This window comes from Semicossyphus pulcher, unplaced genomic scaffold (genome assembly GCF_022749685.1).
Source record: "Semicossyphus pulcher isolate SPU_LCO1_2020_fin unplaced genomic scaffold, fSemPul1.0.p SCAF_5, whole genome shotgun sequence".
Lineage (NCBI taxonomy): Eukaryota > Metazoa > Chordata > Actinopteri > Labriformes > Labridae > Semicossyphus > Semicossyphus pulcher.
In genome coordinates this window covers 16,813,297-16,953,917 of record NW_027211726.1, presented here as the reverse complement: position 1 = coordinate 16,953,917, position 140,621 = coordinate 16,813,297, and the positions used below count along the sequence as shown (strand labels likewise).

The window sequence follows — 140,621 nt, the reverse complement described above, 5'->3', positions numbered from 1 at the left end:
AGTGATTGTTCTGGTGGTTTTGTTCGTGTGCATGTGAAACATTTCTCTAAGCCTTCAGTCTAACCACCGTCTCACTAACTTAGAGCAACACCAGCACATACCTGAGGCCCCCCAGGCACTGTCCCTCCACTGGTCCAGAAAGATCCCTTTTGGTCCGTCCTTCCCAGAGTCATCCGTCTCCCAGAACTTCTTACCAGTTAGCAGCTGCTGTAAAGACACAGACAGAGAAGTGTTAACATTTATATTGTAAGCACATTGAAAACTGGGGAACAAAAAAGGAAATAGAAGTTTGAATGAGTGTATTCAAATCTGAGCTGAACAAATCTTTTATAACCTTCAAAATATCTTTTGCATTGGCTTTTGTGTCTTCAGTGCCAAGCTGTCAGTGCTGCATTGCAGTTTCCAGTAACACACAGACATCAGCTGGTGCACTTTGACCCCTGACTGCATCCCAAAAAAACAAGCAGAGGCCATTCGAACTGGATGACTGACTCAAAATCTAAATACACAACCACACTTGAAGCCAGTGTCTCAGAGGAACCCAACAGCAATAAAAAGGCACAATATTTCTACACTGAAATGTCAACCATTATCAATAGTTTTAAATAGTTATGCGTGTTGGACTAACTCAGAAGTACAAATGAGCCTGTGACATGAAGCTAGTTACTCTCTCCACATCTCTTTTTAATGGGCGAGTTGTTCTAGAGCAAAATGTTGCCAAATTGCTGACAATTTGCGAGCTCTTACTGGGGTAACATTCTCTGCTACCACTGCTCTGTTGTCATTATGTGCTAAAAAAACAAACAAACCTGAAATCTGCTGTTCTGATATATTAGTTGTGATTGGCAGCCATAATAAAGCCACGGTGCAGCATAGAACAACAGCACGTGTCCTGTTTTGTAGCGACAAAGAAGAATTGATTCCTGGTGCATCAACTGGAGCGAATGCATTTACCCAAATCCATGTTTAGGCTGTATCAGAGATATTTAATGTTCCTGATGTCTGCATCAGAACATCCCGAATAAAACAAGAGCTTGTTTCTGATCAACTGCGATGTCAGGATCAAAAACTTTTTGTTCTGCGATATTTATTGTTTTATTGATTTATTTATTTATGGACAAAATTCAGGAAATCATATGGGCATGAAAACACTGTGTTTATCTGATATAAGCAATTAACAATCACTCTATTTTCTTTAAACAAAACCAACCCCCCCTTCTTCTTTTAAAACACTTCAGCGACTCTGACACCTGCATTAAAAAGTAGAGAGAGTTCAGGTGGTGTGACGCGTTCCTTAAAATAAATAAACAGACTTGTGGGCTACAGTTATGCTACTTTTACGGTATACCATCAACCATTTCTTACGGTGTTTACAAGTAAGTTTAATCAGAGTAACCAGCCTGTGAAGGTATCCTTTGGAAACTGTCAGCACACACACAAACTCACACCGCGTGTGTGCTGCAGGGGAAGCTGCTAAAAGTAAACACTCCACTGCAACTGTCCGTTTATGTAGCCACAGCATTAACCAGCACCGGGAGGAGGTGCCGCTGATAGCCCAACTACACGCATTCAAAAGCTACCTCACGTAACGGGGCGTCTGCCTCGATCATCCCGCCAACATGTCCTGTGACTGCAGCAGCGTCGCGTGCTTGTTTACAGTTTACAGGCAGGTGAAACAGAGTCTGCAGCACAGCGGTCGGCACATGCGCACACGGCTGTTGTTAAATGGTTTATCTTTCAGCCCGACCTGATCAGTGAGTTTTGATTGCAACTCTTGGTTGCATGGGGACTTGAAGTTTACCTTGATGTGCAATTTTTAGGTGAAAAACATGTTATCATCTCTTTATGGATGTGTCACAGCAAACAGCACCATAATAGTCAACCAATATGACACACAACTGCACGTACATGTTCAACGAGCTAAAACTAACAGCAGGCACTGGTCCAATATCAACAGCATGGCTAGACTGCGTTTAACAAATGCCAACAGTCGGTCCAAAACATCTCCGCTCGGTCTCTCCTCGTCTTTCAGAGCTTTTCATTCAGGAAAGACAAAGCCAACACAAGCCCACAATACTTCTGGCTCAAAGCTCTGCCACCGAGCAACTGATCCATCTCTTTTCCAGGGATTTCCTGTTATTCGAGTTTGTGAACAATCCATCATGTGTTTGTTCAGCCAGGTGCCCGAGTCACAAATACAGGGCAGCCGTTTTCATATCAAGATGCGACAGGTAGCATCTGACCTCGTTTCTTTCAATGAGCTGAATCCAAAGTTTAAATAGCAACACTGTATCAAACAGCACAGTCTAAATGCTCCATTATCAGCTGAGGGAGCTAAGCTACACGGTCACTTTCTTCAGACAACGTGTGACCCCGACCATCAGCCACCATGTCTCACCTCTCCCATGGCGCGTCCCTCCAGAGCCAGAGCCTGAAAGTCATGGTTCAGCTCGTCCATGGAGCGCACCTGCAGACAGACAGAGACCAGTCAGACATGAAAATAATGACAAGTTATGTGACTCATGCTCAACCAACGTATAAACATAAACTCAGCTCTAATGACCTGATGTTAATTAGTAATTCCATCATAAATGATTCCCCTCGAGCGTTACAGCAGACGACGCTGAAATAACATTTATGACTAAAAAGTTCAAACTGGCTTCAATAAAAAGTCACATTTTCAGTTTTCTGTGTAGAAATGCTCCGGTGAACTTTGCACCAGCACACAATAGTACGTGACATAATACAATAACTGCACCAGTGCTGCCATGGTATGTGACCACTTGTGCAACACACACACACACACAGAGAGAACAAACACACACACACACCTGGCTGTCGTGGATGTTGTCTCCGGTGGGCCAGCGATGTTTGCCGGGTTGCTCTCCATGCTGCCGCTGGAAGAAATAGTCTACCATGGCATCGTCCTGGGAACGTCCAGCACCCGCCACACCCTGAGTGACACACACACACGCAGACGTGCATATTAACTTTAAATTACTGGCAACAGCAACAAGCAGAGTGTCTGAGCAACAACTTAAAACATGCAGGTATAGCATGTATATAGTGTTATAAACACTATACATGCATTAAAGTGTTTTCTAATTAAATAATGTTTCAGAACACACAAACTTGGGCATTCACATATTGAAATACTCATGAAACATACAAATCAATAAACTGTACTCAGCCAATTAACATGAAGAGTGACAAATGCAGCTCAACTATATTCAAATACCAACAAACTCTTCAGTCTGTGAGCAGCTATGAAAAAACTACTATTTTTTAGCCTCTTATTAGAGATGGTGAGTTAAGCACTATTTCTTCCACACCTTTTTTACCTTTAATATTTTAAAGAAATAAATCTGCTGGATATAATTAAAATAAGACAAAAAAAATGACCTTGTTGTCTGCCAAATCATTGAAAAATATTCAGCAATGCATCTTTTTACACATCATACATTTATCTTCTGCATTTTCAAAGTCATCATTTAAAGTAGGGATGGGGGACGAACACTCTTGTTGACGTCTTTATTCGACTAAAGCATAAGGAGAATCCAGCAGAGACAGACATACAGGCAGTCTCGCATCACATCGTTCGCTAGCCCTATTAGCGCACGTTGTGATGATGATACCAGAGCGGAGAAGATTAGCCTGCTAATAACGAAAATGGTGACCGGAGATATGAAGTACATGAAGTGTTGTGGAAGGAGAAGGCTTCCGTGAGCTGATGGCGTTTGTTGAGTACGAGCCACCATCACGCCGGACAACAGCTACGGGAGTGGGAAAATGTGGGTTACGTGTTAAGCAGCACAGAACAGAAGTCCATACTGTGCCAAACTGTGTCAATACTACTAATTACTACATTTCAAGCTAGTTAAGTTTCAACAAGTTGCCACTAAATGATGGCAGAGACGTGTTTTGTTTTCACAGCAGAGTGGGCGGTTGGAAATTTGCATAGTGGGCGGGACTATGCAGATTCAGGAATTTTTAATGAGGGAGAAGGAGGAGATACCTTGGGAGATTTTTACAAGGTAATTAAACATATTTTGCAGAAAGAACATATCAAACAAAATGTGTTGTTTCAAGCAAAAATAATAATAATAATAATAATAATAATAATAATAATAATAAAAAAATCAATGCAAGTAGGAGGCATCATTTCTTTTAGCAGAGGCAAAGCCAATGACGGCTTCCTGCCTCACTCAGTCTGAGGGTAAAAACTAAATTCCCCACGAGACGCTGTCATCAAAGGGTCAGTCGATATGTACTGGAAACAGCTGGTTTCTTTCATCTGATGCACACGTAGAGCGAGGAGCACAGAGTTACCAAGATGACCAATCAGATTAAACTACATGGCTACTTATTCCTTTGTTCCTTACACACACCCCCCCACCCAAGATTAGTCATGAGAAATGCTAACCATGTTATCACGAAACACTTCAGAGAGGAGCACGTCTTTGGACAGGGCCTTCCAGTAAACTGAAGCAGAGACGTGACATTCTTCACTCATTACTGTTATCAAAAGCTGTGGACTGCATTTAAGACAAAAAAAAACTACTAACTTGCAGATGAAACTACAAATTATTTTTAATACAAACTACAATAGCATCAACCACAAAAGGCTCACAGCTGTGCTCCACAGAATGACCATCACATTTGGCTAGGAGAATAAAGAAAGCCATGACTGATTAGGTGTTGCTCTAACATAAGAGCTGCAAGTAACATTTCTTTCATTTATCATTTTATCCTCATCTTTTTAAATTTATCTTTAGCCCTTTCTTTGATTCCACCACAGCGCCGTAACAAAGCTCTGCCTTTATGTAACCTGTGCCATTTTACATAGAACCAAGCAACCAAAGCCGCCCCAGTGTGTGTTTCTACAAAGTGTTCTGATGTTACAGAAGCAAAACGCAGGCGACGCATAAACAAACAGCCAAGCTTCACACACGCCGCTTTTCTGCCCTGCCGGCTCTGCCATGACACTCGCCTCTGTTACTACCTCCAATGCCGGCTCAGAGGCCCAACAACTTAACCCCACCTTTCCATCTTCAAGCGTTTTACATAGAAGACGACGCGTAGCAGGCGTAACAATCCGGTCTTGAAATGGCAGTGTAAAAGGGGCTAATGCCTAATGAACATAAGTGACCAGACACCAATTGGGATTACTTCAAAAAGCTTGTTTGACCCACTTATTCTGATATAACGCTGTACAGTAGCTGTACGCCGGCTCCAAAGTTACGCCTGCTTTGTTTTTCATACGGACCAAACAAGGTCGTCATATTGCAGCCATAGTGTGATTTTACACGGCGTTACAGCACCAAAACAGGCGTGAGTTTTAAACAAGAGTTTCACACACAGCGCTGCCCTGTCCTGCTGGATCCCCCATTTACACTACCTCCACTGCTGACATCCACCCCCTATTCCATCTTCTTACTTTTTACACAGAACGAGGAGTAACAGCGTAACAGTCCCGCCTTGATCAGGCTGCGTAAAAGGGGCTGCAGATTTCCACTATTCGCGCCTGTTTGTGGAGTGTGGTTGTAGTTTACTTGTAACACTAATGTTGTCGAGCAGAGCAGAGAGATAAAATTGGCATTGTGATTGACATTTGTAAATACAGATAGATGCATGAGCTGTAATAACCTGATGAGCAAGATTCAGCTAACCAACAACAACAAACACCCTGTCGGAGTGGATCGCAGTCTTTTTATTCTGCTTCAGTGAGCAAAGAAGAACTAATGTAGTCGCCAGTAGTTAGCAATTAAATGGTACATGTCCATAAGTTGTTTTGCATATTTCTGATATAAATTGTCCCTGGAGGAAATGATAAGCAGTTTGGTCCGAGCATGCTGAGACATGAGATACTGTGGTTTAACAATTTGTGATGCAAACTAATAAACGTCGGGTTTATCAGATGGATGCTCGTGAAGGAAAGCACAAATATCCATCAGTATGAACGCTGCTTAACTGGCTGCAGCAATAAAGCACCATTAGCACAGACCAGACAGACATAAAAGCAGTGAGACGTTTAAAAACAGTTGTTTGTTCATGACGTATATAAAGGTGTTAAGGTTTTACCTGCTGGCTGGGGGGTGTGGCCTGAGGGGTTTGCCCAGTTGGAGGGGCATGTCCTCCGCTGCTCAGCACCACGGGCATGCTGGGAGATGTAGTTCTATGGTGGGGGCTGAATGAATCCTGCCAGAGCACTGCTTTCCTCTTCAACACACACACACTGCTCATTCCACCACAGCCTGTAATACAGAAATACAACAGCCACATATAAAACAATAACATACTGGATCAGTACATTGAATGAACAAAGTGTGAGACAAATGCTGATCAATTTAACCTGTTATGCATAAAAGTAATGCAGTCTACTACAAATCCACTGCAATTAAACCATGACAAAGATTTTAATAATCGTACTTTACTGCTTGAATAGTCACACAACATAGTAAAAGTGCAAATGCTGCATGGACGCAAGTATGAAATGACAAATACTGGAAACACAATGCACAAAGTATAGCCAACAAAAAGACCATGAAGCTACATAAACACCTCTCTGTGATGTTTCAAACAACAAAACATCACTGTAACCTTTGCATGATTTATTGCATGGCATTTGTGGTAACTGCATGAGTTAAGGTGCACCTATTAAACTGGTAACCGAGTGTAGACTTTAGCATCCAAACCTCTGTTGTAACAATGTAAATCCAGTCAGAGTGTTGCAGCAGGTCAGACTAACAAAGCCTTTGTAACCATGTTCTGAAATATCACATGCACCGACAACTTTTAAATCTTTGTGTCAATGTGCGCTAATGTTTACAGCAATTACATTATGACAAACTATGATTCATGTTCTACGGCACAACATGGAAGAAGAGCAAATTCAAACACATTGGTCCTCAACACATTTCTCTTTCTCAGAGTTTTAATGCTCAAAGTTAAGAGCAAGGGCTGCTCAATACATTAGATCACCATGACAGTAATCTCTTTGTAAAATCATGTAAATGAAGCCATAACTGTCAGCTTAAAGCAGAAATACATCACACTGAAAACCCAGCCCACCCTAAGGGGGAAAAAACTGGGCTGAATCGCTAACATCATGCCTGCAGATAGCTAAAAACGTTAGGTTTCAGCCTCCAACCCTCTACTCTAATGGTCGTGCAAAAGTGACGATAAGGCACCTTCTGTAACACAAAGTGAATGGAGAGCCTCGATGTGTTTTCCCCTCCGGTGTGGGCGGGACTTAATTGCGCTCCGTCTCTATGGGCCGCCCACATTCGACAACTTCAGGCCCCAGTCAGACATGCAAAAAAAATAGCTGGACAAATATTGTAACTTGAACTGGTTTCATGTCATACTGAACTGCAGCACTAATTCAGTCTATATAATATATTTACCTTAGGAATTGAGCTTCAAAGACTAAAGGCAGGGTTTGTTGCAGTGATGTTGATTTAGATTGTATTAGTTTTAAGTGCCGAAACACTATGTTGCATTTCCTCCATGTGTATTCAAAACTGCCATTGAAAAGTACAGATATATTCACCGCAGCAAAACAAATATGGTGGTTAACTGTACTAACAGCCACTCTTTGACAAAAATGGTCCACTTAGTAAAATAAACTGATGCAACATCGAGGCCAATTTTGAATGTTTAAACCTAATTAGTTTAATCCTCCTAAAGTGCCCAAAGTTCATTATAAAGATTGTAGGTTGCAGCCACATAAGGGACAGCATGAATATGACTCATACAATAGGTCCAACATTTTTGAGGATAATAACCTGCATTTAAAGCTACCTGTTGGCTAACGTCAGAACAAGAGAGGTGAGATCAACAGTAACAGAGATAAACCACAGAAATTGATTTGTGGGAGATTTAACTGTCGACCAACCTGACTGCAGTTAGCATGACATATAGGAAACTTTGCTGCTGTGTGTGGCCAGTTCGCCGATTTTCAACCTCAGTCCTCTCATGCCATTATGGGGAGCTAATCCCATTATGATAGGGAAAAAAATGCAATTTTGCTCTGTGCCTTTGGAGGATGCTACCCGCTTCTCCAATGGGCCCTGGAAAACCTCCACCAGACTACGTAAAACGCATCATCTGGCAGAGGCCAGGGGGCTCGCTAAACTACACCTCCTCAATCTAGGATGCCCGCCTCTGATGTCAAAGTCTCGTTCAAAATAATCAGGTTTGAAATGCAGACCCGAAGTTTTTTAAGACGATCCAACCGGTGTATTCTCATCGTATTTCGGATTCTGTACTGCTCTGAGCCTGCAGCGAAAACGGTAGTATTTTACTTCAGCGACTCTCGCTGGGCCGTTCCTTTCAGAGGTAGGGGCCCAATGCACGCTGGGTGTTGTAGGAATGTAGAATGGGCAAAATCACAAGCTGTTTATATAACTTTCTCCACAGCTATGGCGCCAATTTTAAGTATTATTGCTTCTATCGATTACAGAGAGCAGCAACTTTGACTGACAGTGGCTTTTTACAGGGGCCAATTGCTCCTTTAAGTACACTGGAGTGGGCCTTACAGATTTAAGTTTCTCATACTGGGTTGATGTTGTATTGAGACACTTGCCCCACTGGTCTGCATATCAGTCACAGCTTTGCTGCCCTTCTCTGGTTCAAGGTTCTCTATGCATATAAATATGTTGTTATAAAACCTGGGCATGCATGGCTTTAGGTGCGACATGGCTACATATCACTGCTACCGGTCATAGTAGAAGTTGACACTGTCTCAGCTGATATGTCACCGCCACAGGAGTACACACCCAGTCAGCTGCATGTTTATCAAGTACACCTAGCAAAAACAAATGCAGTCCAATACAACAGTCCTGTAATGCAAAGTTTTGTTGAAACAGTCTTAAACAATTTTACTTTGTAGTCTTTTTGGAGGCTAAAACCAGTGCCATTGAAGTGTATTGCATCATACCTAGACATTCTACATTTTAATATTCTGCCAAACCTATTGATATCAATGAGTCTAAACTTATTAGTTTTACACAATGCAGGTGAACTACAACTCAAACTTCATCCTCCAAGATGACAAATTTGGATGGCAAACCTTTTAAAACAACCTGATAATATATTTTATAAACTTGCGACTAAGTATTGTCTAATTTGGAGCAATTCAAATTATATTAGCTGGTTAGGACAAGGGAGGTGACTGACACTGTTTGACAGAGGAATGGAGACAAATTGACAGGGTTCAAAAGGCCCTGTCATTACACCCTTGATTAAGGCTGGTGTGCAGATAGTTGTTTTGCATGTGATGATACATCTAAGAAATACATACAATGGTCCATGGACAATTTGTTTGGTGGTCGTGATCATTGTTGGGCACAACACCCTCAGTGGTTTCCAGCATTCACAAGGATATAATTTCTGTTTTATAACCTCTATTTATCCAACAAACTCTAATCTCTGTTAAAATTACCAGTTTCACATTAGTGTCCCTACAGGCCACGAGAAAATTACAAGCAATCCATTTTACACTGAGCCATATACAGTAATTAACTTTGCCAGAGTTTGTCTGCATTTCAACAGCATCAAACGCATGCAGCTTTCCTTCAAGTCTGCTGAAACCCCTGTGCAACACACCACCTCCACACAGACAGATAACCACGAGCTGACCGGCTGTACAGTCCCAAAAGATAAAAACAAACCAGCCTGCCAAGAGGACATTCACATATGTGCTCATGTGTTTGTTTCCCTGCTCCACTCTTCATTCAGCTACAAGCAAATGTTAGCTCTCCATTCCTGTGCTACAGCTACATATCAGGTAGAGAAACACCCGGAAATCCACAACACTATGGCCGATCCCAAAAGCGAGCTGCACACGACCTGTTATGCTACAAGTTTAACTTAGCACACGGAAACAGGCAGTGTTTCCTAATCTATCTGGGTTAATCATTATTCAATACTGGGGATCAATCCACCGCATACCGGGCACAGACAGGGGTGTGACAATACGAGCAGGCAACCTGCAGCTAGCACGAGATAACGTGAGGTGTCTCAACACAGACTAAACATCTCCCTCCTAACAGACATGACACATCAAAACTACACCGAATATGTAGAAGGTCCGTGAAAAGTGGTCGTCATAGTTACCAGGGGTTTCATTAAAATGCATCCGTGTCCACTCACGCCAGTCTCGGATCTGTTATGGAGGGTTCACTGCCCATGTCTACCAACAATAACACGGCCTCCCGACACAAGCTCAGCCCGGGCAAACCGGTGGCCAAACACGGGCTCCACACAATATTTTAAACAACGGCAGCGTTCCCCCAACATCATATGCTTGTTATTAATTAACACCTGGGGGGTCTCTACCTGTCTGCCGACCTTGCAGCCCCACAGGTCCCCGTGACGCGGATGCTAACAAAGGCCCGAGAGCTGTCTGGAGCGGAAGACCGACACAACGAGAGGAAGGAGGCAAGCAGCAGAAAGGGAGGGAGCCACTACAGCCTCACGAAATACACCTCTTTATCCTCTCTCAAAGACGCCATTGCGACAATACCCGCGCCGGTGCATGAATTTACAGTGTCCCGTTGTATCGCGACCGGGTAGGAGGTAATACTTACCGGCGGAGAGGGTGGATGGTCGCGGATTTCGGCCCCAGTTTCTCTCTGACACCCCAGGCTTTCACTCCGACAACATGGCGGCTCGACGGAGGAGCAGGCAAGAGCGCTGCATGACGGGAAGGGATGAGAGAGAGCGTGCGGTTCATTGCGCCAACCGGGAGGGGAGGGAGGGTCATACCGGACGGGTCCCTTTGTTATGTGTCTAGTCTACTTGTATTTAGAGGTGTATTTATAATGCATTTTGTTTTGAATTAATATATATATACATATTATTTTTAAATGGTGTAAAAAAAAAAAAAAAAAGGTTTATAATACCTGCAGCCCTTTGTGAGGACGTCGCAAAAAAACGACAAAAAATAAGATTTATTTAACTGTAATACTATTATTTTAATATCTCTATTATCTCTAACCATGGGACAAACATGGAGTTCACAGTTAACAAAACCTTACTAACAATGTAAATATTTGATATTTTATGGGGATATTACATGGTAAAGTCTTGGGTAACTGTACACAATGTACCGGGGTCTCCTCGGTAACGGGGTGCTTGGCAGCCATGGCAACGTGCTGCGCCACACGGTCAGTGAGTGTGTGGCTGCGCATCGCTCCGTTACACCTCCGGTATGTTCGTGGTCGATGTGAAAAGGGGAGCGTGTGGACCAAATAACAAAAATACCCCCTTGGCTTTTTGGAAACATACCAGAGGCGACCCCGGAGACAGCAGACAGGAGAGAAAACGGTCCCCAACTGGTGTGCGATGACGTAATGCTAAGATCATAGCAGCCCTTTAAGACAATCTATGGTGATCATATGGATTTTTTTTAGGACAGGCTGTTAAACATACTTGTGTGATCTAGTCATACTTGGTTATACAGCCTTAAGTGCATATAGATGTATTTGTACCCTTCCAATTGTATTTGTATAAAAGTTGAGTCTCTCTTTGCACGCCTTTCTACAAAATGATCATATTATTTTGACAAACCAAATCCCCTCTGCACAATATCAGCTCACCAGGCATTATTATTTGTATAATCTTCTAAACTAATCTGGCAAAAATGTATTTCTGTGCCCCATAATCCCGATATTAATATAATGTAATCAAAGATATGAATGAAAACACTAATTTTATTAAACCTCAGTCATGCTTAGTTAGACGTGTGTCTGCAGACGACGACAGAAGTCATGTTTACTGTAGAAAGTGTATTTTTATTATTTCAAACTTCAACTTACACCCGATAAGGTCTTCACCTCATACCCGTCTCCCTTCTTCCCTCTTCCTCCCTTCAAGGAAATCCATAAAGAGGAAACAAGAAAAAAAGGTATGAAGAAAAACTTTGATGTGTACCTTTCTTCCTCCTGCCCTACCCCACCCCCTAATGCAACCCTCTTTTTCTAAATGTAACCAACAAAACAATCATTGGCTGGTTATTTACATGCACAGTATCCCCACTGCTCCCCCCACCCACCAAAAGACACACTAATGCCTGATCCCAAAGCCATCTGCATCCCTAATCAACAGCATCACATGTACTGAATTTATTTTCCTGAAACCAAAACATCCTGGAAAGGGACTTGATTTTTGTAGTCGGCCTGAACTTTAAAGGATACATCTGGGAATATTTTATACTTTCCTTTTTGTTAACAAATCTTATGAAAACACAAAACCAATGATGTATAAGTCCCACTAACAATGCAAATGTATATATATTCCCTTCCAAAACTGCAATCTGTGAGATGTTTCTCCATTATGATGTATTTTATTCTGAAGGTAACACATACACCATCCTGCTGCTGTATACTCACTTGCGCAGTACCTGCACAGCTATAAATAGTCCCCAATGAAAGCCCTTTATACAGCTCTTTGAGTGACATTTGTTAAAATCTACAGTGCTCAACTCTTCTGGAATATTATTTAACCTATTTTTAGAAATTAAAGTATATTCCACTTTTTATTAAGATTTACCACTCCAGGAATGAACAGACTTTGGGCTCAGAGACATAAAGAAGCGGAGAAAGTATTAAAGCCTGACGAACACATTGTTGGTTTTGCTTAATTATCAAATGTATGAAATATGGCCAGACTTATCCTTTAAACAGTTCATCCTTTTCAGCTCCACCAGCTCTGTTTTGCTACCTCGGAGACCAGGGCTGTAATTTGAAAAGCTTTATTGAAGTTGTGGTGTTTAACGGCATGTGAGGAGGGAGAGATGGCTTTGGGAATGGGAATCGTAAGACTGCTCTAGTTTGACATCACCACACTCTAAAACGACAACAGGTACGAGCCGTGCCTCTTTTTATTATGTGACCCCCGCCCACATCCCCTGCCTCCCCCCCCCACGCACACATGAGCACCAAAAAAAAAACAGGGACGTTGAGTGGTTAAAGTCCAGAGTGCTACCACAAAGCACCAGCTAAGTCCTGTGGAGTTACACACACATACATCACACACACACACAGTTGTGGGAGTGTTGAGAGCTGGCAGTTTAGTGAAGTGTGTCTTCGGTGATTTGACAGAGGTGTCCCCAGCTCCTCCCCCTTCCTCCTCCTTCTCCTCCTCCTTCATCTCCTCACACCACCTGGCATGCTGGTTCTTCCCTGAGCTCCATACATTCTGATCAGGGCTGGATTTTTCTTTCTCAGACACAAGCACACATGCACACACACACACGCACACACACACACACACACACACACACACACACTCAGACGTCGCTCCCTCTGGGTGGGGTTAAGTCCATTCCTCGGGTAAACTGTGACACACAGAGTGAGTGTAACCAAGGCAACCGCTGCTGCCGCTCTCCATCCACAGTGACACCGTCAGGGTTTGGCCTGAAGGGGGCGCTACCAGCAGTTATCCAGCCCTGGGGTGAAGAAGGGAAGCGATCAAGGGTTAGATATCAATGTTACAGTGAACTGCACTTTGATATAGCTGCATGAAAAGGGCCTGCCACTAAATTTACACATGAAATTACAATTACAACTGTATAATGAGCTCTGAGGGAACTTTCCAAAGTTTGACACAAACAAAACCCTGATGATGTCATTAGGGTTATTATCTCAGCTTGGGCTTCAGTTTTAAAATGTTTAAGAAGAATCTTATATCATAAAACCGAGGTGTGGGGTTTTATAGGAGTGGGCATTTAAGAGTCAGGAAAGGTCTAATGCTCCATTTTCCAACAAAGTCAGAGTGCCTGGAAAGTTTCACGCCTCACAATAAGTCAGAAAACAATCATTTAGCTGTGGGGGAAGTAAAGATGCCAGAGCCAGGTAAGCCACTGTGAGCACTTCCAGCTAAAAAAACAAGGCATTTTTTGGTACTTAGTACACAAACAATACAGTAATAATGCCCTACTAATGCACAATATGAAAAAATCTCTTATGTGCTTTAACACTGTCCAATAATGCACTGATTTGTGATAAATAATCATATATTTTGAAGCTTGCATATTAGCTATAACTTTCAGCTGTCCTGAATACTTTACACAGTACCTCTTCTGAATCCAAAATAATTCAACATAGCAGAGTTGTTGCTTTTTATTTACCACGTAGTCTTCATCAATCACATGCTAGCTCACCTCCCGGTTGCTGCCAAACAGGCGTCATCTGATTTGCCAAATGTTCGCATGCTGAGTGTGAATGAATGGCACAAGAACATAAAAAGGTTTGTTCCTTCATTTTTCCTTTTCAGGCAGGTTAGTTGTTGTGTTAGTTAAGCATGTTTATATTTCGATGATGGTAAAATATATGACTTTATTTAACTACATATTTCACTACTGTTGAAGCAAAAAGACACTATCTTGGATATTGAGGTCGGGGTTGATGAGTTTGAGGCAGAAAACCAACTTCAAGTGCAAAAAAGCGTTACTAAAAATATAGTTGAGTTGCATACTGGGAAATGTAGGATCTTAACCCACACGAGGGACTTAAAGTCAGGAAAACTGAGCGTCTGCTGCTTTGAATTCTTTATCTGAGAGATCAAAAGCTTTTTATATTGCTTAAGTACCACTCAAGTTTTCAACATGAGATCAAAAAGAAGGAGAACAAAGTAAAGAATGTAATGTTGGAAACTCACGTGTAAAGAGGCTGCAGTTGCAGATGGGAGGACTTCTGAGGAGGCTGGTAGCCGTACGAGTCAAAGCCACCGATGAAATCAACTTCAGAGGAGAGAAAGAGAAGAGCTTACATCATTTCACTTTCCCTTAAACGTGTAACTTTTTTAGCAAGTGTGATATTTCAAGATCAGATTCTGTTTTGACAAAAAATCTATCACGGCATCAGATACGGCTCTCACTGTAAACTCTGCAGAATCTGCCCAGGTGCAGGTGATACATCATCTTTCTTACCGCCTCTATGTATCTGATACCTTGTTCTTATCTTTCTCAATCGATGCAGAGGAGCCAGCTGATAGAGGAAAGTGTCTACATCACTGTCTATAATAATGCATATTGCATGTCTTTGTTATCTGATCATCACTACGATCTTATAACATGCATATAAGTATAAAAAAGGCTGGCTGTTAAGGCATCACAAGCACAGCTTGACGCCTTCCTTTTATAGGAATCAGGCTTATGATGTCACATTCTCACTACAGTTTAATTCCTTCATTCTGTGAGAGTAAAACACACGAGGAGACGGACCATTCACACACACAGATGGTACACCCGAGCCAGCAGACTGACGGACACTCGGAGGGAATATTCCTGTAGACGTCTCTAATGCTTCCCACAGATGGAGCACTCAGATCAGCCACAGGGAATCCTCTGCGGTGACAGAGCTAAGCGTAACTCAGGGCGGGAGAAAGCAATGAGCCCTAGCAGCCGGAGCCGCGGATCGCTAACACTAAAGCCCCCTCGACAGTGTGACATAAGTAAACCTGATCGGCTGAACGAGGCACTGGAGGAGGATCAACAAGCTTTAAGGAGAAGACAAAAGCACTCACAGCTGTCCTCGTCATCCTGGAAGACTTTGCTGACATAGCAGGCGTACACGAAGCCAAAGAGCTGAAGAGAAGAGACGGTCAGGAGTTACATTTAATCTATATCTAAAAAAAACTCTCTATAATTATTTCTATGAGTGTGTGTGTTCAGATACGTACAGCCAGGAGGACCTGGATGGCTGAACTCAACACCTCTATGTACTGGTAGTCAAGGAGACACCCGGAGACAGTGATGACGTGGTGGTCGTCAGGGGCCATGTGAGAGTCTAGCACCGGCGTCACCAGGCAGCCAGGACCGTGCTCCATCCACCACGAGCGATGGAGGGACGTGTTGAACGTCATGAGAAAGTCCCTGTCCTGAACACACACACACACATACATACACACACGTCAATAAAATGGTGACAACAACTATTATTCATGCTCTTGATTCCTCAGTCCATGCTGTATTTGATTCATTATTTGTCCTCAAAATGTCAGATAATAGAGAAAAATGTCCCTCACAGTTTCCCATAGCCCAGGATTCAATAAAATAACTCAATAAAGTATATAAAATAAAGAATCAAAAATAAACAACATAAAAAACAGACAATGCTCATATATAACGAGCCAAAACAAGAGAATATTAAGTTAAAACATACTCTATATCAAGTAAAATATTGTAACCTTTGTAAATCATACATGGGTTTTCTAAGCTGGGGGTCATGACCCCAACAAGGTGTCACTAGGTGAATCTCAGGGGTCACAATGCAAGATGGTTAAATGGATAAAAGAAAGTCTTAATCAAAATCTTCGCCAGATTTTGTCGAATATTTGTCTTTTCTCGTGAACTACTAAATATTTTTTTATATGTTATATTATATATATTTATATATTTAGGCCTCAAATTATTTTACTCCAACAAAACACTTTCAGAAGGAATAATCGGCCGGGTTAAACTTGTAAAATCATGTTAAGTGTTAGCAGGAAATGCAAAACGAAAGAAGTAAGGGAACAGGTGATTTAAACAATAATAAAGATAATAAACAAGATGTAACTAATCTCAGCAATTAATCTGATATAAGACACAAAATGAGAGTGTTTCTAATTAATTTGCAAATAATCTATCACATATAAACACACAGAACTTACCTGAGACAGGTTTCCAACCTCCAGGTAGAAGCAGATAATGAAAGAGTTCCAGCCCACCCAAAGGACCAGCCATACTGCATACTGTGAGACAGACGGAGATCAGTTTATGTATGAAAGAAACTGTGCACACGCGCACACACACACACACACATCTTTTCTGTTTAAAGTAAACAGGAGCTGGTGAGGGATTTACTCACAAAGATGAGGTATCTGAAGCGAAATTGCACTGTGCCAAACATGCCCAGGATGACGGCCATGATGTGCAGGAAGTTGGCCAGGATGGGGGCCCATTGGTAGCCCAGAAAATCAAACACCTGCCTTTGTAGGGCTGCCACCTAGGGGACAGGGGGAGGGTGTGTCATAATAATAAACGCATACAAACACATGGGGAAAAGATTAAACACACATACATACAAACACACACAACTGAGGACATATGCAAATACAACACACACAAGTAATTAAGGTTTCACACACACACACACACACACACACACACACTTTGACAGGGATACACATACACAGGTCTGCCGCAGTTGTTTCCATGGTAACTGCCTGGAGCACCAGCCAGTCCAGTGACGGTAAAAAGAGGAGCATCCCCCCCAAAAGCTCCCCCAAACTAATGAGGATCTATGGGCCGAATCCCCCTGCCCCTAAACAACAGTCATCATCCCTGCAAACAATAACCTGAACAACTAGCCCCTCACTCTGCTGTCCATGTCTGCATCGTCCCACTACAGGCTCATATTACACACTTATTACATTTTAGAGGCTCAAGCTATTTGTAGGAACAGCTAACTTTAAATCCAGAATGGAGACCAGATGGTGGACAGGGCCTCTGTGTCCCCCCTGTGCTTTACATTCACATGGTTCTGCCAGAATGGGACTCTCACCTCTCTCTCTACAGACCACCCTGACACCAAGGCACCCCCTGCCCTGCTCCCTCTTCTTCAAAGGCACACACACACACACACCCTTGCCTGAAATGTGGCATGGCACCCCAGCAGCTGCAGCTCAAAGCTTTTTCAGCGTGACTGCTCAGAGAGGCTGGACAAAAATGTCTGATTACAATGTGCGTGTCTGAAGCACGCTGCTCTAATTATATCTTTGTGTTGAGAGAGGCAGCTTCAGCCGTGTGCACACACACACACACACACACACACACACACACACACACACACACACACACACACACATACATACTCACCAACTGCAGTGAGCATATCACCAGCAGCGTGCATCTTCCGTCGCACTTCCCCATCTTGGAGGGCTCAGGACGCGGCTTGGGGCCGCGGAGGCTCCGGGGGAATGACGGGTCCCCGGTCAGATCCAGACTGCCTGGCCGTCTCAGCTCACACCATTCCCGGCTGAATAGACCTGCTTAGGCCGCCGCCTCCTCCTCCTTTAACGCTGGTCTGGCGCTTTTACTCACAGTGGGTGACCCATCTTGGCCGCTGGTTTTGTCGGTAAATACCAATCACGGGTGGTTTTCAGGATAGAGAGAGGAGAGGGGGAAGAGGAGGAGGAGGGGTCCAGTTCACGCCGGCCTGCTGCGGTCCGACCACCACCGACAACAGAATCACCTCGGCCACACCTTCCGGAGAGGGGACACACAAAGGCACAAAGAGAGACAGAAAGCTGTCATAATCGACCCCGGGCTGCAGACAGAAATGAGCGTCATATGATACTGAATCACACGGGGGCGGCGGGGAGGAGGGGACCGACCCCGCAGCGTTACTACGGCTAACGTTTTGCTACATGCACTACGCTACGGACACAAAGCAGCCCGCTGTGACTCAAGGTTTTCTAGGAACGGTTGAGTCTTCGTCCCCCCTAAAACCCCCCTTCATCCCGGTCCTCTTATCCGCGCACTGTGGGGGGAAAGAAGTCAAGTTAACGGGCGTATCTGCTCACCAGCACCGGTCTCCTTCGCTCCGTCTCGCAGCGTCTTTTGTCAACAATCAGAGCCGGGGCGGGCGCAGGAGGAGCCGGGGGGGAGAGAGAGAGACGAGGGGGTGGGGGCTCTCTCAGTCACCGCGACCCCCTCGAGGAGGAGCTGCATGGAATCTGCAGACCGCGTGCGTGCGTGCGCGCGGCCGAACAGCAGCCCCGCGAGGCGTTCGAAAGGAGCACAAAAGAAACGGGGCTCGCGGTGGTGGAGGAGGTTCAGACAGCCGAGAATAATAAAGTCTGTAAACGCCTCCCACCGCTCTGTGAGTCCGGGGAGAGAGTGCTGACCCGCCGCCCCGCTGCTGCTGCTCGTCTCCTCAGCCTGCGGTTATTCAGAGCGGAAAAAATACAATGATGAGCCTTGTTTAATCTCAGCTACTTATCATGACTCGTGCGACACAGTAACACAGTGAGCTCCACATAAGTCAGGTCAGCTATCACTTATGAAGAGGCAGATAACGACCGCGTAGGCTGTTATCTCGAGGCCGTATGACAATCAACGGGAAACTAAACTGTTATATCTTTAAAACAACAAATCATACATTGACCAAGGAACAGTTAAATCAGTAATATATTGTCAGTAAAGCTGACACCCCACATCCCCTGACCTACAAACTTATAAACGATAAATTACTTTAAATAGTTCTACCCCGTCATCCCAGAAAAAGTGTCTACTGTAAAAAACAAGTGCCTACTGATTCTTCACTGGACTTTGACTTATTATCTTTTGTGTCCTCTTATTATAATTAAAACATGTTGCTCTAATACACCTCTACACTTGCTCTGTTTTAAAGATGCTTTATAAACTTGCCTTCTCTAACGACACATCAAAACTCCAAATCATGGAATTGTGATAGATGAAGTGACCCATAATCAAAGCCCTACTTAGCTAAGTAAACCCACGATTGTACAACTAGACTGGAAAAATAGCTTCAGTCACATGCCAGTGACTCCATATAGTCCTAATTAAACTGACCTGATTAATTTATCGCCATGGATACAGACTAATCCAGAGGCTGAAAAAAGCTCAACTCCTCCAAGGAGATGCCAAGAAGGAGAAAAAAGACACACCAACAAGACTCCTTTGTTATTTTGTAACTAAATAAATGTATATAAGTACTTCTCGTAATATGCAGTAGTTTAATTATTACTCATTTGTAACAATGGTCCCACCCCTTTAGGTGCTTAATGATCGGTTATGTTCATCTTTTCACAGGTTATGTTGCATGCATAATGTTGGTTATTAACGTATGTAAGCTCTACTCCTTTGAGTTTTTCTCATTTAAACAGTTTATCAAAAAGATGCACAGAATAAGAATAGGGACAAAATAAAATGCAGGATAACATGGAGGGGAGGTTGTGTTGGGGGAATTAGAATAAATAATATATAGAGATTTTTTCCTACTATATCCCCTCAGCACAGAAACCCTCCCAGAGAAGTTTTTCTTATGATTTGTTGTCTTCTAAATGTTTGAATGGAAGGCTGTGGCTTACCAGGGATATTACTGCCCACCATGACAGGTTAGCTCAACTGATTCCTCACATTTGTACTATACTAACAGCTGAGAGGTTCTGGACAGAACTAGACATCCTGTCTACAATCATAGTGTTTAACTTCCATAGAAATATAAGTCAAATATTACGTAAGTGTTCATATCAAAGCTCTTTTTCTTCTCTATATTTAAGTGTTAACTTGGCAAGAACTCCACACACTGCAGCAAAGTTTGAACCTTAATTAGATTTTCAAATCTCTGTGTAAATCTTGTTAATAATCTCTCACTCTCAAAGTAAGTACTTAAAAAGATTCATGATCACAAGACACTTTTTTTTTTACAGAACATTGAAGTTTATTAAAAAGAAACAAATCGGAATAAAAAACAAGTCATAGTGGCGGTTGTTGTGACCGAGCAAAATAAACTTCAAACAGAAGTCCTGAGGTTGTTCTGTGATGAAACACGGGAAATTACAGAGAACGCTATCCCTGTGTCAAACACCACCCATCCGCTTCTAAAGCAGGACCCTTGCTTGCAGCACACACACAAACACACACGCACTCATCCAAGTTTACACACATACATACTACTGGATTTCTCCCATGTAGAGGCGTTTATCGCTGGAGCCAGACAGCACTGTGGAGAGACACAGAGGGAAAAAGATTACGCTTATATTAGTCATGCGCCTGAGGTGAACTAACCAGAAGTGTTTGATGACAACATTCTGACAGACCTAAATATATTATTCTGTCTAACATGTATTACAGTGTGTACTCAGACTATACTAGTGTCTGACTCACCGATGGGCTCCTCTGGGTGAAAGGCCACTTCGTTGACAGAGCCAGCGTGACCCGGCAGCTTGTACAGGATCCTACGTGATGTGGTGTCCCAGATGTACACAAACCTAAAAACACACAAAGACTTGTTATCAGCTACACTGACTCCTTTATTTAAATACATTTTGAGAGGTTCATTCACTGTCTAAATGTAATCACACACTCTGACTCAAATAGATATTGTGGGCCTCATTCAAAATCTCTTAAATGTATAGTACACGTTTCTGAAGGGTCTGTCCAACTCAGCTTTTACTTGTTAAATGTTGCATAATCTGGGAACAAAATAAGTAATAAGCATGCAGCAAAGGGTACTACGAATCATCTCCCATTACCTTTAAAAGCCAGATGTGCCTACACAAGATGTCACATCATCATAATTTCAATAGCTTTTTTCTGTAGAAATTAAATTGCATTCAAAACTAAACATTTGCCCTAATTATGAATCATGTGGTGATTATAATATCTATGAAAATAATTGTGGTCGCGGTGACTGTGTCCTCCTCATCTGACATCACCAGAATGGTCGCACAATGCAGAGAGCGGTATAAACAAAGTCAGGATATGTGCCTCTGTACTTGATTCTGATTGGTTAATCACGGCATTCCAAGGTCTGTTATTTCTCAATAACAGACCGTTGTTAAGAAGAACAGACTGTTGCTGGGTATGCAGCTCTAATCACACAATCCGGAGGACTAACTTTAATCATATCAATCCGCCGAAAGAAGTCCAGTAAGTTTGACGTCAGCTTGCTTACAGAGGGATTCCTGGCCATTTCATTCCGCGCCAACAACCTACTCACTATACATTATCCCTTACATAAGCATGTTGCAAACAGTGCAATGTAATAATGTATTTATTAAATAAAATTATTAATGTATCACCAGTCTAAACAGAAACTAGGATTTCTTAATGATTTCATGTGTTGAAACATGACGTCACTTTCCACTAGACTTCTTTATACTACTACTGCTGCTTTAAATATACCAATCTGTACGTACTGTTACTATTCTGCAATATACTGCAGTGGTTCTAACTACATCTAGCCCCCACCCTCTGGAACGCTCTCCCTCCCGACCTCCGCAATGCTCCCACACTGGACTCTTTTAAAGAACTCCTCAAAACCCATCTATTCAACACAGCCTACAGCCTTTAACTCCAGTCATTTAATGTACTGTGTCTAGTCTGTTTGTGAGTGTTTCTGTGTTCCTCTTTGTAAAGCGACCTTGGGTCCCATGAAAGGCGCTATAAAAATTAAAGTTATTACTATTATTATTATTATCATCTATTTACAACCAGTTTACATTTGACTATATACATTTATTTTACTACTGTTTTATAGGCTGTTTATCGTCACATTATTTATATCACATTATTTATATTCATCCGCACACCTGTTTACAACCTTGTTCTCATTATGTAAAAGCAATTAGTACATCACTGCACCACCTGTTAAAATGACATCTTAATATTATTTACGTGTCTTTGTACAGTTTCATATCTTATTTTAGATTTCTAATATATTCCTATATTTTCCACAGTGTGTTTAGTTTCCTCTCACCTGTCAGCTGAGCCTGCAGCTATCTTACTGCCGTCAGTCGACCAGGAGCACCTCAGCAAATTCTGAAAGACAGATAAAAAAAGTGAAAAACTACATCACTAACATGACACATCTATACATGTTAGTTAATGTGGCAGCGATAAGATGAACTTTTCTGTGTTAGACAAGAATCAGAGAGTGACGGCAGAGATGGAGAGGATGAAAGGCAATGTCATGGACGCAGCAGGACCAGCAGGGCTGCAGCTGCTGAGCACTTGTGCAGAAGGTTATAGACTGTATCAGTGGACGTCATACACTCTAGACTACAAACAGGGTCAGGGAGCTTTTTATAACTTACCTTTTCAAAGTTGTGGACATTGCCCTGGAAAATCTTGACACATCTCTCCTTGGGTGCAAATGGTCGAACGTCCCAAATACGCACTGTATACATGGAAACAGCCACAGAAAATCCAGTGATATAACTGTTAGAAAGGCATTTCTGATACTGTAAATCACTATTCAAACATCCTACCTGTGTTGTCCATGGAGTTTGAGAGGAGGTAGGATCCCTCAGAGCTCAGGCTGAGTCCAGTGACTGAGTCTCCGTGGCCGTGCATGTTGTAGATCAGCTTGTTCTGTCTCAGGTCCCACACCTGCACAAGACACACAAAAACAGCTTTTAACATGGTATCTAAAAAAGGGTGCTTTTGTGTAAAGAGCAAAGAGTAGGCTTTAACTGAAATGTCAATGTTAGAGCTGTAGCAGCTTTCACAGGCTGAGAACAAGTTGTCATGATTGTGGTTGGAGTCCAGGAGTAAAAAAACATATGTTTTTACAGCACATGAACGCAACACGTCAACCACAAAAATCCAAAGGAGTGTGCAGCAGGGTTTGTAGAAGAGGAGTGAACAGAATGAGGACAAAACACCAGTGTGATTCTTGAATATCATTACAAAGGATGCAAGAGTGAAGAAGCCTGCTCACTACGGGAATGTTGCACCTTTATTCCACACTGAAGCTCTGTATAAACTGAAGACAGAACAGGGGGCTTTGTTGTTCTGCATTTAAACCTGTAGCAGAGGTTATAACAGAGCTGAGTGGAAGAGTAAATACAGAGGGAAAGAGGAGAACATTTTGTGTGTACCTCACTAGCTATTAGCAGCTAACTCAAAAAGAAGATGAAGTTTACAGCTAACCTACAGCAACAATATATCTACTAACTTGGGAGACAACAGGTTTCAGGTGCAACTGGCCCTCTGAGTAGAGACTGAGGTCAACAAAGTCCACTAGTTGGGTGCACATGCTCCTTTTGTATTCCCATCTGAACCACGTATATTTATGACTTTCCACTGGCAAAATGTGTTTCTTGCATCACAACTGTAAGAATAAAAGACAAATCCCAAACGGCTGTAAAGTAAAAAAATATGGTAAAGAATCCTAAGAGTTCAAGGTCTTCAATCTACTTCCATGACTTCTCAAGAGAAGCTAGCAGCCTTTCCATGATCATTATTTGCAAGTTGAGTTGGAAGGTGTAATTTTGAGACACTAGCAATAGCTGTCAACAACCAGATAACTGAATGATGTGATTTTGTCCTTAGAAAACAGACTGATGCTGATTGTTAAGGTATACTAATTAACATTAAGTGCATGTCTTAAAGGCATATTTGAATTTGTCTGATCAGATATTTCTATATTTCTATTCTATATTTCTGCCCTGCCGACTCTGCTGTTTACACAAGCGCGTTTCGCCTCTGTTACTTCCTCCGATGCCATCTCAGAGGTGGAACCACTTCGCCCCACCATTCAGTCTCCGTGGGTTTTGCATAGAAGACGGAACGTAACAGAGGCATCATAATCCCGGCAGTGTATAAGGGGCTTCAGAGAGGCAGGACAGTGGATAGTATCACAAACAGGGGAAGAGATGACACGTGGCAAAGAGGTTGGGAGACGACCCTGGGGTGCCACCGCATCGAGGACTGTAGCCTCTGTATATGGGCCACATGATTTAACCACTGAGCTAAATCTGCGCCCCCTATTGCATTTTCATTTTCGGGTTTTGCCGTGTTTTCTGAAGTTCAGTACCTTGATATCGTTGTCGATGCCTCCTGACAGGATCTGGTCACTCGTGTCATTAAAGGTCACGGCCAGCACCTGGTAGGTGTTCTGGAAAGTGTGGATTGCCCCTTTCTTACGAATGTCCCACAGCTACCAAGAAAACAAACACACATGGAAAGATAATCAAGACCTGATCAGACCAACAGATGGACTCACAGTTTAGCACAATGATAAAAAAGTATAGAAAATAAGAAAGTAGATATAATCCAATAACTAGACGGGTCGATACATTTATGTAAACTACTGAAAGCTGGAGATCTCACCTTGACTGTCCCATCATCGCTGCCAGTGCAGACGAGCTGGGGTCCTCTGCGGGCCGGGTAGCAGGTGTTAACAAAGGAGGTGTGGCCCTTCAGACGCTTGATCCTCTCACCGGTTTCACTGTCCCACACGCCTACAGTCTTGTCTGTGCTCGCTGAAAACAACATGCTGAAATACACAGCAAGAAAACGGAGCTTATTGATAGTGTTTCTTTTATGCCAACATTTGTAATTAATGTAACTTCATTATGGTGAAACTGTCATAAAAATAGTTTCAAAGGTTGTGTGCTTCGATACTTTTGTCATGCACATAAAAAAATGAATCTATGATAACATGAATTGTTCATACCTGCCGTCTGTGTTGTAGTGCAGCTCCATCACTGCTCCACTGTGGCCCTTCAGAGTTGCATAGTTGTCACAATCTCCATACACATTCCACAGCACTGCAGAAAGTAAACATAGTTTTCAATGTGTTGTTCACAGTGACTAGCAGGGATACACAGGAATAGGTAAAAACAAAGACGTCTCCAAAGCAGGTATATACTCTTTGCATCAATTTAATTGTTGACATCTTACATATGAGCCTGTCAAATCCTGAGGACGCGAGCGTGGCTCCGTTGGGATGAAACTTGCAACAGTAGACCTCGCCCTCGTGGCCAGACATCAGCATAATGGGAGCCTGAAGGCTGGAGCTGCGTGGGGGTCCCTATGGGAGACAGGTAGGTTAATTAAAGTTGCTGCATGACAGAGTCAGACTTAAACCACGTGTCTAGGAGAGAGCTCGGACAACTTGAGTTACAAAAACAATATGCCATTTTTCATGATTATTTTCAGCTCTTATCAATATTTGTCACAAGAATCCAGAAGCTATGAGCTATGTTGTATCTCAATGGTGTTTCAAGATATCTATTCAGGTATGTTGTCCAGTTGATGTTTATCATAGTGGATTGCATGACATTTTTAGAGTTTACAGCAGTTTTAATGAAAATAAAGAGCAAAGAATTGCAGAAATGTGAGATGGAAGTAAATGTTAAGTGTGAAGTAAGCTACAATAAACAATCAATATAAAAACGGATCAAAGACTCTCTAAAAACAATATAAACAAATCTCTATTATGACCTTAAGAAATGTACACCTTTACACACTTTAGTGCAATAACACTTCCGATATTTGAAATTTATTGCAATATCAAGACGATCTTATTGATGGTTATCATAGAAATAGTATGTTATTTTCATATCCTGGTTATCCGTTTGGCTGGCAACTCGACCCGTTTATACTCCTAATCACAATATCTTCGACAGTTAGTGCACTTGAAAACATGTTGGGTGAATCTGAACTTGTTACTGACGCATATGAATATGTTTGGTCAGCTCAAACAAGTTAGCATGAGGACTTTTATTTTCGCCAGTATAGTATAGTATATAGTTTTCTCCGTACCATGGCCACGAGTTGCTGGGACTGCGCCGCCGCCACCAGCTCCGTTCGGGGCCGCTTCACGGCAGCGGGAACCACCGCCATGTCCGCGGGTCTCTTCTTAGGTTCAATCATCCCGAATTAATCAACAAGAAATTTTAAAAAACGTTGAAATTCGGTGCTATCTTTTGAAAAATGAATGGACGCCGTTCATGGAGGGACGTCGAGCTAAACAGCACCAGCAAAGAACAGAGAAAATACTTCCGCTGGCTATGAGGCGTGTGATTGGTCCAACTTGCACGGGTTACGCTGATTGGCTGCACGCTATGTTGTCAAACTGATATGCCCCGGATGTAGAACTCAACCAGCTTTGCTAACACGCAAGGTAGTATTATTTTATTCCAATGCTTTCTCCTGACTTAGCGCTCCACTGTGCATTGTCTATCCTGTTAAAGTTTAGGGTTGTACATAACGCATGAACCAATTATACTGTTAATGTGTTTTTTGTCGGATTTGCTTGTTTAGTTTGGGAGAAAGAATTGCTTTAAACAAGCTAGCTAACGTTAGCTTCACTGCTACTATTCAAAATAAGCTATCCTGGTACAGCAAATGTAAAGTTAAGTTAGCCTGTTCTCGTTTTTTATTCAATCTAAGGGCTTCTGCTTACATTTGTACCCTCTGATTCTCATATACATATATAGTCCATAAGCCTCGGGGTTGGTCGTGCCCATTTGGAGGGACCATGTCTCAAAGTGTTTTTTATAAAGGTCTATGTCCCTAGTGTTGAAAATGTATGATAGCAGTGCAGCAATGGTAGCTTTCTACGTGCTATCACTCCTTTTTTCATCCCTCCATCATTACAATTTTGTCATACTTTTTTTGCCATTTTTCATATAGAGCCAGTATAAAGAGGGTAGCCTGTACAGAATATCATGAAGTCATATATAATTGTAATGCTTAGATTATAATCTATCTACCAGTCACATTTTCATGACGCTAAGGACGACAGAATTTGACCTTTGACCTCTAAGGCTGTAACAGGGCAAATTCTGCATGCCTCTGCAAATGCCCTTATAACTACCTTTTATATCGATCTGATGAAATGATATATTGCATGAATAACAACAATTACAACATTTCTTATTACTTAACTTTGTTCAGAATTAATATGAATTTTAATATTTAATTCTTATACTGCTTTTTTGTGTTTTTTTCTGTTGGGCATGTCCCTACACACTTGATTTTTGTATCAATCTACAGAACTTTATGTTGACAAAAACATACTAAAACCTCAGTCTCAAAATAACAACACTCTCTTCTATTTTGATCATACTACAAAAAATAAAATATGTTTCGTTATCAATCTCTTAGATTGACTTGTTGATGCCTGCGCTCTACAGCAACTGTGACAATGTCTGACAGTGATGACCAGGCACGGGAGCCTGCTGGACTGGATGGTCTGCCCCCTATGTACAGCATTGCCAAGGGAGAGGTTGTCTCTGTGCAGACTTACGGAGCCTTCGTCAGACTGCCAGGATACAAGAAGGAAGGTTGGTAAAAAATTAATCTCATTTATGTGAAGCCTTTTATTTTAATCATCCACAAATATTTGACTAATTGATTTAAAAATGTGTAAAAATGCTGCAGTAAAAAAGGCAAAAACAAACCACCATAAAACACATAAGACTCAGTAGCAGAGACATGATAGTTAACAAAATAAGATTAGAAAACGTCATTAAAAAATCTCATAGAGCTTTCAAACAGTAAACCTACAGTAACATTGACAACTATGAAATAACAGAGAGACATGCAGTGCTAGAAAGATGCTAAGTCAACACCTACATTCCCTGCCAGGTAAAACCACTGTGTCAGAGATGGGACTATGGCCAGAGCCAAGAGAGAAGGAGAGTGAGAGCAGACGATGCAGGAAACAGACTGAAAGACACTGAAGTTAAATTAAGCAAAAAACATTTCTGATGCGAGAAGAGGTTGGATGAGTCAGTCAGATGTCAGTTTTGTTGTTTACAGGGACATTAAGAGTGCCAGCATCCTGCAGTTTGGGGGCACAATACAGCATAAAACAGATGATGTGGAAGAGTAAATATTACAGTGTAAGCCCATGTTTTTAGTATGTTTACATATTTCTATATATAAGCATAACCTTGTAGGCAATCAGTTTGAACTGTTTTGTTTTGTTTCTCAGGACATTTTTTCTTCACCTGTTCATTTTCACCACTAGAGGGCGAGCTAAGCAAAGTTTACTGGTATAAATTCAGCAACTAAGACATGCCCGTCAAATCCTCAGAAAATAATTTAATTTAAAAAGGGTGTTTTAGAGTGAATCATGTTATTTTAAATAAGTTAAACCTGGTTTAAATTGTCGGTGGGGGAGATCAGAGTGGATGTAATGTGAAAAAGCTCAATACTGACAACATCTTAAGATCAGAAAACAGTATGATTGAATCTTTGTGTCTTGATGAAATGATGGCAATTCAGTTTTTCTCAATATTTTAGTTTGTCATCTAAACTTTCTCTCTTTTACATACAGGCCTGGTACATGTGAGTGAGATGTCAGCCACTCGGGTTGAGAGTGCCTCTGAGATTGTCGATGTGGGGGAAAAAGTGTGGATTAAAGTCATTGGGAGAGAGGTAACAACACTCACACAGGTTGCCTTGCCATTGAAGAAAATAGGTTGACTGCAGCTCTTTCTTCTCTGCCTCTTAGATTCAGGGTGAGAAGGTGAAGTTGTCCTTCTCAATGAAAGCTGTCAATCAGGGAACAGGGCGGGACCTGGACCCAAACAATGTTATGGCAGAGTAAGTGTTTGGAATTTGAGTTTGTTACATGTGTGCGTGGACAGGTGTGTTAAGTAACAATATGTGTGTGATTGTAGGCAGGACTCAAGGCGACGTAAGCAGTTTAGAGATCACACTGGAAACAGGATCACACTGGAGGCTGTACTCAACACGACATGCTCAAAGTGTGGCTGCAAAGGTACAAAAACATAAACAAATCAACAGAGACTCTACTTTACTCAAACATTTTCACAGCAGTTCTTTTAAACGGTTCCTCTTTTTAGGTCACTTCACAAAGGACTGTTTCTCTGCCCCGGGCCTGCAGTACGCTCTTGTGCCTGAAGATGACGACGTAGAGCCACAGCAGCCACAGCAGCCACAGCAGCAGACCTCCACAGTTGCACCACAGCAAGACTCAGACAAAAAGAAGAAGAAAAAGAAGGTAAATGTGCATCTGTTGATGTCTCACATGGCCCTCACTCTCTTCCACCTTTTCTTTTTGTGTCTTGGCTGTGAGTCATCTCATGCAACAACCCACACATCTCTGGCTTTATCTGTGTCACACTGCATATCCGTTGCTCACAGAGATACAAGGCAGCTAAAGATTGGGTTTTGAGGTATTGAAACACTGACGATCTGATTCCTCTTTTTGTGTATTAATCCTCCAGGAAAAGAAAACCAAAAAGAAGAGGAAGAGAGAGAGAAAAGAGTCAGAGAGCGATAGCAGCAGCAGTAGCAGCAGCGAATGCAAAACCAAGAGGAGGCGCCGCGACTCGGACAGAGAGGATAAAAAGAAGAAGAAACACAAGAAACATAAATCCCACAAACACAGCTGAGGAAGCCACACGACTACAGACACACACACACACACACACACACACACACACACACACTCACACACTGCAGCTATCAGACAGACGCAAGAGGGGAAGTGGGTGGCAAGAGGCAGAGTGGCAGACTTCACGCTGTGTGTCTTTTAATAACAACCGCTCAATATAGAGGCTGCCATCTATTTAAGTTTAGGAATGTTTTACTAATTGCCTCTTCATTAAGACATATTATCAACTTTTTAAATAATCAAAAAGGGTCAAGAAGGACAGTGCTGCTAAAATCAGGTGATGAGCCAGACTTGTCCTAAAGTAACCTCTGGCTCCCCCACAAAGGGAGGAGCTTCCACACCATATGTAACAGGATAGCTGTAAGCAGTATGGCAGCAAGCTGCTAACCCTCTTGAAATCAGGATATTGTTTGCAGCTATCTGGTTTCATACGCTCTGGGAAATCCATTAAGTGCACATAAAGACAGTAAAGCCGACTCTTGGAGAGGGTCTGACGTGAAAGTCCTTCTGAACAGTCCACACAGACAGAGATACACACACATAGGAAGTAGTAAAACACAAACAGGACGTGTATTGCAGCACAAGTGAGCTTGACAGGAACTCGAAGCTATAGTGATATCCTGAGGTTGTCTGTTCCTTTATTGTGTGTTGTGTATCTTGCCTGTGGGGGACTGCTTGCATCACACACAACCGTCTTCCTGCATGTGAACTGTTTGCTCCATTAAAAGTGTTTTTATTTCTAACGTACCTCTTGATCTCTTTGTTCTTGGACCTTGAACTCTCATTGTTGCTTGTCCTCAGGGGGTGAACGCTTACAAACACACACAAACATTAGAATATCTCAGGTTGGGTCCAGTCTTCCATAAGGTCATGTTGAGTTAGTGTTTGTAAGTAAGAAGAGGTGTCTCCCAACATAAATATAAGGCTGGGTTGTATCCCATGAGGTCAAAGCTGCACAAAGGCAACAGAAATAACTTCTTGTCAATGTAAGACGAGATAAGGCGGCATTAGAGTCTCAGCATCTTGTTTCTTTTGTCCTGTTTTGACCCATTTTTGACCCACTTTTAAACTCCTACTTGTTGGATTGAGGAGAACCAGATTGCTTCCAGCTGTGGTGGTTTGACACGACTCCAATTCACTCCCTTGGCAGTGACTCCAGTTCAATGGTCAGTCTCGAGGCTCCGCTCAATTTCCCCTAAGTTCTCCTTTTTCTTGTTTGCACCAAACGGATGCACACAATTAATTTTAATACGGCCGGTTAAACTGTAAGTAGGATCCCGAGCTTGCACAACCTGAATTGTGAGTTTGTGTTGCACTACTGCATATCATTTAAATACAACAAATATAATCAGTAAACAAAAAATGTTAAAAGTAGAGTCTGCATATTTGTTTAACTTGTATTGAAATGTTTGATTTGACTTTAGGGGGCCTTGAGGGGTTTTCCACTCAACAGGAACCAATAAGACCAAATCGATATGTCTCTGTACATTGTGGTGAAACGATTGGACAGAAAATACAGATCTTTTCTGAAGAATTACTGACTAGAAGACCTGGACATGAACCAAAACATCTTTTTGATTATTAAAATGTATGTGGATACTACTGTATGTTATGTCAATTGTTCTGCACCTAAACACCAAGTCAAATTCCCTGTATGTGTAAACCTACTTGGCAATAAACTTGATTCTGATTTTCATACAGGACGTCTGTCTGTATGATTAGACTAAACCTGATTGTCATCTGACTGTATGATTTTGTTGTATTTGTAATTTGTTGGAATAAAGTTTGATTTAAACACAAAAAAACTACCACCATGAGGCTCTGCTAAATGCTAATGCTGTCACAACAGCAATAATAATGATAACATTTTCACATCTTAGTTTGCTGTGTTAGCATGCTAATATTTTCTAATCAACAAAATACGGCTTAAGGCGATGGGGATGTTAATAGTTTTGCAGGTTTTTCATAAAACAAAATTAAATTTAACCCAATGATGATGCTAGATGAGATGTGAAGGGATCATCCTGATGAGGACAAGAATCTTTGTACCAAATTTCATGTAAACTCATCCAAGAATATTTAATGCAAAGAGTTCAAATACTAATCAAATACATTCATACATTAATCCATGCCACTAGCATTGGAATTAATCCTAACAAAGAAACACTTAAGTGTTTTCCAAAGTTCAGGAACTTCGTCTTCCAATGAAGTCTGGGAGTTGTTTTAGAAGTCTCTGGAAAAGGGAGTTTGGATGCAAATTTGACCTTGGAGCTGCGCTACTTTCCAAGTTGTAGTATTGGTGTTGCTTGTGCTCCCTCTTTATGCTGTATATGTATTGATGTAAATGTCATGCAACAAGAGCCAGCTCATATTTAGATGACTGAGACACACACATTTGCCCTTTCTCCTTTTAGTTGTGCAAAAACGTTTTTTGTGTAATTTAATACACTTCTGCACCCTTTTGCATGAAATAAGTGCATTTGTTACGGAGCATTGTTATAGTATTTGATGTATGTCTGAAATTTGACTTGATTTTTGGCCTCACAAATGGTTGTGAAAGTACTGTTTTTCAAACTCCATTCATTGATGGGGAGGTTTATCGAAATGATTGTAAGTTGTAACAAAACTGTGATCACTTTTGAGTCCATTAAGAGCAAAGTATACCAGGAATTATCTACCGTAAGGATTGCTCTCATCAGATCAGTTTATTTCTGCTTGCTTTGTGTGTCTACTTTCCTTCTAAACACATATTTGGATATCCTGTAGTCATAATACATATGTCACAAGCGTTATACTCCTAATAATCTATTTTTGCTTTGAGCATGGCTCATTCCGTCTTGTGACCAGTTGAGTTCAAGGTAACTTTAGGAGGTGGCCAGAGTCGTCCTGCGCCCTCTCACCCCTTCACCCTGACTCCAGTTGGCAACGTGTCACTAACACATGACGTCCAGCTACTGTAGGAGGGAATGATCTGAATTTAGAAAGCACGGTCACACACCGAACGTACAAGTACAGGGCACAACAGTACCCGCACACCTTGTACAAGCTTTAATGAAACTTTCCCCTCACCTAGCCAGAGCAAAGGCAACACACACACAGGAGCAGGATCTATAATTAGCCTCTATTTGAGTCCATATAAATCAGCTGTAATGGAAACTATGGTCACACTGTTTGGTTCTATTTAGCCGTCAACAATTGTTTTGCACTACTGAACTCTTGGGCTGAAGCTCCTTGAATGACACTTTACATAATGCCCACATAGTGCATTGTGTAAACTGGAATAATGTGTACTTTCTCTCCAGGATATTTGCTTACTACAGTGTTAGTAGACTTCAGGGTAGGAGTCGAGTAAACGTTGCATTTAGTGAGTAAACTTTCCGTAGCTGGACGGATGTAACTGCCATGAATGACCACACAACACCGCTTAAGAGAAAAAAAACACAACCTGAAGCAACGTCGTTGTTTTTCCATTTTGTTTAATAGTGTAGACACTTTTCTTTTCTCGATAGGCAAGCTTTCATTTTGTAACACTTTTCCAGGTTTATCATAGGCACCATGCATTTCACATTTTCTAAAAAAAAAGAAAGAAATATGCAGACCTACGGTTTTAGAGAAAACAACAACAAAACATTGGAATTTATTCAGTGTTTCTTACACAACAGTTTAAACAGAGGGACACGGATAAAAGGGGAGGTCACAGTCAGTAGAAATGTTAATACTGAGTGCACAGTATGAAGTGACATTGAGGGGAATCAGCCAAACGCAGGGTGTTTCTTGGCCGGGGTTTTGGGGTGCAGGACTTAAGCTGATGCAAGAAGATGCTGGAGGGAGGTTTCAGTGTTGTGTTTTTACTCTGCCTTCTCATAGCGACGCGTGGAAACGACTTCTCCCATTGTGAGTGTCTACGAGGGAAAGAGAAAGTTAAAATACAGCAAACACACATTTACCGGTGTTAAAAGTGTGTATTTTGTGTTAGCACTTACCAGCATGAGCTCCTTGCCGGTGACTTCCCTGACCAGACTGGTCTCTTTGCCGTCCCACTTCTGTACGTGCACAAGCTTCCCACCGTCTATTGTTACTAAGGACTGGAGCGAAAAGAGAGAGTATATTACACCTTAATGTACATAACATTATAATAATCACTTTCAGAATTATTGTTTGTACCATTAAAAGGAGCTACATTCATGTATTTAAATACAGTTGCTTTAGTGTTTCCCTTTTATGCTACCTTATATCCCTACATTTTAGAGGCTAATACTCCTTTTTACGCCACCATATTAATTTATGGTAATAGTTAGCTTTACTTGCATATTATGTTTACAATGTAACATATTACGAGCTGAAGAAATATTAAACATTTCATAGATAAAGCTACTACACACTCTATGAAGTAGTGTAAATTAGTTCAGCTTGACCTGCTAACCAGAAAATGCTACTTAGCTAACTAGCTGACTTATCTAACTTTAACTGCAAGTTACATGAAACAATAACAAAATTATGGGTAATACTAACATCCACTGTGAACTTAAAAAGAGTCATTAAGTCAATTAACTGACACAGTAATGTCAGCTTTGGGCCAAAGATATAGCTATAAATGTTTGCTAACATTAGCCGCTATTAGCCGCCATTAGCTCCTGGTCAGTACCAGATGAAAACCAGGCTGTAGCAGCAAAATCTTTAATGTTAAATAGACTGATTTGTTTGACTGCTTGTAAATGTAGCTTCATATTTGTAAGAGGAACAATGTGTTATTTCCTCTTTTAAATTTTTGTACTACAAAGTTTGAAGAGAAAATCTAACATTCATAGGGTTAAGTTGTTTAATTTTGATAGTGTTGTCCAAGGAAAATCAATTATTTCAATCGTTTTGAAACTGATATGGACATTTTGTGTCTGAGAAAAAAAAAAAAAAGTTTACAGCCTGTGGCTTATTTCCAACAGGCGACGTTTCATCTTCTCTAATGTTTCTTCTCATCCTTATTCTGATTTTATCTTTCCCTCTGCCTCTCTCACTAAATCTTCATCTTGAAATGGGACTTCTCGACTCTCCTTAACTCCTACTTGCTTTACAGACCTCTGACCTCTTGCTTTCAAACTCTATACTCCTCTGAACCACAGGTCATACGCCTGTACCCTCAATATGAGAGTAAGTTGAGGCTGCTGTGCCTTCGGTCTCATTTCATGGTTACAAATTATGACCAGAGCATCTCCTCTGATCCCCATCTTTCACCCCTGATCTCTCTGACCTACCTTCTGTTTACATTCCAGCCAATATGCAGCTAACAGTTGTTTGTGAAGCAATCCATCATCCTCATGATTGTAATTATCATTGTCACTATGGATACTTCAGTATTTTTAAGGTGCGAGGACACTATGGTTGTAATAGTAGATTTTGCCCTTGAATACTTCTTTATTGTTCTGTCTGTCCAACGTGACCTTTGACCTCTCACCTTAACTTTCCTGTCATCGGCGGTGGTCTCGTCAAACTCCTGTCCCAGCGTGAAGGAGAGCTCTGTGTTCTTAACGGCGCTCTGTGTCTTCACCGTGACCGTGTCGCCGTCCATTGAGATGATGGTGGTGGGCTTGGTCAGGTTTCCCACTTTACGTGTAGCAAAACCCACACCTGGAGAAAACAAATGAACAGATCAAACAAACTGTTCTAGGCTAATTGCTAACATAAGCAAGCTACATGCAAATTGTTACTGAACAGAATGTACACCTGAGGGTGATGGCCTTTGTGCATTGTGTACTAAACTAACACAAGGAGTCTAGGGTGTTTTTTTCTGTTCTGTAAAATTTGAATTTTGGGCTCGTAATGTTTGAGTTAGAAAACAGTAGTAGTTAACGTATTGTCTCCACAGGTTGGGACACGGATCTCGGACTTGCGATATTCTCTTTGGGTGTTAAGGATGAATATTCTTGGGTTGTACAAAACTTCAAAAACTCCTGCAGCCACAAGTAAAACTGGGGCTGTATTAATTTCATGGCAATCCAATAGTTTAAACATTTTGCTCTGAATCATTTTGACATTTTCTTTTGTGGTTGGGATTTCTTCTCTGGGGACAATGAGCGACAAAAAGGAGCTAATCCACTCAGGAGATGTTGATATATTTGACAGTCTAAGGGAAGCTTTGACCTGCTGGTGGCGCTAGATGAAATGTTGAGGAAACACTACGTTTTTTATAAATCATCCTGTTGGAAGTCTGAATGCCTGTACCAAATTTCATGGCAATCCATTTTAAAGTTTTTGAGATACTCTACTAAAAGCCAATGTCAACTTGGAGTCAGCACCACAGGGAAGAGTAGGGAACATCCAAATGAAAAAGGATTTTCCTCTCCCTATAGATCCAAAAATGTTGATATGTCCACCTTGATTAAAGTGGCGGACTACCCAACCACAACTGCCTGAATCCAAAATAGAATTTATAAAGTAAATGCCTCTGTAATTAAGGTTATTAAGGGGCCTATTTTTAGCGAAATGTTACAGCAATAGTCATAAATTTGCCCTCGGGCCTCCTTCAGCTAACTCTCTCTTATCTCTATTTGTCTGCTGTCCAAACCTGCAACGTGTTCTTTAAATGGTCCTGTTGACCTGACTGCCTGTCTGGGCATGTATGTGCACAAATGACTGCTCGCTTTCCTCTTTTAGGGTGTGTGTGTGTGTGAGGATCAGGAGAGTTCATTTCATTGGATAACAGTGACTCACACCCTTTGCTACAACAACAGCAGAAAACATGCTTTCAGGCTGACAATCCAGTTCATCTCCAAGAGGCAGAGCAACGTTCCACAATCAATACAACAAAAAGCCTCTGTGTGGGAGTGTGTTTGTGTGAGTGTCTCATTGATCAAGAGGATTGGGGTTGGAGGTTGATGGGTCTTTGGTTACGATGGTGACCAGTGGACAGGTCGATGTTAATGTGGCTCTGAGGTCACTGGGCATGAATCTCTCTCTCTCTCACTCACACACAGATTCAAATATTTTAGTGGCATTCTTCATGGTTGTAAAAGTCAGAGAACCTGACCCCATCACACACACACCAAACTATGCATGAGTGTGTGTGAAATATTTTGGAGCCCACTTGATCCTCCCAGTAGCTCCCTGCTTTGGCACTGGGACCATCTTAATATTCCTCCCATGGCCTCGCACAATGGACCGCTTTCAGCGAAGGTCACCCACATTACGCTCAAGTGTGTGTGTGTGTGTGCGTGTGTGTGAATGCCATTTGTTTGCCATTCAGAGTTTCTCACAGTGGGGTACCTTTTTTTTCCTCCACTTAAAGAGAGCCCCTCCCTCGTTTCCAGCACTTAGGCCATGCGGTCAACCACTCTTCCTCTTCTTTCCTCCCCCTCTGGTTCCCATCGCCTCCTGCTTTCTTTCTCTTTCTCTTCCCTTTTCTACCCTTATTCCTCCCCTACCTCTTTTTTTCATTCTTCAATTTGGTTCCTCCCTTATTCTCCCCTTCTTTATCTCCCCATATTTGTTTTCACTCTCCAACAGCTGCTCAAACAGTTTAAACACAAACGCACTTGAAAGCCTTTATCTCTCCTCAGCCCCATTGCTCACATGTGCTCACATGCAGCGCTGCTGCATCCTACACGCGCATGCGCACACGCTCACATGCATGTATGTTGTACACAAAAAATATACACACTTACCCAGCTCCTTCATGTATTCATCAAATTTGACGCTGTCCTTCAGGTTCCACGTGCCAACGAAAGCTTCGGCCATGTCTGCAGTAGGGTGGTAGGTATTGAGCGCGCGAGAGAAACGGTGTGAGGGCGTTAGTGAGAGGCTGCGAAGCGAGGGAGCGACAGAGTGAGAGAGGAGGGAGAGAGACGGGGAAAATGAAGTCAGCACCACCGGCTGCTGCTGCGAGCCTACTGGCTGGATTTATACCGGCTGTTCGTGACGTCAGGGGCGGGAGGAGGGAGGGGGGAAAAAGCAATGAGAGCTAAACGTGTTCTGCAAAAATCGCTAGCATGCAAATATGAGATAACTGAATGTGAAATATATGTAGATTTGTATGTATTGGTTTGCATGACTTGGTTTAGCCTCAACAGTATTTGATGTAGTATTTTTAGGTAGATTTAAACATACTGTGGTGTGCAGGCATGTTTTCTTACTTTATTCCCTCAATATTGTCCTTTTTATCCAATTTCACGTTACATAGTAAAACTCTGAAAAAAGAGAAACTGACAACCTTTCCATAACATAATTTCTGTATATTATTTCTATCAATTCATCACTGATTGGTGGCTTCGGCTCTAACCACATCCTGTTTACAGCCGCATCTTCATGATCACCAATGGACACAGTGTGACAGCTAAAAGAAATGTAAACATGGTCTATCAATACTGTGTTTCTTCTCTATATGCAACGTGCAAACTAAGAGTGATTGAACATGTGAGAATGAGTAAGACAGGGGGGTTCAGTGAGAGCAACAGGGCCACCGTACAGAGGCAGACTGAAGGACAGAGTTGGGGGAGGATGAGGTGGGGCTGATGAACAAACCCCCCGCTGTCACAGAGAGAATGGGAAAGAAAACAGATTGAGCCTGAGGGGAGGAGGGGGTTGAGGTGAGGGTGGGGGTTGAAGGTTAAATGAATGTCCTGAGGCTCCTCTCTGTCCCTCTTCTTGCCTCACTACGTTTCTTACTTTGGGATTTTTCCACCTGCTTTTGTGCTTGTTTGACTTTAGCTGACCTCAGTCTGGCCTGCAAGAGCACGGAGGGCAGCAAGTACTGTGTGTGTGTGTGTGTGTGTGTGTGTGTGTGTGCAAATGTGTGTTTCTGTTTGTGCTTGTGCAAATGCATGTGATGGAGTGAGCTGTAGTCATGAGGTCAAGATGAGGGTGTTGTAGGGTTTATTTCTGCAGAGCAATTTTGCAAGCACATGCAGAAAGATTGTCGTCCTGCTTAAATAACGTTAGCTACAGTGCCCAGTTTTTAGAAAATTATTAAGACTTAACTGAAAATATAAGTTAACATTTATGATTTTAAGAAATTTGTGTCTTCACAGGAACAAATAGGTTCATCACTGAACCCCAGACAGGGTGAGAGACGGATAGTGCCTTGTTGCTCTTTGTCTTTATGGGACTTGTTGACAGTGATAACAAAGGCCTTGGTCTTTAAAGGCCCGGGAAACAATCAGGCTTGAAAGCAACATTTAAATCAAAATGGGATGGAAGGTGTTGGGTCGTTGGCTTGAACTGAATTGCCACTGTGAATCCTGTCGAATGAAATCACATCACACAGACCCGAAGAAGCAGACTACCTACCTATTTTTGTGCTGTGTTACTTAATATTATATATATTTTGTACCCAATGTACCATTTTTAAATTAAAAGACTTTCAACAATTATCTATAATAAGTTGACCACTTTGACAATGTTTTTCACCTTCCTTCTGAGTGTTAAATGCAAAGAATGATACCACTCACATGTCTGTACGTTAAATATGAAGCTACAACCAGCAGCTGATTAGCTTAGCCTAGCATAAAGACTGTTTCGGGGGGAAACAGTTAGCGTGGTTCTGTCCAAAGGTAGAAAAGGCCTCTTACTTACCAGCGCCTCTAAACTTGACACATTAAGAAATATAAATATTGAGTTGTGGTTTTATGGTTAATTGTATACCAGACTATTTCTTTGCAAGGCTAACTGACCTCCCGTTCTTTGTGTTAAGCTACTAACAGGCTGCTAGCTGTAGCTTCATAGTTAGCATACAGATGCAGGAGCGCTTTCAATCTTCTTACCAAACGCTCGGCAAGAAACCAATTAAATCCCAGAATGTTAATCTATTTTTCTGAAAAAGAAATACCTTCAACAGCCTTTGAAGATTTGAGAACAGGACAACATGTCCTTATTTGCCATAAAAGTCCTCACAAAAATATACAGATACTAGCGCACACACATAAAGTAGCAGCATTCATTCATAAGCTTAAATGTCTGCTTATCTTCCCTGTGTGTCTCTGTGAAATTCCTTTATCTGCAGATGGTCTGATGATCTCTGGTGGTTGTGTAATAACAATTAAACATATTGAAACTAATGTCCCTTCCCACCACACACACGCACTCAACCACGCACATACACTTTTGCCCTGAAAAAGGATGGATTGTGGGAAAAAAATCGTCAATAGCGCCTTCTGTTACATCACATCACACCATGCTATACACCCTGTCCCACTGCCCTTGTCCTCGAGTTGCCTCCCTTAGCTCTCCTCTATTAGCGTGTCTAAACTGGCACATGTGTGTGTGTGTGAGTGTGTGTGTGTGTGAGGGAATGAATGTTTGGCGTGCATGGGTTTGACATTTGACATAAACAGGTGTGAGAGAGATACACATGGGGAGAGGGAGAGGGTGAGAGAGAGAGAGAGAGAGAGGAGGTGAAAGGTCGACATCATTTATCTCTGGCCTAGAATATGTTCGCTGTCTGTGTGTGAGAGCCTCCACATGTGTGTGTGTGTTTGATCTTATGCAATCCTGTGATATAGAGCTCTGGGATGCCACTGTGGTCGTACTCCACATAAAGTTACTGTTTCAGCCCTGCACACACCCTCTTCATGAAGGATTCTAACGCATGCATGCTAAAAGTGCTAGCTCGGCTTATCTGGAGCTAAATTAGCCCAGATGCTAGCGTAAGAGCAAAGTCTTTATTGTGTCCGTGCAGAATCGTATGGAGTTGAACCGTCTGATCTTTGTGTACATAACAAGATCAATTTTTCAGGCGAGACTACCGCCGAGGTTGTTGACCAGAGATCTGATTATTACCCCTATACTGAGTGTGTTTGGCCTTAAGACTTTAACCGTCTGTAAGTGTGAGTTAAGCTTGCTTTAGCAGAAAGGCCTGCAATGGTGAACAGAATAGAATCACAGAACAGTTAAAGGAAGAGTGGGAACGCCATAAACCGAGGAATGTTGATGCGTCTTCCAGCTTTCTTTTGGCTTTCCTGTGTATCTGTGCATGACCGTGTGAATAATTTAACTGTATTAACATCTGTTTGCTACCACTCCCTTCTTAAACACACACACACTCCTGTCATTCACTCTTGAACCGTTGTCTCTACTAAGCTGCTCTTGTCTGCACTCATTGTTACACCCTTGAGGAGAAATTGGCTGACATTCAAACATGCAATGTATGAACTGTAACTAATGGCTTTAAGGTAAGTTAACGGCTGATATCTAACTAAGCTGCAGTATTTTTCATACTATCTTTGGAGTCAATTTAAGTTGTACAGATGTCCTGCAGCTGTTTTCCAAAAGGCAACTCCCCATTGCAGAGGGGCTTCCTGATAAGAAAATATCTTCCTTATAAAGCAAACCATTATGCTTAAGTGGGATGAACACCAAGAGTGCTAATTTAGTGCTAACTAATTTATAGACTTATAAACCCATTTAATAAGGTATTAGTAGTTCCATGGTGTGGTAGTAGTTATTGGCACATACTGAACAACTGCTGAGTGGTGTGGTCTGTGAGTGTGTTTTGTATGACCTCTGCAGATGGGCCAACATTTGCATTCCTCGATTTGCCTTTTGAAATCCTCCAGTGAGCCAGCTAGAAGGAGAAAAAGAGAGTTATTCAAGGACACCACATTGAGTAAGGTGGTCAGATTTTCTCCCCTCTTCTGTGGAAATGTGTGCAGAAAGTTGCCTGATTTAATCCTTTATCATTAAACTGCATACCACAAAGGGATTTTACATCTTTACCTCAAAACATAAAAATATTGTGATGTCATGAGAAGATAAAGTGGTTCATGTTTATGTAGCTTGGTAGTTCATCCAGGCCAACCACTGTCCTGGATGACCAGGCCTGGGTGCGTCTCCTCTTGCTCTGCTAAGACAGGGGACACACATGCGCCCTCTGCTGGCCACATAATGGTAGTACACTATAGTATGATTGCCTCTTAACTTTAACAGGTCTCTTATCGGCGTAAGAAAGATATTGCAGTCATTAAAATTTCCACAACTGAGCTATATGAGCTAAAATATTGCGTCGGCCATGATTTCAATCCCATAACAGAATCAATGCCAATATGACCAAGTCGTTACCAAGATACTTAGAGCTGTACAATTACAAAAATGACCCACGAACACAACATAAAATACATGAATCCAGCAAGAGCCCAAGACATACCTAAAACTATTAAATGAGTATGGATCAACACTACTCAGCTGTCTTTCACACACACACACACACACACAAACACACACACACACACACACACACACACACACACACACACACACACACAAGTCCAGGATACGAAGCCGGAATCGGAGTTGTTGCTTCCTGATCCAATATTAACAGTAGCCTAGGAGACAGAGCCATGGGGGGCAGTGTATTAAAAGATCAACCAGACATTGTGTGTTATACACTTGTGTATGTGTATGTGTGTGTGTGTGTGTGTGTGTGTGTGATAAATGAGTATTGCATTCCTTCAGTGAAACTATGGTAACTGTCCCTGAGGCTGGCAGAGCCTCTCCCTCATCTGTCAGAGTGATTTTACACCAAAGCGTCCCTCAGTCACTTTGATACAAAAGGTTTTGTGAGAGAATTAAAGCGTATTTTAAACACACTAACTCTCCAGTTGTCACAGAAACAGATTTAAATAGGGCAGTAGTCATTGCCTATTTGTTTCTGGGATTTTGAAGGTTTAAATCTAAAGAGGAGTATACTTTTTCCAAATACAGACAAATAAAAGGGCATGCTGTGGATCAGTAAGGCTTGTTGTTTATTCCAGGGCAGTTTGGCTTCATAAGAAGAGACTTGAAATGAAGGAGAGAAAAAAATTACATTTAATTACATGCAGTTCTAACCTTCAACCCTTAGGCTACTGGCACATAATAGTTGCGGTTTGTGACAGCTTCAAATTGAGCTATGGCTTCTTGTGACTCATCAGTCACGTACCATCTCCAGTTTTTTTCCATTGAACATGCTACGTTTTGCTTGTTTCACTAGTGAAAGGTAAGTCCTGAAAAAGTAGCTTAATATTTCCATACATTTATAGAAAATAAGTACAGATCAGTTGAAATGCTTTAATAATTGTATAACCCCATCAGGACTGATTATAAGTTTAAGAAATCAAATTATTCATGGAAATACCTGTATCATTCTGTCTATATACCTTTCAATGTGATAATGGATTTTAAACATCAGTCACAGTTTGGCATCACTCAGAAAGCAGGATGATAAAATTCAATGCCAGCGGCGGAAGTTGTGAAAAACAAACACATAAAACAGAAGGCAGCCATGCAAACACTACGAAACTCAACATCATAGCTTTTCTTGCGAAAAAAAAACTCACAAAGCACACTGGTAGGACAAAATAGCTAATTCAATGAGATTTTAAATTAAAGAGCAACCACGGTTAGTTAAAAGTTACGCTGCTTTGCAAGTAGGCTACCAGTTTTATTTTGGTGGTGAAAAACCTCAGCTTCCGGTTTTACCTTGTACTTCAGCCGCCCAACTTGACGTGTCTCCATGGCAACCAGTGTAGCCACATCAGGTCCGGTCATCTAACGGAGCATCCCGTTACCTTTTCGAGCAGCTAACAGGTGGGGGAAATGACCGCAGCAACTTATGAAGAAATAAACTGGAATAAAGAAAAATGAATATTAGTTATTTTTTGTAGTTCAAGTGTTGTTTGGGAAAGTAATGACGCCATCACAGAGAGCCCGGTATGGATGCGAGGCGGCGCGAAACGCTAAATGGAGAATTGCAGGTGAGTCAATAGTGGGATTTAAGCGGATTTTACTTATAGAATTTTTTTTTAAATGTTCACTTAGCGTTAGAGTCAAGACTCCCTATGGCTTTCTTTCATCTGTCTTTATACTAGAAAGGAAAAATTGTCTGAATGAAGGTAGCTAAGCCAAATATTCAAAGTTTTTAAGATTCCAAAGATATCAATAATGTGCTTTACGTGACGCCGTAATATTATAGGAAGACTCCTGAAATTAATATCTAGTCTCCACTCTATCACCTACACTCCAAACACAAATAAAGACCCTCTAAGGTCCAAGGACCCTTTAATTAAAGCCTTTTGTGACTGGCCACAGCTGGCTCTGAGATTTTTAAGTTAGTTAGCTAGCTAATTTAGGTTAAAGCATATATAGCAAAGGAGTTTTATTTGCTTCCACCGTGGAAAGCTTTTATTTTGAAGTGTGTGTGTGTTGTTGCTTACTCTCAGGGGGGCATTGGTGTCTTGTTAATGTTAGAGGTATAGGGGTCTTGTGTTTCTTTCTGCTGTCCTGCATCTGGAAACACAACCAAACAAAAACAACCCCCCAAAGACTGGCTGAATAACATCTCACTGTCTCCCTCAGTGCCAGAAAGTGAAACGTCAAAGATGCAGTGGGTCTCAATGCTTCATTAATCATGCAGATTCAGCTCAGCCCTAACCAGGTCAAACCACCCTTTGTTAACTCATGTGCAGGTGTGTATGTGTGCGTGCGTGGGTTTACATGACTTAAGGAAGCCTAAATAATTCAGCCGACGGGGCAAGGTGCCTGAAGAATCTCAAATGGCCCCTTTGCACTCCATGTGATGGAAAACACTCAAATCTGATCAGCCGGATTTGTTTTCACACACACGAGCGCGCACACTCACAGTGGATGAGGAAGTGGTATTGTGTTACTTATGAGTTTATTCTTTGTATACAAGTCCAGAAGACACAATGGCGTAATGACGTCAGTGTTAATAAGAACACTTTCATTAATCCAACTCTTGCTTTCTGTCTTTGTTCTGTCCTCCTCGCTCCCTGCCTTAGCTCCTCCGGTCCCCTTGTTGAAGCGTGCAGGAGGGGGACCCCAACCATGGCCGATTCACCCCCAACCAAAGGGACAGGTCCACAGGTCCCACTTCCCTCCTCCTTCTTCTCCTCCTCCTCCTCCTCATGTACCCTTCTTTCACGCACGACATGCAGAGGAGAGCGCTGAGAGGCCTCGCCTGGTCACCATCGTCCGGCCCTGTGGTCAAAGTACACTACGCAAGGTGAACTTCATATTTAACCTTTTATAAGCACTTTACAAGGCACTTGTCATAAATAGATTTTGTAGGAGTGGTTTGCTGCGGCATTCTTTCATTTGGGGTTTTCCTGATAAACCACAACCTGGCAACCCAAATGCCAGGTTGACTTTTTTTATTAGTTGAGTATTAATAAAGCCTATATACCTTAATTAAAGGTTATTTTGAGAAACAGTGGTACTCAATTATTAAAGAAAGTGACATACATGGGAAAGAATTACATAACTTCTTTTGTCTCCTTTCTTCAAGGTAACCGTCCTGTTGAACCGCAGAGGTGTGGTGTCCTTTGAGCAGCTGCTATTGGATATCTCGGAGGCGTTGGGGTTTCCTCGCTGGCACCGAGCCAGAGTCACGCGCCTCTACACGACCCACGCACGAGAGGTGAGGCTGAAACACGGCCACATTAACCTCCTAGGGAGCCTTGAGGGCAAATGAGCCTCACATGGGCCCCTTTGTCACCACCCAAACATTCCTCACACGTCCCCCGCTTTACATGTTCAGATGGTACCTGAGGGGAAGTGCTTGGAGCATGAAACATGTAAGCACAAAACTGTAATAATTAAGGCTTTGAAAGTGGGTTCGGACCCTCCTCATGACAGAACTCGAGATTACGTAAAGATGAAGGACACACCTTAAGGCCCTTTTCCTGACAGTTAAAAATGTGCTGCAGGGTGCTCCCATGCAAATATGCAGGTAGAATTTGCTCAGACAAGTTAACACATGGCAGGCTCCTGGAATTATGAGGTCCCTTGGGCCTTGTCACCAGTGGGGATGCATCAACACTTTTGAAATGTCATGTTCCCAACTTGTATGCAAATAAACCACAAAGGCCCCAAAATCAAATCCCCTTGAGGCAACTGGCCATGTTGATCTCTCCAAGGGGAATCACATCTCATACATTTGTACACTTCAACTTTTACAGCATTGCAAAAATATCAAATAGTTCTAATAAAAAGTAAAAATCCATTACATACAACATATTTCTAAACATGTCAGGGGCCTCATGAAATTGTCTTTTCCTCTTTTTTCTTAATTGGTTAATTGCTAATTGCTTTTTCTAGGTGAAAGGAGTGTGTGATTTCTTCAGAGGTGAGGTGGCCTTCCTGGCACTAGGGAAGGCTCGTCCAGAGTTAAGCGGTGTACAGGAGGCTCTGGAGGAGCTGTTTCCAGAACATTCCCATTACCGGACTGATGCACTGCGAGCCTGGGAGAAAAGACTTCGTCCACCGCCGGATAAAGCAGCTAAGGCTGACAGTGGCTACAGCGAGGGGACGGACAACAGTGAGATGCACGCTAACCAAGAGACACAACAGGACACAAACGCACATGCTAAAAATCTAACTAAAAACCACATCAACACACAGCCGGCTCATAATATCGACTCACACCAGCCTGAAAAGTGTCATAAAAAGAAGTCTTGCAGAAAACCTGCTCACCTGCCCAACCACCTGCAGAGACTACATGTGAGGGGCGGGGTCAGGGAGCGACCGCCTTCTGTCATTGGTCCGTTTAAACATGAGGAGGGTCTTAGAGAGGCAGACATACCGTCTCCTACTCTGTGTGAAAACTGCTTAGCAAGGAGAACCAAACATCAGGCTCCAGAGCGGCTAAATCTGCTCTCAGGGAGGGTCCCACTTCCTCCTGTTTCCAGGAAGCAAAAAGGAAGTTCACATACTGAACAGGAAGTGGGAAAGTTGAACGTTCATATAAGCCCTCCCCCTCCACCTCAGATAATCAGCAGAGATGAGGAGAAAAGTGTTCCCCAATTACAACCTTCAAATCCACTTCCAGATGTGGGACACAAAGACATACAGCAGCGATTGACCTTTGACCTTCCCTCAGACGGCAGAGATGTCACCCTGTCAGATATCGAACGTTGCTATGAAATCGGACGTGTGGTTGGAGATGGAAACTTCGCAGTGGTGCGAGAGTGCCGCCGTCGTGACAATGGACAAACCCTCGCCGTGAAGATCGTAGAACGCTCCAAGCTGATTGGCCGAGAGCACATGATGCAGAACGAGCTGAGTCTTCTGGGTAGCCTCTGTCACCCGCGCATAGTTCGGCTGTTTGCGCACCACCACACACACACTCACTCCTACCTGATGATGGAGCTGGTGAGCGGAGGGGATCTGTTCGAGACCATCAGTGAGAGGGGGAAGTTTTCAGAAGCAGAAGCAGGACTGATGGTGTCAGACGTGAGCGAAGCACTGAACTTCATCCACTGCAAAAGTATCGTGCACCGAGACCTCAAACCAGAGAACCTGCTGGTGAGTGTCTGTGTTTGATACAAGGGAATTTATACCATGTCTTTCTACACTGTTAAACATTGTGTTGTAGTCATAATCATAACAGTACAGCATTTTATGTTAAATTTAATGTGCAGTAAAAATTAACAGCTCCAAAAATGCAGGGAAATGTCAGTAACATAACTTTTTGTTAATGCCTTTGGATGTATTTGAATGTTAAGAATATAATCTTGCCTGTTTGTCTGTCTGTGCTTGTCTTGTTCACTCTCAGATAGAGCGTGTAGCTGCTGACATCTGCAGGCTGAAGCTGGGAGACTTTGGTCTTGCCATGGTTGTTACTGAACCGGTCTTCACTATATGTGGTACTCCCACGTATGTAGCCCCAGAGATTCTCTGTGAGACAGGTCTGTGCTGCATTCCTTTTTACTTTTAAATCTGTATTTTCATCCCTGCATCTTCTTATATCAGTCCTGTGGTTTGACCCAACAGGTTACGGCGTTGCAGTGGATGTTTGGGCTCTGGGTGTTATCCTCTATATCCTGCTGTGCGGATTCCCTCCATTTCGCAGTCGGGATCGGGACCAGGAGGAGCTGTTCCAGCTCATAAAACAGGCACAACTTCACTTCCTGTCCCCCTACTGGGACCCCATCTCAGAGGGTAATAACTACATAACATAAGGAAAACAAATGTAGCAGTGAAATTTAACCTGCATTCTCTCTAATGACCAGAAGAGGGCGACTCCACAACATGAAACAGTTTCCTAATAAGTTTATGGTCCTAACATCTTGTTTCAAGTCTTCCTTAATACATCATGATGTTTATTTTGTAAATCTTGGTTCCATTTAGAGGAAAATTTCAAAATAAAGTAGAAAATGCTTGAGGGGGGGACTACCTGTGGTTGATAAGCTGCTACCTGTCTGTCCTGTCAACAAGGACAGATTTTTTGCAATACAAATCGACCCTCTCCCACAAATATGGCCACTTCTGGTTCAAACAAACAAGATTGCAATAACTAAAATACTGACCTCAAAGCCTCAAAACAGTAGTCCAGGAACCAGTGGGTGACGTCATGCTTGCTACACCCACTTCTGTTTGCTCACTCACACAAAAACAAACAATCTCTTTCTTACTCTGTGTTTGTGTGCAGAAGCCCGAGGCCTGGTCAGAGCTCTGCTTCAGCCAGATCCCACAGAGAGGCTGACAGCAGAGCAGACCTTGCTGCATCCCTGGGTGAAGGCGATGGCGTCAACCTGCAGGCAGAGGGCGCTCACAGACAAAGCTCAGAGAAGGGCAGCGGCTACTGGAGCAGAACCAGTAAGAGAGCGGGGACAAGCCCAGACCAATGCAGCAGAGACAAGCTCGGACATAACACCAAGACACAGCAGCAGCAGTGATGTCACAGATGAAGGGATCAGTGAGAGACAAACTGAGGAGACCGCAGGGGGAGGACAAGTTGAGGACAAACCACTACAGCAACATGAGAGGAGTGTGGGTCAGAAAATATCTCCTCAGCTCGAAGTGTGCACACCTTCTGAGGTCACACCTGGTCAACAGACACAAGAGTTCACTTCTACACACTCTGGATCAGGTAGCAGACGAGACATACAGGATCTAGACCCCAGCCCGAGTGTTGAAGCACAAACTGAGCCTCCATCCCAGATTAAAACAAACTCAGACATTCAACAGCAGTCACCTCCACAAACACCTACTCCAACCAGTCAGGCACCACACACAATAGAAGGTCACTAAACAACACCACCCATCCTCCAACGAAACACTCTTTCAATCAGCAAAACTTCACCTCTCCTTTGAACAACTCTGTGACAGCCAGCACCTAAAACCCCGGAGCATAATCACAATCTGACCATTTAAAACAACATCACCCACCCACACACATATACAGGCTTAACCTCGCTGTCGATCTCCTGCTTCATCATGTGATTAGATCAGGGTCATCACTTTCATTGTTCCTGACAATACCACTGATTCATCCACAGATGAATCCTTGAATGAACTGCAGATGATTTACTCTCTTGGGGCTGAATAGGGCCTGATTAACGAGGGTAGATAAATCTCATGATTAAGTGTGTTTAATCCAATATATCCGGTGATCATAAAAGGACCATGAGATGTTGTGTAATGGTCTGAGGTTTGTGTCAAAGATATCAAGAGGAGGATGAGATGTCGTAAAGCATTAGAATTGAGTAAGGTTGATCAACTTTAAACATATTTGCAGTTTAATTGTTCCTTATGTTGTGGCGTGTTTTTGTTTTGGTTGAACTTTTCTGCAAACCATGTCGAGAATATGATATGTTAGGATGTCTTGTGGTAGCTATTTTTGATTGCTTGTATGACGACACTGACCCTTCCTCTTTTTATACTCTTAGAAGTCTGTTCCTAGAAATCTGTCATCATTTATCTCGCAACATGGAACAGGTTACTAAATATCTGTACCAATAACCTTTCGTGCTAACCCTAGTAAAAGTTTGCCATATTTACTAGACTCTTAAACGCCATCTTTCTGACTTTGTTTATTATTATACGTACTTAATGGCTGGGTTAGGTTGGCAACAGACTATTGCTCATTTGTACAATTTGAGTTGACAAACAGTGAATTAGTAATCTGTAATATTTGCACAAATTATTGTGTAGTAAGATGTCTATTAATTGGGAATCGCCCACCATTCAGGACAGAGTGTGAGCACATACAGCTACAGGCTAATCTGTGTGTGCATAGCTGGGGGTAGTATGGCCCCCTTGCCATTCAACACAGACCAAATAAGGCATATCTGTCTGTCCAATGGGAGGGGTTTGTCCTGTCCCCACCGATTGCAGACAGCTGACACTTTAACATCCTGCCCCACCTAACTACTCCAAAGCACACACACACACCCAGCCCCCCATCCTGTACACACAAGCACCCCTCCCAGGACTTGGGGTTGTAAAGCTACATATCTGGGGCACTGAGGGGATGAAAGGCTTATAAATGCTTCCGACACAGTATCAGTATCTGAATGCTGTCTTCGATCACCTTGTTTTTCTGGCTGAATTATTTATGCATCCTTAACACACAAACAGCAGGTCCCTCACAACCAGTTAAACCACTTTGCTACATGTTCTGCCACAGGGTCATAAACGAGGCAGCAGAAACAGGGTGTTATTGCTGATAAAGTTTTGTTAAAAGTTTTTGTTGTTATAGAAATGTGACGATGTAATTAGGTTGTTATAAATGCAGATGAGGTTCATAATCATTGCAAATACATATTAGAGGCGTCCTCTCCTGATGTGTGGCCTAAATCTGTCGCATATCAGGTTTTGGTCACCTTTCAAGTCCTGCCATACACTGACCCGCAGGTGCTCACTACGCATGCGCCTTTAAAAACTCTTTAAATACCCCAAGTCATCTGCCACAATAAAACATTCCGCTGTCAGGCAATACACCGCTGTGCTGAAGTACTTACTGGCACATTGAGGACGCAACAGATACAAGCAAAATATTTACTTTTAAATACGCAACTTCTTTTATTTTCCTCCTTCAAGAACCTGCCTGAGTAATAACGAAATTGACCCGGAGTCGTAAAGGCTGTGCAGGGTGAAGTCGGGGGAGACGGACAGGAAAAAAACAAAGATGGCTGTGTAGGCAGAGAGACGAGTCCCAACAGAACTGTCTCCAGCCTCGGTTTTAATCACCGACAGGTCCCGTGGGTCCCGTGGACAGTCCGCCGGTACCGGAGCAGGGACGATAGACGAGCAGCCGAGCTGGGCCGCTGCTACACATCGTTGTTATCTGCTGTCATTGCGAATAACGGCGTCGAGAGCACAACAACAGCTGAGAGACGCCTGAGTTGTTTTTGTTCTGCTGGCAGCGCGAGAGGACTGCTGTGTTTTTGTCAACGTAGCTAGCCGCATAGTCTGCTAGCCTCACTGTAAGTCAACAAAACTAGTCAACGTTTAATTAAGTCATTGTTACATACTGCTCATGATCTCGTTATTACACAATCATTGGCTTGTTAAATTCATAAGTGGAGGATGGTGTTAATTATAATAAGTTAGCCTGCATTCCTTTCTGACAGCCTGCTGCCGTAGCGTTAGCCTAGCTAGCGTTAGCCAGCTGTCAGCTGACCGTTAGCTTGACAGGTTGTAAGCTAGCCCTGAGCTAACCTGCTAATATTTCGGGCTCAGCCCGGTCGCGGCAGGTACATCTCAGAAATATCTAGACAGCCATCGCCATGTCTTCAATGGAAGAGAGAGACGTGGGCGTTGCGGCCGCCCCTGGCTCCTCCTCGGCCGGCCTGGGGGTCGGGGCCGTGGGGGCAGCGGTGGAGGCTGTCGCCGGGGTTGCAGCCATGCAGGAGGAGGTCGGGATGCGGCGAGAAGGGCCCGAGCCTGACCCAGACGAGCCACCCAAGAAGAGAGTGAAAATTCCCGAGGGAGAGTCAGGAAAGCTGGAGGAGAGACTGTACTCAGTGCTGTGCTGCACCGTGTGCCTAGACTTGCCCAAGGCGTCTGTATACCAGGTAAACGTGGTGTCAATCACAACCCTTCCCCTCAAAACCCTAAACCCACCGTCAAACAACAGCCAAACAGCTCGACCCCCTCACTCTAGAAACCCCCAATGTGTCCCAAACTATGATTTCCAGAGTCAACCTGTTGAACATGTTGAACATGTTGGCCATCTCCTTTTATGTTTAGAGATACTTGATCCAACACAGGCCCCTAGCGTCTATATGCTGCAGGCTGAGAGAGAGCAGACACACCCAGGCCGAGTGGTCAGCTGTGCAGGCCCAAGTTTATACTCTGAATTATCCTCAAACAACCCTGAGAAAAGCCACATCCCCCAACCCACACACAAGAACTCACCCAGAGCTCAACAAAAACCTACATTTTAATCATCTTTTGCCCTTGAAATCACCCCAACACTGTCCTCTATGACCTCAAACTGCACTCTTCAATGTCAAGTGAACACATTTGTAATTAATCATCGTGCAGTCCGTCTTAACATTTACATGCCCGTCTGCAACATGCAGCACACATGTACAGTAGTTTCACATTTATACAGTGTAAACACAAGTGGTCATTCTTTCCATACCAAATATTAAAACCATAAAATAGACACATAATAGTAAGAACACATTAATTAAGAGAAACACAACATGAAATACACATATCCCCTATTCCCAGATCTCTTTAGCAGCTTCAGCTAATCCCTTGTTAAAACTAAACTCAAATTAAAATCGAAAGGAAATTTGTCCCCTCTTAGTCAAGCATGTCTAATGACATTTTCCGCAAAATAATGTGTTTTAAATTGAACTTGTATAACATGCAGTCCTAAAATTGTCCCTAAAACATAACTTTTCAAGCAGTCCCAATGAATATTCTCTGACACAGCCACAACCACTGTGATAAATGATGTTCACATTTTTGTCACAAGATTCGACCAGAGAATGCATCTAATTCCAATTTTCCAACTTCGTCTTTCAGCTTTCACTAACTGAAATATTTTTGCCGTTTTCCCAGTGCCACTTAGTGCCCACATTGCATCCCCAATAGTTATTTTCTCCACTTTCCTCATTACAGTTTTCTTAATTGTTACCTCAACTCTCTTTCCACCACAGTGTACCAATGGACACCTGATGTGTGCAGGATGTTTTATCCACCTCCTGGCTGATTCTCGTTTAAAGGAGGAGCAGGCTACGTGTCCCAACTGCAGGTACCCCGAGCTCCCTGCAACACAGTGCACACAGAAACATGGACAGGGCAAATCAGAAGAAGCTAGTTACTTCAGTTGATATTTGGTGGATCATTGCATGTTGATGAATGTACATTTTTATATGATATGGTTGTATTAATTGTTGTGCATCTCTCAGACTGGTGAGCTAAAACAGCTTTACTTTCCACAGACAAAGAAATAAAAATTAACTTGAGCACTGAGACTGAGAGTATGTGATGCTAGCTAAAAGCAAACATCAAATTCAAACAGTTAGCTCAAATGAGGAGCGTGCGCCCCATGTGCACAGGCAACGTTTCGAATCTGACCCCTCGGCCCTTTGCGGCATGTCGACCCCAGCCCCTCCTCCCAATATTTCCTGTCTCTCTTCAGCTGTCCTAAATGAATAAGGGCAAAATGGCCAGAAAAAAACCCCAACAACATCAAAACAAGCTTTGATTTAGTCTTTATCTTCCCAGTGAGCACCAACCGGGATTTCAACTTTGAAATTTGGTTGAAAACAGGGTGACATCATGAACTTCTAACACCTAATTTCACCCCGTTTTCATCCGGCTAAAATATGGTTACGACATCATCGTGTCAGAAACGTAATTTTGTTTTATAATTTTGTTGATTTGTTCATTTTAGCAATGAAAGGGCGACAAAAGTAATGACTGTAGCGGCATTTCTCCAAAATAACCATAAGAGGTTGGTGAAATCTGGTCTACAAATAGACGTAATTTCAACGTTCATACAAAAATCATGAATACGGGCGCCAGTGTAGCTCAGCGCTTAAAATCGGCGGCCACATACAGAGGCTCCAGTCCTCATTGCGGCGGCCCCAGGTTCAGCTCCCGCCCCTGGCCCTTTGCCGCGTGTCATCCCCACTCTGTCTTCCCCCATTTCCGGCACTATCCACTGTCCTCTCGCTAAAATAAAAAGGTATAAAAAGCCCCAAAAAATAATCTTGAAGAAAAAAAAAAAATCATGAATACGGCACTTTATGGGCTGTGTGATGTTAACAAGAAGGTTCAGCGACATTGTGAAGAGAGAACAACCCCTGGATGATGACGTAGTTCATTAATACTTGACAGAAGCAAGTTTCACAAGCGGACTCGGTAGTCGATCGGATTGAGTGCTCGGCTTGAGTGTGTCACAGTTTCATTTAAACAAAAAGGTGAGGACCCAGATGCAGACTTAGATACTAAGGTTTAATAAACAAAAGGCAAAAAATGCAAAAAACAAAAGGCAGAGCAAAAAAACTTACAACAAAACCAGGAACAGGGTAATCCAAGGGACACAAGGAAATCAGGGGAGGCATGAAGATGATCCAGTGTAAGGGACATAGACTCACGCACGATGGATGACACAGGATAGACGACAATGAACAGGCAACAAGACAAGGGAGCACAAAGACTAAATAAACTTAGGAGGTGAGGCTAATCAGACACAGGTGAGACAATCAAGGGGCAGGTGAAAACAATCAGGGCAGGGCACATAATCAAACAAGCGGGAAACACAAAGGCAGGAAGTGGACCAACACAAGAGACAAGGTGACAAAGTAAAACAGGAAATGATCTAATCAAAAAGACACAAGTGAAATACTTAAGACTAAATTGTGACCCGAACATGGAATACACTAAACACAAAACTAAACAATGAGAACTCATGACAGGGAGACAAAGTGACAAGGTAAAACAAGAAATAATATCAAGTCAACAACATTGCTAAACAAGAATAACTCATGACAGAGTGCAGCTATCGTGGGATCGAATCCAGTTCAACCTATTTTGCAAGAAAAAATTTTAGCCGCTATGAGACTTTGCGTTAATATGTGTGAATGTGTAATGAATCCTGTGACAGAAGCAGGTGAAATCCGGTCTAAACATAAACTTTTAATCGACGTCTTCAAATAGTTGGTGTTTTCAACGTAAAAATGCCCACTGGGTTTGCTTGGATTGTAAACTGGCTATGTTTCCAAACAGTGAAAACATCGTCTCAAAATATGAGTGCAGAAGTTTTTATTGAAGAGAATGCATTTCATAGAGTTGGCCGACTTGGCGATTCAAACATACCTATTGTAGATTGAGAAAATGGCTACTGAAGTGAAAACAATGCATGGTCAGAGAAAACATAACTCTGTGTGTGTTTGCGTGTCTAGTTCCTACATGATGTGTTAACGACCAACAATTGCAAAACAAAGCATATTGTAACTGTCCTGTCACCGGGGCATCTCTTCCTGGTATTCGTTGTTAACAAACTAGTTTCAACATTCTGCACATACCACAGACGTTGTGTGTAAGACTGCTGAGGTTTGACTTGTGTTTTGTGTGTAGGTGTGAGATCAGCAAGAACCTGTGCTGCAGGAACCTCGCCGTTGAGAAGGCTGTGAGCGAGCTGCCGACAGAATGTACCTTCTGCCTAAAACAGTTCCCCCGCTCCAGCTTAGAGAGACACCAGAAAGAGGAGTGCCAAGACAGGTATACAGCACACACGTGAGAGATCTACCTATGCTACTTGTAGTCAACACACACGACTGTGTGAAAAATGTCCAAAACTTTAAAAGTCTCTTAGATTTCATAGAAGTGGAAAAAAAACTTACATAAAACATACATAATGACAAAATCAACAGTAGGATTATATATACGTGTGTATGTGCGTGTGTGTGTGTGTGTGTGTGTGTGTGGGTGTGGTAGCCCAGCAGAGTGTAACATGCGGTTAATTTGGGGAAGAACAGCTGACAAGAAGAACCAGCTGACCATGTGATTACAGACGTTTGTTGTGTGTGAAGCTCGGTCCAGTTTCATTTGCATGCGTGAGATCCTGCAGGGTTGTTGCTATGGAAACAGGTGACCCTGCTCAGGACAGAGGTGCCCACGCAAGTATTACCATGACAACAGCCATGGCAGTCGCCAGGTGGTTTTGGACGGGGTCGGGCAGAAAAATGTGCCGCGGTCCTGTGAGGATCAGAAAGACAGTGTTTGTAGTGATGTCACAGTGATGTAAGAGGCATTTTAAAATGAAGAAGTGGATTCTGTTTAAATACTTGTACACAAACTGTACTTTGTGTTACTTTTAAGACAAAACTTTGGCGGCAGTAGACAGCGAAACCCGTCTAATTAGTGGTTCTACTAACTTTTGTTCACTACAGACATTAACTAGTACCTCTCATATTATAGATACCTCACTGTAACTGCACAAAAATGAACAGGTATTCATAGAAAAGGACCTGAATCCAGAATCCAGTCTGTCTCTCAGCACACACGTATCATTAGTGCAGTAATTATTAGCCTCAGTTCACATCCTAGGTTAATTAGTACCTTTGATATTATGAGTACCTTAGAAAGCATTCATCTAATAGCTGCTCTGCTCTTGTCTCTCTTTGTCTTTAAACTCACACTTGCCTCCATGTTGCCCCCAGAGTCACGCAGTGTAAGTACAAGAGGATCGGCTGCCCGTGGCAGGGTCCGTTCCACGAGCTGCCGGCACACGAGAGCGAGTGCTCCCATCCCACTAAGACCGGTACGGAGCTGATGGGAATACTGGGAGAGATGGACCAGAGCCACCGCAGAGACATGCAGCTCTATAACACCATCTTCAGCCTGCTCTGCTACGAGAAGATCGGCTTCACAGGTACAGAAAAAAAAGCTTCAGGTGTTGAAGTCACTTCACGAGCTGAAACTCTCTCCTCCCACTTGTGGCCTCTCTGCCTCTTTCAAATGTTATCGTTCACTTATGTCTCCATCCAGAGGTGCAGTTCAGGCCGTACCGCACTGATGACTTCATCACTCGTCTGTACTATGAAACTCCACGCTTCACGGTTCTCAACCAGACGTGGGTGCTGAAGGCTCGAGTCAACGACTCTGAACGCAACCCCAACCTGTCCTGCAAGCGCACACTCTCCTTCCAGCTCATCCTCAAAAGCAAGGTACACACACCTCTCGGTCCACACGTGTTTATTTTTGACGTTTTTTAAGTGTGTGCTCGATTTCAGGGCCGATGATTCATCTCTCTCCACCAGTGCAGGTTTTAACGGACGAGTTAAAGGAGGCTAAAAGTAAAGAAACACCTGATAGTTACACGTAGATCAGCTTTGCTTCAATACAGAAGAGAGATTTTTTTAACAACTCAAGCAGGTGGAAGTGGCAGGAAAGGGAAAGGAGACACTTTCTCTGGAAAAGAAAGTTAAATTGAACAACTTCTGTGCGCTAATGGATGATGACACGAGGGCATTTAATTCTCCGACATACCTGAGTTCACTAGCAAGGACTCATCCAGGACCCTACGGATAAGTGTAGGTGCAGAAAGAAAGAGAAAGGGGATGGAAGGGAGGGTTACAGGATGCAAGAGCAGAAGGGGAGGAGAGGGTTTGATAAGAATGATTAAAAATGCCGTAAAGAGGCGGAGTTGGGGTGTGATCCTGCTCTCCTAGATAGCTTTAATTTACCAACGCAAATTAAATTAAACTCTGGTTAAAAAGTGGTTTCGCTGCCTTAAAGGAGCAATTCTCCCTGCGAAGAGCCATTGTCATTCAAAGCTGGTGTTCTCTGTAATCGATAGAAGCAATAATATTTGAAATTGGCGCCATAGCTGTGGAGAAAGTTGTACAAACAGCTCGTGGTTTCGCCCCTTCTACATTCCTACAACACCCAGCGTGCATTGCGCCCCTCCCTCTGAAAGGAACGGCCCAGCGAGAGACACTGGAGTCAAATACTACCGTTTTCACTGCAGGCAACGGCTCAGAGTGGTACAGAATCAGAAATACGATGAGAATATACCGGTTGATCGTCGAAAAAATCTTCTGGTCTGCAGTCTACATTTCAAACCTGACGATTTTGAACGAGACATGACATCGGAGGCGGGCGTCCTAGATTGAGGAAGTGTAGTTTAGCGAGCTCACTGACCTCCGCCAGATGGCGCGTTTTACGTAGTCTGGCGGAGGTTTTCCAGGGCCCATTGGAGAAGCAGATAGCGTCCTCCAAAGGCACAGAGCCAAATTGCATTTTATTCTACCATCATGGCATTAGCTCCCCATAATAGCATGAGAGGACTGACGTTGAAAATCTGCAAACTGGCCTGACTGACATGTTTGTGTGTGCAGGTGAACTCTGCGCTGGAGTGTTCCTTCCTGCTGCTGAAGGGGCCATACGATGACGTGCGGATCAAGCCGGTCATCCACCACCACTCCTTCTGCAACGACGCCAACGAGACCGAGTACGTCCCCCTGCCCATCTCCGACTCCGTGGAGTGCAACAAACTGCTGGCCGCCAAAAACATCAACCTGCGCCTGTTCATCTTCCAAGTCCAAAAATAAAGAGAGAGGAGAAGGAGGAGAAGGAGGAGGAGGAGGAGGAGGAGGAGGAGGAGAAGACAAGGGGTGATGGAGGGTGAGGGGCGGAGAGAGAGAGGGGAATGATGAAGATTAAAGAGAGACACCACTGAACCACTGATACCTCTTAACACCTACGCACACACACACACACACACACACACACACACACACACATTCACGCAGGGTATACACGCCTACACACACCCACACACACACACATATTTATACATATATTTACACACACACACCACTAATTACACTTACCTCCTTTTACAAGATAGTGAGACCCCTTGCTCGGGGAGCTGTGAGTTGCTATGGCGATGGGTGGGCATTGTGATGGGATGGAGGGTGGGGTTGAAACCTGCAGAAGGTACCGGTGGGGGTGTTGGGTGGTAAGGGATGAGGGCGGGGGAATCGAGGGGGGGATTCTGGTATGGTTGGTGTGTACCTGTGGAGGCTCTCTGTCGGAGGTCGGGTTGACCTTTAACCCCTGACGCCCACAGCCAAAGGTAGCACACACACACCGACTAAAGCAGGATTTGCTGGGTGCATCTGTCGCATGTGTGCTTGTGTGCTTGTGAGAATGTTGAGCGAGAAAGAGAGTTTAGAGACGGACCCTGGAGTGCGACAAACTCTGCTTTTATTTTGAAATGTCCCAAAGACGTGATAATGTGAAAACGGAGAGACTGAGCTGCTCTCTGGACGCGTGAATGGATGTCATGGACGTGTGTGTGTGTTTGTCTTTTCCTCTACACACATTATGCCTGAGCGTAGTCGACTATTTCTTTCTGTTTTGGCAGAAGTGCCCCTTTTAAGTCTCAAACTTTGCCCCCCCCCCGACCACCACCACCACCACCCCTCCTCCCAGTGACCCCCTTTGACCTTGACCCAGAGGAGAGACGGCCTTGGCTGCATGCAGAGTTTAGTTACTTTACCTTTTCTCCAGCTGTGGTTATATTTAACCTTTAACACTAATAACTATTTTATTTCTCTTAACCCTGAATATTTAAGTACCTGTGAACTTTATTTTCCCTTTAAGTATGGTTTTAGGTGTGTGAGTGGCTACCTTTGTGTGTGTGCGTGTGTGTCAACAGATCATGACTGAGATTCTTGTGAACACGGTCCTTTATGAAAAGCAGTACAATCCGGGAGGACACGGCGAGCAAGGCTGAATGACCAGCAGACCTTCAGGGGCCCAAGAAGGCCCAGGTTCACTGTTTGTCAGTGGCTAACTTTTATTATATATCATATATCGTGATTTTCCCCAAAAACTTTTCTTATTTAATTTTGATTATTTTAAGGTAGTAATTAGAGTTAGAGTAGGGTATTGCAGCTATATCTGTTGAAATATGACGGCATATTGGGCCTTTATAAACAAGAAATTGTAGCACATAAATTGTCTGTATTGTTGAAACTGTCACCAATAAAATGTGTACGCAAGGGAGCTCTCACACATCAATATTTTAACTGTTAAAAGTCTGCCCATTGACCATAATGGTCAAATTAAAATAAAAATAGCAATCTTGTTTGTATTTTTAGATTGGTCCCCAAATACAGTTGTCGGTATAGACGTCAAAACTGTTATCGCCCGAGCTGAACTTGTATTATCTCCCACATTTTCATTGTTTTGCCCTCATATGTTTTTTGACATAAATTTAATTATAACAAATTTCCTGCACTTCAAAATATCTTTAAAAAAAATCACCAGCTTTGATCCTTTTTTCCCCCAAAATAAAGGCTTTTATTTTGGTAGTTTTCTTTAACCAGATTCCCGCAATATATCTGACACAGAAAACCTGGGCTGGGTTTTATTCCAGTATATGACTACTGGGCGGGTTTTGGGTCTCTGTGCAGAGTATAAGGAGTGTGAACTGTGTGTAGATGAAGCTGATTTTTTTTCTCTCTGCTGATCAAGAAGACTGAACAACAACGGCAGCAGCAGAGAAGGGGGATGCGACCCAAACTGTTATTCTAAAGGGAGATCTGGACTTCTTCATCTGCTCGGAACTCAGCGTTCCTCTGAAGACTTTATTGGATGATCAGTGTGTGTGTGTGTGTGTGTGTGTGTGTGTGTCCGGGGTGGGAACAGGGGGGTTTAACCTTACCACGGTGACATGTTAGTGTTAGACTTACTTGAACGAGAAGATGTTACTTGTGTAGACTCTACTGTAAAGCAGATAGATCTCTCTCCTCCTGACCTCTACTTCCTGTATTTCTGTGTTTTAATGCTTCGTCTCGATGCCAGTGGACTCACTCATCTCACTATGGCTGTACATGTGCCTTTTATTAAAGATCATGGAACCTGCTCTGCTGCTCGTGTGTGTGTGTGTGTGTACGTGTTTTTCTTCATACGTTTTACGTTCCGTACCGCAGTTATGAGCTCTTGATTTAACTTTAAAGCCTTGTATGATTAACAGATACGCTTCATAGAATTAAACAGTGAGAAAATGAATCAGATTTAGTTCTGAGCAACTGAACAATAACACACATTGTCATATTTCCTCCAGGACAGTGAAATTAGTATCACATCAGTGTAAAATGTCGGCTGCCTGAAGACTCAAACATGAGCTGAACGTTGTCTATAATGTAATGACTTGTGTGTTTTGAGTGGAGTTCAGTTGCATATTGATCTGGTTATTTGGGTAGACATTCTTGGATGCCGCAGTTGTAAAACACAGGTGTAAACAATAAAATATATGATGGCCGAGTTCCATTTAGCTGCTTCAGTTACAATGTGCTGGTATTGTTCATGCTGGCTCGCTGCGCCACTGAATTACTCACTGGGAATAGAACAGAGCCGACGTTAATATTATCAGCAATGCCTGCTGCGAAAGATAGTTACAAAGTAATCAGACATAATCAAAGCAGAAATTAAACAAAAAGGGAAAATATAGAGGAAAAGAGTCGAAACATTTGCTCGGCAAAAGGTCTATTGAATGCACCATTTTCCATGGACAGGAATGGATTTAAGGTGTTTATAAGGCGGTCAATTTGAGATTAATTTGCAGAAGTCTCAATATTCAATTAAAGATTTGCTAGAGATTTAAATACCTGCCACATCTGCTTTATCTTCTTTGATATTGAACAATAAATTTGGGTGTTCTGTGCAGTTTTTTAGACAAAAATATCAGTTGGGACATTTTGAAGATGAATCCATTCATTGTGAAAATAAATATCAAACAGATTGATCAGTATTTGAAAAAATTGTTAGCTGCAGCCTTTGATAGAAAGAGTGCTGTAGGATGTGAGGATTGTGTACTGAGAGTGTTTGACCACCAGGGGGAGCTGAAGCCTCACAGTGATAATAAACCATCAGCGATGTGATAATCGTATACCTCACAATGGTGTCCGTCTTTTATGTAATTTGCAACAATTTTCCACAACGACTTGATTATATAAGTGTGAAACCTGAATGTTACTGCTCGTCTTCTCGATCGATTGAATGAAGACTCCCACTGTGAGAGTCCCATCATGAGGCTCCCTCAATATCAGTGATCGACCATGTTGATGGAAAATCTTTCACTTGCTTGTTAAACAGTTATTCCCACATTAAGGCAACGACATTTATGATCTCAGTGGTGGGTTAACAACCCGTGTCTGCTTCTCCACAGCGCACTCATCATGACTGTTCTACTGTTGTACCAGAAACTACATCCTCTATATAATGTACTTTATTACACCGTGTGCATGTGTATGTATGGCACCACGCCTGCAGCCACTTGCATAACCATCATCAGCAGCATTCGAAGAAACAAAGAGCCAGGATGATATAGAAATGTGACATCATCAATCCAGCCACAGCACTTTATTCTATTCACACAGTGCATTTCCTTAAAACACAATATATATAATTTAATATCAATATAAAACTCCATTTGTGTGTATAAATTATGCATTCAATACAGCAGCTCTGATATATACTATTAAGCTTTGGTACAGTGGTACATTTGTGTATGTGCGTGGGTGTAAGTGCGTGTTTGTGTGTGTGTGGACATGCTTGTTAAGAGCGTTAACGACGTACCCTGCGGGCATCATCAGGAAGAAGGCGGGTGTAGGTGAAGAGGGAGTGTAAAAAAAGGTGTTTGTGTTAAAGTATGTGTATATATGTGTGTGTGCGAGTTCACTCAGGAACTAAAAGTTTCAACGCTCCCTGTCCGTCGAGGCACCATCAGTACTGTGCGCTCCAGGCCGGGGCGCTGAGGTTGGTGCAGCTGGGAGGATGGCAGCTGCCGTGGTGGGAGGGTGGGGGCACCACGCAGCAATAACCCGCCTCTCCACCGACTGCAGCCACAACTTTACTTTGGGGGTAGGACACTGAAACGCCTCCCTGCAGAGAGAAAATAGAGGAAAGTTAGAGTGAAGAATTCGCCATCGACAGCACTTTCTGAACTAAAACGCTTCTGTTGGGGGCCGAGTCGTTGTACGCTGATGCACAAAGACACCTTTGGGTGCTTGTTGTTTTTTTTTACCTGAACCATGCTACGCTGATGAGAGGCCATCGGTGAGTAGGTCCCCAGCACAGCCTGAGCCTGGGTGTGTGAGGACTGCTGCACCCCCGCAGCAGGAGCGTAACCGGCTGCAAACACACACACACACACACACACGCAAGCGATAAGGTTATTGTTACAATTTGTTTAGAAAAAAGCTGACTATAATTAAATAGCCGCAAGAAAGAAAGAAAGTTTAAGAATTATTTAAGAAGAAATAAGCGTATACAGATAAAACAGTGGTTAAAAGAGAGAGGGAAAATATCACAGCAAGTGATTTGTTGATAAAAAATCATTTAAAAATTCATAAAAAAAAATATTTACACAAAAATATTGTCTTGATTGTTCATAAATTGTGTTAATTATATAATGTGACCGAACATCGCAACTTTACTGTTTTGGTCAATGCAGTATCTCTATTGGACACAGAATATTTTTTATCTGTCCGTGTGAGAACTTGGATAATTTTAAGGTTTTTATTAATTTTTTAATAATAATTTCAGCATTTACACTTCAATCTAATTTGTCAACATTTTACAGAGCACATCAAAAAACACTGCTCAGGCATAGCAACACTTAATTCTTCGTTTCTGTTTGCGTGTGATTACTTTACTTTTTTCAACGGTCTCTGATGCCTAGAAAGTAATGACAAATTGTTTGCAGCTGTTTTGGATACACCGCTCGTCAAGATACTTTCAATTGTAATAGAAGACGGTCTTGTTGATCTTTGTCGTTCCGTTGAATAGAAGCAGCAGGAAAAGAGACCGGTTCACTGTGAGACCCTCAGACTACATCTCTGACAGTGTAACGGCCCCCTCCTCTACTGCCACGGTCTCTGTCTCTCTCTCTCTCTCACACACACACACACACACACTCGCGCGCACACACAGGTGGAATGTACCTGTTGGTTGCGCTGCTTGGCTGTGCATGTGCTGGCTGGGTGAGACAGGCTTGCATGGGTGCTGAGCTGAGGTAGGGTACTGGCTGTAGTAATACACAGGCACCTGCAGGAAAATAAAATATTAGCTTTATTCTTACTATTTATTAGGTTTAACTTTTTCTTTAAACAGATAAATTAAGTTAAATAATATTACTCAATTATAAGGTATAGTTACTTAATTTTAAATGTAATACATCTTATACTGCAATAAAGTGATTAATGTTCTTGTGTATCTGTACCTGAGTTGTGGGTTGGCAGTAGCTTTGGGGGTTTGGAGGGGGAGGAGGAGGGGGAGGAGCTGCATAGATGTAACCCGGATTCGAAGGGTAGAGAGGCGGGGCTTCACCTGTTGACTGACAGCTCATATGAGCGAATTGCGAGGAGAAATCTTCCATCTGTTGGTCAAAAGAGAGGAGGTCAGCATGTACTTGGGCATAAATAAAACACATGTACACTGTAAACACACACACATGTACAGCAGCTGTAGGACTGTACAGGGATACATACTGTGGAGTATGGCTGTGAGGGAGGGACAGGCAACATCTGCGGAGCCGTGTAAGACACAGACGAATACTGAACCACCTGAGAGACATATGGAGACAGAGATAAAGACACAAACAGAGACATGTGTGTATGTCAGTCTGAGCATATCTTTCTGCTGTGTGTGTGTGTGTGTGTTTGTGTGCGTGTGGGCTACCTGCTGCTGAGTGGGAGAGCTTTGCAGCTGCATCTGGCTCCTGATTGGCTGCTGACTTTCCGGAGGGTTGTACACGGCAGGGGTCCCATCAGGGTTCAGGAAAGGCTGCCCTGAGAGGTAAAAAAGGTTGAGTACAAATGTGTATGTGTTGTGTATGTAATCTTACTGCAATGTGTGTGTGTGTGTGTGTGTGTGTGTGTGTTATGTACCAGTATGTGGGTTCATTAATATGCTTCCAGGCGGGATCCCGTTCTCCATGATGTAGGCAGCGGGCTCCTCTATGTTGGGAGGAGAAGGAGGGTGGGGAAGAGTGGGTGGTAGTCTGAAGAGAGAGATGGAGCCTGTAGAGAGAAAGAGGGAGAGAAGATGAGAAAAAAAGAGGAAAAGTTTTATTATTTTGCCACAAAAAAATAACTTTTCACCAACTAAATCTGATAAAAATCTAAACATTCACCCCCTCCCTGTGCTGAGAACTCACTCACTCTACTCTTGCAGCCCCTTTAGTTCACTCTCTGCAATGACGTGTTTTCTTCCTGAATATGCGAGGACGACTGGAGGTGTTGTGTGAAAATTTACAGCTAAGGCGCGAAGGTTCAGGGACCGAGTTCAATTTTCACACCAGAAGAACTTGCACTGCTTTTTGTTAATTAGATGTTGCTGAATAAAGAACAGGCATCATTTATAAACAGCGATATTTCCCATGTGTGGCGTGGTGATGAAATCTGTGAATAAGTTTGCTTGCACACAGGTAGACAGGAGTGAAGTGTCTCACCCTCGCTGACTGAATTTACACCTTTGAGGTGTGACCAAGACGTGTTGAAAAGAGTACATGACGCAAGCTTGTGAGAAGACGCACCTGAACCACGCGTGTCCCAGCCGGGGTTGGCAGGTTGGCGAGGTTTCGGAGCGGGACTTGTCCACTGGTAGGAGGAATCAGAGTCCGTGCTGCTCCAAGGTCGGGGGTCGTTGCTGTAGCGACAGTCAGTCTCAGTGCTGCTCTGCCTGCTGCTGCCTGTCCAGCTGGAGCCTGAGTTGTCGCGGCTCCCCCTGTGAGGCACATCCAGAATTATCCTACGACCTTATTAATGCATGAGAGGCACGTCATTTAAGAGAACAGGAAAGTGGCTGATATGCTGCACATTTGAAGGGCTGAATGGTTCGTGCTGCATTCAAGAACACACATTTTTATTGTCCAAATATTTGATCATTTTTCACTTAGCAAAATATACCTTTTGAAAAGAATTGAATTATTAGTAATTTCCTTTTAGATGCAGAAGATTTTCAAAAATCTTTAACTCGGTAACAAAAGCATAAAGAAATCTAGGTCCTCGTTTTGTTTCTGCAGCAGACTCTGAACAGCTCTGTTGCAGCCAGGCTGACCGGATTAAGATGATAAATGACTTTGCATCCGTGCAGACAGAGCTCTACCTGAAGAGCTGCCTTCTCCTCTGGGTCTCTGCATATGGATTGTACTCCTCCACAGCCCTGCACACACACACATGCACACAGACATATATTAATGTTCTCATCTAAATATAATAAGCTGAAAAGGCACATGGAGAGAATATACTGCAGGCAAGGTTACCTGGTTTCTGCATGGCTGTTCTCCTGGGTGCAGGGTGGCTGTGAAAGTCCAGCAGAGAAATAAGTTAGCTTCCTTTATGTCTCTAAGTCATATCTGTCTGTCTTCTCTCTCTCCTTGTCTCACCTCTTGTTTGAAGATTCGGTCTCGTACTCTTTGGTACTCCTCCTCTCTCTCCTCCATTGACTTGCTTTGCTTCTCCCGTAAGGGGTGAAGTCGGACCTGTTGGGAGGGAAACAAGAACAGGTCGAAACGCTGATAGGATACGATCAATGTCAATTATAGAGGAGACTCCACAGAGACAGGCAGCTATAGAGACAGGAAGTCAGACGGACCTGGTCATCTGAGCTGTTCTCCCTCTTTAAAATAATCTTCCACTGGTGGATATCTTCTGCTTTGTCCTGCACCTGATCCTGAAAACTCCGCTCTGGTCTATAAAAGTAGAATAGAGAATCTTCTGTTACTACAAAATAAAACACAAAAATGCAACATTTACAAGCACTTACTCGAGTCATGAACACTTACATGCGTGTGTTGCTGGTCCTGTTGATGATGACAGACTTGCCTGTCTGGTCTACATTGTGCTCCATGCCAAAGTAGGCCGCCACCCGATGGACCAGCATACGATGGTAGGACGACATGTGAGGGAACTTCTTAAAGGAGCTGAGAGAGGGAAAGAAACAAGGAATGAAGTGGGGAGAGAGGGGCGGTAGGAAGAGGGAGAAACAGGTATACGAGGGTGCGGCAAACGAAAGTGGGAGGAGAAAGAGACAAAAAGGGAGCGAGAGAGAGAGAGAGAGGACAGAAGGCGATAGAAAGAGGCAGATTGAGACTGGTTGTATTTTTTGGCGCAAGTCCAGTTTCATCCCTGGTGGCTCGAACACACCCACGCTAACAGAACTGACTCAATATATTGATTGGTACGCTAAATAAGCTGTATGGACAGAATTATAAGATATGAGCTGGAAACATATCTTGAATTAGCATAAAACTGTGTTCAGACTTTAATTGGATTTAGCGTGCATGCTAGTTTATTTTTCTCCAGGACAGAGACTCAAGGTTATGTACTCTTCTTCACACACACACACATACACATACACACACACCTATTGCTGGTGATGAAGTCGATCATGTCCTGCTCCAGTTTAAGCAGCGTCATGCGGTCTCTGGGGTTGCTGTTGAGGGTGTCGATGATAAACTGGTGCAGGTCTATGCCGGTGGAGTCGGTGTACTCCACGCTGGACTCTGAGAGCGACACAAGCAGGCAGGCGGGATGTGTTACGAGACAATAAAGATAAATACACAAAAAGCCCACTGCAATATTTAACATCCCGAGAGAGCGACATCTAAATAGTGGCACTGAATCCAATTTTATTACATTTTATTTGCTTGCTGTTGTCTCTCTTTTATGAGATATCAATCTCACACACATACACACACACACCTTTGGACAGTGAATGTTTCTTTGGATCTGTGCTCTTCTCCTGTTCTTCCTCCTTACAGGAAGTTCTCTCGTTGTCATGGCAGCTAGATGAGATGTTTGCGTCCGGAGATGTCTGAGAGGGGAGAAAATAAAAGAGTAATTTGAGAGTGGTGATGATGAGGAGGTGGATGATGATCTCGATGCGTGTGTGCGTGTGTTACCTTGGTTTCTTCAAATGGTGGGGACTCCTCGCAGACAGCCATACTCCGCACTAACTTTCCTTTGGCCTGGAACACGCACACAAACCAGCCATATTATAAATTCATAAGAGTGTAATGCAATCGATATTTCAGCGAGAATGAATAATGAGAGGCTGAATTATTTTAGCTTACCGTAAGTTTTTTCTTTGGTTGCACCTGGTCACAGAGTTTCTGCGAGTGAGGACACAATTTGTCATAAGGGGAGCACGTGAGGGGAGGTGTTGTGGGTGTTGGGTACATATTTGAATGTGGTAAATTGTTAATGTGGTTCATAGATGTAGCTTTATCTAGTATCACTCACCTGCTGCTCCACCTTCTTCCTGTCATATTGACACTCCTCTTCCTCCTTCTGATTGCAGGGGGACAGACATGGTGAAGGGGGGGGGCTGCTGCTGAAGATGTCACATGACGTCTCATCACAGGGTTTTAGGAGGACATCCGAGCTTTTCACAGCGACTTCAGTCATCCTTCTGAACGACACAAAACACGAACATGATGCTGTGCGTGTGTTTACCCAAATAATGTCTGCATCTGTACATTTAACTGCTGTATAATTTGCATTTGAATCTGCCTCTGTGTGTGTTTGTGTACACGATTCCTACCTATTTGGAGTTGTTTACTGGAGAGCCTCACAGGTGAATGATGAGGTCATATATCCCATGTTCCCACGGGGCAGCCAGAAATGCAATTATCCTCTCCGCCCGTGCTCGCTTTCTCCACTGTTCTTCTCTCTGCCGGCTCTTTACTGGTCAACACAAAATAGCCTGAAGTGATGGAAAAACACAGGAGAGAAAACAGTGTTCATGGTCATTGTACAACAGAAACACTGTTATATTGTTTCACACACACACACACACAGACACAGACACAGACACACTCATATCAAACAGTTGCCAGAGCATAAAAGCATAGCTGCTGGAAATGACATCAAGTAGCTCGGCTTGTGTGCCTGTGTATGTGCTTCCCAAATGCCTTCCTGGCTTGACAGTTAATTGCTGCTGTAAGTGCATTACTGTAAGTGTGCATGCGCATGTGTGACGATAACATATAGCCTGTGCTTGGACCTGGAATTTGCATGTGTATTTACATGTGTGTATCTCGTGTGGATGCATGTGTTGTCTGTGTGTGTGTCCTCAAGCTTTTCTTAGAAACAGCAGCTGTGGAGAGTATCATCCGATCCGCCAGCACTGATATTCCCAGAATGCCAAGCTGAGTCTCTGATCCCGGTGGTGAGAACAGAGCCGAGACCAAAGACGTCGACATACACCGACACACAGACAAGAGGAAGTGGCATTCCACCATCTTTTTTCCAAAGGGCCAACTGCATTCAGCGGGGACGCATTCTGCTGCAACGGAGCTCAAGGGGACACTTATTCCTGTAACACCTGGGACAGAATAACGAGCTCAGAGGACGCTGAGTCCCATAACATGGTTATTTAACACCCGACTGGAGATAATAGCAGTTAAAAAAAAAGGGCCCTGTCAGTCCAAGTGCAACCAAAGTGGTGTTTACTTCCCATACCGCCTCAATGAAACACAATACATGACAGCAGCGATTCCACCCAGGAAAAATATTTTTAGTGCGGTTGAGCGGCGTCTTAAAACCCCTGCATGTGTTGGTCCGAAATTTTATGGAAATATCATATTGGAAACCATGTGATACATTATTATTTTTATAATAACAATACATTTTAAACATACTGTTGTGTAGATACAAAGTGTGAAATAATACCATGTAATGGTGCGATAACCAGAAATGTTCCTTATGCTGAAGGATTATAGAAAGATTAGAGGTGTAAAAATGAGTCCATTCATCTATAGACAGGAAATGAATCGGATACTCGATCCCTAATTGTTACGAGTCAACCAAAAATGCTAAATCCTTGCATTTTGGACTGTTGTTCTACAAAAATACCAATTAGAAATTTCCCCTCTGGGCCAAATTTTTCGATATTTTCTCACATGCTACGAACAGGATGAATAACTGGTTAATAAAGAAAATAATCTGCACAAGTGCAGCCAATCTGCGTCACTATCTCAGCTTAGTGGGCTTCTGCATACTGCCTAAGGAAGAAAAAAGCAGACATTTAAACACTCTACAGGACATAATGACTTGCGAGACTCCCTGATGTGCTGTTGGTGAGATCTTGCTGAGGTGTCTTTTACCAAAACAGACGGGCTCCATGTGTGTTGCGCTGTAAATGACCCTGACCTCAGACCTCACAGAGGGGAGGGCAGAGTAAAGAAACACATTTCCTTTAATCATAAGAATATAAGAAAATTGTGTTTAAAACATGAGAAAGCCTGCTGGTGTTGAACTGTCTCATAAGAGCAGTGGATTTAGAGCGATACCAGAGAACAGGGGCATGACATAAGCGCACAGAGGAGGAAAAGAACGATGTGGAGCAGATGCACTACAGAGAAAACAAGATGAATGGGAAGCGAGGGATGCAGGGGATGAAGAGGGATGAGGGAACAGTCTGCAGGGACTTTAAAGGTGAAGAGGGGTGAGGGAAAGCAATGGAGAGCGGGAGAAGTGAAGAATTAGTGATAGAGAGGCTTGCAGCGCAGTCTGTCTCCGGGCTTTTCAGCCGACGGCCGTGAAGAGGGGATTTGAGTGGAGCTACCAGTTTTTGAGCTGAGCGCTGCAGAAGCGGCCGGCCGCCCGGGGAGAAGGTGTGACACGATCATTAGCGCGTGACGGATGGTGGCGGGAGGCAGGGAGCGCCAGTACCCGCTACATCATCATCCATCTGCTGCTCTCCCTGAAGCCTCCAGCCTCAGTGCCACCTACTCACCAGGACACCTTTCTTCTGCAGCCAAAAGCTGCCTGGCTCATCTACACTGACACACAGGCAAGCCTCAGGGAAAGTATCCAAAAGCTACTTTAGATGGCCATTGTCAGCTAACCCCAGTTATATTAAGTGCTTAAACCATGAAGAATCCTGTTTGTAATTAAGACCACTGAAAAGTCAATCTTTAAATACCAAGGATGAAATCATCAGTGGCTCGTTTAAACCTCAGGTCTACCATTGTACCTTGTGAGCTTCGGTTTAATACCCTGCCCTTCCTCTGAGGACATTCTGCTCTGCTTTCTTTTTTATGTGCTGCCTTCAATGTCTTGAACACAAAACAAAATATAGAACTCATCTCAGCCAATGGCCACAGAAAGCAGTTTGGGTTTTGTCTCTAAGGCTGAAGCTGAATTAAAAAGGGGATCTCATGTTTTCCTCCCTCAGCTCAGAGCTCATTAGGAAATGATTCAGTGAGAGACAAAAAACGAGAGAGCAGGTCTCTCTGGTTTAAGATAATAATTGAGAATTTTGAAGCAAACTCAGAGCCTTCGGCGTTGTGTTTATCCATAATCTCTACAGGCTTTGCCCCCGAGCCTGTAATTGGGCTGCTTTCGTTTTGCCTCCTAGGTTATTTTGACTTTTTACTTACCACATTTTTAATATATTTTTGCAAGCATATCTTGTACCTGCACCATGTGCATTTGCAAACAAGGTCCTTCCATCCTGGGTAGGTTTTATCTTATCCTTAGTGCCGCATATCTCAGTCAAATCAAACAGGGCACAAATTATTTCACCCTCCACTTGCAGACAAGTGCAGACCAGAAAGTAGGCTGCACATGTGAAATTTAGGTTACATTGTCCCCTGAGTCCCCTGCACCTGGGCAGCCACAGCAGTCCTTTAACCAAAGTGACTTGTGGGTGCGACAGCTGCGTCGCTCTGCAGCTGAGGTGGGGAAAAAAAAGTGCTGCTGTAGGACTAATTCAAGAAAAAAATTAAGCCTCACAACTCTTTATGGATCAGTGTAAAACTAATAGCATCTCCACTGTGTCAGACCTTCAAACGGAAGATGCGATCGGTAGATAAAACAAACAGGTGTCATCTTCATGCACAACTTTGCGGCATCCTGTTGACCCACATAACGGGAAAGACCAATAACGGTGCTTGTGCGATTCTCTTTCGGGATGGGACTCTCTTTCTTAAGTGCAGAAAACCGAAAGGAACCGTGTCCGTGTGTGTGTCGCATTACCGTGACCCAGGCTAAGCTGACAGACCGGGCTATTTTTACACACCAGGGCAGGCAGCGGACCTCCTGCTCCGGGACTTCACCGTGCTGTCAGCTGCATGCGTACAGCGGTAGTCGGTTTGGAAAGAATAACAGCAGGGGCACTGACATAAACTGAGTCGTATTTCTGTTACCAGAGAGGGACTTTCCGTGTTGAAGGAACAGGCAACTTTAATCGCCGCTCAACTCACATTTTCACAGTCAAACACACACACAAGAAAGAGAGGTGTTACTCTAAAAATACTTTTCAGAATACTGGACGATGTCTTAATCTAACTTAACACGATTGTATACAAAAATGTATTAAAAAAAGATTAACTGGTTCTTCTCACATTGCCGCTATCATTCATTCAGCGGTGTCGCTAAGACCCGGGGAAAGGCGACTGATAGCTGGGCTCCGGGGCAGTTAGCTAGTTAGATCTCCAAATTTAACCGTTTTCAATGTTCAATTTAAGCTGAATTATAAATATTTTCTGAACCATGTGTATTATGTTGTCACACTAACTCCGCAAAACTACTAGCAAGAGGTTACGGCTCCAAAAGAAAGCAAAAAGCGTCGATGTCAACCGACGGAGTTAACCGTTAATCAAGCTAATCGATGAGACGTAGCCAGCGCGTGAGCGACCGTTATCTTACCGTTAAGGTGATGTCTTCCTCCCTCCGTGGGCTTCTGTCGGCTACCTACCGACCGACCAACCGCTGTACACCCCGCGTCTGTTGATTGTGAGCTCCGTTGCTCCTCCTCCGCCTTTTGCCTGTCTCTGTCAGATCAACTGGGGGAGGAACGGGGAGTTGGGAGGAGGAGAGAAGAGGAGGGCCGACATCTCTGAACCCTGAGCCACGCGCCCACACACACGCGAGGAATGCACGAGAGCCAGCCCTCCAACAAGCAGCCCACTCATCTCTATCTCTGTGTCCCTGTCTCTCGCTCTTCGTGCTGTCTGTCTCTCTTTGTCTTACATTTCGTTTCAACTCAATTAAATTTCCTGTACTACTGCAATTACTGCAATAACTGACTCCAACACTTGAGGGGACACAGCGAGAAATTGTCTTTAATAGCTTTCTCAAAGCTAAAAATACTCCGCTTACATGCAGCAATGAAGTGCACATTTTACTCAAGTAGACTGCTGTTCCAACAGAAAGTAGAAATATGTGTGTTTTCTAGCTGAGTATTTCTATTATACTCCATTACAAATCAGAGTTGTTGTTACTTTACTACAATATTACAGCTTTATTGTTACTGTACACATTGATATTTTACACTCAAAACCTATGATGCACTGTAAGCTAAAAACTACCCAACAGTATGAGTAGTTGTTAAAATTAGCATCCCGCAGGCCACAACTGTTAATACTGCCTACACACTCTCCATAATACAACATAATAACACTCACAGAGGCAATTTTGTGCATTGTGAGTACTTGTAAATACTTCTGCCGGATACTTTAAGTACTTGTTTATAACACTTAACCTTATCTGAATATGTCCTCCACCACTGCCCTTACAAAGTGGAAGAAAAAGGTCCCCATGGTTAAATAAGGCCATGATGAATAAACAGACACTGTACATTATTAAAGGACAGACTTAATCCTTGGGGAAGGAATTGTATTTAGATTTTATTTAATGCATAATGTTATTCTCTATTCCAAAACAGACCTTCACCTAAAATAAAATAATTTGGGAAATTATAAGAAAATAGAGGCGAACATGTTGCAAAAGAAAGGCTGTATCTGCTGGCTCGTGTTATGCTGCGGTATAAATATAGAGCAGGTTTATTTATCTTGTATATAACATATGGCCTATGGATTGTGCGGTTACGTAAAGACCTGCACAATCCCTATTCCTACTTTTTCCACTGAAACAACAATACTAAGTTTAGCCGAAAGTGGGAGATGGTGTGATGAATTCAGTGGCAGGAGACAGGGGTGTCCTTTAGCACTGGCCATCAGTGGTGGAAGTTGGTGGAGCTAATTTTAACAGATTTATACACTTGGGGGTGGTTTGATCTATAAAACGCATCATATTTTATTAACTGATGCTTGACTGCAGTGGAGTGAAAAGCACAATATTTATTTCCCTCTAAAGCTTAATGCAGCATTAAAAGAAAATACACAAGTACTTCAAATTTGTAGTTAAGAACCGTGCTTGAGTAAATGTGTTGAAATACTGCATCCAAATTCCCCAGCAGAACTTCAACAGATGCCAAACTATGTATAATAATAATTCAAGAGTTCAAACAATAGATTTCTGTTAATACATTTCAGATTTTAAGATCTTAAGACTTCACAAAACCTACATGTGTTTTACTTGGTTGAATCTCTTCTTTGGTAGCTACAGCACTGAGAGACACAGGGGTATTATTAACCCCCATGTCTGTTTGCACCTACCCTCTGAATCTGACTCATCAAGTCGTCTCGATCTTTGGTTTCACCAAAACAGACACAAGTAATAAGATCTTTACACGGATGATGCTGTGGTGAATGATACCAAGCCGTATATCTGATCGCAGCCAAGTCCATTTTAGAAATGCTGGGGTCACTCGGTGTGCAAGGCAGTGATTGCTACAGACTTAATGCATCCATCCTGTACAAGTATAATGGGAGCATGGCCGGATCAACCTCGAAGACACCAGGGGCAAGGGGGTCTTTGTTAAACTCCTTTTGATTCACCTGTAATTTGTCATTTGCAGGCACCAATTATCAAATGATTCTTAAAATTGTGATTTGACTCTGAACAGCAGATCAAGATTTGGTCATAAAGCTGGCCACTCTTCAGTGCTCTTATTGCTCAATTAAATTCAGCTCCTTAATTCAGGAGCTGCCTTCTTCAAAGAACAAGGGCTATGAAGGATGATTTGTCGCCTGTGTAGACCGCTAAGGCCGAACTGAAATCAGACAGTCTGGTCGACAGAGTTTTCTGGTCGTGTCACCAGTTGTTGACACTCTTACCCTTGTGTCACCAAACCCCACTCTTGTCACCTAGCAATAGGTAGCTAGCTGGTTAATTTTAAAAAGATCATTTGTTCCAAGGGCCCTTTCGGTTTTTAAACATTTGGATTGCTTGCTGTTTGATTGTCTTTAAACCAAAAACTTCTACATTTAAAAGTGTATTCCTTGGCCGCTCAAGAGTCCACCATCACGCAATGAATCTTTGGATTTGTTGGGCTATGAAGGATGCACGCGATGGATCCTTCGTGGCCCGGGAAAAGGAGGTTGCATTCGTCGGCCGCATCCGACGGTGGCTTCGAAATAGGACAGCCTTCGACGTGCTGCTGTGACGCAATCGGCCTTCAAATATGTTCTTCAAAGAATGCCTGAATTGGGACACAGCTACCGTGTTATAGTGTTGCAAATGTCCAAGGAAAAGTCAACTAATTATCATAGTATTGGCATTGTATAGCATAGCATACACATGAAGTTTAACCTTGAACTTTTTCTATTACAACTTATGTAGCTCAGTGTAAGTTCAAGCAGGAACACTTGTTTATACTCATTCATTCATTAGCATCAATAATTCATGTCATGTTCTCTATCTCTCCCTCTCTGTCCGTCCTGTCTGGTGATCAGCTGATTATGGGCGTATACTATTTAAGCACAAAACCAACCAGAGTTGGCCTTGACGTCTGTCGACCGATCATCCCGCTGCTGTCAAAATTTAAATCTGTTCGCCTCTCTTCTGCAGAGAGTTTGTCGTTTCAGCTCGATCGTTGCGACCCTCCTCCACCCCGTTCACCTCCAATCCATCTCATCAGTGTCCAAGTCCAGCTCCTCAGCTCATCCTGTCTTCACCATCATCAACACCACCAGTGTCTAGACTCCATCAGAGGGAGTGGGTAGGTATCCTATCCTGCTCTCGGCCTCTCTGCCTCTTCAAGTACATGAAGACATCACGATGGAGTCTAATCGCCAAAGACTTTGCACATTTTATTCTTTCCAAACTTGTAAATAAATAATTGTTCAATCTTATTGAAGTCTCTCCTGATTGAAATAAGACTGTTGTTTAACATCCACAATCTGGATATTGTTATTTTAAGAGCAGTTAAACTCTTGGAAAATGAGAAATCTAGCATAAAAGTGTTACCATAGCAAGAGCTCCGAGCATCTGAAAGCACATGAAGGTTTGGTGCATTTAATGGTGTGGTAATTCTCACTCCAATGACTGGAAATTGGTCATTTCCGCCATCTTCACTTTGTAATGAGTCCTCACAATTGAAGGATATTGGTATATTTATAGTCAGTAACCTTTATCTGAATGTGACCTCCTAAGAAAAACAACTTCAGGTTTTTGCAAATCTGAAACTACTTCCACACCCACACGGCTTTTTGAGAAAGGTCTTCACCTTCTGTTTTTAACACACTTGCCTAATAAACAGCTCCTGCTGAGGCATCGCTGTCTCGTCTATGTTCAACAATTATTGGTACAAAATCAATCAAGACTTAATGGAGGGATGACGTGGAAATGGAGATCTGTGAGGAGATAGGAGAATCAGGTCCGGGGCAGGTTCATTCTTATTCCATTAATTCTCGTCTCATTCAGTTCAAAGTCATTCACAGACCCCCATTATTCAAAGACAAAATTACACAAGATATAACCTGAGATGTGTGATAAATGTAGCCTGGAGGATCCTTTGTCCCAAGATAGAAAATGACTGGTCTGAACTTTTTAAAACACCTCCTGAAGTAGTTCATATCTACACTGAAGCAGACCCTGTTTTCTTTAGTAGTTAAGAGAATCTCAGAACTGATCTCAACACTTTAGAGAAGACAACAACACATTGTGAAGAATCTTCCTCTTAAGCACTGCAAGAAGAAATAAGTTCCCACGGATAAATAATGTGTCAATGAATTATCCAACACTGTAGAAAGCACAGTGTTCTTGTTAAAGTACAGACATTTATTTTGATAAGAACTGACTGCCTCTCATCTGTTACCCACAGACTTAAAATCAGTCCTGGGTGTTGTTTGTTATTCTTTATTAGAAAACTGTGAATGTCACTTTCACAGTTCACAGCTTCTTCTTGTATTTCATTTGAATAAAACTTAGCATTACCACCCCAAACAGAATTAATACCGCCTGGATACACCAGCTCTACAGAGTTTTATAGCTATTTAAATACAGTGTACAGTTGATCGTGATATTTAACTGTGGTTATACTGTTTGTATCAAAGACTTAAATGTTGTACATATGTGACTCAGGTGAGAAAAAACCCAAACAGACTCCAAGTTATGACCACAAACTACAGAGATGACTGAGCACAGGCCCCAGGATGTGCGTCATCCGAAAGTAAGCAGACATTTCTATGTGTGTGCATCACCGCTCTATTTCTCATCACACACACACGCACGCACGCACGCACACACACACAAAATAACTTGTCATGTTTTAATGACACTCGATTGACTTACAAGGAATGATGTCACATCCTGCGCTTCACAAATGTAACCAAATCAAATTGGGCACAACCTTTTATCAGTCATCCACCGACAACTGGTGTGCACATAATCTCAAAAGTGTCCTCAAAAGTGGACTATAAAAGACACACATGCACACACACACACACACACACACACTCACACCTGCTGTCTGCTGGTTTTGGCAGAAAGGTTGGCATGTGTGCACGCAGCTCAGAGACTGAACGGCGCTCGTTTCCCGTCGCGCGTGCACGGACATACCGGCACAGTTATGGCTCGTTATATAAACCCACCTTATTAGAAAGTGCACAGCTGACAGTGTATGTGTGTGTGTGTGTGTGTGTGTGTGTGTCATACTGTTACATCAGTTCCAGAGCTTCACTGAGGTGCAGATATGTCTGTTTAAAGATCTTACTGGAAGTGGGATTAGAGTGGCCCTCCGATCAAGGAGGCAGTGGAGGGTAAACTCACTGTCTCTTCTGGTAGACACATGAAGTAAGACCATATAAGCATACACTGTTAATCTCGCATTAAACAAACACATTACCTTTAAATGATGGTGTTAGTGTTACATTGCTTGGGCTGTTATGGACTTAGAGTGTGTCTGTGTAACTCAGTCGTGACCCCATTGCTAACTTTAAGAAAGGGATCCATCAGTCAGAATAACAAAAGACTTAGTTTGAAGAACTCGTGAAGTATTGTTAGATCGTGGGAGTTATTGTTTTCATTGTTAAACAACTAGCATTGCCAGTGTAAATCTTTCTGATTTGACACAGCTAGAAATCATGTTCACGGTAGAGGTAATTTGTTAAAGTTTCATTCACGTCATGTTTAGTTCAGTATAGTTTCATCATCAAGTAATTTCATCATAAATCGTAAACAGTTAGCTGATGTCCTTCCTGATGTTTCCCCACACATTGTTACCTTGAATAAAATGTTTGAACATTTTTGGGAACAAATGGTAAAATAAAATCACACAACTTTACAATTCTAAATAACATAGGTCTAGTGGAAATGTTACAGATTATACCTTTTAAAGAATACTTTGATATTTTGAAAGTATGATCACTGGCAGTCTTGCTAAGAGTTACAGAAAACGACTGATGCCACTGTCATGTCTGTACGGTAGAAGAAGCCAGTAGCCAGTTAGCTTAGCTTAGCATAACACTGAAAGGGGGAAACAGTCAGCCTGGCTCTGTAAAAATAGCAAAACACCCTCACAACATCTCTAAAGCTCCAATAAACAAGTTACATGTTATTTGTTGAATAAAGAAAGCAAAGTGTAAGAAAAAAACAATCCGCCATTTTATAGGCTGCTATAATGCCTTGAAATGCAACGTGGTAGCTAGTGGAATATATAAGATATGTTGAGCACTTGTGGGTGAATAGTGAGAACATGTTGGGAAATGGCAACATGGACGCCAAATATAAAGTTCTTGTTGGGGTCAAGAGGCCACTGAGGCTAATAACTTTCTAAGCTAGCAGGAATGCAAAGACATAATGACAGAGGAAAAAGATGTTTGGAATATAAACATGTTTTGCGGGCAATTTATAAAATTACGAAGAAAATCTCTCAAATTAGATTCAAATTAGAAAATATATTTATCTTATTTGTAAAGGGAACATGTAGAATAATAAACATAAATAATAGCATTTGATATAGGCTTGTTATAGGCAACCAGAGTTAGCTTAAAGGCTAATTTTCGTATCCAGTCTATATATTTACTTATGATCCACGGAAAAAATGTACCTCTATAACCTCTTTTATTTCTGAAACATCACAACTTGTGAACAACATTTCCTACTCCATTTTTATGAAAAACACAGGAATGGGGACGTTTTTATGGACTCTTTTTGGGAACACAGTAAACGCGACACGACTTCCAAACACCACTATGCTATTTTTGTTAGCCGGGAGCTAACTTTGTCTGGAACATAACTCCTTTTTGTGTAGTAAAAATGTATATATACTGTTTTGATAACTAAACTCAAGAGGTACTTTTAGGAGGATTTCTTATACAATGCCAGGATAGCAGTTTCTGGCCTACGCTAAGCTAGGCTATCTTCTCCAGCTTCATATTTACTGGTGTAGAAACTGTTTTCTAACTCTCTGCAAGAAAGCAAGTCAGATTTCCCAAAAATGTCAAACTCTTTTAAGTACTATATTACTGGTGGTGTTACGTATGTTGTTTGATTACCAACAGAAGGTCATAGTTTTTATTTACCATGACATCACAGCTCCAGAGTAACTGACACCATTGCTTCTGAATCCGCCCCGTGTCGACATAGCTATCTCCTTTGATCATCAGTGTGTGTAAAAGTCTGCGTGTGCATGTGTGTACAAGAGATCGAGTGACACCTCAACAAGTGAAGCTCATAAATATTAATAGGGGCCTCATGAATATTCAGAGGGCAGGCTATGAATATTTAAACTATGATGGAGCATGTGGCCGGGTGACTAGACAGCCACAGACAAGAAACAGACAAATAGACCTCCTCCTTTGCTTCTTCACCCGAGCGAGACGCCGCAGCGCAGCCTCTTTTTTTAGGCTTCATTAATTCTAATTAAGAATACATAATTTTTATGATTTTGTTTTCATGTGAACTATGGCTCAGTGTAAGAAAAATAGCCTTCATGATGTTTTGCAACAGACTTCCAGCTTCTCTATTCAAATGAGGTAATCCTGCTGAGTGGAGGCTTTCTATTTCAAATGCTACAAACTGAACAAATTACAGCCATAACATAGAAATACAGATAGGAAATGTAGTCCTATGAAATGTAATTTACATTTTGCTGCCCATTGCTCATTATCTTTATTTTACTGATTGTATACAACTGTAAACTTGGTCTTTTTTACGCTTTAAATGCTCACTATTTGTGTGTATATCACAGTACAAGACTCACTATACTGTCTGTTTTATGTACTGGTTTCTGTCCATATTATAGATACATAAATTACATATGTTAGCTCTACATTGCGTCTATTGTATTATTTTATTATGTGCACTTTGAATACAGTTTACATTTTGTAATGGTGATCCGGTGACAGGGTCATGGGCGGCCAAGGCTCATTGATTTGTGTGCGGAGTGAAGGCAGAGGAACTACTTGAGCTCAAACTGCTGAAAAAGTTCATGCTGGCTCTGATAGAAAGTGAATTGAGGTTTGGTGCGCATAAGGCTGCGTAGCTGCAGACCGGTCAGGGTGCCCACGCTGACCCCTGCCCACTGCTGAAAGCGCCTACAAGGGGCACGTGAGCATAGAGCAATGGAAGTATGCGTCCTGGTCTGATGAATTATGCTTCTTTTACATCAAGTGGATGGGTGCGTGTGCGTTGTTTGCCAGGGGAAGACATGGCACCAGGATGCACTATGGGAAGAAGGCAAGCCGGCAGAGGTGGTGTGATGCTTTGGGCAAGGCTAGGAAACCTCGGGTCCATTCATGCGGATGTTACTTTGACACGTACCACCTACCTAAACATTATTGCAGACCAAGTACACCCCTTCATGGAAATGGTATTCCCTAATGGCCTCTTTCAGCAGGATGATGCGCCCTGCCACACTGCAAACACGGTTCAGGAATGGTTTGAGGAACACGATTCCCCAGATCTCAATCCAATCGAGCATCTGTGGGAAGGTCTGGACAAACAAGTCCAATCCGTTGAGGTCCCACCTCACAATATAGAAGACTTAAAGGATCTGCTGCTAACGTCTTGGTGCCAGATACCTCAGCACACTTTCAGAGGTCTTGTGGAGTCCATGCCTCGACGGGTCAGGGCTGTTTTGGTAAAAGGGGGAGCTTCACAATATTAGGCAGGTGGTCATAATGTTATGGCTGATCAGTGTATGTTTAAAAACAGTGTTGTTTAAATGTATTGGATTTTAGAACGCCATCACAACTAATTTACTGAAACAGTCCACATAGAGATAATATAGGGCATTTTTGTTAGTTAGTCTCCCTACAAGAACTGTTAAAATGTCTAAGTATCTACACCCGTATATTTATGCAAAATAGTCCAAAATTGTCATGTGTAATGGTGGCATGGAATTTGAAATGATTTACAAATGTAAATATGAAAAGTTAACTTGTGCATCCAACAGATGTCTGCTTTCTTGTTTGTTAATCAAACGGCAAAAAGTCACAATTCTGCATCACAACAGGGTTTACATTAGTAACACAGATATCACCGCTCTCATTGGTAGGATGCAGGCAGATGTCACTGCTGTTTTGCATCATAAACGAGGAATTTGCGTGCGAGTGTATGTGGAGCTGTTGAAAATGTTAATGGAGTCAGTGTGAGGATGAGAGGGAGTTAGACAGCAGGTAGAGTCCAGGATAAAGCAGGTTTCAGCGGTACAATTCACTGATTTCATGAGGATTGACTCTGCTAATTAGAGGTTTCTCTTGCTGCTTCATTTCCCGCCCACAATAGAAACAAAGAACATTAACCTCATTTGACGTCCTGCGATATTAGCTGCACCTCTATCTGGGGGGTACCTGAGGTAAAAACAGAGCCCCTGATGTAACCCCCGAAGGGAGAGTGGATGATGGATTTAGATGCGGTGCGTCAGCAGTCAGAATTACAAAACTATGAGGAATAACGCGGGTTCAAACGTGGGCTGGGCTGAGAGTGCGTGCTCAGATTGAGCTAAAACGGTAAGGAGAGGGTCGAAGGAAGCATCGCTATGAAGAATCCACCTGACTGGATTTATTTTCTGATCAATGAGAGTGAGTCACAGTGGATCACCCGAGATGCTCTGTGGACATGGCTCAAACTCCATGTGCGTAAATGTGGCCACCTACACACACAAACACACGTATATATACTGTTTGGGAGTGTATAGGAAAGTGTGTGAAGGTGAAGGAAGTGCACCTGTGAAGAGAGAGAGAGAGAGCGATGGCTGTGTGGGTTTGTGGTCTATAACGGATGTTTGACAGGCTGTAGCTCTGGCACTCACACTGCTTCCTCCACACATTCTTCCTCTCCTCCTCCTCCTCCTCCTGTCTTCTCATCTCTTTAGGCGGTGGGCGTAAACTCCCTCCTTTTCTTTGCCTAAACGCCGTCTTTTTCCATCTCCACTCTCTTCCCTCACTGCTCCTCCAGTCCTTTCTGCGCACGTTGTTTTCCGCTGATTGCCGAGTTTGACAGGTCTTCAGAGAGAGAAAACGCAGAGGGAGAGGAATCAAACAATCTCCTCAATTAGACAGCCCACACAAACGTGCGTCTGAACTCTATACCATCTTCATCAGTTGTCGCAGTTTTCATCTTTTCAGCTGCAGACACCTTTGTTCCCGAGTTGAAAACACACTGTTCACAACAAAGGCGGAGGAAACCATTTAGCTTTGAAGAACAGAAAGCCGCCACAAGCTTTTAAGGTTTATTTGCATCGAGAGGTGGGAGTCTCTCTGCCTTTTTCTCGCTTAATTGACCCACCGGTTTGCCTGAAATTTGCAAAGGCTACACTGCAGTGTGTCTACAATGCAAATTCAGATTTAAGACCTAATGTTATCTCGCATTAAAACGCCTTTTCTTTCTTATAGTTTTGAATGTAATTAGGTAAGGAAGGGGAGATAAGGAATATGTCCCAATGTCGTGCTATAATTACGCTGACTATCTTTCTATAAAGATCTGATGTAAGGAATAATAAGATGCATGTTTGCGTCCACACAGCCTCTCAGGTCCTACGTCACTAACCAAACCTTCAACTGTCACTCAGTTTGTTTGATTTTTTGTGACCAACTTTGTGTTTATTTTTCCAAGTCAGACTCACAAGGTGGCCGGAATATTGTGTATACAAATTACAAAGACATGAGTACAAGCAGCCAAGCCCCGCCCCCCATCATCAGCTGACAGCATTAGTTTTAGTTGTATCTGTGTGTTCATTACTGCTGTATTAGTTGGTGCCTACAAATGCCAAAATAGTCAAGTAATTTCTGTTGTACATTTTTATATATGTATGAAGTAAGGATCTTAATCATTGGGTGTGTTGGCAGAGGATCATTCCAGGGTACCTCATGTATACATGGCAGTTGAGTTCCAGGAAAACTGTGTGTATATTTGATATCATATAAAGATTATTGTTGAATATATCTGAAAGGTGATGTATCCCACAATGGAAATGTAATTGCTTTGTGTGTAAAGATTTTATATACATATTCTTAAAGATATAATCTCAAAGATTTTAAGTCACTATCTTTCACCGAATGAGGTAACACAGTGGTGACTGAGCCTATGGCCCTCTGATGAAAGCCTTTGCATTTGCATTATATAGTATTATTATAGACTGGCTGTCGGCGCCGACTTTCACGGGAAAAATCACAAGCGGCGCCCAGTTAGTGACGTGTTTTCCATCACCCAGCAGTGGTTGGTTTGCCAGAGAGGGTAGGCGGAGCTAAGCGGCTGCTTCTCCGGTCTCTGCAAGTGCTGCGAGTAAACAGTAATTTACTATGGCTGAACAAAAAAAGAAAAGATGGATGACTACAGATACAACTTCAAAAATAAGTGAAAATCCAAAGAAAAAGAAACAAATGTGACGCTCAGATGAAGGCAAACGGAAAGGAAAGCGACCATCAGCGAGGAAAATCAGGAGCTACAACCGGAGCAAACCGTGGACGTCACACATGCGACACTGTCTGGATATCTGCGAAAGTGTGCTCCCGCAGTTACCGTTTATCGCCATAGGTGCCGCCAAAGAGAACGGAACTGAGATCTTCGAGATTACCACTTTAAGTATGTGTCAATGTATCCATGAAGTCAAGGTGCATTTGTTTTTATATTTGGGGCTTCTTTTTATTTTGTAGTCCAGCACGAAATGAGAAAAATCTGCGATGTGTGATTACATTGTTCTATATGGTGATAATGATAACTAAACAAATATTAAAGAGGGCATGTTAGCTCTTAGCTTCTATGTCTATCTGCTGTTCTGCAAGATTTACACAACACCTGTGTGTGTAACATGTCCTTACTGGATCCAATATAATTTTAAAACAGCTGTTTTTTTTCACCACTTGACTGTGACACCTGTTCAACTGAGGGTAGCTGATTATGACTTAGAGCTTAATCTGATCACATCAAAATGATGTGAAAGCATGGCTATTATACATTTCTGCATGCTTAGTTGGAAAGCCTGGCTTATTTAGATAGAATTAGATAGACTTTTGCAATGTGTATTGTGAATGCTCATATTTTGCTAATGATTAAATATGTTTCCACACCTTCGCAATAACTGATCCAGACTATGGACACAATCTTTAAAAGTCAAAGCAGAGAACACACCTCCAGGTTAAAGAGGTGGAACTACAGGATATTTGCTGTCACTAAGAGTTGATGAGTAAATGTCAAAGAACCACAGATGATCACAGGTGCAGAAAGGAAGAGAAAGCGAAAGTAAAAGACAGGAAGCAGAGAGTCATACAGATACAAGTCCACACAGGACCTCCTGGCGGCCAACAATGGGATGAGTCAATACTGTAGTAATACCGCGGTGCACTGCAGCGTACCTGGAGGGGCTCAGACCTGTTGATGCAATCAGCGGTGGATGTCTTGAGTTTTCTCTTTGCTCCCATCTGTCTCCTCTCCACCTGGGCTGCCTGTCATCCTCCCTCACAGGCCCCCACGACTCCCATCTTTCCTCCCACAACTCCTGCCATCCTCTCCTCTCCTCCTTCCTCCCCGCTCATTATGCACGTCACTGGGAAAGGAGAAGAAAACGGCGGTTTCTGCAGGAGTCAGTTTTTGGAGACAGAAAAGTCATTCACACATCTCGTTACGGCTATTTAAATCTTCTGCACTTGATTTTCTTTTGCATTTTTCATGGTGCCCTATTCTGTCTGATGCCACTGCAAAGGAAAGTGCTTGTTAATACAGTTTCACTCACTTAATTTTACCACTTACTGCTAAAAAAGTGCTTTTTTATTGAATTGATTTTAGTACCCTAAGGTCATAAAGCTCCTTCACACAATTTGAGTTCAAGTACGAAAACAAACAGGTTGACATTTAAAAGATTTCCGTCAGAGAGCGGTGATAAACTTTCATTTTTTCCCTCCTCTATCTTCTTTTTCTTTCTCTTCTTGCACAGACCTTCTCCTCCTCCTCCCCTGTTTCTCTCCTTCTCAATCTCTTCCTTCCTTCCTTCTAATTCCCTTAATCATTTCCTCCATCCATCACTCCCTCTTTCTCCGCGTCCTGACTCCCATCCTGTATCATTGACCCGGACGCCTCTGAGCCTGTTCTCTCAGCCGTGGGCATCATGACCATAAGCTGAGTCGCAGGGCTATTTATATTTGTTCCTAATGAGGTGAGATTTCTCTCTGCCATAGCAACGGTCTCTATGGATACCCTGCACTTGGATACCAGATCCCATCCTGTTTAAAATGTCTTATTATGGGCTGCGCTTTCCCCCCCGCGTATCGTAGCCTAATTAATTCTGAATTATCGCCTTTTGCTGTGTGAACGGTGCAGAAATGCCTTCAAACTGTCACCAAGCTGATGACATCATCACAAGTTTACATGAAAAATACAGATTAGAGTTCTTTTGGTCAATTTTCAAAATAAAAGTACTTTTCAAATTAAGAATTTTTAAGCATTTAGGCACCAAAATGTTCAACTTTTGCAACAAGTAGAAGAGACGACTACAGGTGCTCTCATTATTTGATCTGAAACACAACACACACACGCACGCACAGGAGGAGTATCTGTCTCTGGTCTGAGAGGCTGATGGGTGTGCTATTGATCAGGTCTGAGCCAAGTGAAGAGCCGGTTGCAGCACAAGTCCTGAGCAGCCGAGCTCAGATCATTAAGAGGAGCTCTCTCAGGCTGAGGTCACACAGGTGTTGAGACCCGCCGTCTCATTTCCTGCCATAAAACGAGACAAGCAATCAATACAGAAGTGGCAAGAAGAGCAGCTTCTGGAGAAACACACACACACACACACACACACACACACACACACACACACGAACACACATGGATGGTCTGTATTTACAGTAAGACTTGGAAATGTTCCCTCCGTTCACCTGATGACAGACGCTTTGAGACAGCTGCATGCACATGTACTCACACAGGTACACACACAAACACACACACACAGTCTGACAGGTGCTGCATTGTTATGGCATGTCCAACTCTGGCAGCTTGTTTTCCTCAGACCTCTCACCCTGTGTGATGACTCAGAGACGGGGAGATGAAAGGAGAGGCAGGGGGACATAGGGGGAGGAGGGGGAGGGCCAGAGAGAGCTGGAGCGTAAGAAGGTTAAGTAAATCATATCATTAATGCTATGTTAAGAGATTGCTTTGACCTCTGCTTGCCTGTCTGCATATGCAAGTGTGTGTGTTTGTGTGTGTGTGTCTGGCCTTTGTCCCACTAAAGCAGGTGGCAGCGGTGACGTTCGTCTTCTTCCCACAAACACACACACACTTTCTGTCGCTCTGTACTCTCTGGTGACACTAGATTCTATCGTGCTTGAAATTCACTCATCATATCGGGTGGCCTCACTGTGCCACTTGCTGACACAAGTTTGTGCAAGCATGCAAAGACACCCACGCTCGCACGCACACACACGCGGGAACACACTGGACTGACTTGATTATACAAGCGGAGCAGCTCAACCTGACAGAGGAACAAGCACCAAAAAGGAAACACGAAAAGAATATAAAAGGCTTATTTGCCCGTGTTGTATAAGCATGTTTCATCTTCCCACTCTCGCCTACCCTCACCCACTCAGGTTAGATCCAATAGCTGGTGCCAGGCCTCTCTATCTCGCTACACAAACATCTCCGCGTGAAGGAATATTGCAGTCGAGTTCTTTTTCATAATCTCTTCCCTCTACACCCACACATGCACATAGTGAGGGGGTGAGAGGGAGAGAGGGGGTAAAAGAGAGAGCTGGTAAAAAAGAAAATGAAAAGAGGAGAGGTGAGGGGGGGGCGGGGAGAGAGAGAGAAACAGAACGAGAGAGAGAGCACATGAGAGCCAGGAGGTAGTTGTTATAGTAACTGAGTCTCTATACCTGTCAATCAGAGCTATTTCAGGCATCTCGCTTCTATGGAAAAAAAAAAAGAAGAAAAAAAAAACGCACATAGCACGGCTCGAGAGCTGTATCGTCGAGGCAAAATTATCAGCCAACGCACACGCACTGATACTGGCAACTTGTAAGCTGTTAAGTCTGATCAAATTAACACCATAAATGAGATTTCAGCACTATGTCATTCTTACTTTTTTTAAAAGGAGATTCTCACATTTCTACTTCACAGTGCACTTCATGAAAGGAGGAGGAAAAGCAGGATGACAGCCAGAGCAGCTGCACACTTTCAGGATTATCACCTCTATTTTTTTTCCTCAATTATATCAAAATAAAATCACAACAAACAGGTGTTCTTCTGTTTTGTCAAGTGTAGTCAAGTACCTGCCTCCTCGACACCACCTGCCGTGTTTCTTCATTGTTCATTTCAGTTGATATAAACTTTGAGGATATTTAACAGTATCAGTAAACAAAAGTGGATACTATTTCAATATTCTTTTACATAATGAACCTGGCAGCGAGGGTATGCTTTTTGTTATTGTAGCTTTGTTTTATTCTAGTCAGAAGTTGGACGTTTTTAATGGGCTACATGTATCGTATCATTTAAGCTAACGCTAGCTGAACTCTTTAAACCAAAGTTAGCCAAAACTAACGTATCCATTACTTGGACTTATCGTCATAACAACCATTTATTTTACTGCTTTTAGCTACCCCCCACCCCCACAATTTATTCTTTACGTATTGCTAACTATTTATAATTTCTTAATTTATATTTTATTGTTTAAATATTTTTTTTTTACTTTCGAAAATAAAAAATACGGAGCAGTACGCCGTTATGAAGCTTATAATAATAAAGTTATTGTAATACTATATATATATATGACTTACTAAAAACCTTAAAATAATACTAGCAAAGTGCACCTTTACACTGTTCATTGCACTTTTGTCTCCTGTCTATCAGTGTTTTCTGAAAAAAATAATATATAAATATGTATTTATATATTAATACTTATAATAGTAATATATATTTGTATCCATAAGCCTGTATAGAGTAGTTTTAGTTTTTAGTGCCTAAGTGTCTGTGTTACCTTGCCTAACCTGTCATTGTTTTAAGTGTAGTGTGTGTATCTGTACATTAAGAGTAAAGGAAAAAAAATGGAGTCAAATTCCTTGTGTGTGCCTGCATACTTTGCCAATAAAACTGAGTCTGAAAATATAAAAAAAATAAAAATAAATGTACAAAAATAGCCATTCAAGGCACTTAAGGTTGCATATGTTATAAAGGGACAACAAAGATAATGGGTACAGCATTAGAAATGAAAATCTGGTATTACACATAGGCCTATTAATACATCATGTTTATACGTTACTTTTAAAGATCTGAACACATATTATAATTACTTGCACGCCTTAATTTAACTGTAACAGTTATTTTCCATGCATTTATCAATTTTCAGCTGACTACTGCAAATATCATCCAATGTTCCAATGTTATTTATCCATTTATTTTAGCTTAATAATGTTATTAAACTATTTAACTGACATCTTTGAGCTTATTTTACCAATCTTTTGTCCAACACTTTTAACAAGATTTACTATTACAACAGTTTTTCCATTTCAACTCTTTCAACTGTTCAAACTATCCTTTATTTTCAGCATCTATGGGGATATCAGATGCACTACTTTACATCATTACACATAGCCCCTGGCAAATGCAAAAAGGCTTAGCCCCAGGGGTGTTGGGAATCATTTTTATTAGAGAATATGTTTCCTTATTAAATATTTTTGTACAATAATCAAGATTACAGCCAAAGAAATCCCTCGATTTAGCCCTTTTGTGCTTGAACACATGGTGAGGAGGAGAGAAAAGCGATGGGAGAAAAGAGTGGGGGAGTAAGAATAGTGTGAGCACCAATATGGCTGAGTGCTGAGTTTGGGAGCCATTAGGCAGAAGGTAATTAATACCTGTCACCGCAGTGCTCTGTTCGCTGCCTTTATTCTGTTTCAGACCAATTAAAATATGACACTCCTCCGGTGGAGAACGTCTTGTTAAAATTAAGCGCCTGAGACGCACAGACACCTTTGATAAACACATCCAGAGCTACAATTGGCTTTGGCAGCACCGGCACGCTGTATGGATAGATAGATGGAGAGGGAGCGAGAAAGAAACATGGCAGTGTGTACTTGTTGTGTCACTTCCAGAAGGAGATGTGAGCTGTTAGATCTGATTAAACGAGTGTATTCTTCCTTGTGAGTTTCACTCTCAAACACACACACACACACTGGAGACTGACGTGATGTTATGAGACGCTTATGAGCCAAGAGATACTGACCAGTGAAGACAACTCTCTGCCAACGAATTTGCGGCTTGGATGGGAAGGACAGATGAATGGTAAGCAAAAACAGACGAGCCAGGGGAGAGGGAAAAGAAACGGAAGCGGGAGAGCAGCTGAGGATATAAAAAGACAGGTGGCATTACAAAAAAAAAAGCTTAGGAGCAAAGAAAATATGATGAAGAGAGTGTGATAGGAAGGAAAACAAAGGATGGGAGAGTGCTGGGGGAAAGTGAAGTGAAATATGGTGGGTTTTTCAAAGCTGATAGGAGCTCCAGAAGACAGATTAGACGGAGAGAAGAGAAGGGAAAATGGAGAGAGGTGGAGTGATGGATGCAGGCAGGGGACCAGCAGCTCTCTGCCAACATCTCCATGCATCCTTCCAGACATCACACTGCGCTGCCATCTGCCTCCCTGCCACACACACACACACACTCAGAGAAGGAGGAGATATGTGAAATCATTAGCGTCTCCTGACACTGAATAAATATCTGTGGATGAAATCTGTCTTTGGAGAAATCACCTGCGGGGAAATATGATTGGATGAGATCACGACCTCACTGGGACGTAATTTGCATGTCATCTAAATGGGATCTGCCCCCGATGCTTCGGGAGGTCAAGAGGCGCCCGATTAGTCGGATGGGACGACTCGTTCCCTGATTGGTTGAGGAGAGCAACAATGGCAAGTGAGCGCTGCTCCCTCTGAGAGCTGCAGGACTGCCCTCTTCTGGCTGCTGTACAAATCTCCAGTTTGATCAAAAGAGGAAACAGACACACAATCAACATTTAAAGACAGACAAAAACCGGCTGGCAGTTGTTGTTTTTTTTAATCACATTAGAGCTGAGGAATAAAAATAAACACAAAGAGCATGAGAGTGCAGCACACAGAGTGTCTCGGTTAACCACGTACAGTCTTATTTATACATATATTTATATAATAGAACCATTTCTCCCACTTTTACAGCCTCTGATTGTAACACAGAAATATACCAACATTCCCTGGGTGAGAGAGAGAAAAGAGCGAAAGAAAGAGAGCGAGAACTCTCAACAGTCATCATCTACATTAGAAAACCTACAGGCCATTCGTTTTTAGAGGTTTATACATCAGCGAGGCAGCAGTATTCATTACAAAAATAGGAATATAGTTGATATAGAAGCACTAGGGGGTTGATTGAGTGGGTGTGGGGAGTGAGGATGAGGCTGTGCCCTTGACTGGTAATGACCACCCATCCGCCCACCCGACACGTACACCCAAACCAGTAAACGTCCTGGGATTCTGTGCGCCTCCACGAGTGTTGTACAGCAGTGCAGCACAAAGAGTCAGTTATGCAAACCAGTTTAAATTAAACCTTTAACAAATGTGTTAGAAAATGAGAACATAGAAAACAACCTTACGGGAAAAGGAGGGGTTAGTGCATTGATGAAATTTGAGATAGTTCAGGAAAAGTGCCGTCAGAACTCATGATCCAGAATGGAAAAAAAAGAGGGAAAGGTGGAAAAGGAAGGAGGAAAAAAAGGCGGCAAAGTAATAAAGTATCAGAGGGAAGTGCAAAGCAGCTCCTCCGTTGCCCTTCACTCGGGTTTCTTTGCTGTTAGTAAGAGAAAACCAAAGAAGAGAGGGGAGGCAGCTAATCGAGATGAAGTGTTATTGCTGGGGGTATTTTTTATTTGGTGTTAACTGGTGAGAAGAGGGATGAGGGGATGGAGAGGAGAGTTATTGCTGAGGGTAGTAGGGCTGCTGCTGTGGGGGTTGCTGGGGGTAGCCGGGGTAGGGCTGTGTGGCAGGAGGGGCTCCTGGGTAGCCTCCCTGTCCTGGTGTAGCCTGGTAGGGCATGTAGGGCATGTTGGGCATGTTGTACTGGCCATAAGCAGCGTAGGGGTTGTAGCCCATAGGCATCTGGTAGTACCTGCAGGGACGGAAAAAGAGAGGAAATGTTAAAAAGGTAGTTTGAAGCATTAAAGGAATAGTTCAACATTTAAGGAAATACGCTTATTTACTTTTTTGTTTTGGTAAGAGAAATTTGTTACAACTTGGATGTCTGTGCGGCAGATATTGAGCTGGAGCAAGCAGCAGGTTAGATTAGACAGGGTTTAACAGGAGTCTTAAAGTCATATGCAACTTAAAAATCGGGTTCCATCAGGCAAATAAGGAGACACTACACATATTTTTTTCACTATTCTCAAATGTACTTGCAGTACAAAACCTTAAAATAAAGCTGCATAACTCACTGGAGGATATTCTTAAGATTATCTAGTGTGCCAGGGGAAGTAACGAACAAACTAAAACCCTTTCCCACCAAAAATAGCACGTTGACGCAGGTTTTTCAGACCCGGGAAGACCCGCATATAGATGCCGATTGTCTCTTTTCCCATTGCCAGTGAACTATCCTGCTTTCGGTCTCTTTTCTGCTGCGTCACCGAAACAGGGTTAGTAAACAGTGAAGATGTTACGGTGGTTAGGTCTTTATTGTATCTATTACTCATTCAGTCTGTTTATCAAACTGCTTGGGCGGAGACGGGTTAAATTTGATGCTGAGATGACGAGGAGTCGCAGAAGTTACCGACGGAGCACAGCATCGCGCCGGAAAAGGGGCGGAGATTTGCGTGTCAACCCGGGTTTTGTTACTCCATCAATGCCGATCGGAGCCGAGGCGATAATTACCCGGGTCTACTGCAGCGTCATTTGACACAAATCTGAATGCCAATTGTAACCTTTCACACTGAGCAAAAAAGCAGTGTTTTAGCAGCTCCTTGACCAGTGGGAAAGCGACCTAACTAACGTGATCTCATATGAACTCATGTGATTTAACAGGGAAGCAGAAGTAAACAAAGCAGAGACTGGCCCAAAACCACAGCTGTAATGCATTGCAGTAAAAAAACATAAATAGCAAAAGCAGAATACTTAACAAGTCTGGATAAGAAAATGGTCAGGGAGACACAGTAAACAAAAAGTCTCTATTCTTCAGTGGAAACTGGAGGTGAGACTGTACCTGTTATAGTTAACAGCAGTATGCTAGCTAATGTTAGAAACACAGCATCTCCATCTCCTTGTAGACTCCCATGTCACTGCGTAAACCGCTAGAAACGACTAGCATAATCATCGAGCTTTAGAATCCTTAATATCAATAACATGAGTCTGCAAACCATTCAGAAGGTTTCAATCTTGATCTATTAAACCCTCAAATTACCAGAAAATCTTGGCCAAACATTGGGACTGGTCAAGGTCCTAACCAGATTCTCCTCTGGTTGTGGTGAGGGATGAATCGAGTATAAAAACTCCTGTAGTCTGACCCTGGTTTTTGTCTATCATAAGGACTTGGAAAGCAGCTAACCTGTCTCTGTCTCACATATTTACACTTAATATCTTGTTTGTGTAATCTGTAATGCTAAGCTAACAGGCTGCTGCCTCCAGCTACATATTTACCAGACAGACGTGGAAGTGGTATCAACCTTCTCTCTACATATAAAACTACTCTCTGGACTGAGTGGAAGTCATTTCTAGCCACACGGTTCTGAGTGGACGCAGCACAGACACATAACAATGGGTTAATGAGTTAATTGATTCAGATGCAGGACAGAGAAGGAGGACTTCTACTAGGAGGAAGACATTCACTCTATCCTGACATCGATACAATCATTGGATCAATCAGTACTCAGAAATCTGGATGTTGTGGTGATGACTCACCCTGGATAGCCCTGGTAGGAGGGGTAAGGTGGTCCCTGCGCCTGGGAAGGTGGGGCCACAGGTGGTGGGTTGCTGGCAGCCGGGCCGGTGGGCGGTGCTTGGGTGGGAGTGGTGGCGGCTGCCTGAGGGTTGAAGCTGGGTGGAGGAGGCCGGGCTGGGGGCTGGGGCTTGGGCTGGGGCTGCTGCGGGGTTTGAGGCTGCTGAGGTAGGGAGACAGAAGACGGACAGATCAGTTTGAGTCACCATCAGAGGTGTTCTATGTTCGGTGTTGTGTGTTGCTGCTTACAAAGACAGTCCTGGGCGCAGGGGTGGGACCGCCGGTGGGGGCAGCTGGGTTACATTGATAGGCGGGAACGCTAAAGTTGGGAGCGCTGGGCTCTCGGGCGATGCTCTGCTGCAGCTCCCTGAAATGTAAACATCCCAATCATGAATGCACGGCGGCTTTTCCTTCATAGTCATGCATTTGGCAGCTTTCATCAGCTGAAGCTACTCAGGTTGTTTTAGCTGGTCTGACCCCGACACATACTGGATTGTGTTGGCTGCAGTCCTATGGTGGGCCTCAAGGGTACTGCAGGAAGGTCATGTGAGGTCATGGTGTTAATCAGAGATGTGTGATTAAAGGTTTGGTGGAACCCTGATTATTTTAAGATGTTAAATTGGGCCTCTGTGTTCTTAAGTTGGAGAAAGAAATGTATAAAACAAACCCTCCTGATGTTGTAACCAGCTAATATGACAAGTATCATACAAACAGACTGAAAGGACAAAAGCCAGAAGAGCACATACTTAAGTAGTTCATCCCGTTCTGTCTTGCGAGCGAAAACGATGTCGCTGCATTTGTTCTGGAACTTAAGCAGGATTTCTGTCAAGTCGTTGTAGAACTGAGGAAGAAAAAGGGGACAAAAATAAATCACCTGGCTCGACAAACCCACCTTGAAGCGCAAAAAAAATAAACACTAAACACAAAGTTTCTGACAAGACATGCATTACTGCAGCGCATTCATCCCTGCTGAGGCAGGTGTGTGCCGGCGTGTTGTGCTGAGCGAGTACCTTGGTGCCTTCGCGCAGGTTGTTGCTGATCTCGACGTAGCTGTCGTGAGCTGAAGCCAGCTTCTTCAGGACCTCCTCCCTCTGGTTGGCCTCCGTGTTGGACTGCTTCAGACTGCTGAACTCCTGGTGGGCCGTCTGGAAGGAGATCACAGGTGTAAAAAGATGGATCACAGATTGAGGAGTTTAACTGCTGACCTGTCTTAGAGCCCATTTGTATTACTGCCCAGGAAACTGTGGATGTTTTGTTCTAAGGCAATAACTCTACCATTCTTCTAGCATGTGTTTCTTTTAAATAAAGGTAATGCTCGATTGATTCCAGTAGAATAATCATTTAGTATATACTCCATAGTGTACTTTCGTGTACCTGCACTTGTCCCAGCAGCTCCTCCTGCGAGCGGAGGCTGGCCTGCACCCTCTGGTTGTAGGCGCCGTACAGCTGATCGAGCTGAGGCACCGACAGCTGCTCCTCATTGATGGCCCCGTCCTGAGCAAGCGCCGTCAGGAAGGCGGTGGACATGTCAAAGGTCACGGCCTTGATCTCACCCTCCATGGTCTCCCTGTCCGTCTTTATCTCCTCCAGCTGGGCGAGCTGGGCGCGCAGCACGTTCACGACCTGTGAGCGCAGAGACCGGTAAAGTTGTGGTTTTTAAATCTCTTTGACACTTTCAGTTCTCTTTCCTACATGAGTCCCTGACCTCTCGCCCTTTTAGTGACTGCACTTCATTGTGATTTTCCGCTTAAGCATGAACACACTGTAGCTGTGAACAGACAAGTACTTCTTCCTCTTGTTCCCAGTTCTGCTTGCTTAGTGGTTTAAGTTCCCCAGTGGCACAAGATGCATACTCAGCAAACACAGTGAAAAATGGAGCTGCTGTGGGGAGGAGGGACAGGGCCATAAAGCACAGCATGTCCGCTGGGTGTTTGTGTAGCACACTAAATACTCTCAGATGATGTGACACACAGTGAGCTTAAAAACTAACTGTAAAGAAATATAAAGTTTCACATCATTAGACCACACAGACAAATATAAAGACATCGGTGGAGGCAGACAGACCTCGCTGCCCTGCAGTGTCTTGGTCGGGTTGGCAGAGGGGATGGCAGCGTTGAGCTCGTTCTCTGGTTTACACAGCAGAGTGATCATGTCACAGTGGGTGTTGTAGCGGTCCTTCACCACCTGGTCGGCCTGTACGGCCTTGTCCAAGACGTTACGGAAGTTAGCTCCCTCTGGAGAAGAGAAGGGATGGAGGGATAGAGGAGGAGCATTGTCAACAGTGGATGAAATGAGGAGAAAGACAACTGTGTGTATGTGTGTGTGTGTGTGTGTGTGTGTGTGTGTGTGTGTGTGTGTGTGTGTACCTGCACGAAGGGGCTTGTAGAGGTCTCCAGAGGGGGTTCTGTTCCAGCGCTGGTTGAACTTGGTTCTCAGCTCGTTGTCTGTCGTCTCTTCATCGTCCAGCATCTTCAGAGACTGAACACATCAAACACATTAGATCGTTAGATGATGAAAGACCTTTATTAGTCATTTAAGGATAATAACTCAGCCATCAACGTGCAATTATACAGAACACACTTTAACGTAGGGCCACAACAAACAATTACTTTCATTATTGAATTATAAATTATTTGTTTTGTGTGTAATATGTCTAAAAAAGAATCGCACAGGAATGGTTCAGAGAGCTGAAAGAAAAGCTGTTGCTCATCTGTCTGTTTGAATTTACCATGAGAAGAAGAGCAGAACACTGTCAGGTCTTTAAGGTGCGAATAGATTTGGTACTTTTTCTGGAATAATAACTTCGACCATTATTTGATACAACCTAGCCCGGCGGGGGTGAGTGCTAGCCCAAGACAGGGCACATCACCCCGGCTCTGCCTGCCACACCTCTCTCTGTAAACTCTTATCTCTCTCTTTCTCGACATCGTTTTCTCTTGTGTGTTTAACGCAAACGTGGGGGCCAGTAGAAGCCATGTGGTATCAGCGTTGTCAGTACCCGGAGCTCGCATGACGGAGCCTGGATCTGTTGAAGTTAGCAATGCTGCTTGGGTTGCGGCGGTAGGTTAGGTTAACTATAAGTATTGAGATGAGGGCACAAGAGGAGGGGTTTCTTCACTGAGCTTCATTGAACAAGTATCGTGTTTAATTCAAAAAATGATAATCAAAGCCATCATCTGTTCAATTTCCTTCCCATAAACTACTTTCTTTATTTCTTCAGCACTACTTTAATGTGTCTTAAAATAATTAAAAAGTGGTGACTTTAATTTTTCTTTTTTTTTTTTACAAAAAGAAATTCTGCTTAATAATCTAAAGTCTACTTTTTGGCAAGCAGAAAAGTACTTTTCTATTTTCTAATTTTCATGTTCAGTTTTGTCTTTGGCTCTGGTTCAGCACGACTGACGGCGTTTCAGGGGGGAAATTAGGACATTTTGGTGAGTACTTTTCAACCCTGCCAACAAATTTGGAAGCAGTTTCGCATTTCATGTTTTATGCTTTCACTGCCGTCTGTTTATTTGTTTGTGAGCAAGATGAGTTAAAAAAGCGGGGCTGGCTGAAGCTGGAGGACAGACAGTCCTTGGCCCAAAGATCAGTGGATTAGTTCTCACTGAAGATCCTGATTTGGGATTTCCGCCATTAGGGGACGATTATGGGCTTTTAGTATTCCTGTGTTCTTCTGGTAGCGGTGGTAGTCCAACACTCAGGACGCCCAAGTCAGCTGCTGAACAGCATCGCATTCATATGTTCTTTGTCACGAAGCAGAGCCGTATGACAACAAGCTGTTAGAGGAAAGTGCGCTCTTACTTTTTAAATGAATCATGGTTAGCTTCAGAAGTGGGATAACGGCTGGTTATGGGATCTTAAAGTGCAGTAACATATGTGTAATTCAGTGTGCTCTGTGTGTCGGACCTCGTCCAGGATCTCTCTGTTGCGAGTCAGAAGCTCGGGCAGGTCTCTAATTAGCTGCTCGATGCTCTGCAGTCCTCCCTGCTGCACGATGGATCTCGCCTTCTCAGCAATGGATTGTGGGATAGAGTCTCCTGACAGATCCTCCAGAGCCGCTGGCAGGTTCAGGGACGCCAACACCCTGATGGACGGCAACACATCAGCGTCACGTATCAGATATCAAGGCCTCCAACATATTTCCACATTGACGGTTTTTATATAAAATCCTTAAAAAGAAGTTATGTGACCATTTCAGTTTCAAGTACATTGCACCCTTCACTAAAGGGCAAAACACTCCAACAGCTGAGCACCTATTAACATCCTCGCATGGTGTGTAACAACTACTTGACTGCTATTAGGGGCACTACACAAAAAACACAAGTACTTCTATCGACATTTTAATGGTGCCTGGTGCACTATTATGTTATGAATGTTTTATAAATCCATCCAAGCACTCGTGGACGTTTCATAGGAAGACGATGCACGTGCACAAGCAGAGTGCGTAACATGAGGTGATACAGAGGCAGGACATATTACCCGTTGCAGAGATTAGTCGCCTCCCTCATCGTTCCCACCAGTCTGTTCACAGTCTCGGACTTCCTCTGGTTGTAAATGCTCATGGACTGCTGCACGGCCATGGGGACCATCTTCTCAAACAGGTCTAAAGAGGGATGGAAAATATAGATGTGGTTAAACAAAGAGGGGCAGCAACATAAATGTACTCTGTGTTATGTTTGTATGAATGGCAGCTGATTGTTTGAAACGTTGTTAATGTGCTGCTGCCTGTCTTGGCCAGGACTCTCTTGAAAAATAGATTTTTAATCTCAAGAGCTTTTTCCTGGTTAAATAAAAGTTGAATAAAAGACGGTGAGACGGTGCTGTTTTAATCAGAAATTCTCTTTTTTTATCCAGCTAAACCAGGGTGGATCATGGGAAATTCTTAGAATATATTGGAACTAGACTGGCAGCCATTGTAATGAAGGGTTTGGTAGATCATAGTTAGGATTACACAACTGATTTGCTATGGAGTTGCATAGATTACAATAAGGGCTAGTGATGCTGTACTGTGCAGGATTGAGATTTGGACGTCGTCTATGATTTATTTATCTATAATATTTTACTTTATAATTCTCTGTGTATGACGCCCCCCCACAGAGCTGACCTCAGCGCATTTATCAGATCATGACTATCATCATTTTGTTTGTTGGCCAATTAGCCCGAGTTATGTCACTTAGTAAGCACACACATGCATGTATTTACAAAGTGTTAGACCGGGCTTTCTCAGCTGAGTGAATCAAGTAAAGTCACACTGAACACACTGTTTGTTAACACATTTAAATTCCCAGGTCAGATATAGTAAATGTTCAGCCATATGGCACTTCTACTATTGTAATGTAAATCTTCTGAAAGAAAGAGAGCTGTCTAACACAGCTTCAGCCTGCTGTTATGTTGCCACTCTCTTGCCAAGAGTTAAAGAGGTCTCATATCTGTCTGGTAAATATACAGCGATAAGTTAACTTAGTGTTAAGACTAAAAACACGGGGAAACAGCTAGCCTAGCTCTCACTGTTAAAGACCCCCTCCAGTGAAGTGTTTAACCTTGTAAACATCTCCATGTGGTGTTTGTCATGCGCTACAAGACATATCAGGGACAGCATGAGCAGTCATCTCCATGGCTGGGCCTGTCTGCTTTTAAACTGCAGTGTACCACGGACAGGCTGAACAACATGTAATCAGACTGGCAGGTTTGAGACGTCACAAACCTAAGGAGCCAATCCCGTTAATGGACGGGGTGACACTATGCATATCATTATGTGTAACCCATTATTACAAAGTAAAGTATTTTGCAGAAAAAACAATAAAAAAAGACATATTATTATTTCAAGCAGAGCATTTTATATCTTAAACATGACAGGAGCTAGCTGTTCTTTAAGGTAACAAAATCACCCACACTTATTGACATGTTAAAGCTTGCTACTTTAGTTTTGACCACAGCTGACGTGTAAAAACAGCATGTGCTAGATTTATTTATAATCATAAGCAATAACTACTTAACTTCTCGCTGTGAGGTTGCCAGGCAACAAGTGAATAAATATATTTGTCAATGTAAAACTAATCCCTTTAAGTTTCAGAATTTATCTGAATAAAAAACCTGACATGGACTTTGACACAGCTTTTGTGTCCTGAAATACACTCTCCTTGTCGCACATACTCAAATGTAGACGTTGAGTTTTCTGTGAGTCAAACCTCCACAATAACTGTGAGTGTCTGTGTTTATCACCTGTGAATTTCTGGCTGAGTGGAGGTGTGATGGCGGTGGATTTGACCAACGCTGCCTTGCCGATGTGCTCCAGATCCTTGATCTCGGGCACGCGGTCGTGGTAGATGAAGTCGTTGTCTTTCTTGGCTGCGGTGAGAGCTCGGTTGATCTTGTCACTCAGGTCCTTAACGCTCACGTATTCGTCGTAGCGGGACGCCACCGTCTTGACCAGCTCTGCCGCATGCTGGAGGGACAAACAGACCAGAGGAGGATGATGTGTTATCTTGTTTTGACATGGATCTTTATTTATTTTTAATATATATATTTAAGGCTTTAGAGATAGGAATTCATCCAGATGATAATGAATGAAAGGCCACATTATTTTATTGTGTGAGAGGTGAATTGGTGAGGGTAAGCTGTGTACCTGCAGACGAGCGATCTCCTCCCCGAAGCGTTTCTTCTGCTTGGCCAGGATGCTCTGGTGCAGCTCGGCGTTGGCTTGCATGATGCAGTGCTTGGCCGCCAGCACCGGCAGCACTTCCTGAAAATAAAAATACTGACCAGGGAGAGGCAACCACAGAGCAACACGCAGGCACACGCAAACACATATGTACACGCACACACACGCACAATGGCAAGGCAAAACCACAAAATGGCAGACGCACACACCAGCGAGGTCAAATCACAAATGACACCAAGGAAGCCAATCACAAACAAGCACAGGCAGGCAGAGGTGTGCAAAAACACAACGCAAGCGCACACACAACCAATGCCAACGCCACCACCACCACCACCACCACCACCACCACCACGAGGGATGCAGAAAGAAAGGAAGACAACGAGAGAGAAAACAGAACAGGCCATGAGTGTTTAACCTTTCTGCAAGAGCTGCCACACCTTCATCAAATGCCCCATTGCCATAAACTGTATGTGTGTGTGTGTGTGTGTGTGTGTGTGTGTGTGTGTGATTGATTTGATGCATTCAGGCAGAGCACAGACACTGCCTTTTTAGAGATAGATCTATTTATCATAATTTCTTGGGTCCGAACAGAGTAGCAACTTCATTAAAAACTCTTACATAGAGTGTATCTAAAGTTGTGCGTCAGAAATGTTTCGTAACAAACTAAGTTTCTGCATCCATCCAGAAACAAAGTTAAACATTTTGTTTCATTAAAAGTATTAGTAACTACATGATTTACTAAATTGAGTTGTTAAAAACATAAGAAATGTATGAATTGGTTGCTAGGAAGACTCTACAGCACTATCACATTAAAAGCAATTAACTGTGCTGACTGCGGCATCACAGGCTGTAACATTACACTCTAACTGTTTTGGAGCCGAGGTGATATATACAGCTCTGGAAAAAATTAAGAGACCACTGCAAAAATATGTTGTTCTCTGGTTCTACTATTTAAAAGGTTTGTGTTTGTGTAAAATAAATACAACATGTCTACATAATTCCAAATAAAATGTTGTCATTTAGGTCTTTTACTTGCAGAAAATAACAAAAAAGATGTTTTTCAGACCTCAAATAATGCAATGAAAACAAGTTCAGAGATCAATATTTGGTGGAATAACCTGGTTTTTAATTACAGCGTTCATGCTCTCCACCAGTCTTTCACACTGCTGTTGGGTGATATTAGGCCACTGCTGGTGCATCTTAGCTTTGTTTGATGACTTGTGACCAGCCACCTTCCTCTTGATCACATTCAGGAGGTTTTTAATGGGGTTCAGATTTGGATTGGGATTATTAAAGATTTGTTTTGTGTGGCTTTTTTGCCTTTATTTTATGGGACAGCTGAAGAGAGACAGGAAATATGGAGAGTGGGGGATGACATGCACCGAATGAACCTGGGAACAGTGCAACAAGGACTGTGGCCTCTGTACATGGTGCCTGCTCTTCCAACCGAGCTAAACCAGCATCCTGAGAGATGCTGATTTAAGGAACATTTGGAGTGGTCTCTTCATTTTTAGAGAGCTGTATGTATATCCCCTGACAACTCTTAGAAAAGGTCGACTTTGTTTTGATGAACTGTGAGAAAAATGGAGGTAAAATTGTTGTGCTTATTGAGCCAATGAGACTCGACTTTCATAACGAACCTTTCAAGTGAGATGTTCTAAATGAGGGAATTTTGCCTCATTTTACTCTGACTTTAATCAACCAATTACCTCATTTTATTTACTTTTTTTAATTTGCTTTTTTCTGTCTGCCTATAAAACATTAAAGATGCTCATAAATAAGTTGCTTTAAAAAAAATGTTTATATATAAATAAGGACCATTATGAACATTTTTCTTTTGTTTTTGACTGTTACATGTAAAAAAAAAAAAAAAAGTTAATTCCAATTTTAAAACTGAAGAGGGAAACTGAGGTCAGTGTGTGTGTGTGTGAAAGTGTATTTCTGTGTGTGTGTGTTTCAGTCACAGTGTTAGACAGACAGTTAAGTACTTCAGACATCAATGATTAGATGGTAAGAACCCAATCAGAATGAAAACACGTCAAACAGCAGCTCTTTAGTAATCAACCAATCAGAGTGAAACAGGACAGAAATGGACCAATGAGAACAGAGCGAGGGAGAAATCTGAACCGCCCCACAACTTAAATACCACCCTTTAAGTCACACAGAACAATACAAACAATCAGACAGACAGAACACACGTCGCAGCATACAGAATCCAGGCTCTGTATGAACATCACCACACTGAACACACGGCTGACTCTGTGTGTGTGTGTGTTACTGCCTCTGTTGCCGAGCAGTGTGTAAGTGTGCGTGTGTCCCTCACATACCTTGGGAAGGTTGTCTTTGTATTGGCACTGCTTGAAGGCGTCGCCGTAGAAATCTGCCGCCTGATTGGCAAGCTTTGCGATGACGGCATCTTTCATCTTATCTGTTGGGTGAAGGAGTCACTTTTAAGACTTTAAACACAACACGACCAAGATATGAAGCTGCGTTCAAGAACACCACACATAACAAGCTGTTAGACCATCTGTGGTTCACTTATGAAACATGGTCATACATTCAAACACGTGATTCTCAGGCTCCTACCTCTTGTGCGTTACACTAAAAAGTGTTCAAACTAAAACACAAGAAAAATGTATCCTCTCAGCACAAAATATAGGTCTACTTTGTTTACATGGGAGCTTATTTTATGATGTAACCTTCAAAACTTGTGCTTTAAAACTCTAATAAGTAACTGGAGACAGAACTGGGACAGAGGCTGTGTGCACCCGGGATCAAATCTGCCAACTCGTATTCACTACAAATTAATCTTGAGGCAGAAAATGTGCAGGAGTGTTTCATGAAAGATGCGATTAATTAAGTCAGCCAGTCCTAAACTAAAGAATAGTGCAGCAGAGTTTAAAATCTAAAAATATCCCATTGAAACATTTAATCACACGACTCTTATCAGCAGTAGGGATAAAACGATTAGAGATTCTGATGGTACGATTATAGTCAGAGGAATGATCACGGTTTCATGATCATTATGCATTAATTAATTTCACAACATTACTAATGTATAAAATCACATGAACATTTGAATGTGTTATTTATGACTGCCTTTTGACACAGAAATAACACAGTAATCAAACAATAAAGTCCAAAAATAAGGAAATAAAAAGCCTGTCTTTCCCTTTTGAATGGGAAACATGATTGAAAAAATGTCTAGTTGACTTTTTGACTTAAACTCTTGCTGCCCTTTGAAGCATAAATAATACTTTTTAATAATACTTCATGCAGTGTTATTAATTACTGAAATGCAATGTATTAAATCCCATGGTATAATGCTGGAAGTCTACAAGCTCCTGATGTTATGTTAGTGTTTTACACCTGGTATGTAAAACAACAATGACTGGCGTTTACTCCACACAGACTGCAGGAAGCAACTCCACTAATCTCAGATCCCATCGGCTGTAGTCTGACGACGATATAGCCTCTGAGCACAACGGTGAACATGTCGGGGCATGTAGCCAGCTAAGAACGCGTTTTTCTTGTGATTCACTTTAATTAACTTGTCTTACCTTTGCCGAAAATTCAACACCATGACGCAAATTTGTAAAAAGTTAAAATGAAGCTTTGTCAGGTCTGTCCTCAAGAGGAGAAGAGAACTACTTTTAAAATGCTTGTTTGTTGAACGGAGGTAAGATCGATCATTTTTGGTGCATTCGAGGAAGTCGGGAAATCTGAACACTGAACGGCTTTCGTGACACAGTGTCAGGGAATTTATCTCAAGTTGAATTTTAGATCTAGAACGGATTGCTAGCTGTTAGCATGCAGATGTCTGTTTATAGAGATTATTAAGAAGGTAAATCATCATCAGATAGACGCTGATGGGAGCCGGGATGTCATTAGAGTGGATTACTTTCTGCCTGCTTTTGCTCTCCACATGGACTGTTTTTCCTGCCGCAGCCTGCTAATACGTGATTGGTCAATATCCAGGAAACCCAGGTCCCTGCCTACAGATTCTACATTTCTATGTCACTTTGTTTTTGTTCCGAGCAGGTTGCGCCAAAAATAATGTACCGAAACTGCTCAGCTTCTATCTGAGTGACAGGTTTGTGATACCAGTGTCCATAACTCATGAGACACACTACTGGGCAAAACACTAAGCAGTAACGATGTCTATGATGCACTTTTAAATCGCTTAAATCACATCATGTTTCTCTTTCAAATATAACAGAAACAAGGATAAAACATATTAATATCACTCTTCAGCAGTCTCTAAATAAAGATCATGAGTGTGTGTTTAGGTGTCCGTCCTTTGGTACCTGACGTGGCTTTGAGGAAGAACACCTCCTGAGCCTGAGCCAGCATGATGAGGCTCAGGGTCCCCACAGTCTCGGGGGAGATGTCCATGGTGGGCTCCCTGTTCAGCGCTGACAGCACCGTGTCCTTGATGTGGCCGAACGCCCCGCTCGCCAGCTGGAGGAAATAGAGAGACAGATGAGACGCTGCAGCCAGGACTGGAAATCACTTAAGTGGACTTTTAATAATAAAAATTCTACCTGTCTAAATTAACACAAGAAGAAGTAAATTTGGTGAAACGGTCCCTGGTTGTACTTCTACTAGACAAGCTTTTATATCAATGCCAATACTTACTAACATTCTGACAATTCATATAAATAACGTACAAATCAATATGGTTTGAAATAAGAGCCAGTGAACAGGGAACAGGAATTTAAAAAAAGACTATGGCAAGGACAAATATGAAGACGATAAGCACATCTGTCAAAGAGATAAACGTGTGGAAAAGTTGTGATGTTAAAAAAGAAATGCATAAACAAATATATGACAATATTTGTTGATAAAAAGCTTGAAAGTGTTATTTTAAGTCTTGTTTTGTCTTTGGTATGAAATGTTCAGGAACTACTTTTTTGTGTTTTACATAAGAAATGTTTAAAAATGTTGTTTGTGTTTTTCTTGTAGGACTTCTCTCTAGCAGCAAAGGGCAGCCTTCTAAGTACATGTTATGTAAAAGAGTAGGTATAATGCATCAAAGCCTCAGTCTACATCTTTTCTGTCAGTTTAATATTGGTTCCATTTATTTCTATTTATTTATTATTTGTAATTTATGTGAAACTTTAATGCAATTTTAAGGGTAGGGGTTGTTAATAATAATTGTGTTTACATACACTGAATGAAAGTACACTATTTGAAAAAATTTCAAGGAACAGATACAACTAAAAAGGTTTTAATCAAGTGTTTGAAATACTAAGCAATATTGGAAATATGTCAGTGAGCATTTGAACCATCTGTATGTATCTGACTAACAGAAATAATTTCATAGTCATTTTCACCAGGTTTACTAAAATCAATCTCTATATGTGTTACTATATGACTGTGTGGTAACTACACCCACCTGATAGTATTTGGCTGAAGCCTTCAGTCCCTCGTCGTTGTCCAGGTTCTGCTCGGAGGCGATCTGACTGGCCAGCGCTGCCGCGTTGAACAACACACAAGTCTTCTCGTAGCCCAAACTGGCCAAAGCTGCAACAAACAAAAACAAGAAATTATTTGTCTTCAAGGTCTTTAATACTGAATAACACATATTCAAACCACTTATACTGACTTCTAGACAAACTAATATCTAACTTTCATTACATTGGACACTGTGTGGGATATTGACTGCTTTCTTGTTTGTTTACACAGTTTGTTCATGGCGTTGGCATTTTTCTCAACCAAGACTTCCTCCTGCTTCATTCTACATATTTTCTGGCCCAGAGATTAGTGGAAAGAATCCCACAGTCTCAGCTCAAACAATTCACCACAGAGGAAAACAGGTTTAACTAAGATTAAAGTAAATATGAACGCTGAACTCAGCAAAGAATTTGAAGGATTATTTACTTTCTTATTATTCTACTTCACTTTACATGGACGTTCTGAACTCTGTTAGCACTTCTCTGTCCCTGACCCACACATACCTGTGTCATGTCTTTCTCTCTTTTACACAAGTCGTGCCAGTAACCTTACAGGACACCTTGTCAAACCTGTTTCTGGAATATAACTGGAACCTATTCTGTGTTAGAAAGCTATTCTCCTCTTTGTGTGTATGAGAAAGACGGAGTCAAATAGTCACACGAAGAGAGAGATGGATTAAAAGATAATATGACAAATATTTACCCTGCAGGCTAAGCCCTTTCCCCCCTTAAACAGTCCTAAATGTCATTACCTCCTCCTGCAGCAAACTGCCTCCCCTGTACATATTCCCTCTTCAGTGGACAAAATCAATCGATACGAGGTTGCACTCACCGAGCTTGACTGAGCCACCGAACAGCGATCCTTTATCAAAGGCATCCTTCCATGTGAAGGTTAAGCAGAGCTGTGGGAACACAGAGAGACACTTTGGGTTTTTGTTCTGCTGTTTGGAAAATAACCCACAATCATGCGTGCTGTCCGATGTGTTACCTGGTTTTCAGAGAAGGGAAACTTGGGCTCGACGGCACACAGCTGGTCGTAGTATCTGGAGAAAGAAAATAATAACATAAATTGTCTTATGTGTCTATACACCCAAAACACCTGATTTTGTTGTTTTATATATATATTCAAAATAGGAAGAGAAGAGATAAAACCACCAAGTCAATTATAATAGAGGAACAGGAAGTGATTATTATGACATAACTGCAGATTTGTAGTCAGAGGAAGCTTTGAAATTTCAGAAACACTTGACAGTGAGTCAGGAAAAATATCAGGCCAGACAAACACACTGCAGTGCACACGCACACACATTCTGCTCCTCGTCTTATCAGTATCTGTGCGCAGTGATGTGAACTGTCTATTATTAGGAATGACAACATGTGAACACCCGTAGGCGGGTTGGGGAATCACCTCTTACCAGTTCAACCACTCTGCTTTACTAGTGCCAGGACAAACAATAGTGCAAACAAAGAAATAAATAAAGACTGGCTTTTTATATACAGAACTTTCTCCATGCCGAGTTTGTTATCCTCATGTTTCCTACACAGATTCATAAAGTCATACACATGCACAGAGGAGAGCTGAGCTGAGCTGTGTCTCCTCCTGCTCGACTAAAGAGAAACAAAAAACGTCCTAGACAAAACAATGGTTACCATGGTGACACAATAGCTGTGCGTCTGTGTGGCACTGAAAGGGACAGGGCCCGTCGCCCTGGCTACCTGGCTAACAGACGACATGTGCAGAAAGCAGGAGGGACAACGCGAGCAGTCAGCAAGGTCAGCTCATTCTGCGCGGACGTGCTAGCTTCCACCTGGTTGCTAATCAGCAAGGAGCATCTAGTAACCCACAGGCCCAGCTTCTAACACACAAAGCATTACAAAATCTGTACTGACATTTAAAGTAAGAGTTAGCTAGCTTTATCCTCAGATAAAAACAAAGAACGTTTTCAGATCCTGTGAGATGTATTGAATTCAGATAACTTTTTCCTCCCACAAATACTGGCTTATATGTTTTTTGCACTGACCAGGGATGCACCAATCTAAAGGTTTGTCTCCAAATTTTAATTGTAATACTTAGCTCAGGTTATAAGTCAATGGATCTGACATTTGTCCCTCTTTTCAAAATCTGTGAACTTTAGTGTTAAGAGCATGAAATGAGAGATTGCAATGATACGTCATACTGGGGGAAATACTAATCTAGCTAGAAAGAAGCTCAAAGTGCAGGAAAATGGAAGACCTGCACCCTGCAACGTCGACTTCTTACCTGGCTACACACGTAACCTGGGCAAACCCTGATTGTTTAATAACTTGTGACTCACAGAGAACAAAGACTGAGATGAAAGAGGGCAAAGTCTGCATCTATATGTAAAGAGCATGTTGGTTATTCTTAAGAAGCACAACAAAGGTGAGGTTTTATACAACCGGTAAATATCAAGGTTAAGCACCTTTTCATCTCAGTCAAGGCCTCTCTTGAACCTCCATTCAGTTCATTCAGAGCTCAGTAGTTTAAAGACTGTAAGTCTGAATAATAAGTAAGAGTAAGAGCACAGTCAGGCAGGGTAACTAGAGCAAAGCTCACAGAGGAACTTTGTTTAACAAATTTAAATCCTATTTTCTTTCACAGTTCCTCCATGTAAATTTGCTAACATGTGACAGTTGGCTCCACACGTATGCATGTCATTTGTTTTACACATCCAGAACCAGAAGAGTGATTTAAATCATGAGATCTACTGGCCGAGTAGTCACAGGCCTTCTATGTAGCTCCAGACTTTGTTTGCTAATATGAAAAGCAGTAGTTCTCTTTCGAGGGCCATCCTGGATGTCTGATCATGTGGCTATCAGTCGGCTACAGGCCTTACGTGGGCCTGTATGCGGGTGACATCTGAAAGAGGAGCTAGTTGTGCTTGGTTTATCCTTGATTCTGCTTAGATTCACAGCGAAAGGTAATTCTATCTAAAGTTGCACGTGAGTTTGAATGGGTTTCAATTGATTTGTTAGCTCATGATTTTGAAGAGGTATTCGTGTGTCATTATTTGTCTGCTTTTGTTTTGTTTTGATTTCATTATTTTTTGTATGCCTTACATGTGTAAGGCGTCCTTGGATCCTTGGAGAGGCGCTATAATAAATTTCTGTATTATTATTAGTAGAAGCAAAGGTAGCTTTATTAGTGTCACTTTTTAATTATGCTCGTATATAGTTGAATATGAGTTTGGGGAGACTTGTGCTTGATATATTTCTGTCTTTTGTATTATATGTGTGTTCTGTGTTTCAATAAAGTTTAACAAAGACAATAAAGTTTCAAATGAACGTTTCAGCTCATTCTATTGCTAAGGTAAAGCAAACCAAGCCAAAGCGTTAATGACATAAGTAGCTCAGCTAACATGGCTTATCTCATTAATGAACGACTGACAGTTCAGTTTAACAAGTTGACAAGTGAAGTTTCTGTTAGCCTCTCCGGGAAACTTGGCATGTATAACATATGAGTCAGTAATTCTGGTATACCTGCTAGCATATTAGCTTCACTTACTTTAGCTCTCAGTTAGCAGCTAAAAGCTAACACATCTGGGTGCGGCAATGACTGTGCTAACCAACCGCCACAGGTAAGAGGGTTGACAGCGTTAGTAATATAGTAGCTAGGTCGGGTATGTTATAAAAAAACGAGGACTTTTTACCTGAGCAGGATTTCCAAGGAGCTCTCGTGTTTGTCCAGCGGCCTTCCCAGCGCGTTTCTGCGGAGCTTGTTCAACTCCTCTACGGCGCGGATATATTCCCCCTGCTCCTCGCCCGCTGGATATGTTGCTGTTACAAATTTCGACAGCGGTTTCACCAGATCCACCTCAGAGGACTTTTTTAACGGGACTGAAATAAACGTCGCCATTTCGGCCCGTAAAAGGTATATTTTGAATCAGAAAAACAGAGACGATTAGCGACCAACGAACACAAACAACAGCGAGCGACTCACTTCCTGGATTCTGACAGGGGACGTCAAATTACGTCATGGGAAACGGCGACACGCACCGCGCAGAATCAGTAGAGTTTTATTGAGAAATTGTGAGACGGTAAGAAAATGAGCTTTATGTGCTCACAGCCAAAATCTTTAATTTTCCAGACTTGACAGTAAAGCCGATTTTACAAACTAGATGGCCCCTAGTGTGAAATATAGCCAATTGGACCATGTAAACCTCCTGCTCATCCCCATCTTTATTTAATGTGTATAGTTTTCCTATGTCAGAACATCACATGGCTCCTGGTGTGCTGGGCTGTAATCTGATGATTTAGTAATCACCATATAAGCCAGTATTTCCCCACCGATATCCAAAGATATCAGCTGTAATATTTAAGATCATGTCATGACAGTATTCTGCTTTTTCCTACATTATTATTTTTTAAAAACCTTTTAACAAATGACTCTAAACCAGGCCATACACAGTGAACCTAACCATGAAATATGTTAAATAATTGGAGAAATGACAGTAATGTTAAAGTGGATGTTAAATTCAAAAGTGTACATTGCAAAATAAACTGGGTGACTTGTATGACAACACATTCACTTACTGGCATTTCCTTTGAGGAATGCAGCTGTGGACTACCAGCTGTTTTGAGTCCACCAGGACTCAGGTAAATGTCTAGTTTTCTCTCCTGTCTGGTAAATGAGTGCAGCAGCTGCATTCTCCATTCGTCCCAGATGCGATTCAGCCTTTTGACAAAATCGCAAGAGGGAAATTATGCAGGAATCTGAGTCCTAAACATCTGCTTTGTGAGACCTTTCGTAGGTGTTTTGTGCTCTCATTCTCCTCAACAAACTGAATGAGTCCCTGCAGAATCAGATCATTGTCCTAAAACAAAAGGTCACTGTTTAACACGGCCACCTTTGATTGCATGCAATGCCACAAGAGATGATTATTGGATTTAATGATATTCCGAAATAGCATTTTTAAAGGTGTGATCATTACAGGGGCACACACTGTATTTCTACTCACAACCAGGTTGAGTTAAGAAAACTAAAGATATACAAAATGTTTTGACAATTGTAATCTAATATATATATGTATGTGTGTCTTATGAAACAAGGGAGTGATGAAGCAGGACACCAGAGAAAGTTATGAAATCATTTATTCCCAGCACATGTGGTTGTGTACATCTCCAGCATACGATACTGTGCACATGAGAAGCATCATCATCGACATTAGGCTGTACATGAACGGTGGTCACCTCTCCTGCTCGCACTCCCACACACACACTCAGTCTCTCTCTCTCTCTCTCTCTCACACACACACACACACACACACACACATACACAGACGACTGGATCAGGCCTTCAGGGGACCAAAACTTGGTATCACATCCGCTCTATAACTCACTAATTCTTTGAGTCTATGAACACAGTTAACTTTGCCTTGTAAACATCACAAGAGCTACAGTCCTGGCTCTGGCGTGTGGGGAGACAAAAACAGACGTTTTTTTTTAGCCTCCAGTCTTTTTTTTCATTTTGTTCTCCTTCTTTACGGCGGATAAGAAGAGGGTGTGGCTGTAGGACTACTGACTACACATCGAGCTGGAGTTTTGTGATATTTTAGTGCAGACTTGGTCTCTAACATCTGGAAAAAAAGGAGGGGTCACACTCACCAAGAACCAAATGATCCCTCCCTCCCTCCCTCCCCTGTCTTCCACATGCTCTTTACTAAACTGCAAGCTAAACAGTTACATCATACCAACAGGAAAAAAGGTTATGACGACTACCGACATAATTAAGTTTTCTTTGCAAGAACAAAAAATGAAACACATGCACACACACACACGCACCATCTGACACTTGGAGGCGTGCAAACTGTATGCAGCTGCAACATTGTGCACAAAAATCAAAGGGCGGGTCAACCAAACCAACCGCGACTCCTAGGACCTGTGTGAGACTTCCTGTAACTTTTCAAAGTAAGGGCGCTTAAAGCGCAAGTTTTGCACTTCCTGTGTTTAGCTACATTTAAAACATTTGAAGATGGATGTGGAGCTGCCATGATTTTCTACAGTCTACAGTATAAGACTATTAAAATCAGGCTACTGCAGTGATACATGTCTACCAGCCTGATGTGTGTGTGTTGTTTCTTGCAGAGCAGATCCTGGAATGGATCAGGGTTTATGTACATGCAGAGCTCAAGCATCACCAAAAGATGAGGGTTTTATTTGCCATCTGATCAGTTATATGGATGCTTCAAGATGACCAAGATGTGCATTTTCTTCTTCAAAAAACACCGTCAATCTGAAACCCGTTTGGTCCACATTATAGTAGGTTTTTGGATAGGCGTTACTGCTCCACATATCAGTCTTCTACGGAGGATTTTTCCTCTTATTTTTGCACATTTATGGCCAAAATCCCAGAAGGCGTAAACCACATCCTCTAAAACCAGTGTCTCAAAGTCAGCACAGAAAGCAGAGGAGTCAAAGACGAGGTGAGTGTGCACTGTGTTTGTGAATGTGAGCTAAAGATCGAGTTAAAAAAAGCCAATATGGCACCAGAAACAAGTAAATTCAATGAGAGCAATAGAAACAGCTGATCCATAAATAAAGCATCAACTAAAAACGGTAAAAGCGCAGGCCGAACAGGACGTACGTTAAGAGAGTGGAGACAGAGATATGGCTGGACTTTATACGAGTTAATGAAATCAGTCCGTCTTATTAATTCCATGAAAAAAAAAAAAATCATGTTTGTGTCAAAATCCACAAATTTATCCCGGATACTTCAGGGGTTATCGAGCACAGCCGTTCAATACATGTTTTATTAGGACAACCCTCGTCGAGAATGTTAAACAAGCAGAGTAAGTTGGGTTTCTCCGTTAAGCAGGTTAGTATGTTGAGATCGCATGCTGTTCAGCAGTACAGGTTATCAAATACTGGCCTAGTGCTGGTTGTGCGCGTCGTGTAGGAAGGGCAACGAGCAATAAGGAAACTCTGCTTTCTTTTATTTCCTTCTCCTGCCGGCCAGAACGCCACTCTCCCCTCCCTCCTGGAGCCTCCCCTTCCCTTCTCCCGCAGAAACCATATAAAAAGACAAGAAATAAAATAATAAAACAAAATACATAGAACGTCATTATGTTTCCTCTAACTCCACATCCTCCTCCGGTCTCTCTTCTTTGAACCGAACTCCTCCGTTAATAGTGTTTTCAATATGAAACAGTGGACACACCCATGTCAGATTCTAACATTTACATGGCTTTTAGCGCAGTCTCTCTGCTTTCCATCGAGCGAGCGTCTAAGAGAGAACGGGAGGAAGTACGAGGAAAGAGCGGAGGCAGGCGGGGAGGGACGGAGGGAGGCTTCTGCTCCAAAACAGAGGGTGGAGTATTAGTGATGCCATCTGTCCTCCACACTACTTCAGGATTAGATGGAGTCCTTCGCCCAGTTCATCTGGAGAGAGAGAGAGAGAGAGAGAAGTGCAGGAAGAAAGAGGAAGAACATTAAATCCCTGTCAAATGGGGATCTACTGAGCCGCCATTCAGGCCAAATGATGCACAATGAGCTCACCTTTGACAGTGCTGATCAAAAAACAGCTCTCGTCAGGTAGGTTGTAAACCATCTGCAAAAGATAAAACAGACAAGTGCTTACACGGTGCAAGAAGTGTATGAAAATGTAAATTACATGCAAATAAGTGACACATCAAGTGCACACAATAGAGTCGTTGTTCCTGGTCAAACAGCACACAAAAGAGACGCATCATCTACTTTCGCCTTTCTACAGAGGAAATGAATCCACGTTCGAATCCTGCCGTTTACTCTCGCCCGAGTTCAGAAACAGTTCAGCTTTACTTTCGTATTTACAGATGTTATGCATTTAAAAGAGCCAACCAAAACACACACAAAATTGTAAGCAAACAAGTTGTTGAACAGTTTCGTCAGGGATGTTTTTTCCTGCTTGTTGTGCAGAGTTTTGAGCCAACAGTTTAACACTTATTCCTTTTAACAAAGAGCCCTCTACTGGTGAGAACCTTAACAGAGCTGATGGAGAGGAACAGTTTGTCATAGGGCCTGTGTATATGCGTGTATGTGTGCGTACCTGGTCGCTGAGCAGGATGTGTATGCCTGTAGGACCCTGTCTGTACACCTGGTTGATCGTCCCCAGTGGAAGGCTGCACACACACGCCATCTTGCGGATGAGCTCTGCAGCTGTGAGCTCCTCTAGATACAGAGCGTGATACACTGCACACAAACACACTCATGTTAACAATCACACACTGCATTATCCGGTGGATGAACATCATGTTGCTGTTGAGAACAGAGTTTGTTACCGTGTAAACTAGAGGAAATGCTGTGTTCTCCGTTTTCATTGGTGCCGTGTCTCTCCAGCAGGGGGCTCTCCCGAGGGGACTCCTGACAGACGTACACTGTCAACCTGGGGCGCACTGACCTGCACGCACAGACAGTGTTTAATTTGATAAAACACACCGGCATCTTCATAAATTACTACACCAGCACACACACACTATGTAACACACCTGGATTTAAGTGCATTGAAGAGTCTGATCCCATCTGCCGGCCCACAAATCTGGACCAGGTCGTCCCGGGTTAGCTTCAACAAATCAGAACCTACACGACAAGTTAGAGGAGAAGTCACACTTACTGCAGCCATTACTACATCACATTATAGTGTGTGTTTGTGTGTGTGTGTGTGTACCTGAGAAGTGAGAGAAGAGTCGTGTGTAGGAGTTGAAGCGGTTTTTCAGCAGCCACTTCTGTGCGTCCTGTATGGAGGCAGTGGGGCTCAGCTGCTGCAGGGGACAGAGACACACGAGGAGTCAACAAACTACCACATCTGGATCTTTACTTACTTTCACTAACTAATAAAAGCCACTTACACTGACTCATCACATTAAACTGTACAGTTTTTGTGTTTGGATAAAAGTACTTATTTTGCCTCGAAGCTACCAATTATTTTCTACTTTTCTTTCGGTCTACAAATGTGCAAAAACAAATGCAACTTTTTATTTTTCATTAAATCTACAGGTTAGTTTATCAATTAATCTTTAGGTATACAATTTGTTGATATTAAAAAATGCCATGATGGTGATGTTCATGTTATGTGCAAACACTCCCCAAAAGTTTATATATAAACTTGTTTTGAAGTTGCATGTAGTGATGCTGTGATGATGCATTATTTTCAATTGTTTGTCTAAAACAATAAATGCAATTGTTTATCATTCTTTCACTAAAGTAGTTTAAAGTGCTGCTTTGTCACTCATTCAGTTGCTTTCAATTCAAATGTATTATTACCTTAAAATAGTGTAATGTAGGGATGCACGATATTGGATTTTTTGCCGATATTTTACAACTCATTTAGCCTATTACTGATACCGATATTTTTTTCCCGCACACCTAATTGCAGAGATCATCAACTCTCTTCTGTATTGGAATTAGCGTACAGTGTAATGGTGATACTCTTATCACATTTGTTACAACGGTCGGGGCGACGGGTCTTGAGATGGTTGATCAAGTTTGTAGTGTTGAAAGACTTTGCCTTGGCTCCTCCTCGCATCACTGAAGCTGAGCAGTCATTGCAAACAGCAGTTTTGCGATCTATTTCGGACACTTTGAAAAACTTCCACACCACGGACATTTTGGCTTCTAGCTCTCTCATGCTGCAGGCAGACACACGTGACGTCATCATGCTGCGCCGCGCAGGTCTTCTTCGCGGCAGGGACATTGCACCGAGGTCGGGCATTTAATCAAGTATGCAGCAGCCCATTATTTTATCGGTTAATTATATCGGTGGATATCAGCGTGTTGGCCGATATCCGATATGGAAGTTATTAAAGAAACTGCAGCAGCGTGAGCGACTGAAGCATGGTCTTACATTACAACAGACATTTTGACCTGTAACAGTGAAGCACAGGTGGCTCTGCTCTATTCAGGTCTTTCAGTAATCATGACTGTGTTGACAGGATTTCAGCCAACGTTAATCACTCCTTTGCCTTTCCTAACGAGACATTTCGAAGAGTCTGCTGAGGAAACGTTCAGTTCTTTAACATGTCTACCTGTTTATACATTAAAGAAGACGAGTGGAGACTTACCTCCGAGTTGCCATGGCTGCCAGGGTCTGCCTGGTGATTGGGTGAGGACGAGTCACTACAACACAAGAGACAACAATGAGAGAGAGGTGACGCAAACCTCAGTTAACAGGCATCATACACACACAGAGACACACAGCTACCTGTCCGGTACTGAGGAGGTTGTGTAGGTGGACAGTGGGGCGGAGGTGAAGGAGGGAGTAGCTGCCTGGTTGGGGCTGACGTAGGCGTTGTCTGGCCAGGGGGAGCACTGAGGAGGAGAGAAACACATAGATATACAATAATGATGCTTCTCTCACTCTTACGAAAAAAAAGTTACATTTGAGGAAACTCTAATGGGGCTTGGGAATTTAGCTTTGCACCATCTCCACCCCACCCAAAGACAAATGCATTAAAAACACCTCCTTTCCACCAGCTGAGGGTCTCTAGTGTTTCAGGCTACAAACAGGTGTCTGCGGATGGAAGGGTTTGAGGGGGGAGGAGGAGTGAAGGAGACTAGAGCAGGTTCTTACACTGCCTCTCTTGGCCAAGGAGTCGCCACAGTCAGCGGGAAGAGTGCGCTTGCTGGACTTTTTCAGCTCGTGGTCGCCCGCATCTTCTATGATGGGTTCAAGTCTCGTCTGCATACAGACACACGCCAGAGGTTAGCCAGCCACCAGCACAAACACACACACAACCAAAACCCTCAGGAACACACTAGTGGAAAACGTGAAGGCAGTTTAAGTGTGACATTAAAGTGCATCAAATACATAATTATGCAAAGATGACGTTTAAGACATTCAAGCTCTTATTTCACAAACTGTTTTTCTGTGTGTACCTGACCTAACGACCACCTTTGCTAACATTTTGGTGAGGGGTAAAAAAAGCAAAGGTGCCATTTCACACAACTTTTTCAGTGCGTCTCTGTTGTTTAAACTGTCCTTTATAAATAGTTCACAAAAATAGATGCTTCACTTTGCAGCTAAACAATTTAAAGTACTAGTAAGCATCTTAGCATTACTGCCAACCACTTTCCAAAGCAAACCAGACTCTGCTCAGTCTGCAACCAGCCACTGATTTCACTTCCTACAGAATTAAAATACACACAAAGGCTGTGTTAGAAATGACATACTATACTAGCAGTAAGTGCTCATCTCTATTTATAGATTCGACACAGAAATGTAGAGTCTGTAGGCAGGGATGTGGATTTTAGGAAACTGTTCTGGTTTCTGTTTGAACTACGCTTGTAGTCGAGTAATATTGACCAATCACGTATCAGCAGGCTGCGGCGTATGCAGGAAAAACGGTCCGTGTGGAGAGCAAAAGCAGGCGGAGCTTAATACAGCGCAATGACATCCCGGCTCCCATCAGGACGATGATTTTGCTTCTTATTAATCTCTATAAACAGACATCTGCATGCTTACAGCTAACAATCTGTTCTAGATCTAAAATTCAACTTGTGATAAAATCCCTGACGCTGTGTCATGAAAGCCGTTCAGCGTTCAGATTTCCCGACTTCCTCGAATGCATCAGAAATGATCGATCTGACTTCCGTTCAGCAAATGAGCATTTTAAAAGTAGCTTTCTTCTCCTCTTGAGGACAGACCAGACAAAGCTTCATTTTGACTTTTTACTAATCTGCATCAGGATGTTGAAATGTCGGCAAAGATAAGACCCGTTAATTAAAGTGAATCACAAGAAAAACAGTTTCTTTTTCTGTAAACAATGCAGCACGCGGAAAAGGAAGTCGTTTATCGCTAACCGCCAGCTACACGCCCAGCATGCTCAAAGTTTCCCCCAGAGGCTACATCATTGTCATACTATAGCTGATGGGATCTGAGATAGAGCAAGTACTGATTTAGCCAAAATGTAGTCTGCAAACAAAAGCAAAATTTACAGTATACTTAAAATACTCGGATGTCGTACCGATTCGGAAAAAATCTCCAGTATGCAAAGCGCTGGAATGTCGCAACAGCAGTTGACATGGAGGACAGCAGCATTCGAGCAGAGGGGGGCGCTATAGCTAAAGAAGTGGTGGTTTGTTTTAGCGGGCTTTTGTTTACTTCTGCTTTCTAAAACAGGAAACTGGCGCCTGGCGTAGCATACTGCTAAATCCATTTAAACCCGAACGCAGCGTGCAGCATGTAGTATATAGTATGTGATTTCGAACACAGCCAAAGAGACTTCAAACTTGCTTGAGACGGTCATTTTGTGTTATCATAACAATATTTTGATGCACTACAGTTGGTTCTAAAATCTTTTCTGTGGTGGTTTGTTGATGAAGCTCTGACATCTAACGTCTAAACTGGTCATAATTTTGTTAATAGATAAACATTAGTCTGTAAGTTCTCAGCAAAAGTGTTTTAAAAGCTGCCTTGTATCATTATAAATCAAATATTTCTGATCATGTAAACTGGATGTTTGTGAGTACTTCAGCCTGGTTGGTGTTATTCCACAGCAGCTGCATACTGACCTCTGACAGGATAGTGGTATCATAAGAAGGCTGGTACTTTTCCTTCTCTTGAGCTGTGCGTTTCTCCATCTTCTCCCTGTCCGTCTTTTGCTTACGGTCCGCCCCCTTTGGCTAAACAGGAAGCAGAGAAGAAGAAGAGACCATAAAAGGAGGAAGAGAGATTTAGCGCTTCGAGGCCTGTGTGAGAGAGTGAGTGTGTACCTTGAAGACTTTGATTTGGCAGGAGGCAGAGTGGAGGTGCTCCGTGTACTCTCCACCGTCTCCCTGAGCGAACGTGTCGAACTGGATCCTGAAGGGGACGCCCTTCTCCCCGCCGTGCTTCCTGGGAGTGAACTCTGTGCTGATGCAGTGCACCTGCAGACGAGAGGGTGATCGAAATGCGCGTTTGATGTGGAAATTCAGAGGCACTCCCAACAGATGGCACGAAGCAGAGCGGGTGCGTGTGTGTGTTTATGTGTGTGTTACCTGCACAAAAACAGAAGTTCTTTTGTTCATGTCCCACAGGAACTCTGCCGCATTGAGCTGGGAGGGGTGAGTCTTAGGCTCCACAATGCCCACTGACATGGGGATATCTGTCACAAACACACAGGTATTTCAGCTCAGGATCACACACGTGCAGGTACCCTACATTCAGTTCCCAATTTGCATACCACAATTTTCCCAGCATAATTTCAAACTTGATGGTGCCTTTATGTGTATTTTCCCGCATAAACTATTTTCCCAATTAGTGTCACAACACGTGAAGGCAGCGTTATCGTAAACCAGGCATCATTACCGATGTCAAGGAGACGGTCGCCGGGTCGATTCCACTTCCAGCCCTCCAGCTGCTGGTGCTCCGTGTACTGCAGCCGGCGGTCATGAAACACCACTCGGACTATGCTCTGCACACACAAACAAACCGCGTCAGGTATTAAGTGTACTTGAGGTAAGACGTCAAAGTTTCCCCCTCCAGCTGTGAGGATCTTCTCACCTTCACCATCTTGTTGTTGAGCTCTGGGAGCTCCTCTGGCTTTCTGTTATCCAACATACGCACCTCGTAAGACTGGCCTGAGAGCGAGAGAGAGAGAGAGACAGAAATCACAACATTAAAGAAAGAAAGAATCATGACTGAGAGCTACTAAAAACAAACAAGACAGTGCAGTGAATGCAACATGTCCCTGTCCTCAAACTGGCTCCTTTGGCGTAATTATGGTGAAACTGAAAATTAACTTTCGTTAACCCTCTTCTGAGAAAAAAGTTGACAGTCTGAGAAAAATGCTTCAAACTCTCTGGTTGTCTATCAAAAATGGTGATCTTGGACTTGTGAGACAGGTTCACAGACAGATGATTCAGAGCATCAACGCAAGATCTGCATTCATGCTGCCCTCTTATCTCGTCTCTCTTCTCTCCGTCTGCTTCATAATCTGATCCTCCCACACCTCTGATGAGTTTTTTGATGCAGCAAAAGTTTATCGTTTCTGCTCCATGTTGAAAACATGAGGGTGGCTGTAATAGTTTCATTTTCACATGAACATTGGTGAGCGTATTTATAGAACTCTCTAAAAAGCCTCAAACTTACACTGTACATTCTGACACAGAATGTGGCCGAGACTTTATCAGACCCGTCTTTCACTGTGACATGAAGTTAATGTCACAGATTGTGGTTAATGTGCAGTGTCTAGTGGTGCATTATGAGGTTGTGTATTTTTCTGACTAATGTTTCACTATTGCAGTTATTTATTTGAAGTCCACACAGGCTTGGTACTCCAGCATTTTTTTGTACTTTAATGCGAGACAGACACTCACGTCAGGATTGGACGCCCCACAATGTCATAATGTCATTCTGTTGTGATAAAAGGTTGCAAGTTGCCGAATTGTATTTATCGTATTTCACCACTTCCCGATTCATCAGCAATGGACAGAGAAAATGTGAAGGGGAAATGGGGCCATATTTCAAGGTGACAACAAATTAAAGCTCCTGTGATGAACTTTTCAGTTAGTGTTGATTTTGGCGCCCCCTGTGGACAAAGCCGCACCTCTCATCTCTTTGCTGATTTTGTCCTGTACATGCTTCAGTGGCGGTTTTTAACAAAAATCCTCATCTCGCTTTCTTTCAGTATCACTCACTTTAAACTTTTGCCCTGGAAAATGTAAACAAAGGCAGTGTGCAGTGCACCTACCCCCCCGCCAGCAGCTTCAGGCATTTAAAATAACTATATAGAAATAATCAATCTTGTCGCTCATGGTTTGGTTTGCTTTTGTAGCTCATAAAGAGTAATCAGAATTAATTTCAGTCTGTTTCATAACCAGTGAAAAACTGTTCACAGGAGCTTTAACTGCAATTACACAACAGCGAGTGTTAAAATTCAGTTAGCTAGGAAGTGGCTAAATGCTAACTTAAGCTATTATCTAACGGTAGGTTATCAAATACGTTGTGTACCTTTAAATATGGCCATATTTCTCTCCTCATTTTCAGCGCTCAGTCTTTCAAATTGCAGATAAATCAGAAAGCAGTAAAATAAAACAGATTTCTAGATTCCTTACGTTAAAAGGATTTACAACTTTGAACACAGCGGTGAAATTATTCTTTGATAACAGCATATGAGCTTCCCATGCAGAGCGTGACATCAGGGGAAATGGCAATGAAGGTCTTCCAGTGAGCACATCCCATCAGGTTTATTGTTAATCAGGTTCAAACCATTCAACTATACAGAAAATACTGGCATCCTATAATGATTGTCCTCTCTAACACGTGTATAAATCAGACCTTGACTAAACAATCAGTCGGTATATATTACAGTTAAACATGCTAACCACATCCTGACCGTATAACATGGATGGCCAAATGGTTATAGGCCTCACACGTTCACATATGTTGATTTTTCTGGTGAAAAAGAGGCGATTATACTCTTCCATGTGTGTTGATCCCTTTACGTGCAGTTTAATAAAGAAAACCTTTATTGCAATGTAGCAGAATCCCCCTGGCGGTGCTCGACATTAAAGCAGTGAGGTCAGAGAAAGGGGCCAATCACATCGGTGTCTTCTTACAGTCGTTATACTAATGTGCAGTGAATTAATGGGATCGTTATTTATTTATGTTAAACGATGGGCGTTTACCCGCACATCACAAACATGAGCTGTTTATGTACAAACTCCATCAAAGTCTTTATGAGCAGCGTCAGTGCATTTCATCATATTTAACCTGCCGTCTCACCTTGGTTTAGGTATGTGAGCGTCTCGTCGTGCAGCTTGACGGCAGGCGAGGTGGCGGCGCACAGCACATACTGGAATGGGGGGTTTTTGGTCTCGTGTTCAGGAGGGAGGCTGGAGTCCTCCTGCTTAAAGATGGGCAGAGCCAGCACATCGCTGCAAGGGAGAGAAGGAAGAGGAGAGGAGCAGAAACAGGACGTCAGCATGGATGTGATGCATCAGACACGCGTGCTTAACAAGTTTTTTCCAAGAACAGCTTAAGTGTTGCCTCTCAGTGTTTTAAACTGAATCATTATCTGCCTATTATATGCTTTTATTGAATCTCCAAAGCCATTTGGGATCCGTCCGCATGGGGACAACCACCTGAAGGCAGAGAGAAACCCTTGATTTGTTCCTTACAAGTGTTCTTGTTTTCCCTACTTAGCAATGTTCTGTAAAACACATCAGATTCAGGTTCGGTCCATTTAAACTGTTGCAGGTTCCAGCTTTGGTGAGACAATACTTCCCTCCTCACAGCGTGGAATTATTAAATGGATCGGCTTATTTTAGTATCAGTGACGAGGGCTCTCCATCGATCAAATGGCTCTCTTATTATGTATGCATGAGACCGCAGAGGGATAAATGAACAAAAACACCCAGAGATAGCCTGAGCGCTGACACACACACACACACACACACACACACACACACACACACAAACATCTCTCACACTTGGCAGCCACTCTAGACAGGCACGTCCTCAGCTCACCCTGACAAATGCTGTGGGAGTGTCAACGGGTGCACGGTGTGTATGTGTGTGTGTGTGTCAGTGCCTGTGCAGAAAGTAGTCCCATCCATGCAAAGAAATGCATCTCATTAACCGGAAAACTTTTTGGCAAGTCATGACACTGCTCTGAACAAAATCTAAACTTCCATAAAATGTGTTTGACGATTTCAGGACGTTCCTGCAGCCTGCCACATTTAATCCAATCGCTTCATGCAGGTGTGTTTTCTCTGCAGAGCAGAGCGGGTGCCCAGCTCCAGACCGTGCCAACCTGGGTGCCACAGCCCCTCTCTACCCAGGACAACTACATCTACTTCCTGAAATCTGAGGAGCGGGTTCCACTGACACACACTGAGACATTCTGTTCCTACCAGCTGCTGACTCCAAGCCTGCCCTGCAACCCACCCCAACACCACAGATAGACACCACTACTCCACCTTTAGCCAGTGACATAACACACACACTCTTTTTTACAACTAATTTACTCAAATGCACCTTTAACTTGTGCATTGACAAACTTTGTGACACACACACACACCTGCGTCACACACAGATAAACGCATGCTAGAAGGCAGATGGCCGAAAAGGCCGCTGATAAGACACATGCATGTCCTGAGAGCTGCTCGCCTTTGCCACACAAATATCATCACCTCCCATAACCTGTTGCATAACGCAGTGCACACATACCAAGAGTTACTAATTGAACAGGTGGTTTACAACAATGCCTCTTGAAATCCAACAAGGTCCTCCTTAAACCCTTTAAAACAGAGGGGTACAGGAAACTTAGACTCATTATCAACAGGTGACTAAACAGGGTTTCCCTGAATCACAAGACCTGGCACTGCTGGAAAAACCTGACTCTTTTAATTTCAACCTAGAGTGAGGGGTTTACTGGTTTTACAGAATTTAATAATGATGCACAAACAGACTGTTATTTTATTATTTGAAATGCCTGTCACCGGGTCAGATTCCAACAAGGTGATTCACAGCACAGAGATCAAAAGAACCTGTGTTTACATCTTCGCTGGCAAAATGTCAAAGTGAGTTGTATGCCAGACAGTTATAAGGAAGCAGGACATGTTTTTATTTTGAGAATACAACGCCCGCATGTATCGGACAGGATCAGCTGAGAGATACGTTTTCCCGCTTTATCCACAGAGGTCACCATAATAGCCCAAAAGTGCCTTATAGCTGCTTTAACATTAATGAGAGTGATAGAGCAGCATGTTTTTCCTTCAATTTGTGCAATATCAGTTTGAATGAAATATGTGTGCTGTTAGCTGTTATTGCCCTTGGTTTGGGGAGTTTAAACAAGTTTAAAAATGTAAATTTAAACCCCTGATATTCAATGACAACTAAAGGTGGTCGTTTGGCAAGGGTGGTGGTAGTTTTAAAGTGACAAGTATCAGGAACTCATATCAAATGCTCAGTTAGGTTCTGAGGTTTGTTTACGTTTACTTAGATTTGAAAATAATAGAATAAAATGACACCCTTACATTAGAAAAGGGGATGTTTACGTGTTCTTTAAGCTGCATGAGAGGAAAAGCGCTTATACCTCTAGCTGAACAAACCCTTTTCTTCTGAACATAATTAAAAACAGACCCATCATCCAGGATGTAATGTACAGGCCTTTGTTTCAACTCAGTCCTGGTGTTGAGAAACAAAGCCATATATCTGTACTGATAACCCTGCCAGTCTGTGGGGCCAAAGCAGGGCCTTTCCTTATGTTGTTGTGAAAAGTACACAATGTTTGGGTCTCTTTTGAAGTGAATTAATGTCATTTCACCCCACTGTATAACATATGTCCTTTCTTTGATTTAGTGTGGCTTTAGAGAAATTAATCTGTGTCCCTGATCGTGGCACCCTGCGATGACTGCCCTACTCCAAATCCCAAAACAAAGAGAGGCCATCACACACCGTACAAAAGGAATAACAGCCACAGGCAGGGGGGATGTAATGTTAACTGCTCCAGACAGAGTGTGTTGTTCTCTCTAACGACCCCGTACTGTGTTAGGAAGCTGGGGTTGCTATGATGACTCCGTTTCTAACCTCATGCTGTATGCTCCAGCCCCCAGCTCCTGCCCGATGCCGGACAGGCTGGCATCGAAGTCGTGCACCAGCCCCGACTCTATGGTGGCGTCGTCCATCTTCAGCACCCAGGCCATCGGCCCCAGCTCCTTGTCCTCGGCTTCTACTCGGAGGGCCGCCAGCTTGCTTCAGGTACGAGAAGTCGGCTAGCGAGGAAGTGGGCTCTGCAGCTCGTGAGTGACACCGTGAGAGGAAAGTTATGCTGCTAGCCCGTTAGCCGCTCCCTGGCAAGCTGGGCAGGCGAACTGATAGCTTTCCACAGAGACTGGATGTGTCGCCATATCTCCACTCGAGGTTTAGTGGGCTCTTTTATCACACAGCAAGGTGCTCCACAACTGTCTGAAAGTAACGATACGTTAGCGTCCACTCAGCTATCAAACGTTAGTCGTGACTGAAGACGCGAGCTGATTGTCAGCATGCTAACGTTAGCTAACAGCTAACTAGCGCTACAAAGGCAACTTAAGCAAGCTAGCATGAATCCATCAGCCCCACTGTAACCCCAGGCGCAGACTCTTGAAGCAGTCTAGCTAACGTTAGACCAAAAAACGCAACAAGCTGAGGAGAGGGTTTTGTTTTAGTCCACACGCCGCATCCCACGCAACGTCCGCACAGCTGTTGCTACCTAGCTACACGGCTAACTAGCATCAACTTCACTTGCTTTGAATCAACTGTGTGATGTCCGGTGACCTAAGTGTAGCACTCCTCTGACGCTCCCTGTACCATCCCAAACAGCTCTCCTCTTCTCATCGCGGTGCAGGAATCACCGCTAAGACTCCCAGTCCTTGAGACGCAGTCCTATAACCATCCGAAACGAAGCGGTTGACACAAAACCAGGCATCAACATGGCTCCCTCAGCATACAGACTGTCGGTCCGTGAAGCCTGCAGGGCTGCCACCGCCAGCCTCAGGAAGGATGCCAGGACGGTGATCAACCAATCAGAGCCCCCCTTCTGTGCCCAGCGCAGGGGGATTGGCCAATCAGAGGCCTCCGAGCTTCCGTCATTGTGTCCAACTGTATGTGTGCTCTGCCTCCCAGAAACTACATTTAAGTCATAATCACTGTCAAAAATATTATTTTGTCTTTATAGCAATACTTTCTGGTGTTATATGTATTATTTGCTTTAAAATAAATAAATAAATAAATAAATAAATAAAACCAAATCCAATATTACCAGTAAAATTATATTACACATGGTATCACAAAAATTCTACTTTAATTATTTTTGGATATATTTTTTTTATCCATAAGTGTAAATGTATAAAGACACAACCCTCATTTGTGTTTTTTCAAGTAAAATGTCTAGTTCTGCAAATAGGTGTAGGTATATTTAAAAAAGAAATAGAAAAAATGATACATGAGAACTACTCAGATGTTTATATAGTTGTTTTATGTTAAGTATTTTCTGTCCTTAAGTTTATTATGCTGTATACACTCTACGTCCTTTAAAGAGTCACTGATGGTGATACATTACTTGCCAAATACTGACAACAAAGATAAACGCTTGAGATAATAATACTTAAAGATATATGATCCCAACTCCCTGCTTTTCAAGCAAAATATATATCATGTTCCCACGGTAAAATGGCTCAAAAGTAAAAGCAATACACTTAATAGTTACTAATTAACTTATAGACAACTGAAAATCATCGTTAGAGGCCATAAATTAAACAAAATACACATTTCACTTTCAGATTTATGAGGTTCATACCGTGTGTAGCTGCAGTCACCGTCTCTCTGTACGGTGGCTCGGAAGTTTTCAGTGTATGGCTGCCAGAACAACATCGTGTCCCTACAGCACCTGTCTCACTCCTAATCAACACGACTCAGCCCGGTACCGACGAGGTCCAGACAGCAGCTCATGGTAGTGTCATGTCAATGCTGGAAGAGGAGTTTGCTCCACAGAGGCTGGTTGTAGACTTGTTATCTGGTCAATTATTATCCACCGGTCGGACCCTGAACGTGGCGCAAGGTTTTTTTTCGGAGCAGGAGTGCACGAGCTATTTTGGCCCATGGGGGGGGGAAGACCCGCCTCATTGCAACACGGTCTGACTGCTGAGACAATTCAAGATAAACAGACTCCGCGATGGTGCAAAACGCAGAAAAGATTAGAGATAAAGTGTATTTGGAAAACCTAGCTTTTAAAACATAAAAGGGCCTTCTTAAGTTTAAACCTTTTTAATTACTATCTATAAATATTAAAGTATTATCAGACAAGGAGCCAAAATAAATTACATTACTGATTCTTTAATTTGTAGCTAGCATACATAGTTATATACTTTATATACATTTTTAAATTATTTTATCAATATCTTTTATTTTATAATATGGTCCTTTCTTGCACATTAAATTTAATCTGCAAGTAATGTAATGGTATTTCTCGCTGAATAGAACAAAAAAAGACATAAAGTTGTATAAGATGCAAATACCACAGTAAAGTACAAGTACCTCAAACTGTAAATAAGTATAGCTATTGAGTATATGTACTTGCAGTTGCTTTATGTAAATAAGACGATAGATCTGCTAAATTTGGGAGCTTTTTTGTGGACAGGTCGTGTATAAACTGCAGCGTTATTGGCTGTAAAGAGTGCAGGCAGGTCAGGCTGGTACTGTATCTGAGACCGTCTTTAGCTGCACCTAAATTTACAGCCCAGACAGAAAATACTCAGACATGAAATTCAACACTGGTTTCTCAAATAGCTATGTTGAATAAGACATATTGTTATATTTTAACCACAGGTCTGGATTAGTCCACTTTATTAACTTGCACTTGCTGTGCAGATTTTCCAGCAGGTTTTCTGGCCACAGCTGTTCTGCTCTGCAAATTATTAACAATCCAGGCAGAAACAGACAAAACTATAAGTTTATAAATCTATTGGTTGTTTAATATAATGTGACTCCCTATCACTTGTAATGATTTGATGCTTTTATCTTTAAGAGGATAAAACAGAATTAAGAAACCTTGATAGTCAATGGGCAGAGAAACAATACAAATATTAAATGAATTAAAGTGTCCCAACAACCACTCATCCTGGGTTATACACACTTCTGTCTGGTGTTTAGACGCCCAAAAAGGGAAAAGTAAAAGCCTAAAATAAGAGACACATTTCTTTCAGTCTGATCCTTCTTTATCATCTTGTACCGCAGATGAATTAACTCAAGGATGATCTCGCCCCAACTTAAATGTTTTAAATACCAATGCATCTCGTTTAAGGTACAGGTGGGAAGAGCAGATCTTTAAAAGATAAACCTTAGAGGGTTTTGCCTCTGATACTGGGTTAACTACCAAAATGTATTTTGTTGAACTTAATGGTGAGCACTGCAATAAATAAAGACCACCATGTTTAACATAACCCCTTTGTCATTAACTTCCACCCACTCTTTCACCATGACGCTCTTCTCCTCGGCAAAAACCAAAAGAGGTCGTTCTTCTCATGATCTGTACAAGTTCTTCATTTTATTGTAAGCACAGCTTTGTAAATGCACAGAGGAAACACAACAGTGGAAACTAGAATGTTACAAGAAGAGGAAGGAAAGAAAGACACGATGAAGAGGAGAAGAGAAAATGGTGACATGACCGATTTTTTTTTTCAGAGCTGTAAATAATACATTTCTACAAGTTTCTCAGCAGAGAAAAACATAAGTGTGAGAGAGACTACGGCACGCGCAACAAAGAGAGAGAGAGAAAATAAAAACAAGGATGGGCACAGGTGCGCATGTGCACCCCCCAGGGGACTCTCCTAAATGACAGTTATTGGATAATCCATTTTAATATCATATATAGATACATATCCACTATGTGATAAGAAGCCATGTCCTGTCATACTTCATGTAGTAAGCAGCACGCACTCGTCTTCCTCGTTTCCTCCCCACGTCGCCCAGACTGATCCAAGATGAGCCGGGAGAAACGGAGGACACCATGGGCTTTTCTGAAAGGGGCGGACTTTGTTCACATTAATTTAAAACCCCAGTCACACTGACTCCGACTGTCGCCAATAAAAAGTTCTTTTTAAAATTTAGTCTCATGCATAGCCAAGCACACAACGCCTCCTTTACTTTGGGATCTGCCTGATGTTCTGTTTTTGTTAGAGCAGGCGTGACCCGCTGTGACTGTGTGTGTGTGTTAGTGCTGCGCGGGGCTGCTCGGTCGTACCTTTTAGGCTCATCAGCACCTTTCTGAGAGAGAGAAAGTGTGTGTGTGTGTGTGTGTGTGTGTGTGTGTGAGAGAGAGAGAGAGAGAGAAAACTCCAGACATTAAAAACTGCTGCAGTAAAAACTCATGGCGTAAAATAAACCCAAACTATGACACAATGTAAATTTACATTCCTGTCTACCTGGCCCCGGTTACTCTCTGTTCAGGAAAGACACAAAGGCGGCACCATTCGTTTGTCTCAGCCCCGCCCCAATGAACCTTAGCCCCACCCCCCCAAATATATGAGATCCATGCAGTTGCACCACTTCCTGTTGACATCAAGAGGTTACTCAGAGGGGAAACTGTTCTTTTTGAGAAATAAAGGAGGTGGAGAGGACGGACATTTAATATCTTCATCCTTGAGTGATTAGTGGCAAACCTGGGTGACTGAGTGTGTGTTATCTGTTCATGTTTAATGCAAATGTAAGGGTTCGGTTCAGTCGGGGGAGATCCTCGGCGCTGTCAGGGAGAACTACAACACTCCTCTCTTCTGCACCAAACAGGAAATGTATGAGGACTGTGTGTACCCATGTGCGTGTGTGTGTGTGTGTGTGTGTACATGAGGATGTAAGCAGTCTCGACGAATGTTAGGATGTGTGTTTTGTTCTCGGCCTGTGTGCGTGTGAGCTCATGAAGACGTTTATGGTTTTGGTGGGCAGAGTTGTAGTTCTGTAGTTGCCCTGTGGGAGGGCGCTGTTGTCTCCTATAGGCCCTCGGACGGGGGTTCACTGCCGCTGGAGCCGGACTGGGCGCGCTTGATGTACAGATTCAGCAGCTTCAGCTGCGGACAGAAACACAGACAGAGAACAGATGTGTAAATGTAAGTCTCTGGGTTGTGAGGAAGTCATACGAGGTGCATGCTGAGGGGGGAATTCTGTTGGTTACAAACGTGTCGTTATTTTCCCGTCATCGTGAAAGATCTTTGTCTTACAATCAAGTTATTCCATCTTAGATTTAAATGTACCACGTGACGCATGTTTATATTTTGACTTTATTATATTAGCAATGTTGAGCTGACCCCACAATGTAGCTTTCACTGACCGAATTCTCATTGGTCGAACAACCGGTGGTGTTTGTTTCACAAGGGGAGGAAAGAGTTTCTTTATCAATTGTTTTTGAGGTTGGATGCAGACCTTCTGTACCTAAATGTTTTAAAAGTGACAGGCTATACTATGAATTTCCCTAGTTGAACGAAAAATATTCAAATATATTTTATACCTTTATATAGTGCATGCTTTAATAGACTATTAGACAAGACGGGAAGCAAAAACTCACAACCTAATAAGCATAGTAAGCACACATTCTCACCCCCCTGTTTTCTATAGGTTTGTAGAGTAAATAACCTGCAGGGTTTTATTCCCCATCGACCAATCGATTTGTTCCAAGCAAAATTTTATTTGAACAAGATTTTCTTTGGTTCACTACAACCGTGGCTTCCTGTCATGTGTTGGGGGTAAAGCGTTACAAAGTAATCTGTTAGAGTACTCAGATTACTTTTCTGTTCCAATGAGTAATGCAACGTGTTACTTTTACAATTCAAGTACTTATGTACCAACAGAAGGTAAACACAGCTGTGTCAGTGCACATGTTGGCTAACTCAACTAGCGAGATGGTAGAGAGGACAGTGTTTACTTTGTGGGAATATTCACACACACATATTTTTGGCCTAAAAGGATAAGAGCAACAGCATGGTGAAATGTAAGTTGTGTCTGGAGGATAAGTGCTTGTCAGCTGCCAAGAGCTAAACACAGCTCCACAACACTGGTCGCGACTAAGAGCCTGTGTTGTATTGTTGTCATTGAAACAGCTGTGCCTAATACTGTTTGCCTCTGCCCAGTTTGCTGTCATTGTTAGCATAATAAAGAGCTGTTAAGGTTATATTGCATCTGTCATTCCTGTTATTAGGCTGCAGAGTTACAGATTATGGGTAATCTAGGCTGCAATGACAGTAGTGTCAATACACTCAAAGGTAGATGTACAGTAGGCTGCACGCCGTCCTGACAATATAACCGACATGTGTAACGAGTCGCAAAGGGGTCAGTTTCAAATATTGGCAGTGCAAGAGTTCTCTAACGTGTTCCTTTTCTCAGTAGGTAACGCAGTAACGTAACAAATTACTTTAAAAGTAACATGACTCTGTTCCTGTCACATCACTTTTGCCTAACTGATGGGTGATGAATCTGACGACAATAAACTGGCTTACATCAGACACTATAAATACAGTTATCATAATAGTAACATGAGTGCAGAAGGAAAATCCAGTCGTAGTTTCAATAGAGAAAGAGGCGTTATAAAAACAGATTAAAATAAAACAAACTGCAAGAAATGTCACATGACCCTTTTGCTCTGTAGTCGTGGTTACCTTGCTGCTGGAGAGCTGGCTGAGGTGCGGTTTGAGGTCCTCCCCGATCACTGCGTAAATGGCCACCAAGCAGAACACACAGGCTTTCCTCACACTGCTCTCAGAGTTGTCGTAACCCTGTTCAACCAGATTAGATTAAATTACAATGAGGACACAAAACAAACAGCTCACAGTGAGTTCGTGTAGGAATGTTTGGTCGGTAGCATTAGTTTAACAATCTAAAAGATGAAAAATTATACTTCTGATAGTGCTATATTGTGATTTTCACCAGCAAAAGGAAGTCAATTGTGTTAAATACATGATGAGTGTGTGTGTGTGTGTGTGTTACCTGTATGAGTCCTGGCACTATCTCTGGCAGCAGGCTGATCAGGCCCTCGCGGGGAATCCTCTCCACCACTTTGGTCTGCATCTTGATGGCGGCCAGGTTGATGGGGTAGTCAGCTGACTGGATGATGGGACACAACACCTTGATACACTGGTCCGGGCTGATGGACAAAGCCAACATGGCCGCCGTTTCCTCCGCTGCTCTTACCACCTGCAGGAACACGCACGAACAATCATTTGTATATCAAACAATGAATTCCTCTCTGATCACACTGACTGCGCTAATCGGCGTGTGTGCATACCTCTTTGTGGGGGTCTTTGTGAGCCTCCAGCGCCTTCATGATGGTGAGCTCTGCGTAGTTTTTGAACCTCCAGGGCTGCTTGCTGAGAATCTCCCTCAGCACCCGCAGAGCCAGCGTTCGGATCAAATGCTGGGAGAATTACAAGCATTCAAGTTAAAAAAGGAAACATATTCAGCGCTGTGTCGTTTTATCGCAGAAACGCAGCGAGCGCGCGTACCTCTCTGTCACCCATCGTCTCCAGCAGGAGCAGCAGGATGGTCTTGAAATGTTCGTCCCACACCTGCAGGGTGTTTTCACGAATCAGCTTGAGCAGTTCGCACAATGCCTCCTTCCTCTCCTCGATGCGCTCGTTGTGATTGGACAACTCTTTCAGCAACTCCGCCACCAGCTCTGACTGGTCCAGGCTGCTATCTGTTTGACACAAAATAACACAACATTATTTTGTTGTGATTTGTTTTGTTTGGTGCTTGTTTGTGTGTTTTTTCATTCAGTATGTTTTTTGTACCATCCGTGAGCTGCTCAGAGTCGTCCATGCTGGTGTCTTTGCGACTGTGTTTGAAGGGAGAGTCGGAGAAGTGCTCGCGGGCTCCTCGAGGGCTGGAGGAGAGCAGGGGGGTGTTGAGGAGGGAAGTCTTGTTGTCCAGAGCCATGCGGCCTCCGTCCACAAAGTCCGACACTCGGTCGGTCCCACTGTCCCCCTGCAGTGATACAACAGCAGGTACAGACATTTAAAACAAAGGAGACAAGCACTTGAAGAGGAAAATGTGGCTTCCTTTGTTAATGACATTTTGTTGAAGAAGATTAGAAGTAGAACAGGGTGAAGAGTTTCTAGCTGCTCTTGTTTCTGTGTATATTTACTCTCAAACCACTGAATGCCAGGATGTGAGGGCCTGTTTGAGGAGTCAGGTGCGCTGTGACTGGCAGGCTGATGACATGCGTGGCAGGTTAGATTTCAGATGCACCTCCCAGGGAAAATGTCAGGAGGTCACACCTCTGTACTAGAGGACACCATGTCCTAAAAGGGTCTGGGGCTGATGGGAGGGACCGCAAGAAGACCTAGCATGACGTCTGGAGTCATAAATTTAAACTGAACAAGCAGAGCATTGAGACGACACGTTAACACATTAAAGGGAAGAATCTTGTGGGGAAAATCCTCTCAGTGTGATTTTCAGCCAACAAACAATAAACATGTTTTCATCAGTGGATGAAGATTATTACGTTTACAGCCTTCTGTCCCATAAACACTTAATGTAGTGCTCTCGGGTCCCACGCTGCAGGGGGAGAGGGGGGAACTCGAGGGACGGATCAGATGTCAGGGTCACATACATTTCATAAAGGTAGCTATGTTTGTTTGCGTGTGTGGCTGTGTGTGTGTGTGTGTGTGTGTGTGTGTGTGTGTGTGTGTTTAGGCCTTTGCAAGTCTTGGAAAACATCCTGTAAGGCGAAACAGGACCACAACTCAGCAGGACGCCAGACTGATTTTTCCACTGGTGGTACTTGTGTCACCAACTTTCTCTATCAGTCTCTACCCCCTTTTTTTTAAGGATTAGCATAGTATTGATTAATGACCTTACATGCTACTGAATGGTACCTTATAATGCTTTTTTTGTTATCGATTTATCCTTGGAGGTTAAAGTTTATAATGCCTATAAACTCGCCACAGGCCAACTTCTCTTTGTCATTAGCCCCTTTTACGCAGCCCGTTCAAGATAGGACTGTTAGGCCTCTGTTCCTAAATTTAGCGTGTTGGCGCAGGTTTTTCAGATCTAGGAAGACCCACTTTAATTCTGATTGTCTCCGTTCCCATTGCCAGTGAAGTATACTCCTGTCGGTCTCTTTTCTGCTGCGTCACCTTCTGACGTCACAAATGTGCCCGAAACAGGGTTAATAAACAGTGAAGATGTTACGGTGGTTATGTCTTTATTGTATCTATAACTCATTCAGTCTGTTCATCAAACTCGGCAGCGACAAATTTGGAGCGATGTTCGAGCGCTGCTCCGACGGAGACGGGCGGAAGTAGCTGAGGACAAGGAGTCGCAGAAGTTACAGACGGAGCATAGCATCGCGCAGGAAAGGGGGCGGAGATTAGCGTGTTGACAGGGGTTTTGGGTTCCCATCAATGCCGATCGGAGCCGAGGCGATAATTACCCGGGTCTCCTGCAGAGTCTGAATGCCGATTGTAACCTTTCCCATTAAGCCAAAAAGGTGGGTTTTTCGACCAGTGGGAAAGAGGCTATGTGTAAAAGTCAGAGGTGGAAAGGCGGGACAAAGTTGTTCCGCTTCTCAGCTAGCGTCGGAGGTAGTAACAGAGGCGTAACGGTGCGAGTGTAAGTGGTGGAGCCTTGCAGTCTCTGTGTGAAAAGGGTGATCTGACGCTTGTGTCACCGCAGCATTAAACGCTGCAGTTTGAGAAGAAGAGTGCGAATTGTTTAAATTTAGTCTATGAAAGCTATGAAATACACAGTTTGGGTTTTGTACCAAATCAAAGGCATCATTATGTATCTGCCTGAACAGGACCGGCTGTGTGCTGGACCAATGTGTGTACAGTGTTAACATCACACAGCAGAGCTTCTGTGCTGTAGCAATATTGATATATATGTCTATATATCTGTCAGTGTTGAAGCTTATTGCCCCACTGCTGCACTGCGGTACATAAAATAAGATGGGGGATAAAAGTCCCGCCTCCCTTGGTTACTGTTGCTACGCCTGTCAAGCTTTGCACTGGCATGTAAATATTATACACTGAGAGATGTTCCAAAGGAAATAATAGCACATTTCTGATAAAATAGTTCCCAGATATCAGAGAGAAGGCAACAGAAAGGACGACAACACGCATTTGAAGTCTACATCCAGAATATAAGATATAATAATATAAGAGTGCTGAGAATGAAGAGGACATAAAAATCCGAGGCAGAAGCTCACCGGTCCAAATGCAAGCATCAGGCACCCCACGTCTTCACAATCCATGTTAAGGACAATCATATAAAGGAACAACAATGTTCTTGAACAGCAGGCTGAGTCAATGTATCGTCTTATTTTAAGCTAATGTTTAGTTATGACTCTCTGTAACTTTCATTATCTAATATGTTTTTGCCTCCTGTATTATCCCACTTATTCATTTGATTTAAAGCGCGTCAGAATGTTGCTCGCATATCGTGGGCTTCATCCACACACTGGATCTTCTAAAAGCACAGCAGACAAGTTTGCCATAACAATGGCACAGACCAGGGGGTAGCAAAATAAAGGCTGTGCAGGTATCATCGGCGGTGGTAGCGAAGGCCAGACAGGATCGCAAGCAGAGACCAGTTGACTGTCTTCCATAATTTTTAATCCATGTCCCACATCTCTCCTCTTGAGTTTAAAATATGACACCCCCCTATAAACTTTGAGGATATCTGCTGTCGGATTTCACATGCACACCGTTTCGACATTTCTCCTTGTTCTGAAAGCTTGACAGGCCTCCCGTGCCTAGTTACGGTTGCTAACGTAGGATTGGACAATGATATCTTTCCCTCCTGCTTTCCCCTGACACCTCCTCTTTTTCTGTTGTCTTATTTCATTAGCTCCTTAACTAAAGCAGAAAAGTGTGAAACCTAGAAAAAACGGACGCAAAACATCTGTAAATGTTTCACTTTTGCTCTCGTTCAAAGTCCTGTCACCAAGAGCCCGAGCGAGAAAATGGCACCTAACCACATGTGACTCACTGATGTACATACGCATCAAAACAACAAACATCCATCCGTCTGCTCTACTGACCTCCTCTCCCTCCCGCCGTTGGACCGGGTCATTCATGTCCTCTTGGCTGCGGACGCTGAAGTTCTGGATGGCCTCGGTGACACCTTTCAGCGAGCTGTAGATGTCCTCCGAGTTCATGTTCTCTGTGTCGTAGTCAAAAGCACTGCACAAAAGAAAACAGAGGACACTGAGCCATCGACGTGCTTAAATCTACCCTCAGTGTTGTGATAATTGTGAAACAAATATAAGACTTCAAAAACAGTGTAAATCTTGTATTCATAACACAATAATATGGTTTAATCTTTAAGTCTCTTTTTTCCCCCTACTCTAACTACATCTTGTCTTGCACTGGTGCTTATTTAATTAATAATTTTCCCAGAGTGTCTTCGTCTATGTGTGTGTGTTACCTTGGTGAGGGGGTGTTCTGGGAGGTGTTGGTGGGGGAGGTGACCGGGCTGGACCAGCTGGCAGGAGATCGAGGGGTGTGGCGCGTCAAAGGGCTGCCCATTGGTGCCTGATGAGGTGATGGAAAAAAAGTCAGAGATCAGTAAGGCATTAAAGTTAAGAGTATAATGTTTGAAAGCGCAGCGTACCATGTGCGTCTGAGTCGGTGTGTTTTACCTGTGCAACGTTGCCAGTGTTCTTCAGATGGTTCTGAAGCAGCTTGGTGGCTCCGTCCTGGAAGGATTTGGGCAGAGCGGCCAGCAGCATGGTGAACTCTGGAGTGTTGAGCTGGAACAGAGAGATCAGCACCGACTGGGCCGCCTGTAACACACACACAATCAGTGTGTTAAAAAGGTGTTCTCCCGCTGTCTCTCCTGAGTGAATGAAAGCCACGTCAGGTTTGTGTTTCACCTTTCTGAGATCAGAGCTCTTAAGATCAGTCGTCCAGGTGATGATGCGCGAGACGGCCAGCCGAGTCTCACTGGAGTTCACAAAGTCTGGAGCTTCCATCTGTAACGTCAGCGTCTCGATGTACTTCAGAATGGCCACCTTCACCTGCGATACAAAAACACACATTTATAAACATCATTAGTAGTGATTGATTGATGACAAATAAACTGCATGGCCAATATTCACCTGTGAAAACCCAAATACAGTAAAAACAAAATTACACACACACATGAGAAAAAGACTAACACAGTTAGCATGTACTACCACAGCAGATTGTGAATCTCTTGCAGGTCTGAAAATGAAAGAATCTGATGAATCAGTGCCATAAATCAAAGTGCATCCATGGTCATGCTCTATGATGTCAGAATACAAATCAATTAAATGGAAAAAGATGAGAAAAGACAAAAAGAAAAAAGGAACTTATGATGCAAACATCCACCGCAGGCTCAGAAGATGCCACAACAACTGACTCCTGCCCTCATTGTCCTCTAAATCTCTCTCCTCCTCCGTCTCTCTACATTTGCACCTCGAGGACCAGAACTTCCTCCAAATCACTTAGCAGCGTCGTGCGCGCCATATAATTGCTCCCCCCGGAGCGCACTGACCTGGGAGGACTGGCTCCAGGCTGCGGCCTGCTCGTCTAGAGAGCAGGCGTGGCGCCGCGCTCTGGGGGGGAACAATTTTACCCCGGACCCTCCCCTGCCTCGCCCTCGCCCGCAACACGAGCTCCGCACAGGCTTCAGAGAGAGAGAGGAGAAGTACCGCGTCAATCAACGGAGACAGAAAGGGAGACGGGGACAGGGGGAGGGCAGGGGGGGCAAAAGGGTAAAGGAAGTAGGAGGGAGGGAGGGAGGCAGGGAGGAAGGGAGGGTGCAGAGAGTTTAAGAGGAGTAAAAAGATGGGAACGTTGGGCGATGTTTTAATAATTTATTTAGAGAATCTGGTTCTACCCAATGCTACCACATGATGGCAGCAATGAGCTGTGATGGAGAGCAATCAACTTAAATTGGTTTATGAGGCTTCATGCAATAGTTGACTGCTTAGGTGCTGAATTGTTTTTATCTATTGTCAGAATTGACTTTAAACATTGTTTTATGGACCTCACACAGGCAGAATCTTTAGGCTGGTTTTGCATTTTTATTGTGTATTGTTATTTATGTAAAAACTCGGAAAAAATGAAGCTCGGGGAAAAATTAAGAGACCACTGCAAATATTTTTTTCTCTGGTTCTTCAATTTATAGGTTTGTGTTTGTGTAAAGTGAACTTTTGATTTAATGTAAACAAGATTTCTCCCTACTTCCAAACAAAATATTCCCATTTAGGTTCTATATTGCAGAAAATGACGAATAATCGAAAAAATATGTTTTTTAGATCTTCAATAATGCAAAGAAAACAAGCTCATGTTAATTTTTAAACAACAGAATATAATGTTTTAACTCAGGAAGAGTTCAAAATTTATATCTGGGTGCGCTGGTTTAGCTCAGTTGTTAGAGCAGGCGCCCCACATACAGAGGCTACAGTCCTCGACGCACCGATCGCAGGTTCGACTCCCGGTCTGCCGATCATTTGGTGCATGTCTTCCTCCACTCTCTACTCCCCATATTTCCTGTCTATCTTCAGCTTTCCTATCCAATAAACCTAGATAAAAAAAATAAAAAAAAATCTATATCTGGTGGAATACCCTGTTTTCTTGTTTATAGCTTTCATGCGTCTCGGCATGCTCTCCACCTGCTCTTACATAGCTGTTGGGTGACGTTAGGCCACACTTGGTGCAAAAATCGCCCTGTGCACTGCCTGTCTGCACCTGTTCCCTCCTGTCTTGATTGTTGCTTGTGCTATAATAACTCTCAGATGTACGTTGCTTTAAACAAAAGCGTCTGCTAAATGAAATTGTAACATTGTAGATTTAAGCAGCTCGGTTTGTTCGATGGCTTGTGATCTTCCTCTTGATCACTTTCAGGAGGCTTCCAGTGGTTCAGATCTGGATTGGGCTCCATGACATGAAGAGAGAGCTGCTGATATAAGGAACATTTGCAGTGGTCTCTTAATTTTTTCTAGAGCTGTATTTTTGGAAACTCAATTGAAAAATTGTTTACAAAATAAAATAACAAAAAGCTCTGTTATATAATTATGTTTTCCAAATAGTGTAAATTCAACAATGTTTGTGCTTGTTGATTTGCAACATCACTTACAAACGTTTCTACCTTCTTATAGTGTATTTACTGTCATGTTGCCATTCCCTGGTAATAACGGACCTGTTGACTTTAATTGCTACAATTATTATTATCTATTATCTATCTTATTGTCTTTTATATTTTTAAGCTGTTCTTGAGCCTGGTCCTGCTCGAGGTTTCTGCCTTTTGAAGGGAAGTTTTTCCGGCTACTGCTGCCAAATGTTGCCAAAGATTGCTCATGGTGGATTACAGTTGGGGTTTAGTAGGTAAAAAAAGAGCACGGTCTAGACCTGCTCTTTTTGTAAAGTGTCTTGAGATAACTTTGGATATGATTTGGCGCTGTATAAATAAAGATTAATTGATTGATTCTCTAGCCTGTGATACAAGCTGTAAGGCTAAGCTAGGAGCCAAACAACGATTTAAAAGTCTGAAAACAATGTTTAAGAGTTTCTTCGGGCCAAAGAGTAGGTCTCAGTTATTCTTTATGCATCCACTTCTTAATGAATGAAATTCAATCAAGAAATGTTCATGGTGCAGGAGGGTAAAATGTGGTGCTGATCATCTTTCTTTGCCCGAGACTAGACAAAGGCAGAGGAAGAGGGAGACTGACAAGGAACAAAAAATATGTGAACAGGGACATATCGGGCAGGAAAGGGTGGGAGGGGGAGCAGGAGGGAGAAGTAAAGGGATAGGGAAAGCTCAGAGTGAGGGACAGCTGAGGTGATACTGGTGGAGTATCCAACAGCAGGGTTAGTGAGAGAGGGAGGAGGAGTAAGGAGGATGGATGAGGAGTCGGAGGAGGAAAGCTTGAAGGGAGTGTCCACACTGTAGCAGAGCAAAAAGCCAGTGGAGAGGCCGAATAAACCACGACCAATCACAGCCCGGGATTCAGGGGTTTTGGGAGGCAGCGCCGGCATGTGCAGGCATGAGGTCATATCAGTGCAGCAGTTACCATGGTTACACAGTCTCTGAGTTTCCAGCCGTATGCTCATCCTTTCCCTCGCATCCCCCCTCCATGACTCAGACATTAACACAAACAATCAGCCCATTTCTAATATGAACACACACACGCACACACATGCACACACACACGCTCACACAAACATTAACTGAGCGTGTGATTTACCTTCAGGTTGGGCGTCTGCGTCTGGTCCACAGTGAACCTCATGAGAATGGTGAACTGGAGGTCGTTGGGGAAAGACTCCCTGTCAGAAGGAAAAATACATAATTCACATTGAACTTCCAGAGTGAAAGGATGTTTTAGGTGTGTTGATCATTTATGTTAAGGAGCACCTCAAACTGGAGCATTTTATAAGCTTGGAAGATTTTAAAAATAGGGTTACGCATCATTGCATCAGTGAATGCACTTCTTATTGCTGAACGCTGCATCCGAAATATAAGTCGCAACGGAATTTAAAGAGGGGGTATTCTGCTGTTTCACATTTTAAGACATATATATTATGATACAATGTTGGATGTTCAGACTAAACGTAGGTGAAGTTTCAAATCTGTAGGTTAAAGTATGATGGAGTAGTTCCTAGGCTTCTCAGCTCAGTCTGCAGGCTGCTGTGAACGCCAGGTTTCACACTGTTTTTTTCTACACGCCGCACTTTGTGACATCACAAAGTCAGAAGTGGAAAGTGGGCTTGTAGGGGCAGGGTTTCTTAGAGGGACAGAGTTGACTGAGTCGTGTCAGGCAGAGGATGTATGAGGGCCTGCACAGGGCACCAGTGTGAGAAAATGTTTAAGTGTAATCACAGAAGAAAATATGAAGCTTGAAATTAGCCTAATACCCCCCCCCTTTAAGATGTAGTCTGTCTTGGGGGGTCTCGCAGAGGGAAAAAGGTGTTCTATAGCTATTTATTAATAAAAAGGTGCATATAAGTTATTTCAACACTATTTCAATTTATTTTCATTTGAAACATTCAAAAACACACAAATTATAGCCTCCCATCTGTTTTCACCACGTTGAGTTTGCAGTCCTGCTACACTACGGTAACTTGATTGTTGTGAGGATGGCGGCTGCTCTGGCGATCATGAAAGCGCATGTCTGTGTCTGCTTTAGCTACATTATAGTGCCATCAAAGCACCATAACAGAATAAAAATACCTCCCTCTGCATTTTATACCGGTATATTGATCGCCAGTAACCACCAGATGGTTTGACACGTACACAAATGGATTTAATGGATTTAATGAAACCATGGCTAGACAACTCAAATGCCCTGATGTCAGTCTGCACATCACTGTGAAACCCACCGTGTGATATCCAGGGCTCTCTGAACTTTGGCCTGTACGGAGCCCAGCAGGTCAGCTCCCATCTTCTTCAGCAGCTGCGTGAGCAGGACGAACAACCAGTCCTGCAGATCCTCCTTATGGACCATGATGAAATCTACCAGCGTCTCCAGGAACATGCTGAACACCTGAGCACACACACACACACACACACACACACACACACACAGACGCACACATAAACAGAGATGGGGTCAAAATGGGAGTCATCCACTTAACAATTCACATGTTTCATGCACACACACATGCATACAAGTAGCCCTGCATAATGAGGGTTTACAGGATGAGGTGAAGCGTAATAGATATAAGAGAAGGACATTAGCTCCCATTGTGAAGTTAGTGGTTATTCAGTCATCATTGCAACAGCACACCAATTTAACCTAAATCACCCAAATTAATACAAAATATTCTTCTTATTAGAATCACATTAAAGTCAAATAATCGACAACACCAATCACACTGTGTGGTGATCGTCTATAACTGTCTGCAGGCAGCTTTATGTGAGGCATGTTAGTGCGTGATTGTTTAGGTC

At 42.7% G+C, this 140,621-nt stretch overlaps 11 protein-coding genes across 16 annotated transcripts in view; 3 read left to right on the top strand and 8 right to left on the bottom strand.

Annotated features, from left to right (window-relative positions):
• Positions 1-10,675, bottom strand: part of pum1 (pumilio RNA-binding family member 1) — a 27,945-nt gene extending 17,270 nt beyond the window's left edge. Inside the window, exons 1-5 of one of the 2 annotated variants that reach the window (XM_069681080.1) lie at positions 10,593-10,675; positions 6,082-6,254; positions 2,832-2,954; positions 2,399-2,467; positions 102-207 (exon numbers count right to left, since the gene is read on the bottom strand). In XM_069681080.1, coding sequence (XP_069537181.1) covers positions 102-207; positions 2,399-2,467; positions 2,832-2,954; positions 6,082-6,243 — 460 coding nt within the window. In that variant the 5' untranslated portion in view covers positions 6,244-6,254; positions 10,593-10,675. Of the gene's footprint in view, positions 1-101; positions 208-2,398; positions 2,468-2,831; positions 2,955-6,081; positions 6,255-10,119; positions 10,168-10,592 lie in introns of those variants that run through there. The other variant, XM_069681079.1, reaches the window with a different exon arrangement.
• Positions 10,676-11,789: 1,114 nt separating this feature from the next.
• nkain1 (sodium/potassium transporting ATPase interacting 1) lies at positions 11,790-18,637 on the bottom strand. The gene is made up of 8 exons (XM_069681178.1): positions 18,574-18,637; positions 17,867-18,253; positions 16,857-16,994; positions 16,660-16,740; positions 15,688-15,885; positions 15,532-15,592; positions 14,665-14,746; positions 11,790-13,453 (listed from the first exon to the last, which is right to left on the bottom strand). The coding sequence occupies exons 2-8, from the start codon at positions 17,918-17,920 to the stop codon at positions 13,444-13,446; spliced, it is 624 nt and encodes a 207-aa protein (XP_069537279.1). The 5' UTR covers positions 17,921-18,253; positions 18,574-18,637; the 3' UTR covers positions 11,790-13,443.
• Positions 18,638-20,465: 1,828 nt separating this feature from the next.
• snrnp40 (small nuclear ribonucleoprotein 40 (U5)) lies at positions 20,466-26,486 on the bottom strand. The gene is made up of 10 exons (XM_069681725.1): positions 26,291-26,486; positions 25,427-25,556; positions 25,200-25,293; positions 24,854-25,019; positions 24,558-24,680; positions 23,008-23,128; positions 22,834-22,916; positions 22,497-22,558; positions 20,903-21,006; positions 20,466-20,738 (listed from the first exon to the last, which is right to left on the bottom strand). Exons 1-10 carry the CDS (start codon positions 26,399-26,401, stop codon positions 20,689-20,691), a joined length of 1,044 nt encoding a protein of 347 aa, XP_069537826.1. The 5' UTR covers positions 26,402-26,486; the 3' UTR covers positions 20,466-20,688.
• A 1,155-nt stretch (positions 26,487-27,641) lies between these two features.
• Positions 27,642-30,643, top strand: zcchc17 (zinc finger, CCHC domain containing 17). Its single transcript, XM_069681304.1, has 6 exons — positions 27,642-27,816; positions 28,815-28,915; positions 28,992-29,083; positions 29,161-29,261; positions 29,347-29,504; positions 29,731-30,643. The coding sequence occupies exons 1-6, from the start codon at positions 27,678-27,680 to the stop codon at positions 29,896-29,898; spliced, it is 759 nt and encodes a 252-aa protein (XP_069537405.1). The 5' UTR covers positions 27,642-27,677; the 3' UTR covers positions 29,899-30,643.
• Positions 30,644-33,359: 2,716 nt separating this feature from the next.
• Positions 33,360-37,750, bottom strand: fabp3 (fatty acid binding protein 3, muscle and heart). The gene is made up of 4 exons (XM_069681024.1): positions 37,556-37,750; positions 35,350-35,522; positions 33,884-33,985; positions 33,360-33,802 (listed from the first exon to the last, which is right to left on the bottom strand). The coding sequence occupies exons 1-4, from the start codon at positions 37,626-37,628 to the stop codon at positions 33,749-33,751; spliced, it is 402 nt and encodes a 133-aa protein (XP_069537125.1). The 5' UTR covers positions 37,629-37,750; the 3' UTR covers positions 33,360-33,748.
• Positions 37,751-43,548: 5,798 nt separating this feature from the next.
• On the top strand, positions 43,549-48,911 carry dclk3 (doublecortin-like kinase 3). The gene is made up of 7 exons (XM_069682055.1): positions 43,549-43,615; positions 44,660-44,883; positions 45,166-45,297; positions 45,978-47,183; positions 47,434-47,566; positions 47,652-47,819; positions 48,310-48,911. The coding sequence occupies exons 1-7, from the start codon at positions 43,549-43,551 to the stop codon at positions 48,909-48,911; spliced, it is 2,532 nt and encodes an 843-aa protein (XP_069538156.1).
• A 1,672-nt stretch (positions 48,912-50,583) lies between these two features.
• zftraf1 (zinc finger TRAF-type containing 1) lies at positions 50,584-58,533 on the top strand. Of its 3 annotated transcripts, XM_069682139.1 has the most exons (8): positions 50,584-51,088; positions 51,345-51,679; positions 52,778-52,872; positions 55,206-55,349; positions 55,566-55,631; positions 56,291-56,502; positions 56,619-56,797; positions 57,971-58,533. In XM_069682139.1, exons 2-8 carry the CDS (start codon positions 51,392-51,394, stop codon positions 58,181-58,183), a joined length of 1,197 nt encoding a protein of 398 aa, XP_069538240.1. In that variant the 5' UTR covers positions 50,584-51,088; positions 51,345-51,391; the 3' UTR covers positions 58,184-58,533. The 3 variants fall into 3 exon arrangements, with proteins under 3 accessions (XP_069538240.1, XP_069538242.1, XP_069538241.1); XM_069682141.1 differs by lacking the exon at positions 55,566-55,631; XM_069682140.1 differs by lacking the exon at positions 50,584-51,088 and having other exon boundaries at positions 51,237-51,679.
• A 3,438-nt stretch (positions 58,534-61,971) lies between these two features.
• Positions 61,972-72,402, bottom strand: arpp21 (cAMP-regulated phosphoprotein, 21). Its single transcript, XM_069682144.1, has 20 exons — positions 72,305-72,402; positions 68,193-68,354; positions 67,892-68,060; positions 67,723-67,761; positions 67,552-67,617; positions 67,352-67,463; positions 67,014-67,152; positions 66,433-66,570; positions 66,243-66,339; positions 66,034-66,129; positions 65,911-65,948; positions 65,754-65,810; positions 65,182-65,372; positions 64,535-64,666; positions 64,326-64,435; positions 64,136-64,210; positions 63,868-64,023; positions 63,590-63,692; positions 62,671-62,777; positions 61,972-62,528 (listed from the first exon to the last, which is right to left on the bottom strand). The coding sequence occupies exons 3-20, from the start codon at positions 68,054-68,056 to the stop codon at positions 62,370-62,372; spliced, it is 1,980 nt and encodes a 659-aa protein (XP_069538245.1). The 5' UTR covers positions 68,057-68,060; positions 68,193-68,354; positions 72,305-72,402; the 3' UTR covers positions 61,972-62,369.
• A 17,815-nt stretch (positions 72,403-90,217) lies between these two features.
• Positions 90,218-109,228, bottom strand: pdcd6ip (programmed cell death 6 interacting protein). Of its 2 annotated transcripts, none has more exons than XM_069681302.1 (18): positions 108,943-109,228; positions 106,263-106,317; positions 106,107-106,176; positions 105,217-105,344; positions 104,126-104,279; positions 102,146-102,246; positions 99,783-99,914; positions 99,380-99,602; positions 97,637-97,760; positions 97,064-97,241; positions 95,521-95,632; positions 95,219-95,388; positions 94,529-94,777; positions 94,165-94,299; positions 93,901-93,995; positions 93,404-93,521; positions 93,118-93,317; positions 90,218-91,339 (listed from the first exon to the last, which is right to left on the bottom strand). In XM_069681302.1, the coding sequence occupies exons 1-18, from the start codon at positions 109,146-109,148 to the stop codon at positions 91,147-91,149; spliced, it is 2,643 nt and encodes an 880-aa protein (XP_069537403.1). In that variant the 5' UTR covers positions 109,149-109,228; the 3' UTR covers positions 90,218-91,146. The 2 variants fall into 2 exon arrangements, with proteins under 2 accessions (XP_069537403.1, XP_069537404.1); XM_069681303.1 differs by having other exon boundaries at positions 99,783-99,899.
• Positions 109,229-110,365: 1,137 nt separating this feature from the next.
• ubp1 (upstream binding protein 1) lies at positions 110,366-124,662 on the bottom strand. Of its 2 annotated transcripts, none has more exons than XM_069681542.1 (16): positions 123,777-124,662; positions 120,969-121,120; positions 118,746-118,822; positions 118,551-118,656; positions 118,241-118,347; positions 117,977-118,129; positions 117,776-117,886; positions 115,836-115,943; positions 115,467-115,573; positions 115,327-115,381; positions 113,934-114,027; positions 113,755-113,845; positions 113,548-113,666; positions 113,316-113,458; positions 112,787-112,838; positions 110,366-112,669 (listed from the first exon to the last, which is right to left on the bottom strand). In XM_069681542.1, the coding sequence occupies exons 1-16, from the start codon at positions 123,890-123,892 to the stop codon at positions 112,632-112,634; spliced, it is 1,629 nt and encodes a 542-aa protein (XP_069537643.1). In that variant the 5' UTR covers positions 123,893-124,662; the 3' UTR covers positions 110,366-112,631. The 2 variants fall into 2 exon arrangements, with proteins under 2 accessions (XP_069537643.1, XP_069537644.1); XM_069681543.1 differs by having other exon boundaries at positions 113,934-114,024.
• Positions 124,663-127,238: 2,576 nt separating this feature from the next.
• Positions 127,239-140,621, bottom strand: part of clasp2 (cytoplasmic linker associated protein 2) — a 63,162-nt gene continuing 49,779 nt past the window's right edge. Inside the window, exons 35-46 of the mRNA XM_069681021.1 lie at positions 140,054-140,217; positions 138,922-139,000; positions 135,583-135,726; positions 135,349-135,492; positions 135,135-135,241; positions 134,749-134,890; positions 131,498-131,690; positions 131,210-131,403; positions 130,993-131,121; positions 130,695-130,901; positions 130,367-130,483; positions 127,239-128,785 (exon numbers count right to left, since the gene is read on the bottom strand). Coding sequence (XP_069537122.1) covers positions 128,708-128,785; positions 130,367-130,483; positions 130,695-130,901; positions 130,993-131,121; positions 131,210-131,403; positions 131,498-131,690; positions 134,749-134,890; positions 135,135-135,241; positions 135,349-135,492; positions 135,583-135,726; positions 138,922-139,000; positions 140,054-140,217 — 1,698 coding nt within the window. The 3' untranslated portion in view covers positions 127,239-128,707. The remainder of the gene's footprint in view (positions 128,786-130,366; positions 130,484-130,694; positions 130,902-130,992; positions 131,122-131,209; positions 131,404-131,497; positions 131,691-134,748; positions 134,891-135,134; positions 135,242-135,348; positions 135,493-135,582; positions 135,727-138,921; positions 139,001-140,053; positions 140,218-140,621) is intronic.

What these genes read in the sequence shown, in the direction of transcription:
- zcchc17 (XM_069681304.1), top strand. Translation starts at nt 27,678, where the DNA reads ATGTCTGACAGTGATGACCAGGCACGGGAGCCTGCTGGACTGGATGGT. An exon ending in TTAAAGTCATTGGGAGAGAG is followed by an intron (nt 28,916 to 28,991) that starts GTAACAACACTC and finishes TCTGCCTCTTAG; the next exon opens with ATTCAGGGTGAGAAGGTGAA. An exon ending in CCAAACAATGTTATGGCAGA is followed by an intron (nt 29,084 to 29,160) that starts GTAAGTGTTTGG and finishes GTGTGATTGTAG; the next exon opens with GCAGGACTCAAGGCGACGTA.
- arpp21 (XM_069682144.1), bottom strand. Translation starts at nt 68,056, where the DNA reads ATGACTGAAGTCGCTGTGAAAAGCTCGGATGTCCTCCTAAAACCCTGT. An exon ending in AGAACAGCTCAGATGACCAG is followed by an intron (nt 66,130 to 66,242) that starts GTCCGTCTGACT and finishes CCCTCCCAACAG; the next exon opens with GTCCGACTTCACCCCTTACG. An exon ending in CCAAGCAGCGCAACCAACAG is followed by an intron (nt 62,778 to 63,589) that starts GTACATTCCACC and finishes GTGTGTTTGCAG; the next exon opens with CCGGTTACGCTCCTGCTGCG.
- zftraf1 (XM_069682139.1), top strand. Translation starts at nt 51,392, where the DNA reads ATGTCTTCAATGGAAGAGAGAGACGTGGGCGTTGCGGCCGCCCCTGGC. An exon ending in CCAAGGCGTCTGTATACCAG is followed by an intron (nt 51,680 to 52,777) that starts GTAAACGTGGTG and finishes TTTCCACCACAG; the next exon opens with TGTACCAATGGACACCTGAT. An exon ending in GCTACGTGTCCCAACTGCAG is followed by an intron (nt 52,873 to 55,205) that starts GTACCCCGAGCT and finishes TTTTGTGTGTAG; the next exon opens with GTGTGAGATCAGCAAGAACC.
- nkain1 (XM_069681178.1), bottom strand. Translation starts at nt 17,920, where the DNA reads ATGGGGAAGTGCGACGGAAGATGCACGCTGCTGGTGATATGCTCACTG. An exon ending in TGATATGCTCACTGCAGTTG is followed by an intron (nt 16,995 to 17,866) that starts GTGAGTATGTAT and finishes CCTGTCCCCTAG; the next exon opens with GTGGCAGCCCTACAAAGGCA. An exon ending in GCTTCAGATACCTCATCTTT is followed by an intron (nt 16,741 to 16,856) that starts GTGAGTAAATCC and finishes TCTGTCTCACAG; the next exon opens with TATGCAGTATGGCTGGTCCT.
- pdcd6ip (XM_069681302.1), bottom strand. Translation starts at nt 109,148, where the DNA reads ATGGCGACGTTTATTTCAGTCCCGTTAAAAAAGTCCTCTGAGGTGGAT. An exon ending in ACAAAGACAACCTTCCCAAG is followed by an intron (nt 99,915 to 102,145) that starts GTATGTGAGGGA and finishes CTCCCTGGTCAG; the next exon opens with TATTTTTATTTTCAGGAAGT. An exon ending in AGACACTGCAGGGCAGCGAG is followed by an intron (nt 94,778 to 95,218) that starts GTCTGTCTGCCT and finishes CTGCGCTCACAG; the next exon opens with GTCGTGAACGTGCTGCGCGC.
- ubp1 (XM_069681542.1), bottom strand. Translation starts at nt 123,892, where the DNA reads ATGGCCTGGGTGCTGAAGATGGACGACGCCACCATAGAGTCGGGGCTG. An exon ending in CATTTCCTCTAGTTTACACG is followed by an intron (nt 113,459 to 113,547) that starts GTAACAAACTCT and finishes GTTTGTGTGCAG; the next exon opens with TGTATCACGCTCTGTATCTA. An exon ending in TTTGATCAGCACTGTCAAAG is followed by an intron (nt 112,670 to 112,786) that starts GTGAGCTCATTG and finishes CTCTCTCTCCAG; the next exon opens with ATGAACTGGGCGAAGGACTC.
- snrnp40 (XM_069681725.1), bottom strand. Translation starts at nt 26,401, where the DNA reads ATGATTGAACCTAAGAAGAGACCCGCGGACATGGCGGTGGTTCCCGCT. An exon ending in GCATCGACAACGATATCAAG is followed by an intron (nt 23,129 to 24,557) that starts GTACTGAACTTC and finishes TGTCTTGTGCAG; the next exon opens with GTGTGGGACCTGAGACAGAA. An exon ending in AAACTCCATGGACAACACAG is followed by an intron (nt 22,917 to 23,007) that starts GTAGGATGTTTG and finishes CCATGTATACAG; the next exon opens with TGCGTATTTGGGACGTTCGA.
- fabp3 (XM_069681024.1), bottom strand. Translation starts at nt 37,628, where the DNA reads ATGGCCGAAGCTTTCGTTGGCACGTGGAACCTGAAGGACAGCGTCAAA. An exon ending in CCGATGACAGGAAAGTTAAG is followed by an intron (nt 33,986 to 35,349) that starts GTGAGAGGTCAA and finishes TTTTCGCTCCAG; the next exon opens with TCCTTAGTAACAATAGACGG. An exon ending in CCGGCAAGGAGCTCATGCTG is followed by an intron (nt 33,803 to 33,883) that starts GTAAGTGCTAAC and finishes TTTCCCTCGTAG; the next exon opens with ACACTCACAATGGGAGAAGT.
- dclk3 (XM_069682055.1), top strand. Translation starts at nt 43,549, where the DNA reads ATGACGCCATCACAGAGAGCCCGGTATGGATGCGAGGCGGCGCGAAAC. An exon ending in ACACGACCCACGCACGAGAG is followed by an intron (nt 45,298 to 45,977) that starts GTGAGGCTGAAA and finishes TGCTTTTTCTAG; the next exon opens with GTGAAAGGAGTGTGTGATTT. An exon ending in CTGGGACCCCATCTCAGAGG is followed by an intron (nt 47,820 to 48,309) that starts GTAATAACTACA and finishes GTTTGTGTGCAG; the next exon opens with AAGCCCGAGGCCTGGTCAGA.